The sequence below is a fragment of the Lygodium microphyllum genome, chromosome 2 (genome assembly GCF_053477565.2).
Source record: "Lygodium microphyllum isolate KBCC chromosome 2, Lygodium_microphyllum_v1.1.10, whole genome shotgun sequence".
NCBI lineage: Eukaryota > Viridiplantae > Streptophyta > Polypodiopsida > Schizaeales > Lygodiaceae > Lygodium > Lygodium microphyllum.
The window spans coordinates 88,356,947-88,501,125 of record NC_141136.1 but is presented as its reverse complement, the minus strand read 5'-3'; the positions used below and the strand labels follow the sequence as shown (position 1 = coordinate 88,501,125).

Sequence of the window (144,179 nt, the reverse complement as noted above, 5' to 3'; positions counted from 1 at the left end):
AGCTACCTTCCCAAATCCCACTTTCAAACATGGAGCAATATTTAGTCATGTGGTCAAATATTTATTACTTATTTGAAATTGAGACTTGGAAATTTTCCAAATTCTCTAATATAATGGTGTTTAATGAAATATATCAAGAAAGTGCAGCACACATCAACACAAGGCTAAGAACACTCCCTTAGTTCCTATAATTCTCACATGATGCCCTAGTCCTAGAGCAATCGATGGGCCAATTAGGTCACTCTGCTAAATACATCAAGTTGTTGAACAAACCCCCTTGCATAAATAGCAAGGGATGTCTGATGGATATGACATTGAACTATCTGATGCATCCAAAAAAGAGTAGGAAGGTCCTCCATAGCCACATGACTCATCACCCATTCTAACAGTCAATGACCAAAGAAGGACATTTCAGCAAAAGTAACCCCCAAAGTAGGCCCAAGTTGGTATCATCAAATAAGCTCAACACGGCCTCGGGACCCCATCTAAAGAGCACATCTTTAGCAGAAGCATAATACACTAAGGAATCGACAAAGTTGTTCTATTGGCAAGGAACTAGCTCATAGGTTGCCATGTCAAATATTTAAAATATCATACAAACAATGGAATCACAAACACTATGTCTCCTTCAACTAACTAACTATCAACTGCGAGTCTCCTTTCACTAATAATCGGCAAATACTTCTAGAACTAGCAAGATTTAGCCCCATCAATAAGGCCTTGTATTTTGACATGTTGCTAGTGAAATCAGCACTATAAATGAACACCCATATTCATAATGACTTGGTGATGGGGGTCTTTTATGAGAACCTTGACACTCACATGCTTGGCTAGCCCTCTCTAAATATAGTGTGTAAACTAGAGTCTCATCAATATATCATGCCATATAGATCAAGCTACTTGTAATTATAGTATATTAGCCATGGTTGGATGCATTTTGTTTATCATTAGCATGGTCGAATCTCAGTCTTAGTAGTTTCATCTGTGAAGCAATCTTTAGATACCTCATGAAGTTGTCTACCTCATGAAGTGTAGTTAGGTAGATAGTTTTCAGACATGACCTGAAGAGGTATCTATGGTATATGTAATATTCTAATCATTTCTTATGCTTATGGTTGGTTGCATGATGGGTATTCATGACTGTATATGATATATGACAATTGGTGCCATGATTCTCTCTATTTTTCTACTTTACTTCCAAAATATTCTCTATTATGTATCTGATTTGCTATTATTAGTGTTATAGGATGTATTCTCAAGTTCCTGTGTCATTATCTTTGAGTTTCCTATGAGTTGTCTAATACAGTATTAGATGTTTTCTGCACTACATACAACAATGAGATGTATTTTTGTATGAGACAATATAGTCCTAGTATGCATTCTGCATAGATTAGGGGATACAACATAGTAATCAAAAGCTAATGATGACAAGGGATGTGTCACTCAAAAATACCTCCCTCGTTACTAAACTCAATAGGGATACTAAGAAGGACCCACTAACAATGGTGATAGCACACCTTAATATCCCATGTGAAAGAACCATCTAAGCACTCGCTAATTCAATAACCCTTGCTCCACTAGATAACTCCTCCTTGTGATAGGATTTCTTTAAGTATGAATGCTCTAGATATAGAATTGGTTGACCCATTCTATAATCTTGGTACTCTCCGCAAGTTTGGGTTGCAACATTAAACACTTATAAAGGAACCAAGCTTCATGTCAACCCCTTATATGTAGTAGGACTAAAATCTATTGAAATTAACTTTGTTTTGAAACTCTACCCTTATAATTCTACAAGAAGGGCATAAATCTGTTGAGACTCAAGCTCATTTGTCTTCTGTCAGTTGTTTACCTTAGTGAATAAGGTTAAGTCACACTGACTTAACCATGATTAGATTTAGGTCAGTTTATCTTTGAGTGTGTGTTGTACATACAGTTGACTTGTAAGTGACTGTGTGTGGATAATGGAGAATGAACTGAAGGGAGTTGTCTGCTACCCTTGGGCCTGAGCCTTTATCTCCATCTCTTTTTTTCTCAAAACATTAATATGGTATCAGAGCAGGCTGTTGATGTTCAGAACCTGCTATGCTCCAAGAATTCAACGGCGTGCAATAGAGCTCAACAAATGAGCTGTGTGACCAGCATACTTTGAAGAGCAGCAAACTGGACGAGATCCACACTGTGTGACCAGCATACTCTGAAGAGCAGCCAGATACGTTTGGGTCCGCGAGACTGAAACTGGACGAGATCCACACCGCCATCCACAAGGCCTGCCTGGAGTGGGGGTTCTTCCAGGTCATCAACCATGTGTGTCTCCCTCTGTGATGGATGCCATGAAGCAGCGAGTGGAGGAGTTTCTCGCCCTTCCTGTCAGTGAGAGAGAGAGAGAGAGAGATCTATGTACGACTGTAAATGCAATTCCCCATCACTGATGTGGTAGTCGGCAGTGAGAAAGCAGTGAGTGAGAAGACGCTGCCAGCTCAAAGGCTATTTTCTACCACCGCATCCTACAGCAGCTCTTCACTGCCTTCCACAAAATGTTGGCACCCAGCCCAGCGCCATACAATACGACTCCTGATGGGAGCTTCGTCTCTCCTCCAGTTTTGAACCTTGTCAGCAAGGCTACATGCAGGTAGCGGGCTCAGGATAAATAACAAAGGACATGGCACGAGAGACGAGATTATGCTCTGCAGCAGATTGAGAACTGTCAATCATCTCTTCTTCCAGAGATCAATTCTAACAGAACCATCCCAAAGCTATAGACATCAAGCTTCACTGTCACATTGCCTTGATTCCTTCACATTGTCCATTCAACAACGGTGAGCTATCCAAATCTGGTAGTTTGTCTACTTGAAGAAAAGTAGAAGATGGCACTGATGTTGGAAGCAGTGTGTCTCCTACTGCTTCTACAAAGGTTCCACTACAGCCAGTCGTTCTGCATCAACCATGTTTGCTATACATTCAGACTGTGATGTTGGATTGGAGAGTGGAAAATAAGGGGCTTCTCATTGAGGACTGCTGGAACATTTGAATTACCAGCTGCATTTCAAGGTTAAGCTTGTCTAGTGTGCAATAGTCTGCTAATCAGCAAGAGTCGTATGCTTTACAGCTATTTAAGCATGTATGGGTGTGTACTTTGGAGAATAACCATCAGTATTCAATATGGACAGCAAGAAAGAAATGTTCCAGTTTTTTTTCTGTGGACTATGAAAACAATTCAGCAAGTTATGCTTACCTTCTGCAGTAAATTCAAGGGTACAATTGGTATCAATATTTGAAGCTTGTATTTGGCTCATGTTTGCAGCTGCAGTCAGTTGAAGGAATACTGAGTATTTACTTCCTACATGTATTGGATCTTATGCAGTCATATAGGCTGAAATCTGTGCAGTTTTTTTTGGAATTGAATGTATTTGTGGAGTTCAAGGGTGCTCATCACAGATGTCGGTAGTGTGGCACTAAATGGTCAGTGATAGACGTGTGCATACTCAAGAGCATTGTATGCTCAAGCTTGACTTCTATAAGGCTGATTTGACAGACTACTTATTGTAGTAAAAACTGGTTGTACTACAGATCATGGAAGTGTATTGTCTGCTGGCATTTTTGGAAAATTGACTAGTTTTGCAAAGCTTAAGGCTTTAAAATGGCAAACACAGGAGAGAAGGATACTATCACTCAGATAGTTGGTGAGAAGCTGGACTATAACAATTTCGTTCTATGGAAATTCAGGATGTCTAATTTTTTAATTGGAAGAGGCTATTGGGACCTAGTCACAGGTCTTGAAGATGAGCCCAAGCTACCGGAAGATAGACCTCCAACACAGGATCAGCTGAAGGCACACAGGACTTGGTTGGAAAAGGCCAGCAAGGTCTTGCATTGGTTGTCACTATGTGTGTCAGACACAAAGGCTATGCAAATTGCAAATTGTACTTTCCCAAAAGCTGCTTGGGACTTATTGATGAAGAATTATGGGCATGTCACTCATGCAAGAAAGACACAACTGAAGCAAAAGTTCAGCCACATATCCAAAAATGGAAGGTCTATTGAGGACTATGTCAGTGAGATCAGATCCATTGCAGAACAACTAGGATCAATTGGAGCTGAAGTTGAGGATGATGATTTGGTAGCTACTACCCTCCATGGACTTGGACAGGAATATAAGCAGCTTGATACTTCCATTTCAGTGCGTCAGGAGCAGCCTGACTTTGATGAACTTGTAGCACTTCTTTTGCATGAAGAAGTGAAACTTGGACTTAATACAAGTTCCAGTGGGTCTAAAAACAGTAGGGACAGTGTCTTCTACTCAAATCAAAGGGGTAGAGGTGGAAGAGGAAGATCAAATTTTCGAGGAAGAGGTGCTGGAAATGCATATGTAGCCCGTGGACAACAAGCTACTGGATGGCAAAATAGGCAGCCTCAAGCAAACAGAGGTGCCTCAAATGCTCGTGGAAGAGGAGGTTATTCACCTAGAGGAAGAGGCACTTGGCAGCAGCCTCAAATGAGTCATGGACAACAATCAAATGCAAATAAGGATTGTCATTATTGTGGCAAATACAGGCATGTAGCTAAGGAGTGCTACAAAAAGCAGAATGATCAGAGAGCAAGAGGGAAACAACATGGTAATTATGCTTCTTCTAGTGGTATGCAGGAGGATGACAGATTGTTTGCAATGCAACATGTGAAGAAAGGGTTGCCTATACACGGCAAAGCAGATGATGTATGGTATATAGACTCAGGGGCATCTAACCACATGACTCCTCATGGAGAGTGGTTTGACACATTGGTAGAAGGTGCTCATGGATATGTTTGCACAGGGGATGATACGCAACATGACATTATGCATACAGGTATTGTTCCCTTGATGATGCATGGTGACAGGAAAAAGAGTCTTTATGATGTATTGCATGTACCCTCCATAACCAAAAACTTGCTTTCTGTGGGACAAATGGCTGAACAAAATCTACAAGTTAGATTCAATAGAGATGGATGCTACATTGAAGAGTATGGTCAAGGATGCAAACTCATTGCTAAAGGCAAAAGAAATGGCAGGATGTTTACATTGGATACGAAAATTCCAGCATTGAATGCTGCTATGTACTCACATGAAAATGCTGCAATAAGGGACATTGAGATATGGCATAAAAGGATTGGACATGTAAATGTTCAAAAGTTGAAGAATATGCAGCATAAACAAGTTGTACTTGGACTTCCTAAGTTCAAGCATGCGGAATTGGGACATGTATGTCAGTCTTGTCAATTTGGAAAGCAATCAAGGCTTCCATTTATGAGGTATGTAAGCACTACTACTAGACCATTACAGCTTGTACATTCTGATGTATGGGGACCCTCACAGAATGCATCTCTTGGGGGATCACGTTACTATGTGTCATTCATAGATGACTATAGTAGGTACACATGGTTGTATGTGCTAAAGCACAAGAGTGATGTCATGGATGTTTTTCAGGATTTTAAGAGACATGTGGAGAAAGAATTGGCTTGCTACATCTCATGCTTGAGATCTGATAGTGGTGGAGAATATGTTTCTAAAGACTTTGATCACTTCTTGGCAGCTCATGGAATTAAAAGGCAATTGACATGCAGGTACACACCACAACAAAATGGTGTGGCAGAAAGGAAAAACAGGGTGATCATGGAATCGGCTAGAGCCATGTTGAATGAGAAAAGCCTACCAAATGCATATTGGGCAGAGGCTGTAATGACTGCAGTGTATGTCATGAATCGTACACCAACAGCAGGTATACATGAGGTGACTCCTTATGAGAGGCTTTATGGGATAAAGCCAGACATCAGCCATCTTAAGGTTTTTGGATGCTTGGCATATGTACATGTTCCAGATGAAAAGAGGAAAAAGCTCTATCCAAAGGCAGAAAAGGCCATTTTTATTGGGTATGCACAAGATAGGAAAGCGTACAAATGCTACAATCCTTCTACTCATGAGACGTTGATCTCAAGAGATGTGGTATTTGATGAGCTAAAATCATGGCATGAGAAGAAGATCACTGTGATGAATGATGAGGATGGCTATCACGAGCCTTATGTACATGCAGGTACAAATGAAAGTGCAGCAATTTCTGGGCCTTCTAAAGATGCTACTACGTCAGTTAGTCCTTGGACAAGTAGATTGAGGACTTCAGCATCTTTGTCCACTGACATGGGTATGTCAGTGAGGGGGAGAGATGTGGATAAAGGCAAAGGAAAACTTGATGATGTTACAGGGCCACTCACCTGTGGTTATGATTCACCTGGTAGTACTGACAGCTTGGATAGTGAGTTTGGTATTCCATCAGTTGTGACTCCTAGTGTGAGACATAGATATATACCACCTCATGAGAGAGGAGAGTCTCATACTGCACCTCAGTTGAGGAGATCAGAAAGAGTCAGGAAGCCTATGGATAGGCTTACATACAGTGGTTACACAGTGAGACACTATGCATATATGGCAAAAGTCACTAGCTTCAAGGAACCCACAAAGTTTTCTGAAGCTATTTTGGATGATCATTGGTGTAAGGCAATGGATGAGGAATATTCAGCATTGGCTGAAAATGACACTTGGGATTTGGTTGAATTGCCTGAAGGAAAAATGGCTATTGGTTGCAAATGGGTATACAAAGTGAAATGCAAATCAGATGGCACATTGGAAAGGTACAAGGCAAGACTTGTGGCAAAAGGGTATGCACAACAATATGGTCTTGATTATGAGGAAACATTCAGTCCTGTTGCGAAAATGGCAACCGTGAGGACAATGATTGCTTTGGCAGCATCTAAAGGATGGAGTATGTATCAGATGGATGTGAAGAATGCTTTTCTCAATGGTGATTTGGTTGAGGAAGTATACATGAATCAGCCCGAGGGCTATACACATCCAGATTTTCCTACATATGTGTGTAGATTGAAGAAAGCATTATATGGGCTGAAGCAAGCACCTAGAGCTTGGAATGCTAAGATAAGTGCATGCTTACAAAAACTTGGTTTTACTATGGGCAAGGCTGATCATAGCCTATTCACAAAGAAGACAAGAGCTGGTTATGTAGTATTAGTCATCTATGTGGATGACTTAATCATTACAGGTAATGATGTCACAGGAATTGGAGAGATCAAGGAAATGTTACATGCTGAATTTCAGGTCAAAGATTTGGGAGATCTGAAGTATTTCCTTGGGATTGAGGTTATCTCTACATCTCATGGTACTTGGTTGTTGCAGAAGCAGTATGCACAGGATATGTTAACCAAGTATGGTATGTTGGATTGCAAAGCATTGAGCACTCCATTGGAGCAAAATGTTAAGCTACTTGCAAATGTTGGGCATGAGATTGAGAATGTCACTATGTATAGACAAATGGTGGGTAGCCTGATTTAACTTACCATTACTAGACCGGATCTTAGCTATTCAGTTGGACTGATTAGTCAGTTCATGCAGAAGCCTATGAAGCCACACTTGGATGCAGTGAGAAGGATCTTGAGATATGTAAAGGCTACATCAGATTATGGTCTTTTCTATGAGCATGGTAAGCCTTTGGAGCTTACAGGATATACAGATGCTGACTGGGCAGGAAGTACCTATGACAGGAGATCTACTAGTGGGTATGCATTTTCCCTTGGTAGTAGTATGATCAGCTGGAGCAGTAAGAAGCAACCTACAGTTGCACTCTCTAGTACTGAGGCAGAGTATAGAGGTGCTGCACTAGCTGCGTGTGAGGCAACATGGCTCATGAAGCTTCTTGATGATTTAGGCATGCAGGAAGTCAGGCCTGTCACACTCTATTGTGACAACATGAGTAGTGTGCTCCTAGCCAATAATCCTGTCTATCATGCTAGGACTAAGCACATTGAGGTACACTATCACTTCATCAGGGAAAAAGTGATTGCAGGTGACATTGATTTGGTCCATGTGAGGACAGAAGACCAAGTTGCAGATATCTTTACCAAGTCATTGGGTAAAGATAAGTTTGTGTATTTCAGAGAGTTACTTGGAGTCAAGTATCCTACTTGAGCTTGAGGGGGAGTGTTGAGACTCAAGCTCATTTGTCTTCTGTCAGTTGTTTACCTTAGTGAATAAGGTTAAGTCACACTGACTTAACCATGATTAGATTTAGGTCAGTTTATCTTTGAGTGTGTGTTGTACATACAGTTGACTTGTGAGTGACTGTGTGTGGATAATGGAGAATGAACTGAAGGGAGCTATCTGCTACCCTTGGGCCTGAGCCTTTGTCTCCATCTCTTTTTTTCTCAAAACATTAATAAAATCCATTCTTCTCAATACATATGACCTTATAGGGCACATCCCACTTGGGCTCTAATTTCTCAAGAAATAGTTCTTGACATGTAGCATAATAAAGAACCAACTATCCTTTCTCAAACTTATATTTCTTAGCACACAAATCATAAAGCGCTTTCATTTCCTATTTTTGTACCTCCTAATATAGTAAAGCCTATAACTTAATGTCATCAAGCTATGCTAGAGAAGTCAACCACTCTTGTAGCACCTCCTCTTCAGCTAAAAAATGATTCATTGTGCCAATCTTATCTTAGCAAGCTCTCATTCCTCCCCATACACTAACTTGAATGGAGTGTGGCCTATCACTCTTTTAAAAGTTTTGTTATATACCTAGATAGCCACATATAATTTATTGTCTCCATCATGCTTACCTTCCAACATAGTCTTCGACAAAATCCATATAAGTTATTTATCAATGCTCTCTACTTATATGTTTCCTTGGGGATTATAAGGAGTAGTTTTACTATGCTTGATCTTTAACACTTTACTCAAAGTGGCTATGACCTTATTTGAGAAGTATGTACCATGGTAAAATACAAGCTTCTTTACTAGACCAAAATGGCATACAATGTGTTCTAAGATAAAACTAGTGCCTATGAAATAATTGAATTTGTCATAACAACTTAACTTGACAAGAAACTTCGGAAATTGACAACCAAAACACTAGCAACAAATGAAAAAACTATGCCTCTTGTTGCCTCAAATACTCCAAAATCACACGCTAAGTAGAGCATCAACAACCATCAAAGCATTAAGATTTGAGTCTGGAAAAAAAAAAACCGCTTCGTACCTCTTTGGAGTTGTGATAAAACATCGTGCCTTAAACATTAGGCTTTTGACAATTCAACAAGCTTCAATCCAATCTCTACATGCTTGTGTGTGACCCTCCTCTCTCCTCACATAAGAGACAAAAATTTCAATCAAGAGAAGGGCCCTTAATACCTTACTCTCCCCCATTTATATAGGTTTTGTTCTTCTCATATACATTGTCAAGGCTTAAGGCTTTTCCAATGTTAAAGCTTTCCATTAAGCTTTTTAAACTTTAATCTTTTTAAAACTCGTTAAAGCCCTAAAGGCTTTTTACTTTCTTCGAATGTAGTCTGCCACCTCTTTTCTCATTCATGCTGATATTTGTCTGATACCCTCCCGCCTTGTCTTGCACTCCACGTGCCACCTTATTCGTCTTCTCTCCTTCCGCTTTGTGTGCTTCCGGTTGCCTAGCTTGATACAGAGCTGGCTTCGTCTTCATAGCCGCCTTCCCTAATCAAACTAGGCCATTGTTGTTCTCGTCTGCCTTACATTATAATAGCAGCTGCAACTGCTCGCGATTGGGCTTGACATCGAGACAAAGATTCTCTGCAGCACCAGCAATCGAATAGCTGCTCCCTTTCTTTTCAATGCGCCTTAGCTCGACGGACGAGCCAGGCAGGGAAACCTCGAGCTTACAGCTACTCGAGTAGCCTAATCTTGTGCAGAAATGGCCATTCCCCCGTCGAAAACCTCGTCATAATAATCACCACCTTGGACTGCCACTAAATATGCTTTTCATGTTTATCCAGCGTGCGCTTATAATTCTAATTTGAAATCATCCTCCTCGACTGTACTATCGATTTTATTTCTACTAACCTCTTCATGCAATTCAGTTTCCTCGACTGCAGTTTCCCCCTCTGAGAACTACGTTGTTTGGTTTACCTTCATCATTGCGGTATCCACCCACGCCGACGTTAATCTTGGGTGAGCATTAGCGAGATCTTCCTTATCTTTTAATGCTTCAGCATCCTCCAGATCAGTGACGGCTTTGCTGGTCTTTCTCTGAACTGATTGACTCACGACCCTTCAAAATAAAACGCACTGATCACTATCACTGATTCCTTGTCGATGATATCTGAAGCTTGCATCATATCGTCATGAAAATTTTGAGCCATAGCCCACTGTCAAAGATAACAAAAAGGCGCAATTGTGAGCCACTGCATCCTGGTTTGACGTATTTGCCTGCGCAATTGTCAACTTCCATAAAAGAGACAAAAAGCTCCTTTATACATTGAACTATACTACTCTCCTTCTTCAAGCCATTCCTCTAAACACCTAAATTGGCTCTTATAAACTGCGGTATGACAGTTTACAACTGCATCAGTATATATGTTGTTGCATCCCACTCGAGCTATTGATGGTCTCTTTCATCCCTCCAAACCTCATATCAAGCCCATGCTTCCTTTTAAAGTTACTGGTTTCGCCAATTCCCTAGTTGATGCCATTACTATAGACAATGGAGCTTTCCCTTAACCCCTTGACATCTGACTCCTTTGTGATACCATCCAAAATTGGAATACCAAAGGCCAAGGTCTTCCCAAATTGTCTTCAAACCCTCCCTTGAGTCTTCAAAAAAAGTTTGTTTTCATAGTTACCCACTTTTGATTCTGTGCAATGTGTCCTATTCGAAAAAACATGCTTTGAAAATGTACGTCATGCTCAACCATTCATATGATATGAAAAAGTGTAAGACCAAGAATCCATGCCATGCAATCTCGCAAACAATGCCATACGCGAAAAGATGTATCCACTAGAAAATATGGTGCTTAGCCTATTTATATGTGCCCATGAATCATGCAAGATGCAAACACAATTCCTTAATATCACTTAACAAAGAAAAGAAATGACGTATTCCACTCCACCCTCCCACAATCTCACAATCTCTCCCAAAAAAAAAGGTCCTCAAGATGTTGACCAGGTAAAACAACCCATCTCACAATTGATAGTGTCCTACATGACCCTTAAACTCATCCAACCTCCTTTCCCACTCAACTAGAGGTTTCTAACTTGCTGATGAAAATCCCAATTCTCATGCATGCAAAAAACTGTGTGTGCTCAATGAAGGTGCTCTCTCAAGCACATGTGCATCTAAGATTTACTGCATACAGCTGTAGCGGGCATCATGCCATGCTAGTGCTCAACAATGGTGCAAAATGTGCATCAACCCAACCCTTGGCATAGAAATAATTGAATAAAATCAAGAGACAACCCTCCAATGCAATGCATTAGACAAGTGCATTGTGAAGTGCTCATAATCCCAAAATCCCCATGGTGTGCAAGAGTATCAGCAAGAAAATATACATGTTTCAAAATGTTCATTAGCTTCCAACAAACCCTAGCTCCAATCTATCTAGAAAACTCCAACCTCGACCAAAGCTATCAAGTTTTCACACTCGAAAAATCCAAATTAAAATAACAGAAGTAATTTCTAGCCTAGACAGATGCAAAAAAATTAACTACAAAACAACAAATCAAACAACCACACAACAATTAAGCTACAAAAAAACTATCTATCTAAAGTTTTTCTAGGGGATTTTTAGTTTATGCGAAAGCGCTTGACAACTAAAGGAAAGTTGTATCCCATTGAGTTCAATAGAATGCATATAGGACATGTTGAAATGGCAATTCCAAGCTAGTTTATTCACTATAATGACTTAACTATGGGTGCAATGACAAGTGTTGAACATGATTAGAAGAGGACAAAGTGACAAGTCAATTTGAAAAATGGATAAGCGGAGGTTTGCATGTGGCTTGAGTTAGGTGTAAAAGAGGGACTTTATTGACTATCTTTGGGAACCTTTCAAGGGACTAAAGGGAATCATATGCTAGCGGAGGTTGTTGATGTGGAAATTGTGGTGCAAGAAAATACATGGATAGGGGGCACATGATCAAGAGAAGGGGGAAGGGGGGCTTATGGCTCTTAAATACTCAAGCTTCTTGATGACATCTCAGGGTTGAATCTCCTTCGTACCTTCATGCATAGAATGTGGCTAAAGAGAGAAGTTTTAGGATTGTTGTGAAGGTTTTTCAAATATCCAAGAATAGGGTAAAGTGTTGTAGCTATTCTTCTTCAATCTTGATAAGGAATTCCTTGCTTTATCACTTAAGAATACGATTGAATAGTCCCTATCCTTTTGGGATGAGTTTTAGCTATCACAAGAGGGATATAAAACTTCTTCAAGCTATAAATAATAGAGTATTGTAGTGAAAAGAGCAAGGCATCTTACTCTCCATAAAGTTTTGAGCTCTAACAATGATTCAAGGGTCATCTCTCATATGCATATCACTCCCTATCATTGGGGAATGCTTTGTCCTTATGTAAGACCAAGCTTTAGGAGGATTTGAAGCAACATATGAGTCATTAGTTCCTACTATAATAAATAGTAAATTCAAAGCTAAAGTGGTATTTTGGTGCCCGTATAGGGACTTGATAGGGTTTAATGCTTGTATAGTGCCGCTCGGATGGTAGGAGTTACCTCGTGCTATATAGATGCATGCATAAAACATGAATTTTGAAGCTTATGTAGATGCTTAGAGCTTATGTGTAGAAAGGATTTGATCTACATCAGGGTATTTTCTAAGATATTGACTCAGTGGGTTTGGGCAATTGTCCCATCATAAGGGTTTGCAACATTACTTGTAGTCCATACATCGGTCTTGACATGTTGTACAATATTTCAATCAAAAGGCTCTAATTTGGCTTTAATTGGTATATTTGGGCTCTAGTAATCCATAAGTTCTCTATTTTTTATTCTTTCTCTCCCCACTGTGTGCATCTCTTCTATCCTAAACCCTTATGGTTAGGCCTTCAACCCTACACACTCTGACGGTGAACCTAATGTAAAAGCCATCAGAAGGATTATAGACATGGGAGATTCATTAGGTTATGGTTCTTATCCAAGAACTAGTGATGATATGAGACAAGTGCTATTGCTATTGCAATAGTAGTGGGAACAATAACAAAGATAGCAAGACTTTGATAAGCTTAATATTGTGGTTATAAATGCTTTACAAGTAGTTGAGCATGAATTAAAGCGGTTTAATGGCCATAATATATCAGCTCATTTGCATGTGTATGTGGAAAAAATGGATTTTTTGGGGTTCCATAATATGCATGGAGCTAATACTTTGCTCGTCTTGCCATATAGACACTAAAATATTGACTTGCAACTTTGTATAGGAAAGATTCAAATTGGACTCAATTTGCAAAAGCTTTGTAAGAGAGACACTGGTATGATCACATGCAAGACATTTATGGATTGGGTTGAAATAACAAAGGCCCCTTGTAGCTACTACTTTGCTACAAGAATATGAGCATTGGCATGCACAATTGGATGCTATTGAGTAGCAAGTGTTAGAGGGTAAGAAAATTGACTTGATTTTGAAAGCTACAAATCGAGCCTTACAAGAAAATTTGGGGGACCATTTGGAAGATGAGACAATGAAATCATGGCTAAAAATAGAGTAGTTGCATGTAATCGAAGCTATGAATATGATTGTTAAGAAGAAAAGAATGAAATTGAGATGGGGTACAAGGGCTATGCATGCCCCCTCTGGCAAAGCACCAAAAATTGCAAGCCATCTATTTCTATGGTTGTTCCTCCAATTATAGCTATTGTTTTAATTGTAAAAGTGGAGGTTTTGGATGAGATAGTAAAAGAAATGCATGATCTTTAGTTAAATTTTATGAAATTTGATGAAAAGGTGGAAAAAACAAGTTGGGCAGCAACAACCCCAATACCTACTCAAGATATGTTTATACATAGGTGTATATGGTGTGATAGCCCTCAACATGAGAGGTAGGACTATTTGTCTTATCATGATACCCAAGCTAGAAATTTAACCTTTTGGAAGGATGGTAAAATCCATTCAAGAGAGATAGATTTGCCTCTTGAGCCAAAAACTTTGGCAAAGGCATATGCAAAAGCATGTTGAGGAACTGACAACAAGAAATGTATTTGCAATCATAGATGATGTCATATATGGTTTAGAGATTGAGAAATCTCTTTGTTCTCTTGGTATATGCATGCCTAACATAAAGTTTGAACTCTGGACACATGCTTTGGATTATACAAAAAAGGTTGAATTGTCATGTGCCAATCAAAATATGCTGAGTATGATAGGTTGGGATGCTCCAGTTGACTCTTTTATCACCTATGTATACTTGGCAAAAGTGCAAAATATTGATGTAGTTGTGGAGAAAATGAGGAGAAGAGATGATGATGTCATAGGTATCTCAAAGAGGATGGCATCGGTGTGCAAATCGAATGTTGTATGCATACGTAGTGAGTGCCGGAAGGTCTCCAAGAACAAAGAACTCTACTTTAAACTTAAAAATCATGAGAATAGACTTGCACGATATGAGGCAAAAAGACCAATTGGGTACAATCTCCCCCCATGCCTTGTGTGAGCGCTCCACAAAGCATGTATTTATAATTTGTATTCATCTCAAAGCTCAAAAATAGCCCAATTTTACAATTAGCATGCTTTAGCTTTTGTGTTTTCTTTTTTCCAAATAAAGAATAAAGCGGTTGGGTGGTCCAAGAGTTGGGCAATGCCCAAATACAATGTCCAATAATGAATATTTAAACCCTGTGCCCATGCGCATACAAAATAATAGATATATGTCAAGTATTTCAATAAATAAATGCGCCTAAATAAATATTAGCACCAGGCCTTTAATGATAAGACGCGCGTCCATAAAAAATGATAATTTCTTCTAGGTAACTTGAATACATGCTATCGCCTAGTGCATCCCAATGCCAACGCCGCCTGCTCTACACATCAACTGAAGCATTCACAATTGTTAAAAGATAATAAAATTAAACCAACAAAAGTAAATACCTATTAGTCTTCAACTACAAAATAAAAAAATAGGTTGAAAATCTATCCTAACCTTAATTTAATACGAGTTCGCACTCTAAACTCATAAATGTCCATTAATTTAAATATGTATTTTGCAGAATCACCCGCTCTGGAATCACCCACTTGCACATTAAATTAACGTGGCGCCCGAAAAGGACAAGCGTCCCCATCAACTTTTCGCACAAGGAATCTACCTTGTGTACAAGCCGTGACAAATAAATATAGTTTTACAAAATCCACCGCAAAACCTCACGAAATCCATCGTGGAATATGCCTCTTGGCATCATACCCCCAGGGTGGGACAGAAATTGTCCTCAATTTCTATTAGCTCAATGTGGAGTGAGCAGTGAGAGGTAAGGACTTAGGTCATGAGCGTGCATCCATTGGGCCTCTTCAATAGGATGATTTTTAAACTTTACCAAATATCTAGAATATCTACGGCCACTTCTAATGGTCATATAATCAATGTCTAGAATAGTTTCGGATTCAAGGATTTCAGTTTCTTCTTCTAACAAAGGAGGGTTTTCATAGACAGGGTGGACAGATAATTGGCCTTTAAAAGGTCATAACAAACTGATATGAAAAGTATTGTGGATTTTTCAGTGTTGGGGTAATTCTAATTTAAATGCATTGTCATTGATTTTGTGAATGATTTTGAAATGTCCATAAAATCTAGGAGCTAACTTTACAACAGGGTGTTTCTCAACACTTTGTAATCTTCTCTTTTCAATGCGTAACCAAACAGAATCATCAACTATAAAACTCATGGCTTTTCTTTTCTTGTTAACTTGTTTTGTGTATGATTGATGGGCTTTCACAATCATGTCTTTGACTTCAGCAAAAATAGTAGCATGCATATTGGCAATATCATCAGTAGCTTTAACTTTGTTTGACAATGAGGTAACATGTATAGGCAATCTATATCCATAAATGATTTCAAATGGTGCTTTATGTGTAGCTGTATGTGGGGTGTTATTGTATGCAAACTGAAGTAAATGCAAGTGTGTATCCCATGATTGTGGTTTTGAAATTGTGTACGCACGTAAAAGATCCAAAATTGTACTGTTTGTAGCTTTTGTTTGCCCATTTGTTTCAAGATGAAATGCAGATGAAAAATCAATCTTTGTACCTAAATTAGCAAACAAAGTAATCCAAAAATTATTGCACAATCTAGAATCACGATCAGAAATAATAGCTTTTGGCAAACCATGGTTAGTGAAAACCGGTTTCAAAACAATTGAGCAGCTTGAGATGCAGTTAACGTTTTCTTACATGGAATGAAATATGCTTGTTTGCTAAATTGATCTACAATAGTCCAAATCATATCATGATTAGCTTGGGTATTAGGCAAACCAGTAATAAAATCCATTGAAATATGTTCCCATGGTCATCTTGGAATTGGTAAATACATTAACAAACCATATTGCTTACCATGGTGTTGCTTAACTCTTTGACAAATTATGCATTCAGATACAAAGTTAGAAACATCAGATTCCATATGTGGCCAGTAAAAATCTTCAACCAATGTATGTAAAGTAGAAATAATACATCTATGGCCTTGATATGGGGGACAATGAATTTCGTGCAACACAAATGATCTAAATGGAATAGATACACATAACTTTTCTCATAAAATAGAAATCCATCAGAATAAAACTTTAAAATCCAGTTATTTACAACTATTTTATTCCAATCAGCTTGAAAACTGGGGTCTTGACCATATGTATCTTTCATAGAGATAAGGGAACTAAAAGATATCCAGAGATATTATGAATAGTTGGGCTTCTACTCAAGGCATCTGCAACAACATTTTCTATTCCGAGTTGATATTGGATAAGTGGGTGGAAAATTTAAATAAAACCATCCCATTTAATATGACGGTCAGAGATTTGTGGCTGACTAAGGAGATGTTTGATACTTTATTGGTCAGTTTTGATCATGAATTCAGATCCCATTAAATAGTGTTTCCATTATCGTAAAGCTTATACTACAGCTAGCAATTCCTTATCATAGGTAGTATTCTTGAGCTCAAATGGTTTAAGTTTGCAGCTAGAATAGGCTATGGGATGTGAATCTTGCATAAGGACAGCTCCTATTCCAAATCCACTAATGTCAGTGACTACTAGAAAGAATAGTCTATTAAAGTCAGGTAGTTGCAATATAGGAGCATGTGTTAAGGCATGTTTCAGTAAATCAAAAGACTTTTGCTCATGTTCAGACCAATGATACACAATTCCTTTCTTTAATAATTTTTTCAAAGCTAATGCAAGCAATAAAAAAATTCTCACAAATTTTCCGTAAAAGCTAGCAAGACCTAAGAAAGAACATAATTCATGCACATTTTTAGGTATCGGCCAATTCAAAATTGCTTCTATCTTTTTAGGATCAACTTTAATACCGTCAGATGAAACAATATGTCCTAAGTATTCAATGTGGATTTGGAAAAATTCACTCTTTTCAGGATCAGCATATAATTGATTCTCTTTCAATAATTTGAAAACCAAGGATAAATGTTCATAATGCTCGTTCTTACTTTTACTGAAAGCCAATATGTCATCAAAGAAAACAATGACACAATGTTGATGCTTCAAAAATATGCAATTCATCATACGACTGAATGTGGCTGGTGCATTAGTTAAACCAAAAGGCATAACAAAGAATTCATAATGTCCAAATTGAGTCATAAATGCAGTTTTGAAAATGTCAGATGTGTCCAGTCGTACTTGATGGTATCTAGATTTAAGATCTATTTTGCTAGATATTGTAGCCCCTTGTAGTTTATCCATGAGGTCATCTACCCTAGGTATCGGATATCTATTCTTGATAGTGATCTTATTTAGGGCACGATAATCAGTGCACATCCTATAGGTGTTATTTTTCTTTTTAAGTAATAGCACAGGTCCACCAAAAGGAGACCTACTGGGCCTAATGAGTCCACGGGTTAATAATTCTTCAACTTGGGTTTGAACTTATTTCTATTCAATTTGGTTATGTCGATAAGGTGCTATACATGGTGGTTGAGAACCTGGTATTAAGTCTATTTTAAGATCTTCGGGATGTGCAAGTGGTAAGTCAGCAACACAACAATCTTTAAATTGTGAAAGAAATTGTGCGTGCCTAGGATACATCTGATTTTCCTTAGCTTTAATTTCATTCACCCATATTAAGTACGTTTGGTACCTTTTCTAAATGCATGTTTAGCCTGTGTATGACTAAGCAATGGAAAATTATCAAGGTTGTGCATACCATGCAATGTGATTTGTTTTCCAATAGAATGAATCTTCATTGAATGCGTGGAATAATTTGTATCGGGATTATATTGATGGTGCCAAGGCATTTCTAAGATAATGTCACAACTAAGAAATTTCTGCGCTCAACATAATCACCAATTTTAATTTGTAAGTCATGCACTTCTTGTGTTCCATTGTATCTAATGCCTAAGAATACAACCTTGATGCAATAATGAGTCGAAATAGTATGTAAATTCAATTCTTTGACCAATTTTGCAGAAATAAAATCGTGTGTGCTCCCGTCATCATGTAAAACAATCTTTTCACTACCATGCACAAGACATTTCATCGTTGATAAAGAATGGGGATTTGGCATACCTCGTAAAGTATCTAAAGTAGTACCGATATCGTCCTCGTCTCTTGTGAAATCTGGCATTTCTTCATGGTCTTCATCTTCAATCGCGCCCAAGTAGTTGATGTGAACAGTTGGCTTTTTGGATTGACAATTCATCACTAGATGTCCAAGTTGATGGCACTTATAGCAAACTATGGATTCGGCTTTGGAAACATTATTGGTAATAGCGGGAAGTTTAGAAATGTTGGGATCTGACTGGAAAGATGGCTTAGGATTTGGATTTGTGTTTGTTGGTAAAGCAAGGGGTCGTGTCCAAGATTTATGGAATGAAGATGCAACAAAGTAGTTTTGATTGAATCTTCGAAAGTTAGAATTGAATTGCTTTGTACCGAAGTTACCGTTAGTTGGGAATTGTTGTGGTCACTTCTCTCGTCCTCGAATTTTGTCTTCAACATCATGGGCCAAGGAAATCACATCCTCGAGAGTCATTGGCTTGAACATGTGGACTTCTGCATAGAAGTGACCAAGCAAACCAGGCATAAACTTGCGCTTATGGGTCACCTCAGGTACATCTTCGAGCATTCAAAGTTGCAATAAGGCATTTCAAAAACGCTCGGTATATTGTGAAATAGGCTCACGATCACGTCGCAGAAGATCCCATTGTTTGATTGCTTTTTCATGGAATTGAGGTGGAAGAAAATTTTGCAAAAATTTCTTTTCAAAAGTCTCCCAAGTAGTAGAACAATCAATGCTTTTGCGGACAACAGTCTACCATAGCGATGCTCTGTCCACTAAATGATTAGTGACACACTTGAGTTTGTCTTTTTTGGCATACTGTTCTTCGTGGAAATAATCATCAAACTGACTGATAAAAGCAAGAATAGTCTTTCCATCGTGTAACTCATTAAAAGTACGAAATTTGAAATTTCTTTTACTTATCTTGGCTTCTTTTCAGATAGATTGTGCTTGGAGTGTCGCATCAATCGTGCGTCGTATAACATCTTCGGGTTGCGGTCCATCTTGATCGGTAGTAGATCGTTGAAGAGTGGTCAGTTGAGCTTGCAAAGTTTGACGTGCTCTTCATTCCTCTTGAAGCTGCATCATAATTAGGTCCAATTTTTGCTTCATCATTGATTCCGATAAATCACCTTTGGCCATAAAATCTTCCATATTTTGATCAATCATCTTGCGAAATTTCAAACAATCTCACACACTCGAAATCTTGTTAGCGGGATGAGTATAGCTCAAAGTCAGGTTTACAAGGCTTGCTCTTTTTTTTTTAAATGGCTTTTTGCAATCTTTCTTCTTTGCGAATGCGGAAGTTGATGTTTGTGGATGCGGAAGTTGATGAAATCCTTCTTCAACGAATACTTTGCCTGTGAAGACTACGTATAGCAATCTGCTTGCTAAAAATTATCTATGTCACAACACAGGTGTGAACAAAGCCTTGTAGGGAGGTTGAAAACGGGTTTGGGTTTGATTTGTAGAAGAACTCTGTGTGAATACCCGCTAGAGAGAAATTTTAAAATTAAAGTCTTAAGCTTTATTAAAAATCTTGAAATTTTTAATGAATGGAATCAGGACGACATTGACAGATTTTACGCCATCAAGAAGATACTGACGCTGCCACCACTGAATTCTTTGAAAATTTAAGCTTTGTTATAATCTTGTTAAGCTTTTAAGCTTAAATTTACTTATCTTTCTTCTCTCCTTTGAGAATAAAAACGTGTTGATGAAGAAGCTTCCCGGGTGGTCCTCCGCCAGCAGAGACTGGTCCTTCGCGATCCAACAGTGCAGCAACTGGTTTTTCTCCACTAGGAACATGCTGGTATTGATGGATTGTCGTGAGACTAACTATAGAGCCCATTCATTCCAAGAGCTTCACCTTCGTGCAAGATGGTAAGCGATTGGAAGCCCTTGATCTCAGCTTCGCTCTGATACCACTAGTGCGCAAATTGGATGTTGTATGCGTACCTAGTGAATGTCGAAAGGTCCCCAAGAACAAAGAACTCTACTTGAAGCTCAAAAATCATGAGAATAGACTTGCATGACATGAAGCAAAAAGACCAATTGGGTACAATCTCCCCCCATGCCTTGTGTGAGCGCTCCACAAAGCATGTATTTATAAATTTTATTCATCTCAAAGCTCAAAAATAGTCCAATTTTACAATTAGCATGCTTTAGCTTTTGTGTTTGCTTTTGTCCAAATAATGAATAAAGAGGTTGGGTAGCCCAAGAGTCAAGCAGTGCCCAAATACAATATCCAATAATGAATATTTAAATCGTGCGCCCATGTGCATATAAAATAATAGATATATGTCAAGTGCTTCAATAAATAAATATGCCTAAATAAATATTAGTGCCACGCCTTTAATGACAAGATGTGCGCTCATCAAAAATGATAATTTCTTCTAGGTAACTTGAATATATGCTATCGCCTAGTGCATCCCAACGCCAACGCCATCGACTCTACACATCAACTGAAGCATTCACAATTGTTAGAAAATAATAAAAATAAATCGACAAAAGTGAATACCACGACGCAGCATAGTTGAACATAGGGACACCGCACTTTCGGCTAGTAACTATTGGACTTGCTCGATGAGTATGGTGTACTTTTTATGGCCATTCATGCGGTGCTTACCACGATTGATTGCAATGGTATTAAGGCGGACTGCAAAAAGGATTCGTGCAAATGGGTCAGGGTGACACGTCTAACCATAGGCGAGACAAGCTCCCTAGGTGTGTCCTACCCTTGATGTGCAAGTTGAACAATTATGGGGGATATGTAGAGGGCTAGGGGACTAGGGACGAAGCCAGCCGACCAAGGTCACTAGGCGTACCTAATTTTAGGACCCCTAGGTGCTGTGCTGTGATCGCGGGTGTTTCTTTTCTTTTCATCTGTTTTCTTTTCTTTTCTTTTCTTTTTTCCTTTTTCTTTTTCTTTTTCTTTTCTTTTCCATGTTCTTTTTTTTTTTTTGGACTTGCCTAAGTACAACCATTGCAATATGTTGAGGCTATCAGCCTTTCAATGGGTTGGGAAATGTCAAGCTTCGAAGGCTCAAGAAATGGATAATAAAGCGATGATTGTGCCCTAGCCTCATTGTTAGAGAAGTAGTTGTTGTGATGGGGAGATACACTTGAGATTTTGCAATCCTCTTTGGAATGTGCAATGTTGGTACAATTGAGGTAACAGTTGTCGCGAGTGCCCGGTGTAGAGTGTAACCCAAAAAGAGAAACTGGTTATGGTCATGCTTTGGGCCATGCAATGTGGAAAATTGGCAAGGGTGATTTTTGCTTTCGGCAGTGTGGCTTTGTCGCGGCTCTTTGTGAGGTTGGTAGTCTTGCGGTGACTTGGGCATTGAACACTTTCGCACAAAGACCTGCGTCGTCCTACATCCACTTGTCACTTCATGAGAGTATATGCAAGTCGCATGCATCAAGTACAATGAACAGATGCAATCATGACAAGATATTACTTTATCAAAATCCTATGACACTAACTGCGATGCATTTTTCGGTGCTTGTTAAAGACATGGCATATATTAGCAGTAGATAAGGAAAGTGTATACAAGTGGGGAGCCTGCCCCTTTAGCCATTTAAAGACAAAAAGTTATGGCAGAATGGCCTTTGTTAAGAAACTTATATATCATAGGGGCTACTCTATTTGTACGAGACGGGGTGAGTCCGGATGGTCAAGGGATTGGGGCTGTGTCGGTGAGGGGCTCTTGTGAGGCTGGGCGGGGAAGATATCGGCTGGGACCCAAATGGTATAGTCCCTGGCCACTTCTAGAATGCTTTTAAACAATGCATCAAATTCCTGCTTGTCTCGAGCTGCCCTCTCCTCTTTTGAGCACCTGGTACCCGAGCATTTGGTGGGAGCCTGCATGGCCACTGTTGCCACACCCCGTGTGATCCCTTGAGACCTCGTTCTCTTAGCTTGTGGATTTTTTGGCCTGTATCCTGGGCAGTGTCATTTGGGGTCTCTTTTCGGCGTGTACCTCTTTAGAGTATGCACATAGCGTTCTGGTGGGGGCACTAGTGCCTTATACTCTCTCTAACTGTGGAGAGTTTCCTTGCATGCCAGCTGCACTATGTCGTCCTTAACTGCTATCATAGGGGAACCTGCAAAATGTGAACCAAGGGTTAGGCCCTGAGGCATGATAAAACTATTCACATGGGAGGGGTTACACAGTGGGTTATTAAGCGCATATGATGAGGAGGGGAGAGGTGAGGCATGCAGTGTTTGTTATTGAGGGATGCCCCCCCTGATGATGTTCATCCTACCTGGACTACATGGCATATTCTAGCCATTAGTAGATCTTGGCTTATGCTAAGTTGCATGGACTGGTTGTCATGGAGTGGAGCAGGGCTCATCCCTGGAAGGATAGATTGAAAAGGGGAAAGGTGTATAGAAGGGGACGATGCCCCATTTACGCCATCAGAGATGTTGGTCAGGGCTTCCTATGGCGGTAATGAGGGTTGCATGCCCTCCACTTGGAGCCGGGAATGGTCACATGACTTCTAGATGTGTGGTGAGAGGAGGACCTAAGGAGCTCAGTCTGTCAAACCCAACTCTTCTCCATGTGCCTGACTATCATTGCTTGTGTGTATTGATATTATCTATATAAGGTCACAAAACTCATTGTTTATTTATGTACATATTTACAAATCCATGTCACTTCTGAGGATAAAAACCAATTGTAGAACTCAGGATTGTACTGGAGTGTGGCACACACATCCAGTACTCATGGCAGCTTACTCAATAACAATAGATATTCTACAACATCGAGCAGCATGGTACCTTGTCTGAGTTTACTGGCAACATGTAACTCCTCCTCAGTGAGAACCTTATCAGCAAGAGAGTTCTCTTGGCTAGTTCCGGCTAAGTCCATACCCCAAATGGCAGTTAGTACTCGAAAGGAAGTTAGTGCCACATAGGTTGGGTCTCTTTGAGAACGCCATTTAGCCAATCGCTCCTCTGAGACTGTCATAATCTGGGCTCCTAGTTCGGTCATTGCAATGCGGTTTTCAAACCAACGTTTTCCAAACTGACTCTGACCCTCTGATTGTCGCTTTAGTTGCTCTATCTCTAAGAGATTTGGTTGGCAGAGCATATTATTGAATGTTACAATTAAACGTACTTTGTCGGCTTCTTCGTCAGAGGTGAGTCGCATGCGTTCATGTAGGAGCCTATCATAATGCTCGTCAAGATGTTCTTGCGCTTCCTAGGACAGGGGAAATGGCATCCCTAAGCTACTTCTTGGGGAATGCACCCATGTCCACAAGGATGTAGACACATGCGAATACTTTGAGTTTAACATCCAACTCAGTTAAGCATTCTGTGATACTTCTATGTTCACTGAGGGGTTGCTCAGTTGCTATCTCGTGCAAGGTTCTAGGAGTTTCCCTAGGCTTTAGCATAGCTAGGGACTCAGGCTTAGATGAGCATGATTGGTCAATACTAGGATTGCTTATGCTCTCGGGGTTTCCATGTTTCTCCTAAGGCCTTGTTGATATTGTGTCACGGTTCTCCTTGGATGTGACTACTATAGTTTTGTCACCCTGTTGTGACAATGTTGTATCCACTTTTGATTGGTCAACGCAAGTTCTAGTTGTCAGTGGATTGAGTGTTGCAAGCAACCGCTGATGATGATGGTTGCTTTGAATTATCAGAACACACAAATGTGGCTGAGGTTTCACCACTGTTAGGGGAGATGGCATTGGGTTCCTTAGTGGGTGGACTCAATGCTTTATTCCCAAGTTCTTCCGTGCTCTTGGTCTCAATTGTCTTGGCGTCTACCACCACTTGCAACTGACATTGTTTTTGTTTTTTTATCCTCTTTTTCTTGGGAAATTGCGGTGTCTCCTTTAAGGACTTTGTACCCTAAACTAGGTCAATCGTTGATGTGCTTGCTTGGGCCTTAGCACTCTCTTTCTCTGGTGTGCTCTCATGGGACTTAGGTGCAACCTGTTGAACAGCCTTGCTAGGTTGATTGGTCAAATGCGTCCTCTCCTTGGCCACCTCTTTGAGAGATTTCTCCTCAAGCCTAGGCTTTAGGTGCTTTGGAAGTGCTAGAGGTGTCAAGGATGTTGGTTGTGGTGCCTCTTCCATAGGTGAATTGCTAAGGACGTATTCTGCAAGGGGTGTCATCACGGCCAAAGGCTGTGACTGCTATGATCCCTGATTGGAAGTAGTAGTAGCTAGTTCAATGGACCGACTACTATTAGTAGATTGCAATGCCAGGTCCTCAGGTAGATCGAAAGTGGTTGTGTCCTTTGTTGCCCTTTGAGCGTTCACTTGTTCAGATCGAACCTCAGTTGATCTAGTCACATTAGATTGCATAGGCATATCCTTGGGCTGAGAGCTACGGGTGGTGTCATGTCCCACCTCTTGGACATTTGGAAGCTTAGATGGAGATAGAGATTGGGATTGAGCAGCTGCACTTAATGACTCTTGTTGTGTTTCCTGTGTCCGTTTCGGGAAAGAGGATGTAGGAGACTTAGGACTCCTAAGTGGCTTTGACACTGGTTGGAAGATTTGCTCGTGGCTGTTAGATGATTTTTCCATTTGCTTTGTTGAGCATTTAACCTTGCCATGAGCAATGTTGTGGCTATGATGCATGTTATCCTCTTGGGAAATCAAAGGCTGCCTGAGCACTAGTGGTCTTTGCGCATGCTCAATGGTTATATCTGACATCTGATTATTAAGCATGCCATGCTGAGGCTCTACCCTTCGAATAGTCCCGTTTGGTTTCTTGATTCCGATCGTGAGGAGCTCGGTCACCCCAATATTTTTGACTTGAGACTTGGTTTTTCGTTTAGATTTCCTCCTACGCTTCTTTGCTCTTCATACGATCTGGCCTTCAGCTGATAGAGGAGGTTTAGCAGAGGGTTTTGGTATCCAAATCCACTAGTTACTTGTGTAATACCCTTGAGCATGTAGCAACACTTTGGATATCCATCTTGGCATTGTGTTGGCTCTCCATCGATGCCTTCGTCTACAAGGCTTGGGCTTCTTTTGGGGTCTTCTACGATATTTGTAAGTCCCAAGCCCGTCCTTGGCATTGTCTCCTAACCTTCTTGTTTTAAGCATGGCCTCACTCACAGGTTCTTGTTGTTCAACCTGTGCTTGTATCAACTCTTTCAATAGGTCCTTGCTCTCATTACTAGGCTCGCCTGTTATGTCAACACCTTCCTTGCCTTTCCCTCGAGGTTCGATGAGTGTGACTATCCTCACACCCGATAGTGTCAAGTGTATCCTCTGTGCTACGTAATCAGTCTCACACTTGGTCGCCCTTTTGAAGGGTCTTCCAAGGAGGGTTTCCTCTCTGCAATTAGCACTATTTGGAGGAACATGAAATAGGATTTTCAATTGTCATGAGGATTTTGCACTTCCCTATAAGTGTTTGTGGGTGTCCCCCATAAGGACTAAGAGTTGCATTAGTCGGTGTGAGCTCTGATTGGCCTACTAGGGTCCATGCTTCATAGGTCAAGTTATTAAAATATTCCCCTTCATCGATGAGAGCATCAACAGTATGCTCTCTTTTTGCAGTGAGTTTGGCCCTAAGATAAGCAGGCAGTACTATGTCTTCATCTTCTGGGTCTTGGCTTATAAATGTAAGCCTTCTGACAAATGCCCTTGAATCCCCTACTGCACGACCAGATGTGGATTCTCCACTAATGTCTTGGATCGTCTGTGCAGTGCTATTCAAGGTGCATCTATCGTCAGGACTGTCATATCTAGTCATCCTCGCAGTTGTAGCCTAATGTTCTTGCTTTCCGCTTTGACTAGATGCAATCAGAATGCAACACATGCATGTTTTTGCGGTGTGGCCTTTTTGCCCTTGTTGGCTAGATTGGCCCATTGAGTTTCTAGGGTCTCTATTTGTCTTTGTTCGGGTATGGGCTTTTGCTTGCTCTTTTGCAAGTGAGAATCCATGCTTGTGTAGAGCCATTACTACACTAGGGTCTAATTTGGAGGACCCGTCATGGTGCGCGTTTTCTCTCCAACCTCCTGATATTGTTGCTTTCCGCTTTGACTAGATGCAGTCCGAATGCAACACATACGTGTTTTTGCAGTGTGGCCTTTTTGCCCTTGTTGGCTAGATTGGCCCATTGAGGTTCTAGGATCTCTGTTTGTCTTTGTTCGGGTATGGGCTTTTGGTTACTCTTTTGCAAGTGAGAATCCATGCTTGTGTAGAGCCATTACTACACTAGGGTCTAATTTGGAGGACCCGTCACGGTGCACGTTTTCTCTCCAACCTACTTGGGAGAGGTGCGGAGGGGGCAAAGCCCCTCTGCAGGGGTCCGAGGGAGGGGGTGCAGTCCCCCCTCGGTCCGCAAGGCCATTACAGTAAACAGCATGCGCGATTTGAAGGACTGTTCGTAGCCAAGTTTTAAACTACTTGCTCTAGATTTCAGCCCACTGATAGATCTATGATGTGGTTTCAGCTTTATATAATCTCTTGGTCAGTTTCAGGGTCTACAGGTTAAAATTTGAAAAAATCCGAATTCAACCCAACAATTTCGAATTATAGGGGCCGAACACCCGATTCGGCCCGTCCGAGGACCGAGGACCGAATGAGAAAGGATCGAATGTAACTGGTCCGAATGTCAAATTCGGCCAATCCGAGTGTGGTTGTCCAAGGGCCGTGTGGCCGAGTGGGCCGAGGGCCGAGTCAGATGGGCCGAGTGGTGAATTCAACCGGGCCGAATTTTAAAGTTGGTCCGAATGCTTCACTCGAACAGGCCGAGTGAGAGGCGCCCGAGTGTTAGTGGGCCGAATGGCCGAATGGCCGAATGGTCTGAGGGCCGATTGGCCGAGTAATCTGAGGACAGATTCTGGGACTCGACCCAGAATCATCGTCACTCAAACGGACCGAGCGTGACATGATTTTTACCGAACTTCAAAGAATTCTTCGTGCCGAGCGATCGAGGGCTTCCTACTTACTGAGCACCTCCAGATCCAAGCTACTCATGTAGGGGAGAGTGTGGAATTACCTGGGCTAGGAAAATAACTCCTAGCCGATCAAATCGAAGCAGGTCCACGCGATGGAGCTCCCTCCCTCTCTCCTGCTCTCCTGAAACCCTGCAATGCAAAATGTGGCCTTTCTTGCCACTCCTGGCCCCTTATCCCCCTACCCAGGCCTGCACTCACCTTATTCTTGCTCCCTTCACCAATATTTAACCCACATTTTCATTTTTTGCTCTTCTTTTCCCTGTTTCAACCTGTTATACAGCAACAAAAAACCCTACAATTTGCTCCAATCTTTTGCTCCTAACCTTTCTAAATGCAAGAAAAAATCATAAGGGAAATACCTATACTACTCCATCATGCTTTTCCAAGTCCAAAAATCAAAAACTTGCTTACTAAGGAGATCAAATACCTCTTCAAACTCCCTCACTTCCTACCTATCTACCTCAAGCACCAGTTCGGGGAAAACTCTACTTCGATACTCGATTCGAAGCGCGCAAGAGCTCAAGGCTTGAATCCGTTGGTCCTGGCAACGGAACCAAAATGTGGGAGCTTTTGCTCAATCGCCAAGACCCACGGACTGCTTATTGCTTCAAGCGTTCCAAGCCGAGCACTAATGGCTACCTCTCACATAGATGACGTGCCATCTATATCTATGGGTGTAGTGAGCTTACCTCCATGCCGATCGAGTTACCTCCTCTCCCGTGCACTCCGGTAGCTCCACGATCCAAGTGCAAGCTTCAAGCAAGCTCCATCCCCAAGCTCCACGCTCCAAGCTCCATTGCCGAGAGCAAGACAAGACAAGACAAGAGAAGAGAAGAAGAGAGGAGAAGATGGAGAGCTTCTCCTCCCCAGTCCCTCACCCTCACACACTCACTCCCTCACACTCTCACACTCCCTCTCTCAAGCACAAGCTCAAGCTAGCAAGAAGAAGAAGAAGAAGAAGAAGAAGAAGAAGAAGAGGAGAGACACTTTTTGCCACACACAAGAATGAGCTTCTCATTCACTTTTCAACTTTATATACAAAACCCTAAATCTCTTTTGGGCGGTCATTCCCTTATCCCCTTTTTTACATGGTCGGTCATGGCCTATGCCCTTTTTCCCATTGTCCTTCTATCTTCCTAGCTTCCTTCCTACCGCCCATCTACCTTTACAAATTGCACGGGTGAGAGCCTAGCCCTCTTAAAATAAATCATGGTGCGCCTTGCGCTTCTTTACAAAAGTATAGACTCGCGCTTTTTCCCGTGCGCCTTTTTCCTTGATTTAGGACTTTTCTGCACTTCTTGTGTTTCCAAATTCTTCTTGGCACGCATTCATCTTTTGTTTCACTTTTGCCTTTGCCTTGCCTTCTGCTTTAGATTTTTCGGCTTTTTCACCTTATTCGTTTGAGGGTTAACATTGCTCAATCAGTAGTAAAATTTCATCTTCAATTTTCAGTGCAAACTTCTTAATGTATATTTAGACATTTCTCTCAATAGTAAGTCACTATGTCTTTGTCCTTAGTAAGTTGAACAAAAGTTTTGTAACTATGTCTTCTCCATATCTTTAGGGAGTATTTTATCTAGATGATATTAAGACCACTAGAGTAGCAATTCAAAATCCATTATCATCTCATAATTAAAAGATATAAATCACTTTCTTAAGCAGCCACTATTTATAGTGAAAGTTCTTATTTACTTTTTAATGCAAAATTCTTTATGCATGTTAGTAGCATGCTTCATCTATTTATATCAATTTTTAATTGTCATATATCTTGAGTCCACCTGGACATATGAATGACCACTTAGTTTCACATCATCCAATGTTACAATTTGAGAAGGGTCAAACATTATGAATTTCAAAAATGTATTGCTTTTTATAAGTATATAAATAGAATTTTTGCTTAGTGTTCCAAAGAGTCCAAATCTTAGACCCTAAACATCAACATGTCTTATGCTCCACTTAAAAAATGTTGCATCACTCAACATTTTCTTTTAGAATTGGAGATGTATTGAATATATCATGGATTCAATAATGTGCTAGAAGTAACATTGTATTGCTTAGAATTCCAAGCATGCCCTAGTATATTCAATGTCCCAAAGAGTCTAGGAACCTAAACGCTAAATGACGGGCAAAATTATGCTCCATAATTTAATCTTGACAAAATTCTACAACACTAAATAACAAATCAATTTGTTAAGTGTCTGAAATGCCTAAATCATAAACTTGAAATTCAAGTCAAGTATATGTGTATGATTTACTCTTGAGAATGTTTTGCATCTAACACCAACCAAAGAGGCCATAGTGTTTTGATTTTCTTCCTATGAAAAAGTGATTTAAAATTATGGCCTAGTAAAGTGATTCATCCGATCTAATATAACGGCTTTCTAGCTATCTATGAAGATGTGATTCAAAATTAAGGCCATGTAAATCTTTCTTTTCAAAAGAGGGATGGGTAAGAAAAAAACACTCCTTTTTTGTTATGTGGATACTATCTTAAGTTATAGTGTTCTAAATTAATAAGTACACACTTTCAAATTTTGTGTTTTCAACAATTTTGAGCCTTTGAAAAAACAAGGGAAAGTTTAACACAAAGCCTTCCATGAGGAAACACAAAAATATGATAAGCAAATACTAGAACTAAAAACTCAAGTCATTGATATCAAAATTTTCATATATACATTGTTACTACCTCATATAAGCCATCAAAATGTGAAGAAAGGTAGCTTTAATAGCGATTGTTGGTACCCCATATAAGCCCTCAAAATGTAAAGAAATGTAACTTTAACACCAATTGCAATGGTATATGCGAGGATATGAAGTGATGTGAGAAAAATGATTATGATCACCATCCACATGGATTTCCTCAAATCATTATGGTCTGTGAAACTCAAATTGCATGGTAAAGAAAATTTTCCCGAAACTATATATTCATTAGACCTTCAATTTCTTCTTAGTAAGTTCAAATTGGAAACTACTGTGCTTTTGATAGGAAATGGAATCATAATAGCCTAGGTTATACTTTATTTAGAACTTGTGAGGAACTCGTACTTAAGATATAAACCAATTGGAAAACTTATCTTCTTTTAACTCAAATTCCTAAATGGGTCTTAGAATTACTTTCATCCAAGTGTTGTACACTCATCACAATAAGTTTATGAATCAAATTTTCTAAAGAAAATCCACCTTATATTACTCCACTTTAACTTCCTCTTGAAGGGTATATAACCAATGAATCCTCTACATCACACATGCTCAAGAGTTATTTCAAAACCCTATATATTTATAAATTCTTGTGAGTCAAATGAATCATGTTTTGCACAGACTTATGCATTTTTCTACAATTGCTTAAATAGATTTCTCATTTACATCTACTTCTATTTGTTTTTCTCCAAAGTATGAAATTTAAAAATCCCCTGGACCTAATGAACTCATGTGTTGCCCCTCCAAGGGGCTACCTCAATTGCCAAAATGATTATACCCACACCCATGAATTTAATCGTTAATTACATATAGGCACTTCTCAAACGAAGTATGTACTTTTGAGAAAAGACTCCATGAACAAAACCCAATTAGTAACAATCATATAGAAACATGCATTTGAATTCAAGTACAATCTAATCGTGAAACTATTATGATAATTCTCATATGAATAGAGGTTTAAAAATGTGTCAATGATAATGATAAAGTTGAGACCTTAGGACAAGCAATTTACCACATTATAATTTGGTATTGTGCAATATAACTCAAATTACATATTATTGACTCGTTCAATTTGAAGATCACTTATTCTTGCAAAAGATTGGAAAGGGTATTATTTACCATTGGATAACTAAATATTATGTCCTAGAACTCAAATAAGCATCATATATGCTTGCTCAATTAAATTCACTTATTCTAGAAGAAAACTAGAAAATATGTTATTTACAATATAATAACTCCACCTTTGGTAATATATCTTAAATTTTCATAGTATTTTGTATTATATAGAGAAATCACTTAATATACCTCTTAAACAAGAATGATGGCCATTTTTCTCATTTAAAAATAATTGCTTACTTTATAGAACGTTAATGTGTAATATAACTCTCAATTGTTCACCTTATAATTGAAAATTAATCACTTATTCTAGTCGAAAATTAGGAAATATAACTCAAAATAAGCATTGTATCAGCTTGCTTAGCTAGGAAATAACTTATTCTAGTAGAATGTAAGACAAGGTGATCCAAAGCCCCCACATGATGTTATTTAGGAGAGGAAATTTTGATGAAAAATGCCAATGTGGGGGACTAACTTCGCTTGAATGATCCAATTAGCCTGGCAAATTAAAACAAAGAAAGGCTTGTTAGAGCTAACTGTTTGCAATACCATTAATAGCTCTAAAGGCATTGATATAAAGCTAATGGATCATATAAGTGGTAAGTATGTCGAAAGTTTTTTAATATGCTAGTTTCTATGTGCAATATATGAACCCATTTAATGTTAAGTGCTAGGGTAACACTATGCGATTCTACATCTAAGGTCATTTTAGGCATTATTGCTACATATAAGGGTGCTTACGTGCCTTCTCATAGAGGATAGAACAAGGGAAATATGCCAATGGACCTCTTTACATTAGGTGTTATGAGTGCTCTTTCTAGTATGATGTTCTACCTTACTTGCTTTTATAATCTAGTGCAAGGAGGAGGGGAAGATAGAATGCCCTTTCTCTCTTTGTACAATGTAAAAAGGTGGGGGCGGGGGCGGGGGCGGGGGCGGGGGGGGAAGAGAGAGAGAGAGAGAGAGAGAGAGAGAGAGAATGCAATGCATGATACCGGAGGAGTTGCACATGTCGGCGGAGAAGCCCGGGAGGTTGCAGGCCTGGGGGAGGCCGAGGGCGCGGTTCTTGTCGAGGTTGGGGACGGGGGGCCCGTTGACGATATTGCACATGCAGCTGGGGTCCACCCCCGACACCGAGCTGCAGCACGCTGACGTGGGCTGCGCCGACGGGTTGGACACCGCCACGTAGGCCGCGCACGCCCGCAGCTGGGCCATGACCCCCGTGCACGACGGCGGCGCCGGCGCTGCCACGGCACGGCCCGGGCCCACCGCCACCATCGCCACTATCATCGCCATTGCCAACCACGCTGCCATCCTGCTCCCAGAAGCTGACGAGGCACTAAAACTAAAAGGAAATTTAAGAAGAAGATGAGAATATAGTCGATGTTTCCTTCGTCGCCACCGTGTTGTTTCTCATCACCAGCCTTGTGAGACCTCCTGCTCTTGTAATGGCCCGTCGCCCCCTCCTCCCTCCTCCTCTCCTCTTAAATAACCACACGCCTCCTTCCTCTCAAGTCCCCGCCTCCCCCCAACCCTTCCCACGCATTAGATGATAGGCCAATTTGCAACCTACCCCACCTCTCACGCCCTTGTTATGCTCGAAGAAAACAAATTTTCCCAACAATATGAAATACCTTTCAATGAAATTAAGCACCTACATTGAAGGTTTTATACTAAAATCCTTCAAATTTTGAAGGTTATTTCACCTCTTCACTGTAGTTTCGTAGGCATATTTCAAAATTGGAAGGCCTTCTCACCTCTCCATTTTAGTTTCATCGGTATGTATCAAAATTTAGAGGTGGCACTAGGCAAAACCTAGGGTCTTTCTCTGCACTTGATGTAAGTCATTGTATTATACGGTTATTTATGTGTCTCATGTTTAGCCCTCGTGTAAATGCATTGACGTTCTCTTTCATATAACATTGACTTGTACTCTTATAAACACAATGGCATTGGCATCCCTATGATTCTCAATGATCCATTCAAGATGATAGCATTGGCATTCTCATCCCTACGATATTAAAATTGAATACATGCACCAAGCCTCATGATGATGATGAATGGGATATATGCTTGATACAACTTCAATATTTTGAGTTAAGATGAGTTAAGCTCTTGATTTGGTGCTTTTATGGTTGAAATTGAAGAGTGGTTCTTTGTATGCTTGCTTTACCTAGGCCTTAGAAGAAGAAATTTGAGAAGAGAAATCATAATGTCCTACCTTTGATGCAATGTGTTCAAGTCTCCATTTCCAAATTATTATATTGATTTCCACGTGATTAGATCATGAATATCCCATAATTCCATAATCCACCAATCATACATACACAAGGTCCCCCCAAAAACAACTAGAAATACTCCAAAATAGATCATGTTACGTGATTGTTGACCTTTACAAATATTCTAGAATATTATAGCTTAAGACCCTACAATATGCCCAGAGCTTTGACCTTAACCTGTGTAACCCTATTATGTCCAACCGAAGTCTGTTTACACAAGCTTGTGTGATAGTACAAACTGGTGCTCCTCCACTTATGCATGCATCTCTAGTGTTTCTTCCTTTATGCCAAGCTCCACCACAAATAAGCTCAAGAAGGTCTTTAGTGTTATAAACTTTTACAACTATGTCCTTTAGCTCAAGCTTAGCCAGATTCACAAGTATTTTCCAATCCTTCCTTAGCTTCTAACAAACCTTGATCAACTAATTGTAAGTTATATCCATTTTCTTCTACCAAAGAGCCTTCATTAAGTTTGTCTTTTCTACCTTCTCCCATGGGTAGATCTATAGCTTGAAACTTTGTTCTTGATATTAATTTTTCCTTAAGGTGGTCAATTCAGCTTGTTTCACTATTTATTCCTTTCTTCCAACTCTATCCTTCTCTTTTCCTCTAACTCTCTTCACAATGTGATCGTTACTTCCCCCAATTTGAGGAGATTGAATACGTTCTTCCATTTTTCCTCAAGAGTTACAAAGTAGTCATCAGCTTTACTCTTGAAACTATTAGGGAAACGATATATGTCTCCACTCCTCCTTGATGAATATAAATATGTTGGGCTAATATGGCCATACGCTTGAGAATGGAAACATTATCGGAAAAACTTTCTTTAGTGCATACCTCACCCACTTTGTCTCAACATATCTAGCTATCTCAAAGAGTCTACAAACCTCACATTAACAAGACCTTCTCCTCTTAACCTTTCTCTTTGCAAATCCATCATATGAGATAATTATAAAACTTATACTTTTCTTGAAAGATCCTTAATGTCATCCACCAAAGATCCTCCTTTCTTCATTGGCCTATAAAGTATAGGCTTATGAAAGGACTTGTTATCTAGTAGCATTTCCAAATCTTCCTTTGGTTTCTCTAAATTGAATTGCCTCGACAAAATAATCTTCCACTTCTTCTCCTTTTGCAATCTCCAAAGTCTAGGCTTCTTCAACTCTACTTTTAATAGTAAAGGTAGCCTTCGGTAAAAGTGCTTCTTCTTTAGCATGGCACCTTCTCCCCCATAAGAGATTAAACAAGAGCTTCATCCCAACAAGCCCATGAAGCATGAAAATCTTGTGCAAACATCTCCATTGATCAATTCTCCTTCCACATATAGTAGAGTACCTCATCATACAATACATTCAAATCCTCCACGTAAGCAAATTGTTCTAACATAGCATCAATGAAAAGCTTCATAATCCAAATTCTACATGGATTGCTAGGGTGCCACATCCTCAAAGAAGTAAAAAAAGTATATATTCATTCGTGATTAGCTCCTCAAACCTTGTTAGAACATATCTCAAACTAGCACTATTCTCCTCTGAACGGCTAATTGAAAGCCTTTGATAACTTTCTTTATGTTCACATTTTGTCTCCAAATGAGAACATTGGCCCAAACCATCGAGCCATATTCCTACAAATTGAACTTCTTCCTAGTACATTCTTGGAGAGAAGTTATCAAAACATTTTAGAAAACCAAAAAAGATGTGGCTCTAAGCTCTATCTACCCATCACCAAGAAAAAGCTAAAAACAACCACAAAACCTTCACGCGAGATGAAGCTCTTGAATCATTTCTAAAACAAAGTCATCTAGAAATCTAAAGCACAACAAGTCAAATCCTAAACCCAAAAAAAAGGCAAAGAAACTCTTGTTATAATGATACATGTACAAATAGTCGGGATCACTTACTTGCACAAAGAATGAATAACTATACCAATATGGTAGAGAAGCTTGACCAAGCTGTATAAGGGCTTATTCAAATATACACTAAAGCTTTGGGACTAGAGCTACTATCAAATAATAGGCACATGAAGATAGTACAAGAGAGTAAGCTAGCACCAAAGTATATGTCAAGACAAGGGTCCTAAACGGACATGGTCTATAGGATAGCTCAAATGTAGCACTAATAGCAAGTAATGGACTGCTATGCTAAGGCATTGATGGGGTTAAGGGGTCAAGATATAGTCTACATTAGGGCACAAGGGCATATGGACCAAATTCTATGCCTTGGTCACTAACTTGGTTGTAAATCATGCACTACAAGATGATTTGCAGTGCGATAGACATGCGGCTGCGTGATTGATGCAACCTATTGTCGAATGGTGTCATGCACTCCCTGACATTTTGTTGTAGCCTCGCTCTCATACCAATGTCATGCATGTGTAGGTTCCTTAAATTTAATGAACACAATGTCATATTGTGGTAATGAGGTTAATGTGGCATATTGTCAAATGGTGTCGTGCACTCCTTAAATCTTTTGTTGCACCCTCACTTTGATATCAGTGTCATGCATGCGTAGGCAACTTATCAATGTCAATGCGTACTATGGCAATGTGGCTGATGTGGCATGCTATCGAATGGTGTTGTGCACTCCTTAATCTTTACTTCTCGGAGATCACCCATCCCACTATTGTCTACACCCAAGCACGCTTAACTATAAGGAAACTAACCATCAAGTTAGGCCTTGGAGTTGCCTTAAATTAACAAAGAAAGTTTTCAAAGGCCTACTTGGGAAGAGATAAGGATTTTTTCAAGGACCTTTCAGCTACCTCCTCTTGGCATACAACACCTCTAGCGTTCTACCTCTTGGCATACGATGCCTCTACAGTTCTACCACATCGCTCTTGTAGTTTTGTGAATTATGTCACTATGATCAAGGGTAAATAGTAGTTTTTCTATCTTGGTTTCAAGCATCACACCATGTCCTCGCATTTGCATTCACAGCATGATGAGCTTGTAACATGCATGAGGATGAAACCATCAACAGTGGCACTGGAGAAAAATTTTGCTGCTCTCAATAAACATGTTACATAGATCTCAAAGCTTTTAAAGCAATTGGTACAAGAACAAGCTTTGGGCATCCTAGGTATACCTCTTGAAGATGGGATTACTCCTGGTGCTACTCCATCAACAAGGCTACCTTAAGGTATCAAGGTCTCTAGCTCTCTTGGTACACATGAGATTAATAATATGTTGAAGAACATGAAGCCACATGTGTTTCGAAGAGAGGAATGAAATCTAACAAGGATGCGATCAACAATTCCTTGAGGCAAGCCTCCCACTTGAGGGCAAGGCCTACAAGTAGTGAATTCAGTCTTTATGCCACTTCTCGTCCTACGACATGGACCAAGTTTCAAGAAATGTTCCAAAAAGAATTCCTTCCTAAGAATGAAAAGGATTGAAATTGGATTGCTTGGGATAAGTGCTGAATGGAGGGTCTAACATTAACCCAAAACATCTTCAAATATAGTTTGTTCGCAATAGTGCTTGTTAAGCATATGACTACAAGGTTTAGTCCATTCATATTTATATATGGATTTCAACCATCACCAGTTACGATGGGATTATCCAATGAGAAAATCCAACATGTCAAGGACTCTCTGTCAAGATCATTTTGATATGCTAAAAGTAGCAAACTTGAATGTTAAGCAAGCTCAATACCATTATAAGAAATATGCAAATGAACATAGACATATGGTCATCACTTTTGAAAAAGGTGATAAAGTCTACTTATGTGTTCCAAAAGATTCAAGAACTTTAAAGTTTGGACTAGTCCCTAAGTTATCTCCATGATATTCTGGCCCATTTATAATCCTTAAATGTGTTGGTAAAGTTGCATACAAATTAGATCTACTATCCTCTAGTAGAGTCTGTACAATCTTTCACGTTAGCCAATTGCAAAGGCAACTTAGTAACGATGATAGTTTGGTGGACCAAGGAACGTTAATAGAAATTATTAAACCATCAATTCAATGATAGGGACCAAAATGGATCGCGGATTTCCATGAGCATCATACACATCATCATGTTCGAAAACAAGTTTTGGTCAAGTGGAAAAATAGACTTGAAGAAAGTTCTACTTGGGAGAACAGAATTATACTCAAGAAGTGATTTTCCACTTTTATTTTCAAAGATGAAAACTCTTCCAATAGGGGGAAGTAATATCAAGATGACTGTCTTGAGCAGACATGGTCCATAAGATAGCTTGACCATAGTGCTAATAGCATGTAATGTGGACAACTATGCTAAGATTTTGACGAGATTAAGGGGTCAAGAGATGGTCCACATAAGGGCACAAGAGTATATGGACCACATGGTCAAAGGATAGGTGATCAATGTGAATGAACTTACTAAAAGTTAGTCTACAGATAGTCCATGGATATGCCTAAAGATACCAATGCATTACTAAAAGAGACTATCGTCTTGAGTGGCTAGGAGGTTGACCAAGATTTTCTTAATCTCTATGTTCACTAAAGATAAGGCACCTATGCATGCATGTTAGTATAAATATATGAAGATAAAAAAAAGAGATCAAGTTTAAAGTAAAGAGGAAGTATACAATCATTGATTTTTTAGCCTATGGAGCAAATGGAGCAAGCAAAAGAACAAAGGAAGCACTAATAAAAGCTGAATAATTTTTTTAAGTATAAAGACTGCAATTTCATGTGAAGAAAATAGTTCCAATTTTTCTTTCCAAAGAATTGTGTTCAATGTGAAATTGAGAGTCAAGCTCACTCCCATACAAATTGTAATTGTTTTAGTTTGGAGTCAAGTCTCACTTGAATCCCAAGGTACATGTAATGTAAAGGTTAGTAGTCAAAGGGCCATAAGAGTGGGTTGGATGTCCAAAAATGATAAATACCCTAGAGAGCATGTATAAAAGGATATGAAAAAGGATGAAACAACCTGTTCATGTGTGTACAAACACATGTTCTTATTCTTGCTTGTTCTCTCACGCTATTGTGAGAGTGAAGGAGAGAGACAAAGTTCAAGTCAAGTAAAATAGCCTTTTCTTACCTTTTTGGAGTGAGTTTTTAATCTTTGAAGAGTTTAAAAATTTAAGATAGGACGACATGAGAGATAAAGGAGTAGAGTTGCAATTGTTCATAGAGGGAGGTGAAGGAGTTATTGAATGGCAGTGAAGAAGACTTACTCCACCTTGATTTTTTCCATTGAGGCAAAGGCCAATAGCATATAGCTATTCAGGCACCCCTTATGTCATGTCTTATGTCTTATTTTGAGTTGCAACAAGCAACTACTCAAGCTAGTCTTGTAGATGACCACCTCTTTCTCGAGTTCAAACACACACACACACAAGAGGATGGACTAATCAAAAACTTTTAATTGTTCTTATTTTCAAGGATAAGAGAGATTGATCCTCCCCCCAAAAGAACCACACCACATAGATAGCTAATTTCATGTTATAATAAACCTTTTTGGCCTACGAAAATGAAAGACAATGCTTTTTTTTTCGTTTACTTATATCTCCCTATAGTTTCATGTTATCCAATATTTTGAGAAATATTATCTCACTAGAAGATTAAAACCTCTTCTACTTGTGCTATTGTCATTTCTCTTGGTGATCAACTTATGAAACAATTTTAACCAGGATCCCCCTCATAAAGGGCAATCTATTTTCTTAGTCAATCCCTTGCAAATTGTTCTTTTTTCTTCATATACATTCTCATCTTACTAGATTTACTTCTTCCCGAGTCTTAACTTTTACCTAGTGCACTTTTAAGCTAATCCATTGCAAACTCAACTATTTACAAGCATTGAAGCATAACCTTAATTGACTTAATTTTTAAATTTCAATCAAATACATGAGTTTTCTCACTTGCTTGCAATTACTCCATGGTCGGTCCACAACCAATATAATTAACCCACACATGGACACAAAAAAAAATAGGATTATGGCTTTCACAACATGCACCTCCAAATTTATCACATGAATTTACTTGTCATTATATGTCCATACAAGTGGGCTAGGAGGTATATACAAAATGGATCTCAAATAATGTGGCAAATATCTTCTCCCTCCATTGGTAAGTCCATGTGAGTCCAACAACCCTTTTCCTATCTAGGCTCTACTTATGATAAAAAGGGTTTCAAGTTATGGTGTTGTTAACTTGTGCTCTAGAGTTGCTATGATTAAAAGTTTCACCTCTTGTCACTCATGTACAATCCTAATAATGCAAACCTTAGGATATATGATTACAATTGACATGCAAGCATTCTTGGAAGGAAACTTCACACATCTTAAGTCACCCTTCTATGAAAACCGACTCATAGACATTTTAGTTATAAAACATTGCGGTGCCATATTTTCCCCCCAAAAAAGCAATCACATTTCACTCTTCCTTTGTCCGATTAGATGAGTAAAAAGTTTTTAATGAACATTGTCCTACACTTGTGCTACAAGTTGTAGAGATAATCAATATTTTAATGCAGATGTAAATTCATTCTATCTTGATGGTCAAGTCACACAATTGTGGAGTTATGTCTTGACTTCCCCCACTGTATACAAGTATTTGGCCTTTATCATTAGTGGCTCCTATACCCAGAGTCAAAGTCCTTTGGAAAAAGATAAAGTTACTACCAAACGGTGTGGTGTGGAACATGCCAAGCACCTCCGATCACTACGCTCTGATCACAAGAAGCATTCACTCCCATTCTGTGTACATCCTTATGACACCTAAAAGAAACTAGCACAGAAATGGTCCATTTTATATAACTACCATGCTAAAAAGGGGGTGGCTGTTTTAACAAGTACCATTTTGGGAGCCGAATTCCTCACATCAAATGAAATTGTAGGGAAATGGACAAGATTAACAGCCATTAATCCTGAAAGCTCATGTACAGATAAGCTCCTACCGACTCTCGGGCCATGAGTGGGGAACTCCGGGGGGAACCTGCTTCTTGGTACCCACATGATTATTCCAGATTGTCATTTTCAAGAGATACACATCTGGTTTCTGTTACACCTTGGTAGCAAAGATAGCTTACACTATCTTGGTACCGGGAATAATGATAAGCCATAGATTACAGCATCTTGATTCCAGGATTTTATCATAAGTTCATCATCCTGCAGTTGCGCGACTCCACACGTTCGTTATAAAGGGATACATAGAATACAGGTGAGACGATTGTCTGCTGTACTTTACAACTTGTGAGTAAAAGACACATTACAGTCTCTTGACATCACGGATCAAGACCCCTATACCAACATCTCAGGAGCTAGGTCACTTACACCCCCCATCATCTGTTTTGGACAGATGCCTCAGGGAATCTGCTGGTTATCCGACTAATATACCTTATTATTGTCGGATCTGAGGATTGCTTAAGCCTCAACAGAGCTTGAAAGAGTGCTGGAGTTTGCAAATACTGTCTACATGGAGCATGTAAGCACATACTTCCCAGTGAAAAAAGAGAAATTTTCAGAGGAGAATCACTAGCGCTCTCTTTTCGAGCAGTCCCAGAATTCAATGCTGCATTGGAGTACTCATTTATAACTTCAATAAGAGCCTGCAAATTAGCTGAGTTAGCTAACTAATTTTAAATTGATAGAAAACTCCTGCAGCTTACAAGCCACGACAACTCTCACCTGTATTGCACCTTTCGATATAATGTCATCACATAATGTGCTTGAGTTGCGCACAAGGTTACTGAGTGCACCTGCTGCATTGGCCTTCGTTTTCTCTTCCTCATCACCCAACAACAGGTTCGTAAGATGAGGGATGCATCGTCTGAGCTGATTGTAAAGGAAGTCACTGTGATAAGCAGCATTACCTACCTGCAAAAATTTATTGAAAGCTTGCATCAGCAGCAAAGCTGCATGAACCTAGAAAGGATGAACCAAATCAAAGAGCTTAACAGTGTAACACCCATGATAAAATACAGACTTAAATTCAGTCTCTTGACATTACAGGCCATGCAAACAGCTGGGGATCTGCAAAGCTTCAAGGGTAGAGAAGTAAGCCGTGGAAGCCAAGCTGGTTACACACAGATTGCCACAGGCCAGCGGCCTCAGCTGCTGATCAGGCTTAAATGTCAGCCCTAGGTTTATTACTTGTTTTGTTATTCCTTCGGCTCTGGTATCCTGCCTTATCATGAAAATAGCAGTTTCTACTGAGAATATTTGACATAGTCCATGGCAACTGCCATTTCACACATTGTAAAACATCCTTGGGGAAAGCTAAATTTGGTCTGATGCAATCTTCTATCGAGTATGTTCTGAACTGTCTGTGCAATAATTTAACTATATCGAGTGTGTTCTGAGCTCTCTGTACCGTAATTCAACTAATGATCTTACACATAAAGATAATGACAGCAACTGCCTTCCAATTCGGAGATATTCCAACCAAAGGTAGCTATCTAGGTACTGTACCATAGGGGTGAAGGGTAATGTACACAAGGTAAAGATCTTGATGTAATCATGAGTAACAGTGGCTCTGATTCCTCCAAAAAAATTTGTCATCTAGTATCAATAACCCTTACACTTACTTTCTAAACACAAAAAAAGTGGTGAAACAGGAGTAAAGCAGACACAGTTAGGAGGTTCACATTACGACATTTCAAGAGTTTTTTTATGCCACCATGCAGATCAGCAAGGCAACTCATCTGGAATAGCTTCAAAAGAACATCCCACAATACACAGAACGATTGGACACTGAGGAATGGCATTTCCAAGTTGGCAGACCACTGATGGAAAAACCTTAACATGCAAAGAAGGTTGGAACATTCCTCCAGCAACTGGATCCAAGAAATTGCTGGAAAGTAAGCTATATTACTCTTCCAGCACGTTCTCTCAGATGGGGTGTAATAAAAAAGAGCCTTACATGGGTCCTGAATAATAGTTGTATTTTCAGTATTTAGCCATTCTGTAAAGTTGTGTGTTTAGTATCATTTTTGTTATGGGAAAGTAACCTGCCTTTGAAGCAAAGACAATTTCTTTGGTAATGTATCACAGGGTATTGTCCCTTGGAGAGTTTCTAGCAAACAGAAAGATAGCAAATGCATATTGCCTTTGGTGTCCATGCTGCAAAGAAATATGGTAGTACCTATTGTGGCCATATCCAGACACTAGAAATTTCTTTAACTGGTCTTCCTTGTTCTTAGCAAGAATTCATGGGAGACTATTTAACAGGAATTTTTGGGTGTTTGACTGATACCATGGACACGAGGGTAGTCATGCTTTTATTTTTGAACAACATTGAAGGTCATCTCTGATTCAGAAATACTGGTTTCTAAGATTATCATCAAGTTCCACATATAGATCATAGCCAATACATTTGTTTTCCACTGCTTTCATTGTAAGATATGAGATGATCATTTATCCTGAGTGCTCTGTCTGTACGTTGAAGTAACAGAGACCATGATTTCACCATAAATAAAGCATGATATCTCATGTAAATAAAGCATGATAACTTACAGAGCCTAAACATTTTGAAAATTCTCAAGAATTGAGATTTTCTGTCACAACAATCAATAGAAAGCAACAGCAATAGAGACGATGATAGAGAATCAGTACAACAATAAAACAGGCTCATTTATCACACCCCTACAGTTAAGCTAGAATGTTATTTATTAGGACTTGTACCATACCGCAAAGCAAGCAAATTTCCTTGTTCGCCTATCAGGATCTGCACATCTATCAATAAGCATGTTTACAATATCATGTTTCACCTGCAAAACAAGTTTTACACAAGAAATACATAAGCACCAAGACAACAAGTCCTGATGGAAAGGGTTTTAGAAATACAGTTAGTTAAGAGCAGTAGAACCCCATATATTATAGAATTTCATAATCAAGTCCTGTCTTTTGTCAAAGACCAACACATACCATATCTTTGTAAAAATATGGAGTGTGACGGCACATGTTACCCAAAGCATTGCAAGCTTTAGACCTGACATTTGCATCAGGATGGTCGAGTAAGAGCTTTAAATGCTCTAATGCATTGGCCTCAGCTAATGGCTCATAAAATTCCTGCAAATGATGAGCATCCACTAACAAGCTGGTTTTTGAAGGAAGAGCAGATCAAAAGCACACTTGATTATGCAAGTAGGAAAAAGCAGTAAATATCAGGACAAGTCAACTACATATTCACTTACTTTTGACAACCTAGCAAGGTCAGAGATAATAACAAGTGTGTCCACAACAACTTCCTTAGGACTGTTTGCATTGAGCAATCTAGATAGCATGGCAGTAGATATAAGTCCTTCCCTTAACAAGGCATCAGCAAAAGATCTAGAAGTTTGAATCATTCTTACTATCAGCGAAATGGGCCTGCCAAAGTCCCTTATTTCCATAATTTTTAAGCACCTCACCAGTGGAGAGACAGCATATACCTGGAAAATAGCACTCCATCTATTGAGTATGTATTGGGTCACTACAATTTTATACCCAAATAAAAAGCATTTGTTGCAAGGACCATAAAGATCAATTAGTTCTTAAGGTAATACCTAGTTGAATAGTTATGCCATCTTACCTCCTGTAATAATTGCCAATATTGGGGTGTCTCCCTTGCTATAGCATTTGCTATGTAGGCATCTGGAGATAAGGTGCCTGACAAGGATGATGAACCTGACAATGATCCAGCATTTTGTGCTGCTGTGAAAGGGAATTCTATGATGTCAATAACTTCAGTGACAAGATCTCTTATGCCATAACTCCCCCCACCATACCCATCCCATGCATGGATAAGTTTCAAATGATGTTCATCAATCAAGCTTAGAAGAATATAAAGTGGCTCTTTAGCAAAGAGAACATCCTTGTATGCTGTACCAGTCAAACAAAGATAGATAACAGACAATGCCCATAGCACTCCCACCGGTGATAATCCAATGCTGGACTGTTCTTGTCCAGCCTTCGAAGAATGCTTCAAACCACCAGCCAGTAAAGAAACAAGAACCTGAGGGACACCTAGAGCACATGCTTGTTCCAGAGCAGAATCTCCACCCCATCTCAGCCATAACTTCAACGCACCAACATACCCATCTTTGTATCCATGCCAAGTATTCAACATCTCATCCGAAAGGTTCAAAAAAGGCATAGTCTCCTTGACATCAGATGGAGCTGTCCATAACTGATTACAAATTATGGCCATTTGAGGAGTTAAATTTATCGGTGCATCTGCAAGTGAACGGACTAAGGTGGAACTCGAAGGCCCTTGATCAAGAAGCAAGACAGATGAGAGAGCAAGTGTTGCTGCTGCACAGTGCTGAGGTGAAAAAGTGCCACCTAGGCATCTTTCAGTTGAAGCCAAATAAGACAAGGCTGTGAGCCTCTCCTGTTGTTTGGCTTGCAAGGTTGTTAAAACACATGAAGATCCATGCCTACCAAGAATCTTTAAACCTTGAGAAATAGTTGAAAGAAACAGGCACGCTTGAGTGGCAAGGCTTTCAAATGATGATCTCTTTGCACTGTTGTCATCTTCTTTGGTTGTGCATGTATCTTTGACAGCAGCTGCATTCTTATAAAGCAGAACTAACCGGAAAACTGCTGCAACAGCTGTGTTATCTCCACCTCCACTCTTTGATGAGGAAACTTCCTGATCAGCCAATCCTGAAAGAGTTGCACAGACAAAAGGTGATATCATACAGCACTGCAGCATTATCTGCACAGCAAAACAGAAGTCAGTTTAAGAAATTGTGTGCAGGTATTGATAAATTACTAGACATTAATAAGCAGCCCTTGAAAATATGAAGATCAAAAGTAAGAGGTCCAATCACGGTTTGCAACCTGGATAGCTGATGAAATTCCAGATTCAGAACCATGCAAAAGGGCATGGCAGATAGCAACATGGACATCTTTTGATTTGACAAGGGAAGCTGACATGCGTTCAAACAAGAATCTCACGGGATTCTCAACTCTGACCTCTGCTGAAGCTTTCCTTTCTGTTGCTTTTGATCCATTTCTGCCTTGTACTACAGTCAGAGGAAAAAGTGGCGCACGACCTCTGGTAGCAATGATATTCAGGCCATTGATCAGAGCCCAGATCGCTTTACAAGCTTCAGCAGCAACAGGAGCTGAACTGTACATGCCAGAAACAAGATTGGCACCAGTTGCAGAAAGACAAAGACAGAGTTGCTCCATAGTATCCAAAGCCTTAGCTTGTCCCGCAATCTGACAGAGAATGGAACCCTCTTGTGTGGCAAGTCCATCCACATCATCCCCTGAAGGAAGGACCTTCATCAAACCGGTTGCAACACGATTGAGCAGCAAAGTCACACAAGCAGTAGACTCGTAAAGCACCCGACCAGATGCATCATGTGAATATGCAATAACCTGTCCAAAGAAAGATTGATGTGTTGCTTTTCATGGAGGTCACACAAACCGCATCCATGCACCTCCTTTGATAAGGGGATTGTCACATGCACTTCTAGTTATAAGACCACAGCATGAAACACTACATTGTGGGAATACATGCCATAATGGAACCAATTGAGATGTTCAAGCAATAGACAAGTGCAAAGAGTTGACTGAAAACTATGTCCAAACGCAATGGTACATCACTAAAAAACACGATTTAATCATTGATGAAACCGATGCAGCACTAAATTGTTCTACAAAGACATGAACCCTTTAACTACAAAAACATAACCATATCATGTTCTTCAAAACTTCAACGACTCATTGAAGTCACAAGCAACCCAAAGGGCCCAATAATAAATCCATTTGGAAAATAGAGCATGAGGTTATAACTGATAGTGCATCTGATAAACATTCAAACTAAGAGTTGAAAGTAGTGCCCAAAAAAAATAAGTCTACCCAATTGTAAAGATTCCTCAGCACATGGAAAACCGCATGGTAAACCCCAAATGATCTCAGCCTTCTTCAGACAGAAACAGCATGCTGTCATTCCAAATTGCAGCCTTTCTCCTTGACTTCAAGATCTGTATGTCACCAGGACTATGACAGAGATGGTTACAGAATTAGTGGAGCAGGCACACAAGATCTGATGAGCTATGGGGTGAGCAAGAGCTCAAAAATTAGGGGGAGCATCAAGCAGGCCAATGTTCAGTGTTCTGTATTGCCAACTGTAGCAGTACTAAAGCATTGTATTTGTGACTATTTGGTCTAATGAACCATGCGCTGCTACTGGAGTTGATCTAATTAGGGTCACAATTGTTTGGCATCTTGCATTCTCAAGAGGGCAACATGATAGCATCTTGACTTTGTGAGGATTCAACACGAGAACATCCTCTGCCTAATAGGCATATGCGATTGATGCAGGCAAATCCGTTTGACTAGGCTGTCTTGCAAGACGTTTCAGACGTGACTTTCAAGATTACTGACAACGATTAATGCTACTAATGCTATGAGGTGTTATGACAATGTCTTTTTTCCTATGAATGAGGTGTAGTTCACCTGAGATTGTCAAAGAGAAAGAAGAGACTTTTATGGAGTTCTCTTGAAGGCTGACTAAGCTCTGTACATGCCTTGAGCATCATAGGGGTGGTGTCTAGAGACAAGGCAAACTTAGTAGCAGTTATTGCATCACATGACAGCTCTGCATTACGTTCTGACTCTGTAACAACTCTCGAGCAACAGGGATGTTTACTGTATGGTGGAGATGGGATACAAGCAGTTGGCTCTGGCAGAGATAAACACAGCATTGAGCAAGTTTAGTGGTAAAGCTAAGGGTCCCAAAAGGGATGGAACTGCATGGCACTTACCACGGCCAGTGGCATGTGGCTGGAAGCAAGGTCACTTGCAAGCAATGGTGGTGGAGGGTACAGTATGGCAAAGGAGAAGAGGCAGTTACAGGGCTGCCAGATATGGTGCTGGGACATTGCAGATACAGACAATGGAGGCAGGACAGCAGCAAGGTTGCTGTGAGCAAGCACACGAAATCTGATGAGCAATGGTGAGCATGAGAGCAAGGGGAGCACCAAGCAGAGCAGTGTTGAAAATTCTGCACTGTTGATTGGCAGACAATTGTGAAGGATTGTGCATGTGGTTCTCCTTTCTTCAGTTGTGCTTGCCTCCTTGCAACTTGTTTGCATGTGGTTCTCCTTCCTTCAGTTGTGCTACATATACATTGAAGAGGTCTGGATTCTTTGAAGCAGTTTTGAATATAGCATTAGTTCATGCTTGGTGATCACTACGTAGACATGCACATATATATCAGGAATGGTGTTCTGATGGAACAATAACAATTAACAAGACATGCTGACGGACCTGAGGATACAGCCGCAACAATGCAACACTGTGATGGAGATAACTGCTTTCAATCTTTGATGAGCTCAGTTCCAAGAGCTTCTTCAGCATGCCAAACCCCTGTATGCAAATCACAACTCATGTTGAGCCACTTCAGCACCAGAAATGAATTATCTAAGTAAAAGACGAAGCACATAGATTGTTCTACAGGAATTAGATGAGAATATCAGAGATTAAAGACATGTTTTTTCTATTGCATCAGACCTTAATGAGCAGGTTTACATGCTGTGTTGCACTTGCTCCTAGAGTTGCCCGAATAAGGCCTAACATAGAAGGAATGGCATCATTTACTGCTACTTTTGGATCAAGGGCCCCAGCTGCCACAAGGTTCGTTAATACACGCAAAGACTGACTCACCCTCACATCAGCCTGCTCACTGCATCAGTATTGTTAAACTCACTAAATTAAAGCTGACTCAGGAACTCAATGTTAGTGTGAAGCATTGGAATGCAAGGAAGTAATTATACGTATCAAAACAGCATGCTAAACTTAGACTCTATTTCACTTACGTTGAAAGAGCTGCAGTCCCCTTCACATTGAAATTGCGAAATGGATGTAAAATATGAGCCAATGCACCACGATCTTGCCCAATGGCTTGCGCTCCTTTTGGAGTTCGTGAAGTGCACTCTATTTTGTCCAGAACTGATGTCTCTGCTGGAATGGGCAAAACCAAATCAGATCTGTTATAAGACATCTCCCCACAGGCATTTGTGAAGTCACAAACACAATAAGCACCTTTACAGCATCATGGGTTTTTCTTTGGTTCACTGTGATTGTGATGAATAATGTATCAGATTGTGTGTACTGCACTTACAATGAGCTTTTAGATGATTTATGTCATTCCTGATTACCAAACTAAATGATTTGCCATGCCAAAGAAATAACAAACCACTTTTTGTCTGTCCCCAAAATGGTATCATGGGCCCTCGTGGTTAAACTAGTCAGAAATACATGTCAGCATTGTTCTATTCATGATGAGCATGTCCAAAAGCATCATATGTGCAAACACTTCAAGATTTCATGCACTTCTAGTTCTTTGTGGCATTATGTGAATACTCTGAGTTAACAAATTCTGCAGTATGTGAATGGACCCCAAAAGCAATTATCAAATTTTAAATTTTAGGTCCACCTATCAAATATAGATTTAGCCTTGCTTTTAATCAATCAATGATTTGAATGAAAGCTGGCCTGAGAGATGTTGTGGTGGATACACGACTGGAATGCTGTCAGAATGCTGGCATAAGAGATGCTGTTGATACTGGCATGACTGGATGCCGATCTGAATACTAGCATGATTATACTGTCATGGCTGGATGATTATGCTTTCCAGATAGTCTTGAATGCAGTCAGGTCAGCTGTGAATGCCGACTTGACATTCTGAGCAGGCTGCAATGCAGTGAATAGATGTCGTGCAGTGAACACGTCGTGAGAATGTTCTGGATATTGTCATGATGCTCTGGATGCTGTGTGCTTGCTGCTCTGAGACAGTTGTGACTTTCAGTCCTGTACTGGCTGCTTGCACTTGACTTGGCGTAAACAGTGGAACCAGCAAACACAGTGAATGCAAACAATTCAAAAGGCCATGACCTGCTTTATGCACTTCAGCAAATGCAATTTCGATTATAAATCTAATTTTGGTTGCATCAATAAAATGGAAAGCAAGGCATCTTAAGATACTGAAGAACTAGTTGAGAACACAATACAGAAGTTCCACTGATGCATATAGGACACTCCCTTTCCCCAAGTTCACCAATATTGGGGAAGAACCAAAAAGATGGTGCCATGTATGAGAACATGTAATTTATAATCAAAGCAAAAATAAACAGCATGAATGTGCAATAGAAAAGCACGTACTTGAGGCCTTGGACACTGAAAACTCTAATATGTACACAGTAATATGTTGACCGACTGGCGGGCTGAGTCATAAAATGCCTTCAAGGAGGAGCTGCAGGCCTAAATATGCACAGAGCTTTGTAGCAGAAACTTTGATGAACTTGACATAGAGACCATGTGTCTTTTTGGCCTACACGCACAATCCTTTCAACAGTGTGTCGTATGTGTCTTATTGCCTTACAGCATAGAACTTTGATAGCTCATGTAGAACGATCTTTGTCGGCTAGGTGGCACAAGGAGTGGTAGGAGGTAGGCGCATATACTCCAATGTGGTGGGAAGGAAAGGTTGATGATGACAATTTGTGGTGGAAAGATCATCTTTGCCGTAGTAGGAGCACCTAGTAGCTCGTCTTTTTGTCTTTGGATAAGCCATAACAGCAATGTCAAATTTGTAAAGGGAGGTTGGAAGGGAGAAGACGATAATGGTATCCCTTGATGATGCAACGAAAATAAATAACTCAGAATCTTAGAGAATTGTCCATCTCATAACCTTTATTCGCTTCAACAAAGAATGAGGCTCTTCAACTCTTGGAGCACCTTTGCTCTGATACCACGTTGAGAAACACTAGGGTTTGTGGTGAGACGCAACACAAAGTGTATGGCAAACACTATGACAAAGGAACTTGGAAACACTAAAGGAGTTCTGGTGCGAGCACCCCCTTATCCAGGGGCACTTTTTACCTTCTAGTTGGAGAATGATTTTTTTCCCATGTGAACACTTGTCGGTGGGTGTGGTACCTAGTACCTTAGGGATTCTATTTGTTAGTAGTCTTGATTGTCATGCTTTGTCATCTCCTACGTGTGAGTCTCCAGACGAGGACATTAGGAGCTTTGACATGTTTGTCATGTGTTTTGACAAAGGAGTTATCACACTCTAGAGTGGCCATCTAAGTGCATTTCTATGCATTTTCTCCTTTTGTCAGCTCTTTGTGTGCTTTTTTTGAGCAGTTTTTGCATTTCCCGGGTTGTCTTCATGTGCTAGACAGTATCAAGTGACCTAGGTGTTTTTTCTGTGTCCTTAGGCATTACCCCATCGTTTATTGTTGGTCAAACCAACGTTAAATGCTGATCGGCCAAGGGTGCAAGTTGGCCAGATTTGGGAGCAGCTGGTTGTTGGCTATATATAGCCGGCCGACCCCCACCACACAATCCCAATTCCCGAAGTCACTTGGCAAATCATCTTCCTTCTTCCTTGGTAGGTGCACACTCTAACTCTGTCAAATTCCTTTGTCTCCAATGCTACTGTCATGATCAGCCCAATCTCATGCCCTCATGGATACTGTGGGCTGCATGTAGGGATTGATCATTCTTCTTTCTCTATCCAGCATTTGTTCCTTGTTTAGTGCAGATTTCTTTCTTCTTTTCTTGCAATTCTTTGTGTTTCTTGTCTCTGTGTTCGTGTCTCCTTTCCGTTGCTCCCTCACATGGTATTAGAGCCTAAGTGAGACATAGAGCTGATCTAGAATAGATGAGACCACCCTAGATTGCTAGGTAGCCCTTCCACATCAGCGTTTTGCTTAAAACACAGCCTACCTCTTGGAGGCGATAGTATTCCTAGTGCTAGATGCTAGATGCCAGTTTCCATCATCGTTTTGCTGCAAACGCACTCTCTTGCTAGAGGCGACATGCTTCCTCAGTCAGGTGAAAGTCCTTTGCTGCAAATGCAAGTGCATCTTGGCTTGGCATAGACCTCTTTAAAAAACACAACAATATATCTCCCCCAAGTGGACCCTCTACATTGGCTCCATTGTGATCTTGTAGCAATTTCTCTATTTCGGGGCTGTCTACAGCCAAAACGCAAGTTTTTTGTGGTGTGAGAGTGGGGAGAGAGCGTCATGATGCTCTTTCATTGTTGGTGAATTTGATGTGTCATCAAGTTCACATTTTTTGACAATCCAAACCTTGGACTAGCTAGGATAGTTAGAAATCAAGCTTGTGGATGATACCTAGCTAGTTGGAATCAAGGACAAAATACTACTCTTCAAAGACTCCAACTCCCACCCATGGCTCTAATACTATGTGAGAGTGCACAACAAAAAGGAAAGGGAAAGCGGACATAGAGAGGAGGAGACTAAGTGAACACAAGAGAAAAGAAACAAACTAAACTACAATGGCTGAAAGATACAAGGCTGCAACAATCAAACCCCAACATGCAGCATTGAGTATCAATGTGAACACCCAAGAATAGCAAGGGAGTGAAAGAGAATGAGGGCTAGCCAAATGATCACAATGATGCAACGAATGAATGAGAGGGCAGGTTGCCTACAAATACGCAAATTGGGGCCACAATTGGTAATCAAATGACCAAGCCCGTAATGTGGGTGCCCAAGACAACCTACAATGCTTAAAAAGAAATGCACTAATGTATCCTCCATCTAAAGTGCCTAAAGCACATCAAATGATAGACAAAGACAATGTCAGAGCTCCTGATATCCTCGTTGGAGGCTCGCATGTAGGAGATAATGGTACAAGGCACACATCTACTAAAAACAACTCCTCTAAGTCATCAAAACCATTGAACCGGTGGTATTCAATAACTCTTGTAGACCTGCAAACACACCTAGAATATCAGCATTTTGGTATCAAGCAGCCCAAACAGAGGGTAAATCAACTACATCCTGGAAGGAGTTGTAGATGTCCCGCACACTTCATAAAAGGCCTAAACAAAGCAGCAAGGTCATGCCCTTTATGAAAATCCTGCTCCAAACACAGCCTAAGTGTGGTCTTCTCTTCGGAGACCCCCCAAGTCCTCAATTTGGTGATGATACCATGTGATAGGACACAACAGAAGAGAAACATGAGCAAGGAGGGAGAAGGAAAGAGAAAGATTGCAAAGAAAGAAGAGAATGAAGAGATAAATCTGCACTGAGTCTGAATGGAAGCTGAATACACACGGTGGACTCAAGCTGATGACAAACAGCAGCATTGGAGATGAAGGAGAGGCTGGAGGCTGAAGCCAAATTGTGCTGTCCAAAAGCTGCAGAAGAACGCCCATGAATGATAGCAACCACCAAATCACCCTGCTATAATTAGCAAAAGAGGCAGAAAACTGGCTGACCTGATCAAGAAAGCGGCAGAAATACTGGCGATCATCGGGAAAATAGTAAAATAATGGTGGCAGCCAGAGGAAATGCTGATCACAGCATACGCATGGCTGATTGCCACCTGAACAATGTGAACAGGTCTTCTAGCCACTAAGAAAGAAATGCAAAGGCTGGAAATTGACCTTAAACAATGTAAACACACCCGAAACTCACTGAAAAAGATATGCACACAAAAAGAATGGGCTGAAACAGCCAGAGCTCCTATGTCTCCATCAAATTCTGACGGAGCTCACGACTAGGAGATGACAGACTCACAAAATACAAGCTAACAAGAGGAAGTTGTAGTAGGGAAGGTGATATACCCTCCTAGGCTTGCAGGATATTTAGTACATTTTAGAATACCTTGGGATATAATTAAACCCATTGCAAAGAGTATTGCTTTTAAAAAAGATAGTAAGCAATTAGAGCATCGATCATTCATATTAAAATGGGGCAATTTCATTGAAGTTGTGGTTAAAGACTACTTCCTTGCAAAATTTACCCATTGCAAAGAATACTACATTAAATAAAGATAGCAAGCAATTAAGACATCAATCGTTTAGATTAATGGAATAGTTTCATTGAAGTAGCATCTTAAAGGCTAGTCATTGTCATGATTTGCTCACATGTAATTGAAATGTCCAACTCTTCTAAGTCATCATCATCCATCTCCTATAGCTCTAACACCCTGAAAATAGGCATGACCTCATGCAATAATCCAAAACTAAGGCTTAAGAGGTCAAGGTTTTAGTCCACATTTCTCCTAATAAAGGCAAAAATTAAGTCAAAAACCCCTAAATAAAATCAAAAAAAGCTTGCAAAAAAGCATGTCAACAAGGTGATGAATCATGATATTGTTTTTTGCAAGAGGATACTCTCAATTCCAAATGCTAAACTAGAATGAGATCATTACTTTTGAGGAAACTTTATTGAAGGTGCTTCTATTGAGAAAGTTGATAAATTAATTAGGGTCTACTAGAGAGCCATGAGATGCAATGAAAGAGGTTTGATCAATAACCCTCATAAACATATACATTAATCATGTGCCTTTAAATAGATTCCAGATTACAACTAATGTGACCTTAAATAGGGTAGGTTAGGTTGAGTCAATTACATTGAAACAGAATTGAAGTCACCCCTTGAATTCTGGGCTATTAATTCAAACTAGCATATGGCACATTGGCTTCTTTAGAGATTTATGGATAGTAGATTTATACATAGTTTTTCCTTTGATAAACACAAGGCTTGGAAGAGGACATCTGACTCTGCTGAGGTTGCAGGTTGGTAGTCTTATTGTTTGATTAAGTTGCTTGGTTGCTCCAAAACTCATTTCTATCATGCCAAATTTTTTGTGTAGGGATAGAACTTCCCATAATTTATTGTGCATAAACAAGAAGGTGATCCGAGTGGATCAGGTGTGAGATATTTAGCCATTAGACTTATCAATTGGCACATTCAGACTAGAAGTGATAAACAAAGAAGTCTTACTACTTGTATATGGAACTAGCAAGTGTCTATTTCTTTACAAGATAATAAGATAAGTGGTTGACAAAAGAAAAACAATTGCTTAGAAAAAGCAACAAAATTTATATTCATAAAGAAAAACCATATGCTCATAAATCAATTATTACAGATTGATTGTGGCTAGAAATCCTCAAATGGTTGACCATATAAATGTAAGACATTCATCTAGCTCATCGGCTTCTTCCTATTGATTGTCTTCTTTAGGACTTTCAAGTTAGCCTTTGATGTCACCTCTACTTTCTCATTGAGCTTGTGGTTGTTAGGCATGTCAATAATCTCCAAGTTGACTAAGGAGTTACAAGAAGATGACATGGAAATGACAATGAGATCTCTTTTGCAATAGTATATTCTTCAAGATCCTCAAGTGGTTCATTTGAATGTTGAAATCCAAAACTCAAACCCTGATGTAAACACAACAAACCCTACCGCTATCAAGAGGATGGCTACAAAGATTTGAAGCTTCAATGAACTGCTTCTAATAGCTTCTATGACAACTTTCGGAGCTTAATACTTCATGAAAAGATCACTTTGCTGACAATGATTAGGCAATTAAGATAGTGTTTTGAAATTTTGCTGCAGCCCATAAACTGCTGACACTACTTTTTCATTGTACGTCTGGCACCTTTAATAAAAAGGATGTCAATGTAGAGCAATGTCAAGACTTTTGAGAGGCCTTCCAGTGCCTTGAATCTCAGCTATAAATCTCAGTGAAGTATGAATTGTAGCTCAAGATATCAATCATTTATCAAACTTAATTCTTGCAGATCGTGGCTAACAAAGCTCTTCACTCTCAATTGAAAGTGTGATGTGGCTTAATTACTCTCCAAACTGCATTCCTAAACCATCTCCACCTCCCCTAAAGATGGGGATGAGCCCTTATATTCCCTCCAGCTCCTAAACCAATAGAATTCTGATCTCACTACAACACTTAACCATAAATATCACTGATTACATCAAGAAAGAGCAAGTGCTAGCATGCTATGAGTCCAAGGTTCTAGTGGACCCTACTCAATAGAAGATCCCTACTCTATCCTGTTTCTCAATATGAAAAATATTTATGGGGGTCATGTTCATAAGTAGACTGCACTAAAAAGACCTACTCCAAATCACAATACGGCAATTAAATCATACTAGTGTTCCCCCCAATCTGCATAAAAGAAATATCAAGGTGGATTGCGCATAAGATGCCTATGTGGGTTGAATTGGCAATGCCAATGACTGGCTATTGCATCATCTTTGGGGAAGATGGCATATTCTATAAGGCGGTACATCCTCCTAGGCACACTAGATACTTAAACCGATCCACAAGGACCCACAAAAAAACTGTCAAGCAAATGAGACCATTGTTTTGGCTGTTTACTAGACACTTTATGTTTGGTTTTCAGTATGGACTAAGTGTTTCAGCTCTGCAGGGTTTGCAAATTTTGCACAACCACACAGTTCTTTGAACTCAGAATTTTGATTTCTTTCAACCATCTCTACTGTAGTCCCTTTATGATTGCCTTTAGCAGGAGGGCCTCAATCAACAGTAATTTTGTGTTTTCTAACTGTTTCTGATACTCTTTGCCAAATTACATAAGGTCTTCACCTAGTGATTATAAGGTTGGGCAAGGTTACCGAGATATGACTAAGGTGATTGTGGTGGCACAATTATGCACACATTCAACTCAATAACAGAAATCCCTCATTGGGTTACATAGGGTAAACTGCAGTCAAAGAGTACAATCTAGCTCTTCATCATGATTGGCAAAAGGTAATCAGAGGAGTTTCAACCTAGAGATATGAAAAAAACTTGCATTCACTTCAATCCTTTTCCAAGAAAAGAGAATTCACTTCAGACCTGTCAAGTCTTGTGTCACCACTTAATCTAGAAAACAAATGATTGCAATTTGATGAAAGTACTAAACTTGCCAGTCTTCACTTCTGCTCTAGGTCCAGCCACAACCAGATCAACTCTTGAAGATTGTTGCTGCTGAAGATTGTCACTTGAAGGTCGAGGAGTTAATGCTGGTCGATCAGGACTTTCTGCCATCTTATTGGAAGAGTCATCCTTTTTATCTCGTCCTGGCAATACAACTGGAACTTGATATCTGCTCATCTTATAATAAACTCATATAATGACAGAAAATTTACTTCATACCAGCAGGACTACTACAGGTTTGAGAATCAGCTTTGCAGGTTGAAGCTGCAGCAGGGGATGATAGCACAATGTTGACCTTTCCTCTCCATGCTGCATCACAGCCTCTTTCTGCAGCTGAAGCTGCTCTTGCTTCCTATGTTGCAAAAGTAAAATTCAGAGATGATTATTATCTTTTCCTGAAAAATAAAAATGCAACCAACTCAGAAGACCTACGCCAACCCTCAGTTGAATTACCCTTGCATCTATTTCCTCTTGACTTTCTTTTACAAAAGGGTGCTCCAGCAAAAGAGGCCATGTCAACCTGTTTTGAGATGTCTGTATATAGATACATTTAATTATTGAAGGTATAACTTGGATATATGAACCTGAAGACCTGACTTCACAAACCTTGTTTAACAGGCCTTTCAGAAAGCTTTTAAAGTTAGAGCTCATACTGTCAGGGTACTTGACAGGATCCTGCATTGACATGGTATGATTGTATTAGGCTTGATGATAACAATCAAAACGGTCAGAGCATCACTAAACAACCAACAAACAGGCTGCAACAGTGACAAAAATGCATTTCTGGCATATACTGGGTCCTTCTTGACCAAATGCACACACAGCTGTGGAATCTAAAGCAACACAAATTAAATATCATTTTGCAAAGGGTTAGCACAGCAGCCAATCAAGTCACATTAGTGCAAGTGTGCACTCCCTTTGTTTGCATGGGTTGTCTGGAACCCATGGTGCCCATCATTAGCTGGCTCTAATAGATTGATTTTTAAGGAAAACAAACTGAATTGAGCAAGTTAATATGTATGTAACTTGTTCTCCCAAAAACTAAATATCTTTTACAATTGAGTTCTGACATATGAGGACCATCGTGATTGTGCAGCTAGCAAAGTCCAGTTGCTCCACAACTATTATTATCATTGCCAATCCTCGCAGACAGTAACAGGCCAGTGTGGAGATCATTGATCAACAGCACATCTAGAAGTCGAGATGTCGACTTGTGTGTGTATGCTTCTTATTTTGTCACCCCCTGTCCTATGTATATCCAAGATCTCTCTTTTTACACAGAACTCTAAGGCAAAAAGGAATAGTAATGGGCATGAATAAGTGATGAGAAGTTCCAGCCATAATCTACTCACATTCCTAATGTGACAATTTTCAAGATTTGCTCTTTTGACATTACCAGCTGCTTGCAACAAACCTAAGTTTCTGCTCTGATATTTCTATCATTTAACATATAGACTGAAACAATTTTTGTCACACAATCTCATCACCAAGATGGGCAAGCAGTGAAGCATCAAGGAAAGGCAAACTTTCATATATTTTGTGATGTTTTCTTAACTATCTCCAAACTGCTGAGCTGTAAGCATTCAGCAGGCATTGAATAGGGAAGCTCTACTTAGATATGCTTTCATTCGATGGACAGATGATTAGATAACCATCCATTGACAAACGGGCCATTTGTTTCTTATGGAAAGACGGCTGGTAAAAGTCTGTTAACCAACGTTGACTTGAAAAGCGATCATTTTTTGGAGCATTTAAGAGTGTTCACTCGATGGTTCTATGAGACACAATGCAGTCTTGTCTACGGCATTATATCAAACCATAGCTAATGAAACATGGTCTATGAGGTAGACCTCACAGGCCATGACCTTGCATGGGTAGTTCTTTGGATGATTCCAAAGCAAGCCCTGGGATCTCTCTTTTGTACAAAGCATAGAGAATATGTAGGTAAAAGACTGACTAGAAAGAGCAATCACCAAAAAATGCAAGGCTTTAAACAATGATTCGATGAGAAACATTGCACTCCTGTCTAACTAAATTCTCTGAAACTGGTCTTCACACTTGCAGAGGGCAATAGTTAACTTAACTTGCAAAAGCACTTAACTAAACCTCAATTTCAAAAACAAAACACTTCACACATGGGAAGCTAGGATGCTCCTGCTTAAAGACAAAAGACACAAATTGCCACCAAAGCTCGGCACTCCTGATGATATTTCTTTAAGATTACAAGAGCCATTCAAACTACACACTCCATAGATGCACCAAGAATGTGGAAGGTAAAAATAAATGCAAATACAAGCTGTCAAATCACCTTCACGATGTGTCTTATGAGCGTGTAGACAGAATTGGTGTAGAAGGGCGGCTGACCAACATAGAGTTCATACCTGTAACTCAAAGAAATGTATAAGTGCGTGCAATTTAAGGCATCCATGTATTATTTTCATTATTCAAACATAGCCTAAACAAACCCACAATATTACTCCCAATGACCATAAATCAGCTGTATGATTATATGGTTGCTCTCTAACAAGCTCAGGTGCCATATAAAGAGGTGTCCCTATCCAAAAAGAAAAAAAGAGAAAAATCAACAAAGCAAGTGTAAACACAAAGTGTCATGTGACAAGAACATGCCTATTTCTCATTTTGGACTAACGTGTCTAACGAGGGAAATTATGATCAATCAAGCAGTAAAGTAGATAACAAAGTCATGCCTTTAATAGACTGGAGGACCATGGTGTTACAAGACATTGCTCTTGCAAATCCAAAATCACATAGCTGACAAAAACATATGTAAGAACATTAGATAATTAAAATGGACACCAAAATTTTGGTATCAAAAATTAAGGCAAAAGTAAGGCATACATAAGGTCTCACCTAGCATCTCACCTTTACAATGCCTCCTGCTCCTATCAAGATGTTTTGTGGTTTCATATCACGATGGATGATCCGGTGTGAATGAAGGTAATGTAAAGCCCTTACCTTTCAACATAAAAATAGTAAGTTGAGCAAAATGTAAATGCCACTAACATTGTGTCTTTAAAAGTCATTGATATTCACTTGACTGATTACATTGAACCTTAAGACAAAGACAAAAAAAAATAGGCCCTTCTAGTTTAAGCAAAGAAAAGCCTAGATGGCAGTACAAATATAAGGTGCAGTATGAAGAAGTGCATGAAAAGTCCCATCCATCATGTTGACCACTCAATTGAGTGGTTGGGCATATTCACTTGACTGATTACATTGAACCTTAAGACAAAGACAAAAAAAAATAGGCCCTTCTAGTTTAAGCAAAGAAAAGCCTAGATGGCAGTACAAATATAAGGTGCAGTATGAAGAAGTGCATGAAAAGTCCCATCCATCATGTTGACCACTCAATTGAGTGGTTGGGCATTTTTTGAATCCTTCATGAGAATGTCCTATTAGTTAAGGCAAAAACTAGGTAAAAACAAATAGCATACACAAGAATTAAAAAATGTATAGATGAGAACAGAACTACATACATGGCTAACAACTCTAGAAGGTAAGTCTCAGAACTCTCATGCATGCAAAGGAAGGGGGAAAAGTCAAGATGGCAGCAATCTGACTCTGGTTTTCTATGAGAGACACTAGGCGAACAAGTATCCATGAGAGCTTGTGGACTCAATATTTCATCATAAAACCCTTTTGATCTCCCATAAAGTCATGTACCTGCATTAATAAGTTTAGGCCATATACCTCACACAAAATCCACCACTGGTAGATGGGCTGATGACAATTGACATGTTGACATCAAGCAATCCATGTATGCATTAGGAATGTGAGGTGACAGAATCTACAAAGGTCTTGATGGCATGAGAAAACGGAATATCATCATGACCTAAGACATTGTTTGAGCCAATTGCCAACAATTCTTTTGTGCTGCATGGCAATCCCACAAGCAAAAGTGTGCTATCTTAGCTAACGCTCAAACAAGGGGGCCCCACCTTGGCCAGAAAAGTGCCCACAACAAAAGTAAATGGGCTGCCAAACAAAACAAGCTGCCAGACACTCAAACGAAAGAGAAGTTTCCTCCATATGTAAGGAACGTATAAAGATCCAAAAGAAAGGACTTTCTTATTAAGCTAAAATAAGCATAACATGCTAAATTAGCCACTTGGACAGCCCCAAAAAAGGCCAATTAATGAAAACCCTAAAATGGTGCATGGTTTGAGAGAGTTTTAAAACGGTGCATAGCACAAGGTCCCAAAACTTTCTATAAATAGGCATGCTGCCATCCATTCAATCCAATCTTATTTTGCACGTTTCAAGCCCTCTAGCTTCGCTGCCCACACCCCATTTGTGGAGGACATCTCATCCAAAGCTGCCCATTGCTATCTCAACCTCCACCTTGGTGTTCTCTCACCTTCCAGCCATTGCCTTGCTGATCCAGCCATAGTTGTTGCGTTTGCTACCTAACAACCCCTTTCCACAGTTGGCGACTACTTCTAGACCACTTCCTACTACTAGCAACCATCCAAACATTGTTGCCTTGCTGTTTTTGCTGTTGCTTGGCTGGGAGGACCACATCATTCATGCATTTGCATTTTCAATTTTCTACTGTCACCCAATTTTTCTCTCTCCTCACATACATGTGTTTTCAATGTTTCTCTCTCCTCACTGTCTGTTTGTATCAGGTCCAGCTTCCATAGCTGCATTTGCTAGTGTTCGACTCTCAAGAGGCTACCTTTGCTGTGTTTCGACATCCATCGGGAGTATGACATGCTCACCCGCTTAGCACCTTTACCTTAGTCCTAACTCCTCGGGTCGCAAGAGTTTGGGGTACAATTTTCATTCCTGCACGGTTTGTTTGCTACATGAGCACTGTATATTCATTATTCAATCATTCATTCAAATTCCACTATTTTCATTGTCTATGAGTTACCCTAACCCTAATTGTGTTCTTTTGAGTTTATGCTTTGTCGTACACTTTTCATTTATGTTTTTGCATTAGGATATTTCTTCTCATGGTATCAAAGCAACGTTCTCATGGTATCATCATGATGCTCTCAAGCCTAGCACGTCAAGACACACAACAAAGTGGGTTTCTCAACTTGCTCCTCCATCCAACATGACCAGAGAGACTTCGGACTACCATGGAGTCCATAGACCATACCAAATCTCGCGAGCCAAACATGATCTCATCCTCATGTATCTAGCTCAATAACAGATTGAAGGTAAATTTGAGTTTTCCCCTTTAGATTCCGTGCACTGATCTAGTGGTTTTGCAAGGACGGAAGCTCCACAATGGACTAATCACCCTGACATGGAAATTAGCATGGAGTATAAACCATTTTTCTCTCTACCACAATCATTTCCATCTCTACCTCTTTCATCTTTTCCACCTTCATTCACTCCTATGTCAAGTAAGCATGATACTACTCAACCTTTTGAGTTTACTTCCTCTTTTCCATAAGATATTGGTGATGCTCGAGATGAAGGAACTCTTCATACCAAGTATTGGTTCATAAGCTCTAAAGATGACATATTTTTCTTTTTGAACTCAAGAAAAGGTAAGCAAAAGTTGCAAGAATCTATACTGAGTGCTGCTCCTTCATCTTTTCCTTTTACTTCTCATGGTCAATATGATTTTGGTGATTCATCTATTTCTTCATTTGCATTTAATGGATGAAAGGAACCTAACACATTTCCCAAAACAACTCAAATGACAAATCTATTTAATCTCCCACCCATTCCACCCACTAGTTCTGCTACACCTTCCTTTCAGTCTCCATTAAGTGCACCATACATGTCTTCTCACATCCCACCATGGGGGTCCTTCACCCTTAGGCAAGCGTTTTAGGACCTTGTCTTTTCTCTAGCCGAGTGGTGTCTCCATGATGGAGGTTCATCCTCCCACCCCCACACTTTTGGGTTTTTCACGGCTTGGGAATGTTACCCAGCAACCACCAAGTGTGGATCAATTGGTGCCACAATTTGCCTCTATGGCATTACCTAGTGGACCGCCTAGTCATTTTGTTGCGTCTCAACCAACCATTGGACAAGGCTTACATGTCCCAATGCCTCCACCTTCACTGGCACTTTATGGAAACATTCATGTTCCAGTGCCTCCGCATTCATTGGACATTGCCAGCCTATTTCTATCTACCCACCTCTCCCTCCTAATTATCCCCTTCCACCACCTCCTTTCTATTCCACTTATCCAACGCCTCATGGTTTTTCCTCATCAACCGAACATGCCTTTGATTATAAGAGTCGGTTTAATGGGTTGAACTTCACTACTTGGTCAAACCTAATGAGACATCCTTGACACCCAAAACCTATGGGATCTTGTGCAGGGATTGAAACCCCAATTTGATCCCACACTTGCTTCATATCAAGTTGTTCGCTCATGAAAGGCTAGAAATACCTCTGCTATTGTCAAGTTGATACAAGGTCTATTACTTGAATTTCATTCACAACTGCAACATTTTGACTTAGCATCCGAGCATTGGGTACGCTTGATTGACCGCTATGCAGGTCGGTGTTAAAGGTGGCGGCAATTAGGAGCCTTTAAAGCTAGGTCTGCCTATGCCGCATTAATAAGCCAACCAGTGCAAAAACAATGAAGACCATCTGGCTAGCACACGGGCAAAGAGAATGTCACAACAAGCAGTAGGCTATATAAGGAAGAGACCTGCACAAGTAGAAGAGAGAGAGGGAATCAAGGGTTCGCAAGGGATCAAGTATACAAGGGAAATTAGGATTCGAAGGTTCAAGGGCTCAAATGCTCGACTGTTAGATCCTCTGTGTGTCCCTTCCACCTAGCATCCTAAGTACTACCTAGTAATAGAGCTACCTTTTGTATTGTCCTCAGTCACAACATCTAACAGTAGTACTGCCATCATCTTTGTATTCATCCGTTATCTTGAGTTTATGAAGATTCTGTGATCCCTCCACTAATTATCCCCGAGTAGTATCGCTAGCACTTCTACCTCTATTGAGATAGTTGTATTGACTTCATATGGCAATATACATTCAAGACTTTTCTGTTGTTAAGTACACTTGATATTTTATTTCATTGTTGTGACTTGTCGAGCTCTACACACTAAACATTGACTATAGAGTAGGATGTCGGTGTCCACCTATGTCGACCACAATCATCATTCCTCCACATGCTAAACTGAATGCATATGCATTGGAAAGGTCCTGCCGATGTAGTTCTGGCTCTAGACCAAGCACAAGGGTCCAGATCTAAGCAGCACTAAACAATACCATCTCTTGAGGTTTCTTCTATCCTCAGCAATGATGTGTCTCGAGAGCAACAACCTTCTCCACACTTGTGAGAATCCCATTCGCATTCCACTCCAAGTGATTGGTAGCAAATCTGCCTCCGTTAATTGCTCCCATTACTCCACTAAACCTAACGAGTCATTTCTTGGCTTTTGTTAAACTAGTTGTTGTCCCACCAATACTCCTAACTATATCCTCACTTCTAATTCCAATGGCCCACCCCCCCAATATTTCATTTCCGAAGTTCTCTAGATCTTCCAATGAGGATCCAAATGCCTTTATCCATCAGTTTGATGTTGCGTACGCAGTCAACTTTCCTAATCAAGTCAATAAGCCTCAAAGGTTGCCATAATCGAATCTTCAATGCAAAAAAAGGTTGCAACGTGGCTAACGGCAGAGCATGGCTGGCAAACATGAAATGATGCACTCACTGCATTCCGTATTAGATTCCAACTGACAAAACAAATGCATAAAAGCTAGAAAGACTCAACAACCTTGAGCAAGGAGATCGATCAATCCAAGTGTATACCGCCAAGTTCACTATTCTCAACAATAGAATTGAATCAAATGCCCAACCAAAAGATGAAATGTTGAATACATTGTATGTTCAAGGCTTCAATAAGCCTATCCGGAAAGTAGTTGCTTCTGATGACTTGTTGGATAATAGCATAGACCCATTCTACAAGAAAGCCCTTAGACTAGAACAATTTCTATACAAAGAAAAGTCAAGAAAAGAAGATAAATCCAATAAGTCCACCCAAAAGAACCAAAATGATGACAATAGTGATTCTGATTCTAATTCTGATCTGAAGACAAAATCCAACAATGAGAAAATTGACTCTGAAGAGGAGGAGAAAAAGCCCACCAAGAGTAAAAAGAAGGACAAGGGCAAGAAAACGTTGGAAAACACTAAGAAAAATTAGGTCAAAAATCTCTAGTGCACACAATGCAATAACCCTCAACACGTTCAGGCTGCATGTGGCCTAAACTAGAGATGTAGTATTTGTAACATGACCACTCATAACATCGAGTACTGCCGATACAATGGCAAGTACTCGTCCAAGAGGATCGCAAGGTACCGAACCATCCCCCTTTGACCAATGGACCACCAATCCAACCAATCAAGCCCCTACACCTACTCTCACTTTAAAAAAGCAAAAGTACCAACAACCCAACGGTGGTTGTGGTATTGTGATAGAGGAGGAAGAGACTGAGGTAATTGCTGGCCATTCTCTAAACATTGTTTCATCTATGTATGTAGGAAGGACACTAGAGATCTCAATATCCAGAAGTTCAAGCATATAATGCTAAGAAAAGGCAAGGACAAGGCCCAACACAAATGCTCGGAGTCAACACAGTTGAAATCAAGGAACTGACAAAACCGAATGTTCATGTGATAACCCGGTCAAGCAAAACATACAAGGAAGCTGCATTGTGGCCCACAAAAACTTCGAGGGCAGAGCAAGAGAAAGTCTACCATCAGGTGGCAGGATGGTCAATAGAAGAGCCGACGGTGATGAAATATCCACCCTTGAGCTCTAATCCAAAAGCTAAACCCGAAAATTGGTCTAGTATATCACGTGAGGGAAAAATTTCTCTGTAGCAAAAGAACAATTGAAAATATAAAACCCTAACAGAAATGAAAGAAAGCCGCAATGTGATGAATTATAAATTATACCCAACCTAATGCCATACCCTGCCAGCTAAAGGAATCCAGCAAGATATGAAGATAAACCCACACCCAAGATGGAGTCACTCAAACCCCAAATTGCCCATAGACCCAAAGTCTGCGAAGTTAAAACTGCAATAGGAATATGCACAAGAACCAATAACCCCAAAACATGAGAAAAACAAGCAAGTTGCGAGAGAGGATCCGCAACCCAATGGAGTTCAGAATCCAAATAGTCACCCTAGAATTCACAGAGAGAAGCAACCAAAAGTTTATCCCAACAAGCAGACGAGTCAATTACCAAATGATATCCCTGGTAAAGATCACAAAAAGAATCTAAAAGATCATCCCAGACAGAGACAAGGTAAAACCCCAAACGCTAATCTCAGAGGAAGTAAAAGCCAATAAACTAATGCTATGCTCGTAGCAACGAAAATGAACACGCCTCCAAAATCATCCAAAGTATCAACCGAATGGGGACTAGTGAATATTATTGTTTCACTAGATGATCTCTTGAATCTTGTACTAGCTTTCAAGGAACACCGCCAAATTAGTCGCTAAATGTTTATTCTGAGATAGAACTCCTATTGAATTGATCAACAACAGAGATACACACTTTGTAAATAGGGTCATTAAAAAGCTCACATCATTTTTTCTCATTGTACATAAAAAGCCTTCTCATTATTATCCACAAGCTCATGGCTTAACAAAATAAACCAACAAGGTCCTATATAAAATTTTAACCAAGTTGGCAGATCAAATTAAAAAAGACTAGGATACCAAGCTCTCTGCAACACTTCTTCAAGGCCACTACCGGCATGACTCCGTACAAGTTAGTTTTTGGTCTGGAAGCCACTACACCCTTGGAGTATGCACTACCAAGTTTACAGCTCGCAATACAAGATCAGCTCATCCCAGAGAAATCTCTTCCATTCTGGATGGAAGCCATTGCACAATTGGAAGAAGACTTAATCCGCAACACCTACATTTTATCTAAAGTCCAAGCTTGACAAAAGCACCAAGTGGACAGACTATCCAAGAAACCAATTTTCCAAAAGGACCAACTCGTCCTGGTCTTAAAAACTCAAATGGGCAAGCTTCTGAGCAAGCTCAAATTTCGATAGAGCGGTCCTCTCTAGTCTTCCATGATTTCAAAACTAACTCTTTCTATCTAACCTAGAAAGATTTACAAGATAAGCTACTGCAACTCTTTCTATCTAACCCCACTCATTAGCTCATATTCCCAACAGCAACATGGTATCTCGGAAAACCCATTTTTGGCATGCCCTCTTATGGCCTGTTTTGCTTACATGGTGCACATCCATCTTACTACCATGACAACCTTCCAACTCACCATTGAGGAGGTTTACCCTCCAAGCCCTGAGACCCTCGCAGACGCCCAACCATGCCCTACAACTCAACAACTTCATCAACCTCCCATAGAGTACTACCCCAATCCACCTCGACACCTAGTCCATCCTGGAGCAACTCCTCACATGCTCCACAGTCCACATTCAAGGCCACAAATATACATTGTCTACGAAGAGAGTGCAAGAGAAGTTGTGCCTATCCAGCCATGGTGACCCCAACCCCCACAAACGCTCTCCACCACAGCCATTGAAGAAGCCTTCAGTACCATACTCAATAAGGAGTATTGGCTGAGCAACCTCATTGAACCCCACAAACCTAACTTCAACACCCTGACATTCCTAGTCAAGGCCTCTACTTGCAAGCCAAGGTGCTCAATGTCTCAAAAAAGGTAGCCTCTCTTTTCTTCTCTCCTAATCTCCTATTGCTTAGCCCATTGTTCTTCATGAGCACCTCTTTGTTGAAGCAAAATGCCTATCCCATAGGCCGTTCCCCATCAAAACCATTAAGGTAATGTATAGAAAACATTTTACCTTACTCTTCCCCCCACCCGCTCTTCTTAACCCACCCTGTCAACTCCCATCACCTGCAAATGATTGCCGCCTAATCTCACCCTGAGACTGGAACCATGCAACCCTAACTCTTGCCAAGCAGCCCACCGAGCAAGACAAGCCACCCCAAGGGCGCCAATCCCCCAAGTCCCCCAAAAAGTCCACCTCTACCACCAACCTCTCTGCCAAACTCACCCTTCTAAAGTCTAAGGCCCAAAAGTGTTTAGCAAAAGAAGGAGACTCCAAAAGACAAGCAACCCTCAGGCCCCACTCCACCAACCCTCACAAGCCAGGTGGCACCTCCTCGGCTGCCATACCCTCCCCACCAATGTGTCCCAACAACTTGTGCTAACCCCCCAAGAGTTCAGCTAGAAGACGGCGCACCGTTCATTGAACTTAATCAATGTGTTCTTGGTCCCGCAAGAGCACCAACAGCAAGACCTCACTACCCAAGTGGCCCCCACCTCAAGCAAGCCAACACCCCCCTCTCCAAGTAGCTCCAATAGAAGGACACCGCTCTCCAAAAACACCAATAAAGACTGGAGGCATACCAACAAGGGCTACTAGCCTTTGCAAATGATGGAGAAAAGCCCAACGATTGGAAAGGGAGAATGTTTTCCTCCAAGTTTGTGCAACTACAGTAGAGAACCCAAATGGCACGACCCTATTGTACCTGGAGATTATAAGAAGACCTCCAACGCGACTACAAAAAGGAGTGGCTCGACTGATAGGAAAAGCTCAAACGAGAACTCTTGGCCACCATGATTGACTCCTGCTCCAAGCTCCCACCTCTACCCAATAAACCGAATGAGCCGAACTCTGATGTCAAGTCTGCTCGCCCTATCCCTCAATCCACCAAAACTCCATCCCATTCCCCACAACAAGGCAAAAGCGCCCTTGCCGACTCCGCTCCCTCTCACTCCCACTCTACATCGGGCTCCGCAATCAAGTTCAAACTTGCCGCCCTACCCTAGACTGAACTATCCACACTCTAGATCCTCACAAACTGACTACCAAGGGAGCAAGCAACAACAGTCAAGCACAACCTACCCACAGGTAAAGGCAAGTAAATTGCCACCAAGGAGCTCGTTAGTACCCTAAGCAAGGAGGATGCATCTCCGCAACCCCCGACTCAGAACTTCTTCGTTGGCACCAATTCCGTTGATCCGAGGTGGCAAATGATGATGGAGCATTGGCAAGTGCTGGAGGAGCGAAACACCGAGAGAGAGAAGAGGATCTAGATATTGCAGCAAGTGATGCTAGACCTAAACCAAGACTAGATGGAAAAATCCGACCTTCTTTGAAAACACATTCCAGAGAAAGAGCGGGCTAGAGTAGCCTGAGACATGAAGAAGGCCGATATTCCACACCTTACACCAAAGCGCCGCCGAAGTGCCCACCTCCAATCCAAGGTTAGAGTCAAGAAGAAATCGTGCTTGAATCAAGGAGAAGGATCCCCAAATCTTGATGACCCAAGGAAAGGTCAAGGAGGTAAAGATCCTAATCTTGATGATCCACTCTCTGAATACCCCTCTGCTCCAATCACAAACATCATGAAGTTAGCCAATGTTAACCAACTTCAAGCCTGCCTAACCAAGTTTGAAGTCCTCTTCCTCAAGCAATGGCATCACATCAATGCCCTCTTAAGCGCAATGTCCAAGCATAAACTCGAACTTAAAGAGTCCAAGCCTGCTTCGTTTGGATTACATTTAAGCACAACTAGTTGCAACAACAAATCTAGCTCAAAGCCATCTACTTGGAGAAGCTTGCAGCCGACAAGCTCATCTTCCACAACATCCCATAGCCTCCCCTTTGGACTTGCATGGATCTTTGGCTGCAAAAGCACCACCTCTAGTACAACCCACTCTCCCCACTCTGGCCCCAACCTCCCAACCTGACAACACCCCACCTCTTGCCTCCACCAAACCTACCTCACCCTTTACTGCCTCCCATCCTTCCTTCAACCCTCATCGCCCCACCTTCACCCCAAACCAAATCCAACAAGACGATGCACCTAACACAAAGGATGAAGGCAACATCAACAAGTAATTTTGTGGATCCAAGTCCACCATGTGTGCCAACGTTAAAGGCGGAAATAGTTAGCAGCCTTTAAAGCTAGGGCCACCAATAGTGCATTAATGAGCCGACATGTGCAAAAGCATCCCCAAGTATTGTGTTGCTAGATCTTCCGTCTTTGCTAAGAAAATTGTATTGTCTTCATATAGCAATATACATCTAGGATTTTTCTATTGTTGAGTACACTCAGTATCTGTTTTCGTTATTGTGACTATGTCAAGCTCTGCACACCAGACGTTGACTGTAGAGTAGGATGTCACTATCCAGATATGTTGGCTCTAAGTATGGTTGCACTCCACTCTGTGGTGGTAGTGCTCAAATCCGATTACACTCGGGATAAGACTCGTCACATCTATTTGGATCATGAGCTCCAAAACTTTTAAAATCACTAATTGGATGACTTGAAAGTCAAGGTGGCTGAGTATCAATATCTTCTTGCCAAGTTTTCTACCACGAGGGACTCCTAAGTCCTCAAACGATCAAGTCACATTGTTTCTAAGCAAGCTACTAAGAAAATACTTTCATTTTGTGCAACTGGTAATCTCAAAGCCCACCATGCACACATTCTATGAATCTGAGTGACAGTTACTGCATTACGCTCGGTTATTTTATCAATCACATAGTTTGACCTCTACAAAGGGGACTCTCATTGCTTTTTCTTAGAAGAGGCAACAAGAAAAGGGTAAACAAAATCAAAATTCCAAACAAAATCAAAAACAAAGTCAAAATTAAAATCAAAATCGAACTAGTAAGATCCAAGGAGAGTCCTAGTCACCTCTTAAGCCAAAGTGACAAAATATACAAAAGAAAAATCGATATTGTCGACATTGTCTAAAGACTAGCCATTTTGACGACGAGTGTCAATCAAAGGCAAGAGACACAGCACAGCTAAAACTCTGAGCCTCGCCCCTCAAGCAAGTAACCCCCAACAGGGGAGGTAAGTTGGTAGCCACCCTCAACAAGGGCAATAGTAAGGCCAAACCCACACCACCACACCAGTCAACCATCACAGCCAACAACATTTTCAACGCCAAAGGGCTTGATTGACTAGTCTACAAAGGCTCACATCGTCTCCATAGAGACATTTCAAGATACGAGTCTCGTTCATATCTGTGAGTTGTCTCCTAGCAAAGTGACTACAAAGGCCCACTCATCACAGTCATGTACTTCACCTACTCGTTGGATTCTGGACAATGGAGCTAACCATCATATGACCCCTATCGCCGACATTTTTGTTTCTCGAGCCCCTTCAACCGAGCACGTCCAAGTTGGAAACAACTCTTTAGTCCTGATTCTTAAGCTCGCAATCGCGTCAATTTTGACACTAACTAGGGTCCGAATTGTGCTATGTTAAATGATATATACTATGTCCCTCATTAAGAGGTGAACTTGTTATCTATTCAACAACTTTCTCGATTGGAGCAAGCAATCTTTTTCACTGTGATTGTAGTCAAGGTTCTTGACCCTCGGACTGGTTTAGTGATTCCTCACAATGAGGCACAACCTAGTAGTCTATACCACATGATAGTTTCTTCTTAAGCTGACAGCCAAGGGCTCTGAGTTCCACCGCTCCAAGCTTTAGCCACTACACGAAAGCCTACAAGCACTGAGCTTCTTTGGCAATTTTGCTTAGGACATCTCGGATACAACTCTATATAAGTTATCGTGTCAACAAATGGTTAATGGGCTTCTCCACTCTTTGGGGATAGGATGTTATTTACAGGTTTTTTTTCAAACATTTATTGTATATTGTACTTTGTATCTTTATCCGCATCATACATTCTTTTATTCTTTGTGTGTACCACACTAGTATACACCTATCCGTCGACTCTCACTCTCACTCACTATTCACTCAACTGTTGTTGCACCTCGATCGACGCGTATGTTCTGATTGCTTCCTCTCGCACTCTTCAAACTAGTACCAAAGCACGAGAATCGGTGCAAGAAATTGAGACCAATACCAAGCAAGCAACAACGGTCAACACCAAGTGTAAGTCTAACGGGTAGTCGACGAGTTTGACAGACTGTCGACATCAGGTTTGCAACAGGCAGGTAGTAGACAACCAACTCAGGCAAGTCAAGTAGCAATGGGAGCCATGCTTCTAGCAGACAATAGGCGGCGGTCGCGAGACAAGCAGGACACTTTCTGTAAGCGGCAGCTGCAACAGCATACGCAACAATTGTGGCTAGCTAGCAACATCAAGTGGACACGTACACAAGATTGGTGACGTTTTTTGCAAGCGATGGGGCAACGTGACACACAACACATCAACAGTAGCTGGAGCCATTTCGTCAATTTTTTTTATTTTTTTTGACATTTTTTAATTTATTTCAAAAGCAGGTCCCTTATCTATTAACAGGGTTCATGCGTGCAAGCACAAAATGCAAATCTGTGCGAATTTACACTTGAAAATTTGGGGCTTTTCCCAGATTTGGTGTTGGATACGCATAACAATGACTGTTGATACAAAAATTGCAAACGTTGGGTGCACATGCCTTGGAAAGTTTGGGGCTTTTCATATATAAGTAAAATTTTGCTAAGTTGAGCCGATTTCATTGAAATTTGTGCACAATTGGACCCCGAAATTTGGGGTTTTGCAGAATTTGTGAAATTTCTAAAACATTTGCTCGCATTTGATGCTTGGGAGGATGTATTGATGCAATCGGGGTAGATTCACTGTAAAAATTTTGGAGCCTTTTGCATCAATGATGCATTTTGAGCGATTTGAGCTTTGACAGTAAAATTTACAGCACATTCACTGCTGAGTGGAAGAATTTTGAACTTGGGATGTTTCAAATGTTGTAAAAGGGCATTGCTGAATACTCATTATGCAATGAAACAATGGTATATACAACACTTGGGTTATTGCATTTGGGCATTATGGTGATGTATTACTGAAGTGGGAGTTCCTCTTACATTGTAGGTTGATCAATTGTTCCCATATGCAATTTTAAAGGAAACTCCCACTTGGGTTATTGCATTTGGGCATTATGGTGATGTATTACTGAAGTGGGAGTTCCTCTTACATTGTAGGCATTATGGTGATGTAAAGGAAAAAGCGCAAAAAGAACGGAAAAAGAGCAAGGCATAGAGGCGGCCTCTAAAACTAAACTGAGGCAAAAATAGCAATTTTAAAGGAAATGCGCCTCAAAAACTCTAAAAACTCCTATAAAAGAGCGCCAGGCTCCCTCCTGTGCCACTTGACACAAAAATTGCAACAAAAGCAAGGAAAAACAGCAAGATGTCACTTGTTATCAGTGTGGACACAAAGGGCATAAAAAGCACGACTACAGGTACTATAAAAAGAAACAAGAACGCAAGAAGCAAGCTAATGCAAAAGACAAAAAGAATAAAAAGGATGACAACTCTACCCCTAAAGAAACAGAAAAAGTAAATGTGATACCTAATGTTATTATTGAGGAGATAGAAAAAGATAAAGATGTTGATTTGCTAGTTGCATCTTTAGATTCACTCGTTATGACAGTGGAGGACATGTATATCACTAAAAGGGATGTGATAGATCCTTTGTTGTCAGCTCATGATGGTTTGTCACAATCATGGATTGTTGACAGTGGTGCTTCATTTTATGTAACTCCATCTTTGGAGTGCTTCTCTTCTTATGCAGAAGATAATCTTGGAAAAGTCTATCTAGGCAACAACCATGCATGTGATATTGAAGGAATGGGCACCATACACCTAGCTCTTGAAAATGGTCAAGAATTGATCCTTCATGATGTTAGATATGTACCTAGCATCAAAAAGAGTTTGCTTTCTCTTGGGCAACTAGACAACACGGGTTACTTCACTACTTTTGGTGGTGGAATATGGAAGATACAGAAAGGGTCTACGCTAGTTACTAGAGGTGGTAAAAAGAAAACTCCATAATAGCTCTACTGCAAGGCACTTCCTGAAAAGTTTGTTGCAGTTGCTGAAGTGCAATCACACATGGAGTTATGGCACAAGCGTCTTGGACACATGAGCCAAAAAGGATTTCCAAGCACTTTTTTCACTTGGAAGAGTTGATGTGAAAAACTCAAATCTTGACTTTTGTGATGATTGTGTTTTGGGAAAACATGTAAAGAGTTTATATTCTCATGGAGCCTCTAGGAAGGTATGTATCTTGAATTTAGTTCATTCTACTGTATGCACCATGCCGATAAAAACTCATAGTGGTTTTCATTATTTTGTGTCTTTTATTGATAATTGTTCTAGAAAGCTATGGGTTCACTTACTTGAGCAAAAAAACAAGATATTTTATGCTTTTAAAAAGTTTTATGCATTTGTTAGTACTCGAAAGGTTTTAAAATTTAAAATGCATAAGAACAGACAACGAGAAAGAGTATGTATCCAAAGAATTCAATAAGTTTTGCGATGCCAATGGGATTAAACCGGAGCTCACAACACCTTATAATCCGTCATCTAATGGTGTGGTTGAGCAAATGAATCGCGCATTATATGAGAAGATTCAATGCATATTGTGCACCACAGCTAATCTTCTGCAATCGTTTTGGAAAAAGGAACTCGAAACCATGGTGCATATTTGCAACCGATCTCCACATCGCACACTTGAAAGGGGCATCCCTGAAGAGGTTTGGTCTGGCAAACCTGCTTCGTATGACCACTTATGGGTCTTTGGCTGCGAATGCTATGTACATGTACTTGTTGATAGCAGAACCAAACTTGACATGAAATCTAAGAGGCATCTTCATGGATTATTATGGAGATGAAGGTGAAATGGACTATAGAGTTTGGATTCTAAGCATGAAAAAGGTACTGCGCAGTCGGGATGTGGTATTTAATGAGTCAAAGCTACTGAAAAATGTCACATCTAATGACTTGGACAAAAATAAAGTGAAATTTCAGCATGATCAGCCACTTGAACAACCATCAACCACTAAAAATTCAGCTTCATTTGATGTTGGTTATGATAATAAACGTATCATCATTAAGCCTGATGAAAATAAACAACAAAGGAATGCTGAAAACCAGCTTGGGCAACAAAATCAACATGCTGAAAATGAATTACAGCAGCCTAAACATGCCATTCAACAGCCAAATAATAAGGTCATTGGCATTCCTTTGGTTGTGGATCCATTACCTGATAACACTGATCATTGGGTAAGGTCTACTCATATCAAGAGACCTATACAAAGGTTTGATCTCTCTTTGGATTGCATTTTGCTTACAAATGAAGCTAAGCCTCTTACACATAAAGAGGCATTACCATGTGAGTTAAAGAAAAAGCAAGAGCTAACTATGCAGGAAGAAATGAAATCATTGTATCAAAATGATACTTGGGATTTGGTACCATTACCCAAAGATAAGAAAGCTATTCCTAACAAATGGGTCTATAAAATCAAGTGTGTGGATGGCAAACTCAAATACAAAGCCAAGCTTGTGGCTAAGGGCTATACCCAAAAGGAGGGGATTGACTTTCAAGAAGTCTTTTCACCTGTTGTCAAAATAATCACTCTTCGGGTATTGTTTGCCATCATAACATCTATGGATCTTAACTTGATCGAATGAATGTTAGAATTGCATTTCTGCATGGTGATTTAGAAGAAGAGTTATATCTGAAACAGCCAAAAGGCTTTGTTATGCCAAGAAATAAGCATTTGGTGTGTAAGCTTAAGAGAAGCTTGTACGGTTTGAAACAAGCTTCTAGATAGTGGTACAAAAAGTTTGATGCCTTCATGCTCTCACATGGGTTTAAAAGAAGTAATGCAGATCACTGCTTATATATCAAGAAGGCTAATGATGGAAGCCTTATTATACTTGAGCTTTATGTGGATGATATGCTTATTGCTGGTAAGCATAAAAGCCAAGTTAATGCACTGAAAAAACAACTAAATTCAGCCTTTTCCATGGACTTGGATGCAACTGAACACATTTTGTGCATGTGTGTGATGAGAGATAGAGAGCAGCAACTCTTGTTTCTCTCACAAGAAAAGTACATCAGCAAAGTACTTGATTGTTTTTCTATGGCTGATGCTAAGCCACTTGGTGTTCCTTTACCACCATATCTTAAGCTTAGCAAAGCAAATTGCCCAAAAGATGATAAGGTAGCCAGCTCTATGAAGGGTGTTCCCTATGTTTCAGCTTGTGGTTCACTCATGTATGCTATGGTTGCCACTAGACCTAACATTGCTAATGCAATGCGAGTTATAAGCAGGTGTATGTCAAATCCTGGCAAAGCACATTGGGAAGCAATGAAATGCATCTTATGGTACCTTAAGGGCGCAAAAAGAAAATGTATTTCCTATGGAAAGGGTACGTTAGATCTACAAGGGTATTGTGATGCAAACATGGCAAGTGACTTGGATACTCACAAGTCTACTAGCGGGTACATATTTACCTTGACTGGTGGGGCAATTTGTTGGTGCTTTAGATTGCAAAAGATAGTAGCACTTTCTACCACTGAGGCTGAATATATTTCAATCACTGAAGCTTCGAAAGAAGCTGTTTGACTTGGTAGTTTGGTCAAGGATTTTGGGCTACCCACCAAAACACCTGTACTTGGATGTAATAGCCAGAGTGCTATATGTCTGCCTAAGAATGCCATGTTTCATGCACGTACAAAACATATTGATGTGCAGTATCATTTAATCAAATAGGTTCTGGATGATTATCTTGTTACATTGACTAAGATCAAATCACAGGATAACCTTGCAGATGTTCTCACTAAAAGTCTTGCAAATGCTCAACATGAGCATTGTATTCGACTAGTGGGAGTTGGTTAAAGGTTCACTTAGAACCTTTAAGTGGGAGATTGTTGGGTATAAAGACCCTTAGGCTACTCTCGTGCGTATATTACTTTACGCACGTGAACCCACCCTTGCATGTTAAGTGTATTGTACCCTAAGTATAAATACATTATTTTATTCTTTGTATGTACCACATTGGTACACACCTATCCATTGACTCTCACTCACTCATTGTTCACTCCACTACTGATGCACCTCGACCAACGCATATATTCTAATTGCTTCCTCTCACACACTCTTCACGAATGACATGATTGTAAAAGGACACTTTGGCAAATAAATAATTCCCCTGCGACAAAAACATTGTCCAAGTGGCAACGTTGCATAGCATTTGCATGAACATGATCAAACCTACATTGCCTCTTGTATAACTCCAATGCATTGGCGTTCTATTCTTGTAAATATGCATATGTGCGCATTTATCCCTTTTTGATCTTTCTGAGTGGTCGACTTTGGATCCACCATATTCGCAACACTACACATGGCAATCTCCAAGGCAATCTCCCTTGCTTGCTTAGCTTCGCAAGCTTGCTTTCTGCACATCTTTTTTGCCTCTCCATAGATCCACTATATCTACTTTACACACCCTTAGCCTCTTCCTTCATCATCGACATCCAGAAGTGATAGGGATAGCTTGTTTATTATGTGAAAGCCTTTGTGCTTGCCTACTCGTCTTCGGTCCATTACTTAATCCACCACCACCTCCCGTTTTTACAAAAATCATTATCAACCAAACCAAAACACACATACATACACAAAGTTCATTGTGGTTCCATCTGCCTTTATACAACTTAGTAGGCCACTAGGCAACCAAACATGCACTCTGTCCCAGATACCCTAGTATCTCTAGGGTGACCAATTGAACTCCCTTGGTAAGATAACCATTGCCTTTGTAGTCTTAGTAGGCCACTAGGCAGCCACCATGCACCCTTTGTCCAATGCCCTGGTTGCTTTGAGATAGGACGCCTTGGGATAAAATATATTAAAACCAAAACATTCAAAAATTTTGGGGTGCCCTTTCTAGCTCAATTTTTGGGCCTAAGAGGGGATATTGAGTTAAAATAACCATTACATGCAGAATTAGCCACTTAAAAAACCTGAAAAATGCTCAGTTAATGAAAACCCTAAAATTGTACTCATTTTGAGAGAGTTTTAAAATGGTGCATGGTACGAGGTTTCAAAACCTTCTATAAATAGGCATGCTGCCCTCCATTCAGCCAAATCTCGTTTTTGCAAGTTTCAAGCCCTCCAGCTTTGCTACCCACACACTCTGTTCATGGAGGATATCTCATCCGAAGCTGCCCATTACTATCTACATCAATCTAACGCCTGTTTCCAACCTCCACCTAGCTGTTTTCTCACCTTCTAGCCATCATCTTCCTGATCCAACCACACAATTGCTGTGTTTGCTGCCTAGCAACCCCTCTCCACTATTGGCAACTGCTTTTGGACCACTTCTTGCTGTTGACAACCATCCAAACATTGTTGCCTTGCTATTTTTGCTATCGCTTGGCTAGGAGGACCACATCAACATTTGCATTTTCAATTTTCTGTTCTCACCCAGTTTTTCTCTCTCCTCAAGTACCTGCATTTTCAATCTCTCTCTTCTACTGCCTATGTACATCAAATCTAGCTTTTATAGCTACATTTACTAGTGTTCAACTCTCCGAGGTTACCTTTGCTACGTTTCAAGATCCGTCAAGAGTACGACACACTCTCTCACTCAGCATCTCTACTTCAATCCTCGAGACACGATAGTTCAAGGTACAGTTTTCATTCCTACACAGTTTGTTTGCTGCATGAGCATTGTATAGTCATTATTCAATCATTCATTCAGATCCCACTATGTTCATTGTCTTTGAGTTACCCTAACCCTAATTGTGTTCTTTTTAGTTTCTACTTTGTTCTATGCTTTCATTTATGTTTATGCATTAGGGTATTTCTTTACACTTCCTATATGGGAGTGCATGTTGAGAAACCACTTCTTCAGTTTACAAACTTCATTAGAGTTTCACATTGACAACACCAAAAAGGGCTAGTATCCACATTTTGGCTACTTTTCCACTGGGCGCCCACACAGTGGTACGCCATCCTAGACAGCTTATGCCTTTAAATAGGCAATCACTTCATTCATTCATTCACCACCTTCTTTAATCAACACCGCTCTTCAGTCATTCTTCACCCCTCTTCCCTCGTCATCAAAGACCCTTCCCTTCTCTCACCAACCCCTTCCACTACCCTCACACCCCTTCAAGAGGACATTGCGGTTCGTGGCATGTGGCTACCTTCATCTTTCCTCTTCTCTACTTCAAACACCCTGTTTCATCATCAGGTTTTGCGTTTTGGAGCTCCCCTCTATCTAACATCAATATTCATACATGGGCATCAACTTTTTCTCTCTCCAAGTAGTGTCACCACTTGCATTAGGCTATCTAGAAACCTTCCCTTTGCCTGGCATTAGTTCCTAGAGGCTAGCAACAACATCCCTCCACTTGGCATCAACGTCTACCAGCTGGTGACTTCTCCTCCACCAAGCGACTACAATCTGCTTGTATTTAGGCTTTCCTCTACCTAGCGTTAATCTCTATTTGCTAGCGATTACATTTACCTTGCATTTTACACGGAGAAGGTCCCTATTGTTTGTGTTTGTCATCATCAAGTAGCGTCTACCATATAGCGACCTTTCCTATACATGCATCAGCTTTCTACAATTTTTGTTTTTAGCATTTTGAGCATAGGCATTTGTGTTTTACATCCTACCTCACTCCTCGATGTTTGAAGACTACATTTCGCTCCCACAATAGTTGGTGATTATCCTCTTCATCTCCAACGACATCAAAGGACTACGGTTTGCTCCCTCAACTATTGTCTTTCACCTTCCAGTGATTACTTTGATAGCCCACTGCCCAAAGGACTATATTTCACTCCCTTCACTGTGTAGATTCCCACAAGTACTGCGACCTAATTCAAACAAGATAGTGCAATTATCTTTTGAGCTTCAACTCCGTTGTATCAGCTTTTCTTCTCATAGCATGATTTAGTATATCATCACTTTTTTCTTATATTTCTGAGTTTCTCTTCTCTCAATGTTTGCCATACACACTCTCTGTTTCTTCCCACAAACCCTATTGTCTCTTTGTGTAGGGACCGGTTGGACATGGAGATCGAGGCAGACAAACCTTACGCTCAGAGAGAGACAGAGAGAGTGCAAGAGAGCAGAGTAGAGAGTGAGCACGTTTTTTTAGGTACAATAATGAGTGTACCTCTTTAGGTTATATATATATATATATATATATATATATATATATATATATATATATATATATGAAAGTACAATGTGCTAAGGATGTCTTCACATCCGTGCACATATAAAAGGCACGATGCCCCTTTATTCCCAACAACCTCCCACCTAAAGGCAATGTGCCTTAAGAGAAAAAAAGAATCAGCTAAGTTTAGGTATGTACAAAGCTGAAATAAATATATCTATCCAACTCCCATCATCTGTCGGCAATGAGCAAACCGCTCTGCTGAAAGACCCTTCGTGAGAAGGTCTGTAGGGTTATCATCTGTATGCATGTTGACAAGTTCAATGCTCTTGCTGTCAAGTACATCTCTACTAAAGTGGTACTTCACCTATATGTGCTTTGTCTTTGCATGAAAGACAGGATTCCGTGCTAGCATGATAGCACTCTGACTATCACAATAGAGAACAAGTAGCTCTGTGATGCCAAGCTCTCCCACCAGACGTGAAAGCCATAAAGCCTCCTTGCATGCCTCAGTGGCAACCACATTCTCTGCCTCTGTAGTAGACAATGCAACACACTTTCGTAGCTTGGAGATCTAAGAGACTGCTCCTCCTGTGAAAGTAAACACATACCCAGAAGTGGACTTCCTGCAGTCCGCATGACCAGCATAGTCTGCATCCGTAAAGCCAACAACAGATGCCTTCTGCTTTCCAAAGCAGATGCACAACTCCTTTGTGCCTTTGAGGTATCTCATAATACCTTTTACTGCATCCCAATGCTTTTTGCCAAGGGTTGCCATGTATATGCTAACCACTCCCACTGCAAAGGCAATGTCAGGACGTGTAGCAACCATAGCATACATCAAACTGTCAACAGCTGAAGCATATGGTATCTTGGCCATTTCAGCCTTCTCATCATCAGATGTAGGGCTGTCCTCTGCACTAAGTTTCACATATGAAGGCAATGGAACCCAAATTGTTTCCCCTCCCTCCATATTGAAACTCTGCAAAACTTTAGAGATATACTCTTGTGAGATACATAGAGTAAGCCTTTTGATCTATCTCTAAGTATTCGCATGTCAAGAATGTGATTTGCATCACCAAGATCCTTCATGTCAAAGCTGCCATGAAGACTTTGCTTCAGTGAATCCAAAGCATGAGTATCCCTGCCAGCAATCAACATGTCATCTACATACAAAACCAAGATAATCAGGCTGCCATCTGTTGCCTTCTTGGTGTACAAGCAGTGATCCACTTGACTTCTATGAAAGCCTTGGGACTGCATGAATGTATTAAACTTATGATACCATTCTCTTGGTACTTGTTTCAGCCCATACAAACTCCTTTTGAGTTTACATACCATTTTTTCCTTCCCTGGTTCAACAAACCCTTCAGGCTGCTGCATATATATGTCTTCATGCAGATCACCATGTAAAAACGCAATCTTTACATCCATCTGTATGAGCTCCATATCCTCAACTGCAACCAAGCCCAAAATGGTTTCAATGTAGTCATCTTGACTACAAGAGAGAAAATCTCATTAAAGTCAATTCCATGCTCCTGCTTGTACCCTTTTGCAACCAATCTTGCTTTTACTTTGGTGAGGAACCAGAAGTGACCATTTTGTAAACCCATTTGCATGGAAGGATTTTCTGCCCTTTAGGCAACTGCACCAAGTCCCAAGTGCCATTTTTTTCAAGAGATTCCATCTCTGATAGCATGGCTTTATACTATTTCTGCTGTCTTGTCTCTCCATTGCTTCCTTGAAGCAAGACGGTTCACCACATTCTGTCAGCATGACATAATCAGCCACATTAATTGCACCATGAACAAACATGTCAGGTTGTCTAGTAGCCCAAAACGATCTCCTAACCCAATGGTCATTGTTTGCTAGCTGTTCCTGCAAATTTCCATTTTCAGCATGCTGTCCTGGCATTTCAGCATGCAAATCAGCATTAACAACTTGTTGTCCTGGATATTCCTGCACATGTAATGGCTCATTTTCATGGGCAATAGCTGGCTGATCATTTCCAGCATTATTTCCTGCATTTACAGGTTCATTACAGCAGGTATTTGCTGCTGTACAATGGGCACATTTTGCTGTCCAAAAGGTATTTCTTCTCGGAATACAACCCTGCGGACCTCCTCAGTCTTTTCGAGCTGTTTGTGCATGTGATCTTCCCAGAAGATAATGTCATTGCTACGTACTACTTTCCTTTTCTCAGAATCCCACAATTTATATCCCATTTCACCCTTGTCACCATATCCTAGAAAAATGCATTTACAGGACTTTGGCTCAAGTTTGCTGCGTTTTTCTTTACGAATGTGCACAAAAGCCTCGCAGCCAAACACTTTCAGATGAGCATATGAAGGTGGCTTGCCCAACCACGCTTCTTGGGGAACTCCCCCCCCCAAAGACCTGTTTGGTGACCGATTAATCAAGTGAACGGCTGTCATAACAACCTCTGCCCAAAAACCATGAGGTAATGCAGCATGAGACAGCATCGTACGGACCTTATCCTGTATGGTCCGATTCATATGCTCTTTGCAACTTCATTTTGGGGCAGATTATGAGGGGTAGTTAGCTCCCTCTTTATCCCTTTGCTGTCACAAAATGCCTGAAAGGCCTTGGACACATATTCCCCTCCATTGTCAAAGCGAAAACACTTAAGTGTCTTATCCATCTAATTTTCAACCAATGCCAAGAATTTTTTTAACTTATCAAGCACTTCATCCTTGCTACGAATGGGGTAAAGCCATACCTTCCGTGTAGCATCATCGACAAAGGTGACAAAATATTTATTTTCCCCTAAAGATAATCATGGCATTTGATATACATCCGAATGTACTAACTCTAGAGGAGAAGATTTCAAAGAAAGAGACTTTTTGTGAGACGTCTGTGCATGTTTGCCATAAATACAATGATCACGATGCTCAAAATCAGCATAACGAAAACAAGGCAAGTAACCCAAACGAGAAAGCACTTTCATTCCTGTTTGACTCATGTGTCCCAACTGGCCATGCCACAAAGAAACGCTTGGCTGCTCGATCACGGCAACAACATGGTCACGCACACTAAATACATGAAGTGGATACAAAGTATCACTCTTGCAACCTCTGGCAATAACCCTAGATCCCTTACAGATCTTCCATTTTCCATCAACAAAGGTGGTATGAAAACCATCATCATCTAGCTGCCCTGTGCTAATCAAGCTCTTCTTGAGCTGAGGTACATGTCGTACATGCTAAAGTGTAAAGACAGAGCCATGCTGAAACTGTAACTGTACACTGCCAATACCTACAATCTCACATGCATAGTTGTCCCCAAGATGGACAACACCGTGTCGACCCCCTGTATAGGCGAAAAACCACTCACAATGAGGGGTGACATGAAAGGAAGCATCTGAATCAAGAATCCAGGTATGCATGTCTTCATCTGTATATCTGCAAGTAAAGCATGTGCACCAAAATGTGAAGAGACAAAGAGTACATCACTCCCATTGTCACTGTCATGAGTGACTACATTCACCTCTTCAATTTTTACACTGCTCTTCTTAGGCTGATTGTCCTTCTTCTCTTCCTTGCAATCATCTGTCTTCTTGCCTTTTCCTTTCACTTTCTTCCATTTGTAGCAGTCACGTTTAAAGTGACCCTTCTTGCCACAATGATGGCATTCAACATCTTTGCCACGTGATTTACTGCGTCCCTTGCCATCATATTTTCCCTTTTGCTGTGATCTGCCCCTAGTATGCAAAGCACTGGAAGACTTACTGAATGCATTGTTCTTCCGATTCATCTCTTCCATAAGTAAAGCACTCTCTACATCAGCATACAAAAGGATCACATTAGAATTGCTCATAGCAGTCCTAAATGTATCCCAACTCTCTGGTAGAGTGCAAAGCAAGAAAGTAGCCTTAAATTTCTCATCAATCATGAACTTCAAGGCAACCAGCTGGCTGAAAATGGAGTTAAACTCACTCAAGTGGGTAGACATTGCTGTCCCTTCTTTCATACGCAAATCCATAAGCTTTTTCAGCCAATACACTTTGTTTGCAGCAGTCTTCTATGCATACAGTTCTTCCAGTCTAGTCCATATAGCATATGCAGAATCCAAACCTTCAATGTTAAAGAGCAAGGCATCAAAAATCGATCGCTCTATGGTTGAGCGTGCAAGCTCATTCAACTCATCCCAATCGTCCTAATCCATGTCCGCAAGCTTTGCTCCTTTAGTTTTGATCGGCTTTGCCTACTTCTTTTGTAACAGGATATTGTAGCATTGTTTTTGCCACACTGCAAATTTATGTGCGCCTTCAAGCTTCTTTATATGCATCAAATTATTGTGTCATTGCTGCCAGCCATGGTTTTCAGCCCAAATGTGACCAAAAAACCAGCAAATGCAGGCCAAAACTGTCACCCAAGTGACCAAGGTACAAATAAGTACCAATCAGCAATAAATGACCATGCAGAAGTACAGATTTCAGATCTGTAATTAAGTTTTCAGAAGCACCAAACCAAGTGCTACAGCATTATCGAACTGATTACAGCTGTTCCAAAGGGCATGTGCATCACCTTACATGAGAAATCCCAAAAATTTCAGCTGCAATTTCTGTTGTACATGTACCCACGGGCATAAAATTTGACACGAACTGTCAAAAGCCCCAGATTTTTGTGCTCAAAGTGTCAAACACACATCTGCATTTCCTCTGTCATGCAGAGGACTGTCCAATTTTGCCAAAATAAAGCAATTTCAGCAAAACCCCCAAATTTTACCAAGTGTTGATGTCCAAATTGCGCGGAATTCAACCTACATGTACATAAAATGACCAAATGCTGCACAAATTTTGCCCAAATTGGGGTCCAATGTGCCTCAATGTCAAGAAATTGGGTAAATTTCAGCCAATTTTGTGCATGTACATTAAAAGCCCCAAATGTCGAAGGCAAGATTTCACAAATTCCTGCAATTTCTGAGACAAATTTGCTTGTCCTGCATCACATTCTCCAAATCTAGGAAAAGCCCCAAATTTTATGGGTCCAATGTTGAGAAATTTCACTCAGATGAGCAAAATTTCAATAATTTTGGCGAAATCCCCAATTCAAATGTGCACAATGTCTGCAATTTTTGACGCAGAATCCTCAATTTTGCATGAACAATACTCAGTTTGAAGAAGACCCAAATTTCTGGGCCAAAATTGCACAAGTCTGGCCTTTTGTGCCTGGCGCACGAAACCCCGTCAAGAAAGGGGTAGAATCTGTTTTTTTCTTTTTAAAAAAGAAAAAATAGGAAAGTGACGGGGGGTTCTGTTGACCCATGGAATGGGTCGTTGACTGAATGTCGCCCCGTCCAAGACGCACCGTTCAATCGCGCCATCAGCGCCTACTGAAGCCCTTCATTAGTTGTTGCAGTTGCCGTCAGCTGCTGTTGATCGCATGTCAGCTGGTGCACCAGTCAATTGCCTCAGGCCTATTGTCTGCTGGTCGTTGCACAAACTACTGACCCAGTTAGGTCACGAACTCCAGCCGATTTGTAGAACCCAACTCTAATTTGGTCACGAACTCCAGCCGACCCCTTGCTCGACACAAGCTCTAGTTGTCTGCACGCCCAACAATCATCTACAACACCTTACGCTCTAATACCAATTTGTAGGGACCGATTAGGCATGGAGATTGAGGCAGATAGACCTTACACTCAGAGAGAGAGACAGAGAAAGTACAAGAGAGCAAAGTAGAGAGTGAGCACGTTTTTTTAGGTACAATAATGAGTGTACCTCTTTAGGTTTTATATATATATATATATATATATATATATATATATATATATATATATATATATATATATATATATGAAAGTACAATGTGCTAAGGGTGTGTTCACACTCGTGCACATATAAAAGGCATGATGGCCCTTCATTCCCAACACTTTGCTCTCTTTGTCTTCTTTTTTTAAATGGTATCAAAGCCAGAGGTGCTTAGTGAGCCACGAAGATCCTCTACATCAAAGAAGGCAAAGACAAATTGCAGATTCAGAACCATCTACTAATTTCCCCCTTCATTTCCATTGTATCACTAGGAGACAAAGATACCCTTCTCTTCCCCTTCCACCCACCCTCCCTTTTACAAGCTGACACTCCCGTGCTATGACTTCTCCACAGGCAGATGGACAAACCATTGGGTGCTCCTCTTCCGACATCACTAGAATCCCCACCGATGCTCACCGACATGGACCTTTGCTCCCTATCCCATTGGAGTATATGCGTCTACCCCTTGGCACTCATTGTGCCATCTCTCCCTTCTAAGCCACAGAAATTATTTTGCACCGGCTTTCAAATTTTTATGCTCAAGGTAATAAGACACATCCGATGCGCGCTAAGCCCTTTCGAGCCACAAGAGGATTGATTGGTACCACACCCTCCTCGTGACCACCGCAATGCACTACAAAGGTTGTTTCTTGTTGAGAAACACGAATCTAGAGCATGGCTATGGTGGTTCAAAGACGGAAAGAAGACTCGTGTAGACATAGACTCAAACACTGACTGTCACACAAGTGAATTAGGTTTCAAGATTGAGACTTGAACTCATAAACACAATCTTGTGTGTGGACAATGGCACTGACACTTTACTGGAAAGAAAAGAGTACTATCATTAAATTAAGAAAAGGAAGCAAGTACAATGCTTTATGGGAAAGTAGGAAACTGCAGTAGGCACCACTGTGCATGTGGGATAGGTAAGTCTGCATGTCCTTGGCCCTGAAGCTCCATACAAAGAGGCTGTCAGTGAGCGTGATTGCTGAATCTCAACACCCCTCCTCAATCACAACTAGAAAGGCACAATGTGTGTAGAGGCTGTAATGAGAACCACTTGCAAAGTGTGGGCACACCACAAACATGGTAGACACCAGAGGCTGTCGCAGAAAAGGCTAAGTGTGGGCACTAAAACATGATGGACATCCAGAGGCTGTAACAGGGGCCTCACAAAGTGTACAGGGACTGTAGTGCCGAGTTACATAAGGAGTTTACAAAGCTTATGGCAAGAAGCATTAGGGCTAGGAAATACAAGGCTTTTAAAACAGTATATCAAAGTAATGAGAGTAGAAGGACTGATGAGGCTTGTCCTTCAGATCCTAGTGGTCTTCATCTTCATCTTCATCTTCAACTTTTGGTCCATGGTCTTCTTCTTCTTTCACAGCTGCAAGATAGGCCTTTTGGGACCTCTTCCTAGCATGACAGAACTTCTCAGTGTGTCCGGTCCTTTTGCAGAAGTCACAGAAGAGCGGTTCCTTTTTACCTTTGTATCTATTGTTTACATATAACATTTGTTCATCCTTTGAAGTGCTAGACTCTTCTTTGCTTTTAAGTTTCTTTTCTTCCTCTAGCAGAGAGGCTTTAATATCAACAAGTTGAGGATCAGGCATATTGGTTAGAGTGGTTGATACATTATCATAGGCAGGAGGCAGACTTTTTAACAAAACACCAATACAAACATCTTCATCCATTTTTAGCTTTATCCCTGCAAGCTGGGTTAGGAGACTTTCCATGTAATTTAGATGGGATGCCAGGGATGTATGAGGCTTCATATCAAGTCGGAAAAATTCAATCAATAGACCATACTTAGACGACTTTGACTGTGTACCAAACAAGGTATCCAATTTGTCCCAAGTGTCATGGGACGTGTCACAGGCATCCACATGATGGATGTAGCTGTCATCCAATTCCAGCTTAATGATGGCTTGTGCCTTGTCATCATTCTTCTGCCAAGTAACTGCAAGGTCCGCATCTCGAGGTTTCTTTTCTTTGCCATTTGTGATGGCCCAAAGACCCTTCTTCATCAGGATGAGCTTGATGCGGGTTTGCCAGGTGTGAAACCCGACTCCCTTGAACCGAGCATTTGGAGAGTCTTTTCCCATGTTGAATGGCTGGAGCAGCAGCAAATCAGCTCCAAGATTCTTAGATTTTACAAGTGAAAGAGCAGATTACAATGTGTCAAGAGACATAAGTAATGGTAGTGTGAAAACACACTGTGTAGAGACTTGATATTGAGCTTGAATCTTCCTTGCTCGGGGTCGTCGATCCTTCTTCAATCTTCTCAGGTCCTTCCCCTCCTTGATTTGGTGCTGGGACAGTAGATCAGAGTGGCAGTGGGTTGCTCCAGATGACAGGAGAGAGAAAATGATGAGATTTTTGAGCTTTGATGAAACTGGCTATGGCTGACAATTTAGGGTTTCAGACAGGGGCCTGGTTTTTTGCAGATTGCAGGAGCTGTAGTTGATCATTTTGAAAACTTTTTTTATAGAAATGAAGCTTACTTAAAGCTCTTCCAAAGCCCTATCCTCCTCGTCAAGATCGCAGCATCTACAACGCGCACAGAGCGGACGAACAAACCAGGCGCAGATTTTGTCAGCAAACATGAATTTCGACAATGCCGTACTGGTTGATCAACAATGTGGACGATTTTTGTCCCAGGAGGGAGCACCCTAAGTAGAGAAAGATATGTCTAGAAGAGAGTTTATGAAGATATGCTCTACAAAGAGAGATATGAAGGCTCCATGGAGGGTATGTCATGCAGGTCACAGTTGAAGACTATGGCAGTGACTGAGAATTTTCACAATGCTGAGCTTCAGATAGCCAAATGTCATGGATTGATGTGATACAAGGAAGCTTTATGAGTTGGGGGAACACTTTTCCAAAAGGAAGCTCCAAGAGATTTGACATGTGGAGTGCGATATAAGCGACTCAATCTGACAAGGTGCTGCTGGCTATGGCTGCCATGGAAGCTCAAGTGAACGTAGAGTTGGGAGATGAAGTCATGGGATGAAACTGAGCTGACCAAAGGTTAATATGAGCTGAGAGAGAGCAGAGGAGAGCTAAGTCGAGCTGAGCCATGCTCGACTGGGCTCTGATACCATGTTGAGAAACACGGATCTAGAGCATGGCTATGGTGGTTCAAAGACGGGAAGAAGACTCATGTAGACATAGACTCAGACACTGACTGTCACACAAGTGAATTAGGTTTCAAGATTGAGACTTGAACTCATAAACACAATCTTGTGTGTGGACAATGACACTGACACTTTACTGGAAAGAAAAGAGTACTATCATTGCATTAAGAAAAGGAAGCAAGTACAATGCTTTATAGGAAAGTAGTAAACTGCAGTAGGCACCACTGTGCATATGGGATAGGTAAGCCTGCATGTCCTTGGCCCTTAAGCTCCATACAAAGAGGCTGTCAGTGAATGTGATTGCTGAATCTCAACACTTCTACTTTCTAGGGTTTCAAGAATGCCACCTCAACAAACCTCAAAGGAAACTTCTACTTCTTTAGCTTCAGAGAATATATAGGACAAAAATTTGTCCTCAATATGATCAAGTCAACCAATGATAAATGCTAAATATGACCAAAATGAAGACTATAAAAAATGCCTAAAATATCCTAAATAATGTGTCCAACCTCTATATGCACAAACTCACACATGAGCTAACATATCTATTAACACCCTCCACTTGGCGTTAGCATCTACCAACTATTGACTTCTCTTCTCCACCAAGCAGCTACAGTCTACTTGCGTTTAGGGTTTCCTCCACCTTGCGTCAGCCTCTATCAGCTAGCAACTGCATCTACCTTGCATTTTGCACAAAGGAGGTTTCTATTGTTTGTGCTTGCCATCATCATGCAACGTCTACCATTTGGTGACCTTTTCTATACAAACGTTAGCTTTCTACAGATTGTGTTTTCACCATTCTAGGCACAGGCATTTCATCTTGCATCCTAGCTCACTTCCTGATGTTTAAGGACTCCAATTTACTCCCTTGACAGCTGATGGTCATCCTCTTTATCTTCGACGGAATCAAAGGACTCCAATCGCTCCCTCGACTGTTGTCTTCCACCTTCCAATGATTACTTCAATAGCACACTACTCGCAGGACTGTGTTTCGCTCCCTTCACTATCAAATTCCCACAAACGCTGCCACCTAATTCAAACAAGACAGTGTAGTTATCTTCTGCGTTCAGCTCTGCTATATCAGCTTTTCTTCTCATAACACGATTCAATATATCATCGCCATGTTCTTGTGTTTCTGAGTTTTTCCTCTCTCAATGTTTGCCATGTTGAGAAACCCTTTACCCACAGTTTGCGTTTTTGTGTTTTGCATTTAGGGTTTGCAGCCCCAAAAAGGGGCGCCACCCTAGACTGACTATGCCTATTTATAGGCCACTCTCTCATTCATTCCTCACAGCTGATCCTTCAAACCATCACTCCCACTCTCTCTTCGTCAATCTTCTGACACTCTTCCATCATCTCTCTCTCTCCTCTCCTACCATCTCCACACTCTCGTAGCCTCATCTCTAATTGGTTGCATTTATGGTGGCAGTGTGCTCCTCTTCAACTAGTGTCCATCCTCCATTGTTGGCGACAACATCTTCTGTGCTCCTACACCTTGCGTTTGGAGTCCACTCTCTTGGCATCAACATCCACACCCTATCTAGCGTCATCCTCCACCCTTCTAGCGGCTCTATCTTCTTGCGTTTGGTTGCCAGGGAGGTTCCTCACCATCTGGCATCTCTCTCAAGCAGGTGTCACCTTCATCAGAGGCAATTGCACCTTGCGTTTGGTTCCTGGCTGCTTCCCACCCTTCTCACGTCACTCCACAGCTCGCGTCTCACTCCCAAAGGCTATCTTCGTCTGTGTTTTCAGCATCTACCTCATCCTCACCACTTGCTGTCACTCCCAACAACTGGTATCACCTCATCAAGCTTGCGTTTGCAGATGAAGGCTTCATCGGCTATCTCCTTGCTCGTAGATACCACTCTTCATCCCTGCATTTGCAGATTCAAAGGCTCCTCACCCTTCGACGACAATCTCCGTGCTCCAAGCAACACCTTCTCATCCTGGGTCTACAAACTCAAAGGCTTCTTGGACAATCTTGCTATACTCTAGGGCTTCATTTGTGCTACAGCACCCTTGTATCGGATTCACTTCATCAGCATGATTCATCTTTCATCATCTTCTGTGTTTCTTTTCTTTCTCTATGTTTGCCGTACACACTGTGCTTTCCCTCGCAAACCATACTGTCTCTTTGGTCACTTGGTCATTTTGACATGGTATCAAAGCCAGAGGTGCTCAGAGAGCCACAAAGATCCTCCTCATCAAAGAAGACAAAGACCGGTGCAGGTTCGGCATCAACATTTGATTTCTCTATCATTTCCATTGTGCATTGGGAGATATCCTTTTTCTCCCTCCCACCCTCCCTTCTCCAGTTTGCTACCCCAATACCATGGCGTCTCCACCGACAGATTGCCCTTCTACTAGGTGCTACTACTGCAACAACATGAATGGTCATCCCACCAAAGGATGTCGACTTCGACCTTTGCTCCCCACCCCCTAGAGTATATGTGTTTTCCACCAGGCACTCCTTGTGCCACCTCTCCTTTCTAGGCCACAAAGATCGTTTTGCATCGACTATCGGAGCATTATGCTCAAGGCAATAAGCCACAACTGACGCGCACTAAGTCCTTTTCGAGCACACTGTGGCTCTAAGACCTTACGAGGCAATAAGCCCTCCTTAAGTCCACCCCACTATGGAGAGGTTTTCCCGCAACCCACTTCCAAGTACAATGGCTTCCTCAGCCCATATCTCCTCCACACTCCACTCTCCTGAGAGCTCGCAACTATTCCCTACCCTTGGCTCATCTTGAGTCTCATTCTTCCCCACCCTCTTCCACTCAAGTTAGAGAGGCCACTTCTAAGTGCTTTCCGGCTTCTTCCGAGGCCCAAATACCTTCTTCAGCACAATTGGCGGCACTTCATTTTCAGATGCTTCGCAGTTCGTGAGCCATGAGTGGTTGGATTCCCTCTCTCTCAAACTAGGATTCAAAGGGGGGTTTTCTTACTTTGCCCTCAAAGGAGGCTTCCAGTTCTTCTTCGACTTCACAGAGGGCTTCTACTTCTACTCCTCCTGATTTAGAGAGATACCCTATGTGCCATGAAGTTCTTCACACACCACCACCTTTCACTTTCGAGGAGTGGCTCTCCTTTGAGCAATCATTTCTTCTACTCATTCCCAGGATCTAGAGGATCTACCTAGATCGGGGCCCTTGGGTCTTCAGCAGCGACTTGGTGGCTAGGCCTTCGTATTCCTTCTAGCATGGAGTCACGAAGCTAGTGGCTTCTCTCCCGAGGTTACGTTTTGGGTTCTACATCTCATCGAGTCTCCTAACTATCTTCAAAGGTCTCCTTTCAAGTGGTATTCTTAGATTACAGGGTGGATCTTCTTCGTCCCTTGGTCAGCATGGAGCCAACTCCCGAGATCGAGTATGGGTATATCCTTATGGTTCTCAGCATCACACAAAGTCCGACATTCCTCCTATGCATTGCATATTTTCATCATCTTTGTACTAGGACACTTGGGCAAGTGAACAATTTCCCCACTAGGAATACTGTCAAAGTGGCACCTACTGCATGAGCATTTTTTAGCATGTAGCATTGCATCTCCACCTCACTCTTCTCTTGTTCCCCATTTTGGACCTGAGAAGGGGTGTTGAGAAACCCTTCTCCCACAGTTTGTGTTTTTGTGTTTCTGTGTTTTGCATTTAGGGTTTACAATCCCAAAAAGGAGCGCCACCCTAGACTAGCTGTGCCTATTTATAGGCCACTCTCTGATTCATTCCTCACGGCTGATCCTTCAATCCGTCTCCCACTCTTTCTTCATCAATCTTTTGACACTCTCTCTTCCATCATCTCTCTCTCTCCTCTCCTACCACCATCTCCATACTCTCGTAGCGCCAGCCTTCATCTCCAATTGGCTACGTTTATGATGGCAGGTGCTTCTCTTCAGCTGGTGTCCATCCTCCATTGTTGGCGATAGCATCTTCTGTGCTCCTACACCTTGCATTTAGAGTCCACACTCTCTTGGCATCAATATTCACACCCTATCTGGCGTCATCCTCCACCCTTCTGGCGGCTCCACCTTCTTACGTTTGGCTGCCAAGGAGGTTCCTCACCATCTGGCATCTCTCTCCAACAGGCATCACCTTCATCTAAGGCAATTGCATCTTGCCTTTGGTTCCTAGCTGCTTCCCACTCTTCTGATGTCACTCCATAGCTAACGTATCACTCCCAAAGGCTGTCTTCGTTTGCGTTTTCAGCATCTGGCTCATTCTCACCGCCTGGCGTCACTCCTAGCAGCTGGCATCACCTCATCACGCTTGCGTTTGCAAACGGAGGCTTCATCGGCTGTCTCCCTGCTCGTAGGTACTTGGAACCAGCCTTCCTTCTCCGATAGGGTGGTTTAATCTCATTAAGCACTTAATTACAACAATCAGCAAATGAACATAAACTGAAATGCTCACTTTACCTTCATAAACTTGGACAGTGGACACCTTGTTGGCCCCAAAACTGGCACCCCTTTCGGTATTTGTTTAATTTCAATTGCTAATGGATAAATTACAAGCCAAGATTTCACAATCTCCTTGGCTGATTCAAAAGCCCCTTGCTATTCCAATAATCAGCAAAGCATTCGGGCAAATTGCCCCTTGATTTTCACCCAAGACTTGCTCTAATGGAAACCCAACTGGTCAAATGCTGCCCCAAATTCACAATAGATGGGCTGGCATCTAAAATTCTCACAATTCCACAAATTTCCGATGCTGATTTCAGTGTACAATGCCTTTGACTCATGGCATGGGTCCCAAGGTGGCTGCTAAACCCTAATTACTGCTGTAATTTAGAGTTTACAGCAATAAACTCTCTGTTGTCCACCAAATTTGGCTGTACTCTGCTACCGATGGCTGAGAATTACTGAGAATGCTTGAGCATAGACTAGAGGAGATGAGAGAATGCTGTAGAGAGAGAGAAAATCAGCTGAAATGTATCTTTTGATTTGTAGCTCTGATGACAAATCTGATGGCACCAACAGCTTCAAAATTTCAGTAAAACACCAGCTCAGTTGGCGAGCCCTCCTCCTCTACTACGGCCTCTCTTGAGCGGAAGAGAAAACCTACTACCCCTTGTCCTGTCGCGGCGCGTGATCAGTCGTCGTCACCTCTCAGAGCCAAATCTGATCATCTCCTCTTCCCCTAAGCTCAGAATGGCTACAATTCAGCTTCCACCACCCTCCAACAGCCTTCTCCCTAGTTGCATGGGAAAGTTTTGCCAAGTGGCAACCTACCTAATGCATTTTCAGCCATTAAATTAATTTTTCAGAATTAATTAATTCTAAAAATTAATTTCAGCCCTTTTGACCCTACCCAAAATTAAACATGCCCATCTGTAATGAAATTAGCTAGGCCATTTGCAACTTGGAGTGGTTCCCAACCTCTGTTGACCCTTAGACTAGCATTAATTAATAATTAATGCTAGTCCCTAGTGTCACCACTAACACTTAATGGCCAAACAATTGTCCTAGGGTCCAACCTGGCACCAACTGACCACCAAAACCTAGTTGACATAACACAACTTTTGTCTTTAACACCACTGCATCCTCGGGGTCCTTGGCCCGTTCCCATGAAATAACTGCCATGTGCATCACATGTGCTAAACAACCTTGCACATTTGATTAATAACTTAATCAAATGTTACTAGCAAGATTAAAGCATCTCAAAATTTCACGTCCCCGTGACAGTACCACTCTTCATCCCTGTGTTTGCAAATTCAAAGGCTCCTCACCCTTCGACAACAGTCTCCCTACTCCAAGTGACACCTCCTCATCCTATGTTTGCAGACTCAGAGCCTTCTTGGGCAGTCTTCCTGCACTCCAAGGCTTCCTTTGTGCTACGGCACCCTTGTACCAAATTAACTTCATCAACATGATTCATCTTTTATCATCTTCTATGTTTTTTTTCTCTCTCTGTGTTTTCCATACACACTGTGTTTTCCCTCGCAAACCCTACTGTCTCTCTAACCACTTAGTTATTTTGACATGTCGTACGTACTCTGTGTTTCTCCCCACAAACCCTACTATCTCTCTAGTCTCTTTGTCTCTCTTTTTTTTTGACACTACACATATGCCAAGCATGATCAAGAGAACACTGTGTGAAGAGAGGTTTTATACCACTATCCATAAAATGCACTTTTCTACATCCATGCAACTCATTTCAACAACTACCTTGACACATTAATAACCAACTTGCATGAGCATCAAGCTGCTAGAAGTCAACAGCATTGCTCCTAAAAACAGGTACACCCCACAATAGTAGTGGGTTTACAAACCAAAGGATACATTGAGGGAAGCAAAACAAAAGAGTTCTACAACAAAGGGCTGTTGTTGTCATCTTCTCCAAACCTAAAGGTGAATCATAAAAAAAGGCAAGTTTGAGACTTAAAACATGCTTAGAACATATCTTCAAGGAACCAATTTGAGAACCAAGATGGAAGTCCTCTCAAGGAAACACAAGAAAATGTTCAACAAATCAAAGACTCCAAGGCAAAAACACACATGAAGTAACATATATGATCTAACCAATATGAGTGGTTGAAGTGTTAGCAAAAGCACCTCTTGGACACGCAATAAGCAAGGCGGCCAACCTTCAAGCAAGTGGATAGGTACGCATCAACCTTGAGCTGCATATCAACCTACAACTTGAGCAAGTTGAGGTGCACAAGAAAAAAGGAAGATTTGTTGTGTTTGCTGATCGGGAAGGCTGTTTGGACCTGCATGGAGTAAGAAGAAAGCATGTGAACCTAATTTTTGCAAAGGAGACTGCCAGAGAACTGTTGCAAAGACTGTGCTCTCAAACTTGGATAAGATTTTGCCTTTTTATCACCTCCAAGCTCTAGTTGTAAACTAACCTCAAAGTTCACGTAAAGGAAGTCCTAACCACCTATATTTTCTAAGTGAGAGAGAGACTATAAGATCAATTCAAGGCAACCATATTTGGATGCACAATGATAGGGAGATTAGAGGTAGAGTCATCCTCCTAGACAGGTTGTGTTAGGGTTTTTGCACAGTTATGGTTTGGTACAACAGTGTACAGCATACGTCAGAGGACACGTCAGCAGCAGGCAGTACAATGCCACATCAACAGCCACATTAGCAGTCTGCGCAGGTGCCACATGGCAGCTTGCAATCGGACAGTGCAATTGGACAGTTATTTGGCATTATTTTATTGCAATCGCATTTAATGCAACCGACCTGGTCATTTTTATGCATTTTATTTCTGCCTTATATAGCAGCCCTCCAGCACATTGGTATTTCATTCACTTCAGATTCTTGTCTTGAGATCTATTGGCTGAGACAGACTGTGCTCGAGCTGACGGAGATCGAGGTCATCAAGTCGGAGACACATGCAGATTTTTCCTCTGCCCCCGTGTATTTTTCTGCACTCTTATACAGCATACTACGCTGCATTTTCTGCGTTTACACTGTCTCCCTCCCTCCCTCCCTCCCTCCCTCCCTCCCTCCCTCTCCCTCTCTCTCTCTCTCTCTCTCTCTCTCTCTCTCTCTCTCTCTCTCTCTCTCTCTCTCTTTATGTCCTACGCTTCCGCACCATTGCACTCTGACATGGTATCAGAGCGGTGAAGAAGGTTTGAGTGAGTGCTGAACTATCTGAAGAGGAGATTTCAGCAAGACACAAGGCTGCGTTTCCAGGATTCAAGGGCGAGCGGAAGGGCTGCGCATCGGATCAAGGCTGAAGCGAGCGTGGGCGTGCAAGAAAGGAGTCCAACCAGTGAATTTGCTGCAGGTTATTGCTGTTCGAAGAGGAGGAAGGCTATGTTTTAGGCCTTCTACTCTGCAGATTTTACCTTTTCATCGCCTCTGGCGGGTAAAGAAGGTTCGAGCAGCGAAGGAACCAACCCTAACAGGCTGCGTTTACACAATCAGAGGGGGCTGATTTTGCGTTTGTGCAGGTATTGCAGGTGAATATATCTACAAAGACTGATTTGAAGTTCCACGCGATCATGGACAGGAAGGTGCATGTCCTACCAGCTCTTCCATCAGATCAAAAGCTTGATGGTGACAATTACCACATCTAGCGGGTGATGATGTTGGCCATTTTGGAGTCTTATGATTTGGCGGAATTGGTGATGGAGGAGATTAACAGGCCCTCAGTGAGAGATGAGTCCGAACTCTCTTCCAATGCTCGTGCGAAGTTGACCAAGGCACAGTCTCATTGGGACACACTGAATGCCAGGATTCGATCTTTTCTGTTTCTATCTTGCACTACAGCCGTGATAGCTCACATCGAGCACTTGACGGTGGCTCGAGAGATATGGCTGGAGCTCGATCAGATGTACAACCGGATGACCTTGATGAAGAGGGTTTCTTTGGAGATGCAGATACGGACCTTGTCCATGAATAAGTCTTCTTCGCTTCGAGAACGCATCAACAAGCTTCGGCAGCTTCAAATGTAGGTTCAAAATGCGGAGAAGCCTATTTCCTCCGAAGACATGGCAATCACTTTATTATCCCAGTTGCCACCACGATTCGGTACTTTTTATTCTATTCTTATTGCTTCAAGGTGGGAGTCGACTCTTCGGTAGGAAGAGTTGGTTCCTATGGTCTTGGACCAAGAGGAACAGTTGAAGGGACAGAATGCTTCCAAATCGGAGGCGTTGGTTGGTCAAGCCTCTCAAAAGAAGGGAAAGGACCAAAAGAAGAAGGAGGAGGACAACAAATCTAAGAAGACAAGGAGAAGGAATCTACTTGCCATTATTGTGGTAAGACCGGTCATTAGAAAAAGAATTGCCCCGATAAAGACAAGAAGGACACCAAGAAGAAGGACCCAAAGGATCCTGGAGCGGTGGTTGCACCCTCATCAACTACTTTTCTACATTTAGCAATCATTGAAGACTCTACACCGAAGACTCTTGATGCTACGATAGTAGCTCCCCAAGCTCGTGAGTGGATCGTGGACAGTGGTGCTTCTCAGCACATGACTCCTTCTCCTATTGGTATTGCCCATTTGTGACCTTCGTGTGGGCAGATTCTCATTGGAGACAGCTCTTCTGTATCTATTGTTGCGCGGGGTGAGATTCATCTTATTCCAGTTGGACGTGGTGGTACCCACACTTCCAAGGTGTTGCATGTGCCAGGCTTAGGGTATCATTTACTTTTGGTCCATAAGATTTGTTTTCTTGGTCTCTTGGTGGAGTTTAACAGTGATATTGTTCAAGTCCTTGATCGTGGATCGAGGAAGATTCTCTCGACAGGATATGAGGAGAATGGCATCTACAAATTGAAGTCTTCTACAGCTCTTACCTCACTTCTTCTTACCTCTTAGACACAATCCGAGCTATGGCATGCTCGGTTTGGCCACCTGAACTATGGGTACCTTCGAAAGGCATCGCGAGGGTCCTTTGTCCGAGGATTGCCGAACATAGTGGTAAGCCATCAACCATGTGTCTCCTGTCTTCGTGGAAAACTACATCGAGATGCGATTCCCAACAAAGCTTCTAGGCAGTCTACTTCACCCATGGAGCTTGTATCTACAGATCTTTGTGGCCCGATGAGGATCGCGAGTCCCTGAAGGGGAGGGAGCTTGTACTTCATGTTGATCATAGATGACTACAGCAGGATGACATGGGCCTATTTCTTGACTTTGAAGTCGCAGGCTTTCTCTCACTTCAAGCATTGGCTTCTCTTTGAGAAGAACCGATCAAGCCGGCGACTAAAGACCTTGCGTTCAGACAAGGGTGGTGAATTTGTGTCTAATGAGTTTGCTCATTTTTGTGCAAATAGGGGCATTCACCAGGAGTTTGCTAATACCAACACTTCTCAAGAGATTGGCATTTTAGAGCGGAAAAACCGAAGTGTGATCGAGATGGCGCACACCATGATGGAGCACCGACAAACACCTCAATTTCAATGGGTCAAGGCAATGGCTACCGCAGTTCACATCCTCAATTAGTCTCCCACTTCGGCTATTGACAGGATGACCCCTTTTGAGACTTACTTTGAGACGAAGCCTGATGTCTCTTATTTCACGATCTTTGGGTGTGACGCCTATGTGCACATCTCGAAGACACAACGTAACAAGCTCAAGGCAGCTTCCCGACGATAGGTTTTTGTTGGCTACAACTCCCAATCCCAAGGTTATCATCTATTTGATCCCATCAAGCGAGATGTCTCCACAAGCCGAGATATGCGGTTCGTGGAAGTTCCGGCCACAGAGGGGGGTGAGAAGCACCCCATCCTTGGAGATCCAAGGGAGAGTTAGGCTCCCGAGACAGTTCCTTTGGAGCCCGAGCCTCTTGATGAAGATTCTTCTTCTGATTCCGAGTATTCCCTTCCACTGGCCACCCTCGAGGAGCTTTCGCCGGTGGAAGTACCGGGGTCTTTGGCAAATGGAGAGCGACGAGGAGAGATTCGTCCTCCTTGTTGGACCCGTGACACTCTCCGAGATTCAAGGATCGAGAGGATCCCTGAGGAGTGGAAACCGCAGGATGGACCGCAGAGGTCACAAAGGCACTAAGCACATTTTACGGAGCTTGTTTGCTCTAACTATTGTTTGATGACCCGTGTCATACAGGATCAAGAGCCCACTTTAGTGAAGGAGGCTTTGCAATCTGATCATTGGCAGAAGGCTAAAAAAGCCGAGTTGGAGGCTATTGAGAGGAATGGCACTTGGTCTCTTGTGCCTCGTCCCTCTCATGAGAAGGTGATTGGCGTCAAGTGGATCTTCAAGACCAAGTACCTTAGTAATGGTTCTTTGGACACGCACAAGGCTCGCCTTGTTGCTAAAGGTTTTGCTCAACGCCCAAGCATTGACTTCCATGATACATTTTCCCCCACTGCTCGTATGGCGACTATTCGAGCTGTTCTTGCCTTGGTTAGCCATAGGCAATGGCCTGTCTATCAGTTGGATGTGAAGTCGGCCTTTCTGAATGGTGACTTGCAAGAGGAGATCTATGTTGAGCAGCCTTCTGGCTTTGGATCCTCGGATGGAAAAGTTTACAAGTGTAAACACCCTGAACAACGAAGTATGCTTAACAATTATGATATTCGCTTGTTTTCGAGATTTAATATAAAACAGAATGAACACTTAAAGCTGAAAATGAAAATTACTCACAAAATTACAGCCATGAAAATGTAAAAGTAATGGAGACAAGATTGAGGGTTGAGGGCTTGCTTCTTGTTGCTAAAATGGAAGAAAGAGCTCGAGAAGGAGGCGTTGTAATGAATTTACAGGCTTGTTGTCCTGTAAAACAGCAGTGATAGAAGAGGGAATATGGAGGAATTTGATAATGGAGAAGTGGGGGATGATGATGGGGATGGATGGGACCAGTTTCTGGCTATCTGTGGGTGCTGTACATGAGTTTACAGTAAAGAAAAATGATGCTGAATGAATAAAAACAAGCTCTTATTTATAGGAGAGGGAAGAGCTACTACAAAAGGGGAAAGTGAAGTAGCACAAGACAAGTGTCCAACCACATGTCATGAGATGTGACAAGTGGTGGGACACTTGGAAACTTGTGTGACAAGTGTCTTGACACTTGTCTCTTCTCTATGGCCTTCCTTTTTGGGCTGAATACTGTCAAGAATAGAAACAACCAAATTTAGTAAGCACAGTCAGAGTACAAAATTTACTATTTTTAGAATGGCATCCCTATTTTTTAGAACTAGCATTTTTAGGCTAATTCGAGGCTCCTAAAATTTAGGGACCTCCTCAAATTTAGGGACCCCCCCAATATGGGTATCATATGAAAGCTTTTTCCGTGTACATCGCAAAAACGGTATCAGAATCTTCATATGACTTTCCAATACAAAGAAATGTGCATTTCAAGCTTTCAGCCCACACATGCACATTGTACAAGCATTTCATGATCATGCCATCTTGTTGATTGTAACTGTCTGTTCTGGCAGATCTAGCCCACACTTCAAGGCATCAATCCTTTTTGTGTGCAAGTCTAACCCTGATATGCGTGAGTTCTGGTCACAGGCGCCAAATCGGACCATATAGGTGAAAGTGTAAACTATCTTTTCTCTAACCCACCACGTGGGTCCACCATAACCTATGACTACTTATCAATGGCCAACTCCAATGCACTTTTCTTTATATCTAATTAGTGCAAAGGAAACAAATTTAATAAATCATTATATAGACAAATTAATGAAAAAGGATACAAATTCTGTTTCTATAGAGTTGTGACAGCCCTCTGGCTTTTATTCAGCTGTCCTCAGCTGAAAAGCTTCTTGATATGGCTGAAGAATGTCTAGGTAATCCTTCATGAATTTTTCATCTACCCACTGTGCATCTGTTGTGGGTAGATTCTTGAATTTTAGTAAGAATTTTCGTGTCACAAGGCCACTTCTCGTGGTTCGATCCTTGTGAAACAAAATCTGTTCAGGTTCCAAGAGTTGCTAATGGGTTCCTTTGGTTCTGGTCCTATGTAAGGTTTTAGCAAACTTACATGAAAAGCATTGTGTATTTTCCAATGAGCAGGAAGCTCAAGGCGATAAGAAACTTCATTTATTTTTTCAATCACTTTGAAGAGTCCAAAGTATCTACTGGAGAGCTTTGGAAAAGATGAATTTTGACCGGAACCTTTTTTGAGCCTGCTTTTATCAAACTTTAGCAAGACATATTGACCTTTTTCAAAAGCCAAAGGTCTTCTTCGTTTATCTGCTTGCTTCTTTTGTTGCTCTTGGGCAACTTTGATAGTGGCTCGAACTTGATCCATTGTTGTTTTTAAATCTGAAGCAAACTCATCAACAGCAAAAATCTTATCTTTAGTGCGAATAATTGAAGGAGGGCTATTTCATTTGGAGCTTCCTTGTGGATGCGTGCACTGTATTGTTATAAGCAAACTCCAATAATGGAAGATATTTCTCCCATTGTGACTTATGTTAACTAACATAAGCTTTCAACATATCCAAAAGAGTGAGATTCATCACCTCTGTTTGGCCGTCAGTTTGAGGATGAAAAGCTGAGGAGAACTTTAAAGTGGTTCCCAAATTCTCAAATAAAGCACGCCAAAAGTTACTTATGAATTTAGAGTCTCTATCTGAAATGATCTCAGAAGGCATACCATGTAATCTGAAGATATGTTGAATGAAAAGTCTTGCAGCTTGTGCGGATTTCAATGTTTTATGGCATGGAATAAAATGTGATTGCTTGCTGAATCAATCAATTATGACCCAAATCATATCATGACCTTGAGGTGTTCTTGGAATACCTCAGATGAAATCCATTGTGATAGATTCCCATGGATCTTTGGACACTGGAAGAGGTTGCAACAATCCTGGAGTCTTCTGCCTATCATACTTGGATTTTTGGCATACTAGACAAGCCTCAATGAAGTTATGTGTATCTCTTCGTAATGTTGGCCAATAAAAGTAGCGCTCAATTGCACTTAGAGTGGCTGCCCTCCCTCTATGCCCTGCATAAGAGGGTTCATGACTTTCTTTAAGCACCTTTGTCGAACAGGAAGAGTGACACAAAGGCGATTGTTCATGAGAAGGTAACCGTCTTTGATGGAATAATCTGAATGAGAACCTCCTTACTGTAAATTTAACCAAATTGCTGTAAAATCAGTATCTTCATCATAAGTATTCTTCATCGTTTGAAAATCTTCATGATGAACCACTGTAATAGTTGCAATGCGAGGCACTCTAGAAAGTGCATCAGCAACTACATTTTATTTCCCTGGAGTGTACATAATTTGAAAATGAAACAAAGACAAGAAATTTTCCCATCTTGCATGCTTCTCCTGCAAATGCTTTTGAGTCTTGAAATACTTCAAGCTCTGATGATCAGTTTTAATAAGGAATTCATTGCCTAAAAGATAATGTTTCCATATCTTCAAAGCATGAACTACTGCTAAGAGCTCATTTTCATAAATGTCATACATTTTCTCCACATCATTTAGACGGCAGCTTTCAAAGGCTACGGCATGGCCTTCTTGATTTAGCACTGCACCAATACAATCACCGCAAGCATCTGCTTCCACCACAAATGGTTTTACCAAATTTGGAATGATAAGAACAGGTCCAGAAGTAAGAGCAGTTTTCAGCCTTGTGAAGGCTGCCTTCTCTTTTTCCTTCCATTGGAAAGAGGTCTTCTTCTTTGTAAGGTCATGAAGTGGAGAAGCCATATGTGCAAAATGCTTGATAAAGCGGCGGTAATAAGAGCATAAGCCAAGAAACGATCGCACCTCATGTACATCATGAAGATGAGGCCATTCTTGGATTATCTTGATCTTTTCAGGATCCATCTAAATCCCTTCAAAAGAGATGACATACCCAAGGTAATTTATTTTATGCATGAAAATTTCATTCTTTTTACCATTTACCAAGAGTTGATTTTATTGAAGTAATTGTAGAACAATCTCCAAGTGCTGATGATGCTCCTCTTCATTCTTGATAAAGACAAGAATATCATCAAAGAAAGTACCGACATATTATCGATGCTCTCTAAAGATGCGCTCCATCATTCGATTAAAGGTGGCTGGTGCATTGGTTAATCCGAAAGGAACCACCAAGAATTCATAAAGACCGTATGAAGTGCGGAAAGCAATTTTGTATACATCTTGTGGTATTACCCTAATTTGATGATAACCACTCTTTAGATCAATGCGGCTAAAAACCTTTGAGCCTCCTAGATGATCTAAAATGTTGTCAATTCTGGGAATAGGAAACCGATTCTTCACAGTGATTTTGTTGAGGGCTCGATAATCAATGCACATCTTGAATGTGCTATCTTTCTTTTGAACAAGAAGAACCGGTGAACCAAATGGTGAGCTACTTGGCCTAATTAGCCCACGATTGAGTAGGTCTTCGACTTGCTTTCTGATTTCTTATTGTTGAGGGCGGCTCACACGGTATGGTGCTATATTAGGAGGTGAACTGCCCGGAATAATATCAATATGATGGTCTTCTGGCCTTTCTGGGGGAAGCTGATAAGGAAGATCTTCTAAAAAACAATCTTTATACTTTTCCAAGAGCTGAAGTCGCTCTTGGTTTTCAGCATTCATATTATCTTTTACATCAGTGACATAAAGCAAACAACATTGAACACAATCCTTAATTGCTCTAGAGACTTGCATATGGCTTACCATAGGTATGGTGTCTCTAGAAACTCCAACTTGAATCTCGTACTTCTTGCCTTTGTTGGTGAGTTCTACCTTCTTTTTCTGAGAGAAGATGGTTGAATCTACTCTATGAGTCCAGGGCATGCCAAGAATCACATCACAACCATCAAGGTCTCCGATACAGAAGGTATCTTCGTCACTGTAGCCTTGAATTTGAAACTTAAGCTTGCCAATGTAGGGTGTCACAGTCTTCACTGTGTCACCTTCATCGGCATTTAAAGCTTGGCGAACTTCTGCCGGAGTATCCATCTCTTCATTCTTTAATCAAGCTTTTCCGAACTGCTGATCTTCTTGAAATGTTGGACCTTCAAAAATAGCTCCCAAAATCTCTTAGTATAGTCACCAAGTGACTCATTTTTCCTTTGCCAAAGCCGATCCCATTCTATTTTTACATCTCTTTTGAAATGAACAGGAAGAAATTGGCTTTGTATCATGCGAACAAAGGACCGCCATGATTTTGGGACAACATGATCATATTCTAACCCCGTCCACCAAGTATGGGCTAAGTCGGTCAAATGTAAAGCTGCAAACTTAATCTTTTCTTTTTCTTTATACTTGTCACGACCATACAAAATTTGAAATTGACGAATAAACTTCAGAAGAAGATCAAGATTTCGGGAACCATCATACATATTGAACTTGATCTTCTTTTCAAGTTGAGATAGTGACTTAGTCTTCTTCTTCTTCTTATGCCTTCGTCCATTCCCGGATCTTGAAGTTGAAGATGATGAAGTGCTTGATGGGGATGAAGATGGAGACGAGGGTGAAGAATGTCGACGCCTTTGACGATGATGAGGTCTTCCATGAGAAGGATGTGACTCTTCGTCACTAGAAGAGTGTCCATCAAAGTAGGCGTCAGATGACTTTGAAGAAGAGGATGAGCTTCGACGCAATCACTTTCTTTGTCTTGAAGTAGAATGGGACTGCCTCTTAGAAGTAGTTGGACTTCTTGATCGGCTCCTTTCATTGGTATGGCTTTGTCTCCTTGAAGCAGATGGGCTTCTTTCCTTGAATTCTTTGGGATTCTCAACTTTTTCTAGTTTGAGAAGTTGCTCACGAATTTGTTGATTCTCCTCTCTAAGACTTTGAATGGCTTAAAGGATAGCACTCGATTGATCCATTGAGACTCTAAGAAAAATATGCTCAAGCACTCAATGCAAGGGCTGAAAACAAACAAACTTATAATTGTAAGCACTACCAATGTTGGGGTGAGGACTGTGCCAAAGCTCTGATACCACTGTAAACGCCCCGAACAACGAAGTATGCTTAACAATTATGATATTCGCTTGCTTTCGAGATTTAATATAAAAGAGAATGAACACTTAAAACTGAAAATGAAAATTACTCACAAAATTACACTCAAGAAAATGTAAAAGTAATGGAGACAAGATTGAGGGTTGAAGATGGCCGCTACTGTCGTGCCGCTGATCGTCATTATCGACTCAATCTCCCCCTCGTCATCAATCTTTCCCCTACCAATCATTGGTCCTTTCTCCCACGTGATTCTGGGAGATAGAAGCTTCTAAAGGCAAGGCCCTTAGGCCTTATGCACGCGGTCTTTACCCGGGTCTTAAAACCCACACCTTGTAAAGGGTACTCTTGCATAAGGGAGAAGCGAATAGTTTTTTAGGTTGTTTACTAAGCTTGGAGGGAATTTGCAGACCACATAAGGGTGAAGGCAAACCCGGAGTCCAAACACACTACGTCTACGATGGCTCCCAAGAAGATGCAAGGCACACCCGTACGAGGTTCTTCCCCGAACATACACGTGGGCATGTAGCACATTCCTAGTGAAAAGACCTCTGATCAGGAGCCTCCGTATAAAACTTTCGCCTGATAAGGAAGCTTGGACCCCTACAATTGAAGAAATCGGTGTTCCAAGCATGCCACACTTTATTGGTTTTGTGAGTGACCCACCCATCTCTTATCCTCTACCATCTTACAGTAGATTTGATTAGTTGACCTTTTCTGAAAATCATCAAGTTTCACAAACATCCAATCCTGCTAAGAAAAAGAAGGTTGAAATGTGGCCGGGTCTTAAAACCCACACCTTGTAAAGGGTACTCTTGCATAAGGGAGAAGCGAATAGTTTTTTAGGTTGTTTACTAAGCTTGGAGGGAATTTGCAGACCACATAAGGGTGAAGGCAAACCCGGAGTCCAAACACACTACGTCTACGATGGCTCCCAAGAAGATGCAAGGCACACCCGTACGAGGTTCTTCCCCGAACATACACGTGGGCATGTAGCACATTCCTAGTGAAAAGACCTCTGATCAGGAGCCTCCGTATAAAACTTTCGCCTGATAAGGAAGCTTGGACCCCTACAATTGAAGAAATCGGTGTTCCAAGCATGCCACACTTTATTGGTTTTGTGAGTGACCCACCCATCTCTTATCCTCTACCATCTTACAGTAGATTTGATTAGTTGACCTTTTCTGAAAATCATCAAGTTTCACAAACATCCAATCCTGCTAAGAAAAAGAAGGTTGAAATGTGGGCAATGGAGTATACCACTAAAGCTACTCCTACAAGGTTGACCAAATTTGGTTATGGCATCTACGCACCCAAAAGTTCTAGTGTGTGCAATAGAAAGCATAAAGACACAACTATCCAAATGATAGAATCACGTATCATCTACAACCCCAATCTAGCCATTCGATTAAATTTATCTCATTGTAATTCTATATCTGGCTAGTCCAGCAACCTAGAAGCAGTCAACACTTCTACCTATAATGAATTAGCCTTCTTTCATAGAGACTCTCTCTCTCTCTCTCTCTCTCTCTCTCTCTCTCTCTCTCTCTCTCTCTCTCTCTCTCTCTCTCTCTCTCTCTCTCTCTCTCTCTCTCTTTTTTTTCGTAAAAGGTAATTGTATTAATTACGAAAAAAAGTACATGATTACTTGATTACAAGATACATGACGACAATCTAAGTCATCATGTGAAGAGATTCTAAGTACTACAAGTTACAACGTCATGGCAAGGATGCAGAGGATTTCCTGATTACAGGATACACGAGGGCCCTAGGCCAACATGTGGGGAAACCCCGTAGTAATGCACTGAAAAGGTTACACCAATCATGGCAACGACCCCGAGGCAATTGCCATATGCCACGGATGCAAATCCTCCCGAGGGAGCAGGTCGGAGTGTCGGATGATATCTAGCTGCCAATGCAAGAGCCCTTTAAGCCTGGCAATATGTCGGGGTACATTAGAGGCCGAATCAAAGAGAAAAGCATTGCGCGTGGTCCAAATGTGCCAGCATCCCCAATATCTGAAAAAGTGAAATAAGATCTTCTCATGCAACTGTGGCGGGGCAGGATACTTCGGGCGCACAAAAACCCAGTCGAAAGGAGTTAGCGAGGACCCGACCACCGCGCGCCAAATGTGCGACAAGAGCGACCAGATATTCTTGGCGAGCGGGTAAGAGAGAAAACGATGTCGGGCCGATTCCGCCGGTGTAGTACAGAAGAAACAATTGCCATTTGAGATGCGACGCTTGGCAAGGGCCGAGGCCAGAGGAAGACCACCAATCATCACCCGCCAAAGAAAAACCTTGCATTTGAAAGGCGTCTTATTTAGCCAGCCCTCCATCAGCGTTTTCTGCCACCATGACAACGATTTCCGCAGTCCCCAAACAGTATTAGCTTTCTCTCCCAGCCATTGGTGATCTTGAACAAGAAGATGATACACCTGATTAGTAGAGGCCTTTTCCAGACTCAGGCGGCCTGCAAGGTCCCAGTCCTGCCAAGGGCGGTCCACAGTCAAGGCAGGAAAGGGTTGCCGACCCTGAAGTTCCGACGAAAGCTGCTCCCATAAATTACGGTATCCACGCGGGATCTTGAAGAGTCGCCGAGCAGTCCGAAAAGATACGAGGACATTGCGAGTGGCAAGGGTAGCATCCGCCACCGACGTCACACCTAAACGGGCCATGCGATTAAATCTCGGTCTGAGTTGATGTTTATCTTCCCATGAAAGGAGTCTCGATACTGCCAACAATTCCAACTGAAAGGAGTTAGTCTGCAAGCGGTCCCCTGCTGGGTGCCAACGGGCCTTTTGGAGCACCACTTTCCACGAGCTGACCAAGTGCAGTAACAAAGAGGAAGAGGGACTGGAAACACGAGAGTCCGCATTAAGGACATGCCACCAAGAGGCCCGAAGCCGTGTGTTACCATGGCGGAGCCCGCTGTCCTCAAGAAAATAGCGGGCTATGATGGTCCATGGGTGATGGTCCACACACATGGCACGAAAAAGGGACCAGCGGAGAGCTAACATATGAGTGTGTGCATCCAAAATAGCTCCTCCACCCATGCGCTTAGGGGTACATGCGTGTGACCATGAAATCCAGGAAATGCCGGCCTGCAGTGAATCCTTCTTCCACAACATGAAACGGATGGGATGAGTGAGGGCCTTCAAAGTAGTAGGCGTCCATGGCAACAAAGGCAGGAAATATGTAAGTATCGGAAGCATGATTGTCTGGGCCACTTTGAGGCGGACATGGAATGGCCACGCTTGTGACTTCCAATACATAAACTTCGCCGCCAGTTTTTGTGAAATCCAGTCCAGCAGGTCTTTTGGCCGTACATCCACCCCCAATGGGTATCCAAGATGCCTGACAATGGAGCCACGGGAAACCACCTAGCCTTGCCAGCCTAAGGACTGCAGATCAGGCTCCGTACAACTGAGAATGGCTGACTTAAGGGCATTGATGCGAAGCCCAGAGGCCTGACCAAAGAGTGTCCAAACATCTAATGCCCTGCGAATGTTGTCCCTGTCCGCCTGCAAGATCATAAAGGTATCGTCAGCCAAAGATTGGCTAACGAAGTGCTGACCCAACGGAAGAGACAACCCGGCCAGCTGAGCAGATGCTGCCATGGAGGATAACATTGAAAGGACCGGGTGAGTCGCCAGGGCAAAAAAGAGCGGGCTCAAAGGACAACCCTGTCTGACCGAGCGCGCAAGGACAAATGGCTCTGTAACTCCACCATTAAGCATAACTCTGGAGGAAGCCTCAGCACTAATGGTGTAGATCAGTCGGGACATGCGGGTACCAAAGCCCATAGCCGACATGAGGTCTGCAATGAACGACCAGTCCACATAATCAAACGCCTTTTCCAAGTCCAATTGGATCAATACCACTTGCTGACCGGAGTGCCGCGCATAGTCAATCGCCATTTGCACATTTAAGATATTATGCAGAATGTTGCGGCCCTTAATGAAGCCATATTGGAGAGGATGCACAATAGCTGGAAGATGCTTGTGAAGCCGATTCGCCAGCACTTTGGAGTAGATTTTATACATGGAGCCCATCAAAGAGATTGGTCTCCAGTGTTGCAACTTTGACGGCGAAGGGACCTTTGGAATTAGTTTGATAAGGCCTTCTTTCCATGAGGAGGGCATGACCCCCGTTTCCCACACTTGCTGAAACATGGCCACCAATGGCTTCACCAACTGCGTGGCCGAGGTCTGAAAGAATTCATTAGTGAGACCATCCCAGCCAGGACTTTTATCATTCGACAAGTGCAACAAAACGTCCATAACCTCTTCCTCGCAAATATTCGTCTCCAAAGCGGCTTGCATATCAAGTGGAACCTGCTGGCGGACCAGTTGATAGAAGACCGAACGGGCATGCGTAACCTGGCTAGAAGGCGAGGAAGAGGAACCAAGGAGTTCCATAAAATAGTTTCTGCACATAGTGACAATGGTTTGCGGATCCGTGACCATGCGACCTTCCGAATCCTGGAGTCTGGTCATATTTTCGCGAGCTGGAGACGCATGCAAGGCGCGAAAGAACTTATGAGACTGGCAGGCGCTGTCTTGCATTGTGTCCATCAAGTTGTGCAGCTTGGCCAACGCCAGTAGGTCTTCTGCTGCATGTCGACGCCGGCGACAAAGCGAGGCATGATGGATCCCATACTGGCGAGCAACTCGCTGCACATTGGAGAGCAATCGTGCAAATGAAGGCAAGCCCTCCGAGGCGAAGTCCAATAAGAACCTCTCAATCAGCTGCTGCATATAGCCCTGGAAAATTGAATGCTTCAAATAAGAGGAGTTGAAACGTAAAGGGAGCCTATCCAGGAATTGCACAAAAGGTGCAATAGAGTGTACTCGCATCTCAAGCTGGAGGGGGAAATGGTCCGACAACGCATATTGCCGCAAGACCTTCATCTCCAGCATCTCGGGAAGAAAATCATCGCCCTGCATGATATATATTCTGTCCAGTCGCGACCAGGTAGTTGCATATTGTGCGGAATGAAAAGTAAACCCTAAAAAAGAAGGGTGAAGCCACGACCAAAGATCTTGCTTGAGCACGTGCAAAGCAAAGGAATTCCACACCCGGCTTTCCGGCATATCCATTACCGAATGCCCTGAAGTGGACTGTGAAGAGTCAACACACATATTGAAATCGCCCATCAAGAACCCCCTTCGGCCGAGTGACATGGAGCCTTGCAAAGTGGACCAAAGATCCCGTCGGGATGCGGGATCATTCGGAGCATAGAGGCCCAACAGCCATAAAATCTCTCCTTCAAATAAGACTTCGATCACCAGAAACCGGCCCTGCACATCATTTTTAACAAGGACAGGCTGATATTTCTCATGGACAATCATCAGCACGCCCGAATAGTGCGAAGCATGAGTCCCTGCATAAAACAGACGAAATCCATGACAATCTATCACTTTCCCTGCTTCACCGTGACTTTTGTGCTCAACTGCACACAATACATCCCACTGGTTCTCGTGCAAGACGGTCCACATGGCATGTTGCTTATGGCGAGAGCAAATGCCTCGCACATTCCACGTGGCTATCTTCATGTATTCTCAAAGAAGGAAGTCAGGAACGAGGCGCCTGCTGCCTCGATTTCACCTTTTCCGCGAGAGCATCCAGGACACCCTCATCCAGAAAATCAGCCAATACTGCGAAAGAATTCTGGCGACCTGCTTTGGAGGTAGAAGGGAAATCCACTACCTTGGGAGAGGGGCGGGGATAACGCCGATCCCAGGGTGTAATAACATTTCCTTTGGCATCGAACGCCAGCTTGGCAGGTGGGCCTCTGGGGCCGTCGCTATAGGCTCTCCTTGGAGACTGATTGCGGGGGCCCGACGGGGCCGTAGGACGCACAGCCTGCTGTGAAGTGGGCATGTCTTTCCGGCGCGTATACGTGCGCACGGAATCCTGGGAAGCGGGAGGCCCAAGATCTGCCAGGCCTGCATCCAACTTTTTACCTTTTTTAGGACGTGCCTCAATCCAGTCAGTGCGACCGGAATCCACACTCAGGACCTGTTGTTTGCCTTTATCCATGACATGAGGAGACTGAAGGGCTTCCTGGGGCGTGGCATCAAGCACCATGTCATCCTTGGGCAGCGCAACCTGCGCATCCTCCGAAGACGTCTGCTTTTCAGGGCATTCAGCCATGAAATGCCCCAGTTTTCCACATGAAAAGCAGTGGCCCGCAAAGTTGCCCCATTTTAAGCGAAAATACAAAGGATGCATGCCCGAACAATTGAGGCAAAGCCACGCGGGCCTTTTCCTGGCCGTGTCCCAGAGCATGCATAAACGGTTGCGGTTCATCGCCCTGAGGCTTGGGGGAACCAGCACTGTTCCCACAACTGCGATCGCATCCTTCAACATGGGCCAATAGACCGCCGGACAGTTTTCCACCTCCACCCACACCGGGCATTCGCGTTGAAGCAGACGCTGGAAGTCAGCCATGGGGCGCCATGGCACAACATGAACCAAGCGGCGATCAAAGAATAGCGGCAACTTGGACAGGAGCTCAGCGCGATGCGTTTCTAATTTCAGCAGGACCTCATAAAACCCGCGAGGTCCAAGGAAAATCTCCTCAACCGACTCCCCTTGCAATAAATGGTGCAACCACTGGCGAATGTGCGAAAGCACTGGGATCCTGCCAGTGAAGAAAAGTATAACGGCACGGTCATAGAACACCGAGAAGGATCGCAAGACTGATTTGGGGTCGACCGTAGCTTCCAGCACATCATCCGTTCCCGCAACAGAAAAAGATTCGGTATTATGCTGGACATAATCACCAAGCAGAGTATTGGCGAAGTCCAGCAAATGCTCCTAGTCAATTTCCTGCGAATCCACAGGGTCAGAGGCCACTTGCGCATAGGAGCGTTCCGGAGGGCTCATTGGCTCATCAAGCATATGCTTGGAGCGTTTGCCGGCAGGCGGCTGTTCAGAAGTCGGTGGTAACTCCTCCGTGCATGGCACCATGTCTTCCGGCTCCTCTGCATCGGAATCAGGGCCAAGGGCTGCCACCGTCCGGTCAAGAAAGTCCAAATCCAGGCCAGCCATACTGCTGTCTTCACACGCGTCCTGTCAGCCTGAGTCGTGGCTTGTCCCACGAGCGCGTGTGGCAGGGCGCAACCCTAACGGTGCACGGGCCTGAGGGTGGGGCACAGGTCTGGCAATCGACGGCAGCACGGGATAGTCGAGGGCGCAGGGCAGGGGCCTCGCCAGCAGTCTCTCTCTCTCTCTCTCTCTCTCTCTCTCTCTCTCTCTCTCTCTCTCTCTCTCTCTCTCTCTCTCTCTCTCTCTCTCTCTCTCTCTCTCTCTCTCTCTCTCTCTCTCTCTCTCTCTCTCTCTCTCTCTCTCTCTCTCTCTCTCTCTCTCTCTCTCTCTCTCTCGCGTATTGGATGTTATATTTATAAAGTACTAAACAACAAAAAGAGTTACAAAAGTCATGGCAAAGACACAGAGGAAATTGCCATATGCCAGGGAAGTAAGTCCTCCCAAGGGAGTAAGTCAGAGTGCCGAATGAGATCTATCTGCCAATGCAAGAGACCTTTAAGCCTAGCAAGATGTCTCTGAACATTCGAGGCGGAATCAAAAAGAAAAGCATTCCAAATGGTCCAATTGTGACAACAACCCCAGTATCTAAGAAAGTGAAACAAGATCTTCATGTGTGGTTGTGTCGGTGTGGGGTATTTGGGCCGCACAAAAACCCAATCAAAAGGGCTTAGCGAGAAACCAACCACCGCTCACCAAACTGCTGACAAGAGTGACCAGATTTTCTTAGCGAGAGGGCAAGAAATAAATCGATGACGGGCTGATTCCATACTGGTGGTGTAAAAGAAACAATTGCCGTTGGAGATTCAACGCTTGGAAAGGGTTGAGGCAAGAGGAAGACCACCAATCATCACCCTCCAAAGAAAGACCTTGCATTTGAAAGGTGTCTTGTTCAACCAGCCCTCCATCACAGTTACCTTCCACCATGACTGAGATTTACGCAATCCCCATACAGTATTAGCTTTAGTAACCAACCATTGATGATTTTTAATCAAGAGATGATACACCTAATTAGCTGAAGCCTTTTCTAAATTCAGCCGCCGTGCAAGGTCCCAGTCCTGCCAGGGACGATCTGAAGCAAGGGCAAGAAAGGGTTGTCTGCTCTGGAGCACCATCAAAAGCTGTCCCCATAAATCCCTGTATCCACGAGGGATCCCGAAAAGCCTCCTAGCTGTACGAAACGATATCAACACATTGCGACTGCCATCTGCAACTAAAGTCAAGCCCAAACGTGCCATGCGGTTAAATTTTGGTCTGAGCTCATGTTTGCCTTCCCAAGAAAGTAACCGTGAGGCTGCCAACAATTCCAGTTGAAAAGAGTTAGTAGCTAAGCGGTCCTCCGTTGAATGCCACTGAGCCTTCTGGAGGACCGGTTTCCAGGAACATACCAAATGAGCAAGCAAAGATGATGAAGGACTAGAAAACCGAGAATCTGCATTAAGAACATGCCACCAAGAACTCCGAATTTGGGTATTATCATGCACAAGCCCGTGATCCTCAAGAAAATAACGGGCTATAACGACCCGCGGGTGATAATCCAAGCACATGGCGCGAAAAAGAGACCAACGGAGAGCCAGCATATGAGTTTTGGCATCCAAAATAGCCCCACCACCCATGTGTTTGGGGGTACATGCATGCGACCAAGAAATCCATGAAATGCCTGCATGCAAGGAATCCTTCTTCCATAGCATGAAACGAATGGGCTGAGTAAGAGCATTCAATGTAGTAGTAGTCCAAGGCAGCAATGGCAAGAAATATGTGAGCATTGGCAACATAATTGTCTGAGCCACTTTGAGGCGAACATGGAAGGGCCAAGCCTGTGACTTCCAATACAGAAACTTAGCTGCCAGTTTCTGTGAAATCCACTCTAGTAGCTGCTTTGGCCGAACATCAACACCCAAAGGGTACCCAAGATGCCTGACAATGGAACCACGGGGAACAACCATTCCTTGCCAGTCCAATGACTGCAAATCCAACTTCGTGCAGCTAAGAAGGGCTGATTTCAAAGCATTGATACGAAGACCAAAAGCCTAACCAAAGAGAGTTCAAACATCTAATGCTTTGCGAAGATTATCCTTGTCCACACGCAGAATCATAAAGCTGTCATCAACCAAGGATTGACTAATGAAGTGCCGTCCAAAAGGAAGAGACAATCCAGCCAACTGAGTAGAAGCTGCCATATGAGATAACATCAAAAGAACTGGATGAGTCGTAAGGGCGAAAAAGAGAGGACTCAAAGGGCAACCCTGTCTCACAGAGCGGGCAAGGACAAATGGCTCGATAACACCTCCATTCAGCATAACTCGCGAAGAAGCCGCAGAACCAATGGTGTATATCAGACGAGACATCAGAGTACCAAACCCCATAGTAGATATAAGTTCTGCAATGAAAGACCAGTCCAAATAATCAAAAGCCTTTTCCAGGTCGAATTGAATCAGCACCACCTCCTGATTAGAGTGCCTTGCATAGTCAATAGCCAGTTGCACATTTAAGACATTATGCAGAATGTTTCGGCCCTTAACGAAACCATATTGGAAAGGATACACAATGGTAGAAAGATGCTTATGGAGCCGATTGGCCATTACTTTGGAAAAGATTTTATACATAGAACCCATCAATGAAATTGGTCGCCAATGTTTCAACATAGACGGCGAAGGAACTTTTGGAAGCAGTTTAATAAGTTCTTCTTTCCATGAAGAAGGCATGAACCCCGTTTCCCAAACCTGCTGAAACATAGCCGTCAATGGTTTCGCTAGTTGGGTAGCAAAAACCTCAAAGAATTCATTGGTAAGACCATCCCAACCAGGACTTTTATACTTTGGCAAGTGTAACAAAATATCCATGAACTCCGCCTCACGAATATCTCTCCAAAGTGGTTTGCATGTCATGTGGAACCTGATTGCGGACCAAATCATAGAAAACTGAGCGGGCATAAGTAATTTGGTCTGAAGGTGGAGGAGTAGAACCAAGAAGGTCTAGAAAATAATTCCTACACATATTCACAATAGTCTGCGGATCAATGACCATTTGACCTTCTGCATCCGAGAGTCTAGTCATATTCTCTCAAGCAGGAGAGGCATGGAGAGCTCGAAAGAACTTATGAGTCTGATAAGCACTATCTTACAAATTTTCCGTCAAATTTTGCAATTTGGCCTGTTGATAAGATTTCAACTGAAACTCTTTAATAAGATCAGCCAAACGCATAGCCAATGACAGCAAAAATACATCATCTGGAGTCTCCACCAATAGAGAACGAACCAAAGCCAGTAATTCCTCCGCTGCTTGTCAACGGCGTTCAACAGAAATCTATCAATCAATTGTTACATATAACCCTGAAAGATTGAATGCTGCAAATAAGACGAGTTGAAGCGCAAAGGAAGTCTATCCAGAAATTGCTTAAAAAGTGCAATGGGTTGTACAAGCATCTCAAGCTTACATAATGTACATGCGGTCCAACCGCGACCATGTAGCTGTATACTGCGCAGAATGAAAAGTAAACCCTGTAGAAGAAGGGTATAGCCATGACCAAAGATCTTGCTTAAGTACGGTACAAGCAAACACATTCCACACACGGCTTTCTCGAGCATCCATCACTGAATGCTCTGATGTGGACTGTGAAGAATCAACACACACATTAAAATCCCCCATCAAAAAACCCCGTCTGCCAAGTAACAAGGAGGTCTGCAAAGTATTCCAAAGATCCCGGCAGGATAAAGGATCATTTGGAGCATAGAGCCCAAGCAACCATAAGATCTCTCCTTCAAATAAAACTTCAATCACCACAAAACGACCATGTACATCATTTTTAATAAGAACAGACTGATATTTCTCATGTACAATAAGCACACCAGAATAATGCGTGGCATGTATCCCTGCATAAAACAAGTGAAACCCATGACAATCCACAACTTTTCCTGCTTCACTGTGACTCTTGTGCTCAACACCACACAAGACATCCCACTGATTCTCATGCAATAAACTCCACATGGCATGTTACTTATGGTGAGAACAAATGCCTTGCAAATTCCACGTGGCTATCTTCATGTGTATTCAAAAAGAAAATCAAGAACGAGGCAAAGCTTGCCTTGATTTAACCTTTTCTGCTAAAATGTCAAGGATTCCCTCATCCAAAAAATCAGCTAACACAGCAAAAGGGTTCGGACGGCCAAATATAAAAGTAGACGGTGTATCCACTGTCTTGGGGATGGAACGGGGATAATGACGATCCCATGGAGTAATCACGTTGCCTTTAGCATCAAAAGCCAACTTAGCAAGTGGGCCCTTCGGACCATCCGTATAGACTTTCCGAGTGGGCTGATTGCGAGGAGCAAAAGAAACCATAGCATGAGTAGTGTGTTCTGAAGACATGTCTTTCCTGCGCATATAAGTACGCACGGAATCTTGTGAAGCATTAGGCACAGTATCCGCCATACAAGCATCAAGCCTTTTGCCATTTTTGGCTTGAACATCTACCTAGTCATTGTCACGGGAATCCAAACCCGAAACATGTTGCTTGCCTTTATCCAAAACTTTAGGTGGCTGGGTCGCATCCTGCGACGGAGCATCAAGCACCATATCTTCCATGGGAGACAAAACATGCTGAGCATCTAAAGTCAATTGCTTCGCTGGACACTCGGCCATAAAATGCCCCAATTTACCACACGAAAAACAATGCCCTGCAAAGTTATCCCATTTCAAACGAAAGTATAAAGGATGCATGCCAGAGCAATTAAGATGTAACCAAGCAGGCCTTTTCCGATCCATGTCCCAAAGTATACACAAATGGTTACGATTCGTGGCCCTCAAGCTCGGCAGAACCAAAACAGTACCCACAACGGCCATGGCATCCTTTAACAGTGGCCAGTAAACTACCGGACAGTTTTCCACTTCAACCCACACCAGACATTCGCGTTGAAGCAAGCGCTGAAAATCCGCCATTGGGCGCCACGGCACAACATGGACCAAACGGCGATCAAAGAACACTGGCAATTTAGTCAGCAGATCAGCACAATGCTTCTCAGATTTCAACAGCACCTCATAAAAGCCTCGGGGCCCAACAAAAATCTCTTCAACACACTCCCCTTGTAGGAGACTTTGCAGCCACTGGCGAATATAGGACAGCATTGGGATTCTACCAGCGAAGAAGAATATAACAGCACGATCATAAAACACTGAGAATGAGCGCAAAACATTTTTCGAATCCACTGTGGCTTCCAGAATGTCTTCAGCTCCCGAGTCAGAGAACGCTTCATGATTATGTTGAACATAATCACCGAGTAGAGTGTTGGCAAACTCCAACAAATGCTCCCAGTCAACATCCTGAGAATCCACAGAATCAGAAGCAACTTGAGCATAAGAACGTTCCTGATGATCCATTGTATCTTCCGAAGTATGCTTGGTGCGTTTGCCCACAGGCTGGAAGTCAGGACCAGATGGCATCTCTTCTGTGCAAGGAACCATATCCTCTGGTTCCTCTGTTTCAGAATCCGAACCAAGGGCTGCCACCGTTTGGTCAATAAAGGCCATGTCCAAACCAGCCATGTTATATCACCCCTTTAACCAGAGATCTGAAACTATTTGGAGGGCGCTCTCTCTCTCTCTGCTGCCACAAACTGCCTCTTGTCCTGTGCAGGGGCATAGTCACGCGCTCCCAGATCCTGGCAGTTCTCTAATATGGCGGCTCCGCTCCCTCCCTCCCTCCCTCCCTCCCTCCCTCCCTCCCTCCCTCCCTCCCTCCCTCCCTCCCTCTCTCTCTCTCTCTCTCTCTCTCTCTCTCTCTCTCTCTCTCTCTCTCTCTCTCTCTCTCTCTCTCTCTCTCTCTCTCTCTGTGTGCACGCACACATTCATCTCTTTCACTCAACCCATGCACCCGCAATGCTAAAGCATGCATTCTAACATGAAGGGCCCAAATCATCAACTTGGCCAAAAGAGCCTTACTCCACCTAATTGGATCAAGAATGTCTAAGTCTCCCTCTAAGAAAAACCATATGATAACATCGAAGCCCATTGGTCCAAACATCTCTATGATGACACCCTAGTCATAAGAAATTCTATATGAGGCAATGAGCCTAGTCAATACACGAGTGTGAAAAAAAACCAACCCCATATATAGCAAAACAAGTCCTAGTGGTAAGTACTCAATCTACAGCACATTTCTCAACTAGAAAATTTTGGGTCATTGCCATGAATGCTACATATGGAGCAATTTGCTGCTCAAGTCTAATATGTTATGCCAATATGACAGCCCAGATAATTGATAAATGCTCCACACCATCTCTTGAAAAACATGCACTATCCCTTTGATCCTTTCAAATCAATCAAGAATACTACTTCCGGCTCTTCAATTTTCTAATTGTGTGCATAGTTAACAAAGATGTGAAGTTAATAGTAGAAGTGGTTATGCCAACTGGGGAGGAAAATCTACCAATTGCTTTGCAATAGCCTGCACTTGAGGTTCTGGAAGAGATTTGTCATCCACAAGAATCTCAAACAGCTCACCCTGCAAAAAGTGCATGCAAAATCAAGCCATTACATGTGATTTGTCATCCACAAGAATCCCAAACATCTCATCCTGCAAAAAGTGCATGCAGAATCAAGCCATTACACATAATCCTCAAAGGCAGAACGAGTAAACAATCGGCTTAACCCAAAGTCAAAAAGGGTGAAATTCAGTACCTGTGCAAATTCAGTAACTACGCAAAATTCTTGAGGGCTCTCGAATGCATCTAGCATCTCTATTATGTTCTCGTGCTTCAAATTGCGGAGGATCTGAATCATGTAATGAGATAACTTATCAGACATGGCTGCCTCTGCTATGAATCAGAGGTGCTGAAAAAGACATAACAAACTGCACTGTAACATTCTCTCCATATGAGAATGCATTGTCACATTGTCCCAACAAACTGCACTGTAACGTTGTCAGAAATAGCATTCCAACTCCAGTAGTCACAGTTCATGCTTTCGTTGCATGACTCCATAGATCCTATGGACACAATCCAAGCATCTGATCCTAATTGTAACCATGCGTAGGCAGGCAAAAAAATTTATGAGCGAGCTGCAAAAGTGGACCACCTCTATTTCTTGCCGGAGGTTGTCGATGTCTTTATCGCTCTTGCCATGCTTAAGGATGAACTTCATTGCCACGGTCTGCAAGACAAAGCATAGACAAATGCATGCGTCCGATCAATGTCTATGGATTCATTTCACTTACTCAAGAATGTGAGAGAGTACTGGAGCTCAGCTGTTCCATACCTGGCCGGTATACTTGCGCCTGCCTTTGTAGACCTTGCCGAAGGAGCCTTCCCCGACGAGCTCTATGACGTGGTAATTTTCGACCCCCATGGCTGCTACGAGGAGAACAACGGGGCAAGGATCGTCGGGTCGTCTAATGCAGCGAGTGGAATGCTGTGTTGCTATGAGACCTCCCAAGCAAGTTCGGCTTCATGTGCTCTAACGCTTTCAAATGGGGCGCGGGAAGACCGTAGGCTAGAGTAGAGAGAAAGAGAACTTACAAGTTACCACCGTGATTAACAGTACATCGTAGACCTTAGAAAAAGAGAAAAGAAAGAAAATGATATTAACGCTATGGGCAGGCCCCAGACTCTATATATTTTCAAACTTTCTCAAGGATAAAATATATATTAACATCCTTTAAGACGTTTTAAAGGCGCATAGAATAGAACGATATCTCAAGATTCATATGCAATCCACATTGGAGTGCCATTGGTAAAAATAAACCCTAACTATTGAGGCTTAGAGAGAGAAAAAGAAGAGCAGTTTCTACATGATAGGAACAATCCCATGTTCTATGAGAGAGAGAGTATTTACCCCCATTCACACAAGGCTTTCAAATGGGATCTAGGAAGACCTTAGAGAGCCCCTGATTACAATAATCAAATAATAAGACCTTGGAGAAACATGCACAAAGAGAGAGAGAGAGAGAGAGAGAGAGAGAGAGAGAGAGGATTTGCACCATTCACTCCAATTTTTAGGTTGGGCATCCACAAATACCTACAAGGTGTTTGTCCAAGGGAAGTTATATGACAACTGACCCCAATGTCCTTTATATAGTTTTTAAGGGATTACACTACGGCTTACAAAAGCTCATGGCATTGCAAGAGGGAGGAAAAGCAAGGCATGGTCTCCCATTTTAAAAACCCTAAAAAAGTAAAAATCTCATAAATCAATTGTTATGCACACAAAAGTCCTTTCACTCAAGATATAATTCTAAATTAATATAACTTTTGATCCAAAACTTCAAATTAAAAATAAATCAAAGCATTGGAATCATAGTGACAAACTCTACAATTACATCTCTTCATATTACATGCTTGAGTGAATTTGAAAAAGCCAATCTCCATGTACTTTTTCATTGGAAAGTCCTATTGATATTAGTAAAACAATAAGCTTTAAGATTGTGAAAATCCCTAAACATTCTTGCTTTTGAACCTTGCTCATTGTGCAACAAATATTGTAGCATCCCTAATAACATTTCTTAAGGTAATCATTGAACATTATATGGCACCTAAAAGTAGAAAGATGGTACATTGCAAGAACATAGAACAAGGCATGTGCAATCCCCATCCCCCCACAATAACATGCTAGGTACGGGAGATACTCGCTATTTGGCAATACTTCATGCAAAGTGTAAAGTTTCTCAAAATGGAATATGACTATAATTTAGCCTTGTCCCATTGGGCAATTTGAAGGGGACAAGAATTCTTTATGGCATGTTACCCAAGTAGTGTATCCAATGTTGCTAGCAAAGGCTAGTATGTTACCCCTAAAAATATAGATTCTATCAGTACTAAGGTTAAACAAAGCATAGTAAATTCATCAAGCCATGTTGTTGCCTTGAATGAGCTCAATGCATGAGAGGATTATACAAGATGCTTATTCCTTCAAGAGATCTACAGACTACTATCAAAGCTTAGAGCAACCCTCTGTTGGCTTGCATTCTATGCTCTGATTAATAAGTGCACTCTTTACTCTCAACCACACACAAGCAAGCTCAAAGGACAATGTATTAGACTCACCCTTCTTTCCTCTTTATTTGTAGTCATGGCTATCGACAAGGAGTAAAGAATGGTCCTATGATCCTTATATACACTCCTTGAACACTATAGCCTCCTCCACTTCAATCTAATATCCACCGTCATCACAAGCAAACAAAAGAAGAAGGAGAAGACAAAGAGAATGGAAGCATCTCCTAAGCTCTCTATCACACACACACACACACACATCCCCAAATCAATGCTGCCCTAGTCAACCTAAGAGGAGACAAATATGTTATCAATGGGTTGGCTAAGGGTTTGTTGATCAAGGATGGTAGATGGAGAGCTCGAACAAGTGTGATCGGTGGAAAAATCCTAGAGCCAACTCAATAAATGAAATCTGTAAAGCTTGGTCCCATGGATTTGATATCAATTTCCCTAATATAGGTGAAAAAGGATGAGACGTATTGGTACAAGGTGGATGTGATGTGCCAACTGATGGGGGAAGCGAATGGCCACATGGTGGCACTCTAGCCTATGAGATCAAGGGGCGGAGGGCGGGAGTGCTAGGCTAAGCATCAAGGAGATGACAAGGCAACATGGTTGCCTCCACCAAGGCTACAACCATGATGGTTGTGAGAAGCTAAGGAGCAGTGATGGATGAGTTCCTCAACTATGATGGCACCAGGCACCAACTACTCTCGCTCTATGTACAAAGTAGACTGCGACAATGACTCATGCGCCATTGCATTTAGTTTCTTGTGGAGTCAGGGTCAATATGAGATATAAAGCATTGTATCTCCTAGCCTGTGTAATGTCATGCCATAGTAACCAGTGTAGTACCTACACGTGACAAAAAACAAATTAGTATGTATTATTATTTCTCACTTCCTCCCTCCCCCTCTTTATCTCTTCCTCTCTTTTTCTCCCTTTCTCACAATCTCGCTCCTCCCTCTCTTCTCATCACTAACGATTAAGACATATTATTGCAATATTTTGAGATTCATAAAATTGATTCTCATAATTTGTTTCACTATATATAAGCATGCAACTTGTCTTCAAGCATATAGTTTGCTAGGAACTCTATCAGGTACAATGGTTTAGGGATGGCTCTAAAGATTATCCTCTACTTCATCTTTATGTATATTGTTAAAAATGTCTAGATCTATGTGCAACTCTTCTCCTAGATAAAGCTCCAATTCATCTCATCAAGGTGCATCTCCTTTTCCATATAAGAAAGTAGTGCTTGCTCATCCCTATCATAATGAATATTTAGGTCATCAAAGTAGATTCTTGCTCAAGTTTATTAGGAGTTTCCACCTCTTCATCAGCATGTAAGAGGTTGATCTAGCCGTCTGAGTAGAATCATTGCTAGCTTTTTAGTAGGTTCTACTATGAGAGCATGAAGCAACTTGCACCACATAGTGCCATCACTTATCCAATGAATTTGGATTTAAAAGTAACCCATGTACAAAAGGTTTACATGATAAAGCTGTGTAGAGTGAGTCTCATTAAAGTAAATGGATGGCATTGTCATATCTACTCACAATTTTTAGGAATCACAAAGATGTTAGGGAGGCTCATTGTAGGGTAACATGCACTCAATGTTAGGACTTTGGACACTCTCTTATTGATTCAAGAGGTTCAACCACTACATCAACAACTACCTCGAACATGGTCTCTCTCACACAAATTGACATTCGTTTGTGATGACTGCACAAAGTATACCTCCATACACAAAGAGCCCTCTTGTACACCCCACAATCCAAGGTGTACTCCTTAGGCTCTCAAACCCTCTACAACCTTCATCATGTGAGAAGAGGGCATGGTTAAGGCATAAGGGAGTACACGAGAAGAAATGGGGACCTCACTCTTAGTCCCTCACCACACATTCTCACTATCTTTCTTTCAATCTCAACCTCTCTCTTACTCTCTCTTCGTCTCTCAAAACAAAAGCAAGAAACCAAGAGCCAAAAGATAACACAAATAAGAATAGCTTATTCCATTCATTCTCATCCTCTTTATACAAGTTGTTAGGGTTAGGGTTTTCCCATCCCCTTTGGGCATTCTAATGCTCTTTTTGGCCAAGTGATTGGTCATTTCTCCTTGTATGTACCTGTATCTATTGATATACATGTCTCTAACTCAAGTCCTACTCATTTGTCAATATAATTTGTGTGGGAGGGAGCCTAGCTCTTGTTGTATCTTTTAATACAATGGTAAAACATAGTGATTTGCAAAAAATATGGACCTCTCATGCTCTTCTCTTTCCTCGTGTCTTTATATCATTAATATATTGCCCCACCTCCTAGATGCATGCTAGTCCCATGGTACTCACGCCAAAAGGAACACAATATGGAGGGTGAGAAATGATGGGCCAATTGATGGGGGAGATCCTAGAGGGAAATTGTTCTTTGATGGTGTAAAGGAAAGGTGGGATCGATGATGTTTTATAGATTGTGATGAAGAGGAGAATGATGGTTGTCGAAGATGTAGGAGGTTTTAGGAAGCAAAAGGTGTAGGCCATCGATGTCGATAGTTTTGCATGCCCTTAATATACTTGTCATGTCTATGTGCTCACCCATAGGGGTTTGTTTATCTATTGCGTGCAATGTGGGGTGTGCATGTTATGCGATTGGGAGATGGGTCGAGTTTCAAGTATACTCGAAACGTTATCCTATACTTGAGGACCCAATTGGTGAAAGATTGGGTGTAGTGCGACGCCTAGGGTGACGGGTCTATCAAGCATGCTTGACTTGCCTTGCCCTTGATGTGCCCTAAGGTTGTGGTGTCGGGACATTGGCTAGGGGGTGGACCCTAGGTACAATGAGCATGCCATTGTGCTTCTTTTCCTTTTTGAAACTTAAATAAATAATAAATTTGATAAGCACCTACACTAATTAGGGATTGGCCTAAGTGCATGCTAGAGACATCCCCTACTAAACATTTACCCTTTAATGGGCTGCATAGTATAGATGTGATTCTAGAAAAAAGGGATTGATGGAAGCTGTGAACTTGCTATCCACCATATCATGTAATAGCTCTACACAGTTAGAAGGAAGAACAGTTGTCTTGAGGTATAGTTGTATCATTGCCACTCAATCAATACCAACATTTTCATCAAAGAATAGTGGTGGTAGCCTCTCCTCATATGGTGTGGTAGACTACCAGAGCAATATGATGAGGAGGCAAAGGTAGTTGCATGTTGTTATGAAGGAAGGATTTGAGCAATTGTTGAATTTCTTCAAAAAATGATTAAAAGATGGGATGAGGTCGAAATGCTAGAATAGGTAAAGTCTTATCTTCTCAGTTGCTTAGACATTTGGAATCTTCAAAAAGTTGTATCTACCATGTTCTCCTTCCTTGTATTCCTTGCCATGCCAATGGGGATAGGGGAAATGGAGTGGATCTATATTTGCACTATCGCTGGAGTAAACAAAGGCTTGCCATGCTACCTTGACATTTTCTAGGATGGGGTGTCTCCATTTCGGTTGTCATAGCCAAGCTTCCCATGGTTTCATGGTAAGGTATTTGCTTCTAGCACTTATGGATTGACAAGATCTCTTGAAGGCCATGACATTAAGTAGCCATGCCTTCGAGTGAGTATCCACGCTATTTGTGGGGCAAGGGTTCCTTGAACTTGTCTTCTTCATCTAGCTTAAAATAAAAAATCACTACACTGCTAGATTCTTCCTACACATAAAATTTTTGTACCATCTCCTCAGGTTTCCTTACTCTTCTTCTAATAGGAGCTTTAGTGGAAGAGGGAAATCGGTTATCTTTTGTGATCGTGCCTTCAACTCCTTGACCATGGCATTATAGGCTCCTTATGGGTTAAGAAGGAATGTTGGGTTGGTTGGTTGAATCTTCCATTTTCTCATTTCTTTTTCCAAAGCTACCCTCTCCTTTTTTAATTAGAATCTCACCCACCAATCACTTATATAAGGACTCTTCAAAGGAAAGTCCTATAACTTGATGATACTCTTCCCATTCCCTTCTAATTTCCTATTGTTTTTCTCGTTCCCTCTCGTGGTATTCATCTTTGGACTGATTAAGGGTTTTTTCCAACAAAATTCTTCCTTCTTCCTCCTCATCTTCCTACCCTCCTGACTCTTTTTCCTATTGTTCCTTTTCTAGCTCTTGTATGCTTAGTGATGGGAGAGGGACAATGTGTTGGGTCCTATGAAGATGCCCATATGAGTGGTTATGAGGTGGGATAGTGCACTACTACAATTAATGATAGTATTCATAGCTTCCATGTGATTTGGTTTGCTAGTTGTCTCCTTGGAGTAGACCTTGTAGGCCTTGGCTAGGGATTCTGTGATGCATTTGATCCATAATGCATTCATTTTTTGCTTTGTCATGTCTCCTATCAAGATGTCCTCCATGAGCCACTTGGGTATTTTGGTTCATTGTTACAATAAATTGTTACTTGCTTGTCTTGTCATCATTACAATGAATCATTATTTGGTTGGGAATCTTGGATATTGGTCTTGGCAAGTTGCTTTCTTGGTCAGAAACTTGATCTTTGAAAGCTGCAAAGATCTTGAGTACTTTGTATCTTTGGTCTCCCTCCTTCCCTTGCAAAATAAAAGAAAACTTCCCAACTTGGATGAGAAGGTCATAATGTGTGCAAAATCTTTTTAGTTTTTAAGATTTATACTTTTATTGGTGTGTACAATTAAAGGAGTGGTTTATTTATGTACAATGGGAAAAGGGTCCAAAATCCACTAGTCATAAAACTTGGGGTTGCACCCTACTTCGGTAAGAGTATCCAGATTAGTTAGTTTGACAAGAAACTCATAAAGATATGGCATGAGGTTGTCCAAGAGTGAAGGTCTAATGAATCAGCTTGCAACACAAAGTTCTTTGGTTAGTAGCTTGTCGATGATCAGGTAATATAGTAGCTCTTTTAGAGGTATGAAGGTACAAGACTTGATGATTGCTCATAAGAAAGAGGTCTCACAATGCATCGGATAATATTTCAAGAGGTTGACAATATTTTTGTGGTTCCATAGTGGTGACCACTTTGCTTGTTAACATGGCAACCTCATGGTGAAGTGTGTACCATTTGTTTAGGAAGCAAGTGGTCGAGTTGGAAAGTTATTGTAAACTATCAGCGACGCATGAATCTTTGAAGATTGTAGTTGACACATAAGAAGAAAGGAGTTAGCATACTTCTAACTACTTATGTGGTATTTCTTGAGCCAATTGGTTCAAGATTGTAAGACCTTTGTCAAAAGATGTACTTGTGTTCCTCCCATGTAGAATGATGTATTGAGAAGTGAGCAATAGCATGTTGGTGTCGGCCAACCCTAAATCTATCATTGTGAAGAGTTTAGCAAAGGTGTCAAACATGGAGTCCAATTGTAGAAAGCAATCAGTGGTGGTGGGTTTTTTAGCGAGTGCAGATAAGTGCTTAGCCATTTTATAAATAGTATGGTATTATCATGGCACTCTTTGGGTAGTTGGGAGAGGAGATCTATACTTGCTCGTCATATAGAAGGGAAGTTTTTAGACATTGGCAAGGGTCTCATCTTTCGACAATAGATGGTCATTGTTGGTGCATGTGGTCAAAGTCAAGGATATGGCATGTGGATTTATCTCGGATGGGGTGAGAAGGTGGGAAGGGGAGGTAGGGAGAGAAGAGATTGAGGAAGATCCTTGATCCTAGTTAGGATTTTAGCACACAGACTTGTCATGAAATGGATGATTGGTAGTCATGGTGACTTTAGCTATTATGGATGTAGTCAAGTCTGCCAATGCTGTTGTGGTGAGCAGTTTGGGCAGCCAAAGTTTATGATGACCTTTATAGTACCCTTGCGCTTTTAAGAGGGTCTTGGGATCCATTGTTGTGTGAAGTGTGGGATACATTGTCGGCATGGTTGTGCGATGTGTAGTAATGAGCAAGGAGGCTTTAGGGCTTTGTTGCCTTTATGATAGAGTGTTGCAAGGGGCCTCTTGTGGACTTGATCTATCAAAAATTGGGTCAATAATGGTGGGGTTGTTGGCTAAAGAGTTGAGAGTCCTATTTAATATGGAATAGATGAACATTGGGGAGTTGGTCTCATCAACCCCTATGGCCTTTTCACCCTTGGTCACTCTAGATAGGTGATCGACAATGAACTGTTTTTTTCCCTTACCCATTATAACTAAGAAGTCAAATTCTAGCAATTGTAGAAGCCATTGAGCGATGTGTCTTGTAGCACAAGGCTTATTTACACAATATAAGAGTGCCTAGTGGTCTATAAAAAATGTGAAGGGAGTGGTAAGGAGATAGTATCTAAAGTATTTAATAAACCATTACTAATCCTTCTCTTTTTGTAGTCGAGTGATCCATCTCAACCTTAATGAGTTGTAGACTAGCAAAAATCATTAGAAAATCCATATTATGCTTACCATGCTAGCACAATATAGCTCCAATTGCAATCTTAGAAGTGTCGATGTGTACATGGAATGTGTTTGTCCGATCTGGGGCTCTTAAGATGGATGTAATCACATTAGAGCCTTTTTCATTCCTTGATCCATGCCCAGGTGATGAGGAGCATGTAAAGTGGTTGAGTGATAGCTGGATAAATAAGCACGAAGCCATGATAGTACTTGTATGGCCAAGGAAGCATTGCATCCACTTTGGGTTGATGGGTGGAGAGAGATTCATTATGACTTTGATCTTAGCCATATCAATTGCAATTTCATTTTGGGATTCAACATGGCCCAAGATTATGCCATGCTTTACCTAAAATTGACATTTTATATGATTTAGGGACAAGTTATGCTACTGACATCTCTCAAAGACAAGTTGGGGTTTCTCAAGGTGCTCTTCCCAACTCAAAGGAACACAAAGGTCATCTATGAACACTTCCAACCACTTTCGTAGTATGTCCTTAAAGATAGTGCACATCAGTCTTTGGAAGGTTGCAAGAGCATTAGTCAACCCAAATGGCATAATCATGCATGAAAAGACTCCCCACTCAATGGCAAGATGCAGTTTTCGGTCTATCATTCAGATGGACTTGTAACTAATTGTAACTTGAGAATTCATCTAAGAAGCTATAAGCTTCCTTTTTTGTTACTCATTCCATCATATGACAAATGTAAGGTAGAGGATAATGATTTCTCTTAGTAGTGGCATTTAGTTTTTTCTAATTGATATAAACCTAGATTTTGCCGTTCTTCTTGAGCACCACAACAATTGGTGATACCTAGTCAATATGCTCAGTTTTGTATATGAATCCTACTTTTTGTAACTTTTTGATATCTTCCTTGACATGATGAGCATAGCAAGTATTCATGGGATAAGGTCTCTACTTCACAAGCTTAGCATCAAATTTGAGTGGAATTGTGTATGTAAGGACTTGTGGGGTATATTCTTAAGGTCTAAGTAGTTCCGTATTCTTAGTATGCATATCATGCACGATCGCTCCAAGAGGCTTCTTTACTTGTCACATGAGGCATACATATAGAAGGTGTTTGAGAGATTCCATATGTAGGATGTTAAGCCTATTGGTTGTCCTTTACATTTCCATGTGAAGGTTAGTCAGATCGATTGTCCCCAATCAGATGAAGAAAAGATTGAGATGGCTAAGATCCCTAATGCATTTGTAGTAGACATTTTGATGTATGCCATAATAGCCACTCACCTTGACATAGCATTTGTCATAGGAGTTGTGACACACTGTATAGCCACATCTAGTCAACAACATTGAGACACTATGAAGGTATCACGAGATACCTAAAAGGCACTACAAATATATACATTTTCTATGGTAGCCAATATATTATAGTTATGGGTTACACTAACTTTGACTATGCAAAACATGCATATAGTAAGAAGTCCACCTTTGAGTATGTCTTTACTTTTACTAGAGGTGCTATTTCTTGGATGTCTAGGGCGCAAAAATGCATGGCCTTGTCTACTACACCAAGGAAAAGTACATTGGAACCATTGAAGCTTGCAAGGAGGCCATACAGTTAGGCTTTCTAGTGGCAAACCTTGGTATTACTATTAGTCCTACACTGCATTTGGATTCTATGAGTACTATTTAGTTGGCCAAGAATCCAGTCTTCCATATGAAGACAAAGCACATTGAGTTGCAACATTACTTCATTGGGGAGGTGGTAGAGGACAAGTCTCTTGATCTTGTCAAGATCTTAATTGCCAATCATCCTCATGATCTACTCACTAAAAGTCTCTCAATGGAACATTTTGCCTTACTTAGAAAGATAATCGGCATAGGATGAGATGACATCTATTCATCATCCTATTGTAGTTTATGTACATTTGTACTTTCTCACTTTTTTCTTGTTCTCTCCTCACTCGAGGAACATTCACCTTTAAGTATGAGGTTGCTGGGGGTAAAGGTACCTATGCTTATATTGCTCTATATTTACTACATGTACCCTGACCACACACCTATACATTACAAGTGGCAGGCACCCATCACTATCACTTTATTCTTTATTTGTTCAATAACAATTGAATGAGGGAAGGCTGGTCACACATTGTGATTGTTGGAATTCCTACATACGATGTCTTTCTCTCTCACTCTCTTGCTCCATCGGCCATAGCTCTTGCTTCCACTTGGGCTCTACCTTTTTAGCTTGCCCACCTACACAACATAGCTAACCTATTCTTCCTGAGCTGATCTTCACCTAGCGCTCTCTCTCTCTCTCTCTCTCCCCCCTCTACACACACACGCACACACACACACACACACACTCTCTCTCTCTCCCCGCATTGTCTAGGCCCTTTGCCACCTAACTGCCTAACAAATCATAGCTATCATTGTCTACTTCCAAGCTACTGCCTCTTGTCCCATCACTCTTCCCCACTTGTCACCTCCACTCTTCCCTACCTGCCTGCCTCCAAACCATAGCTATCATTGTCTACTTCCAAGCTACTGCCTCTTGTCCCATAACTCTTCCCCACTTGTCACCTCCACTCTTCCCTACCTTACTACCTGCTCTTGAGACTCTCTATTACCTAACTACCTTGGAGCTCCTCTTTTGTTAGTTTTCCATCGTCTTCTATTTTTTGGGTCTAGCATTGTCATGAGAGAGAGAGAGAGAGAGAGAGAGAGAGAGAGAGAGAGAGAGAGAGAGAGAGAGAGAGAGAGAGAGAGAGAGAGAGAGAGAGAGAGAGAGAGAGAGAGAGCTTCCTACATGAGCCACAGTGCCATCCATTGAGAGAGCGCGTGTGAGTGTGTATGAGTGAAAGTGAGAGTGAGAGAGGTTGATCCACTTGCACGAGCCTTTGTCTATTTGTCATGCTTGGAGAGGGGAGGGAGGAGGGTCGCTCTCATGCCTACTATCATTGCCTCCCCATTGTTGCCATTGCTACCTGTCCATCATCCCATTTCCTACTTATATTTTGCAATGTTGGCTTGCTCCCCCACCACACTGTGGTGGGGGAGTTGCATGCATGTCACACACACACACACACACACACACACACACACACACACACACACACACACACACACACACACACACACACACACACACACACACACACACACACACACACACACACACACACACACACACAAACAAAGGGATCGTGGAAAAAAGGACCCAAGGCGCTCATTGTATCGTTATGAATATAAAGACCAAAACTGTGAAAACCCAGGAATATGCATACCCAATTGAGGTGTGAGAATGATGTGTATTTAATTTGTTTCGGAGCCTGTATCGATTATGTTTTTTATTTCCTGTCTAGTAGAAATCAATCGAGGACGGGCGGTGTGTACAAGGCCCGGGAACGAGATGGCTGTTTTCCATAAACCATAAAGACGATAACAGCACGGGAAGGGAAGCTTTGGCCGGGGTTGTGGGAGAGCGAGGAAAGACCTTTGTGGCTAGGCGAAGCGCTTGAGTACTGCACCCCAGATGGTGAGAGTCCAATAGCCGGAAGTACCATTGGCTTACGCTCCAACCCGAGTAAACTCTTAAGATATGAAGAGAGGCAGGGATTTTGAAATTCAAATCAAGTTTGTACTATGGTGCAAGTTTGGGAGGCCCTATAGAGGTTCGGGATCTCTCGAGCCTCAACCAAACTAATTTAATAGTATAAATGAAATTAAAAAAATTCAATACCTTCTATTTCTTTACATGTTTAATGAGCCTTGTGGTTGATGGAGAGGAGAATGTTCCTTTTATCTTGGGAAGAGAAAAGAAATTGAATCCCAACTCTAGGAAAGAGAATCTTGAAATTTGAGACCAATGGGTAATAAGATTGTCCATCAAAGGGTGAATTCTTAACGATGGTGATGATGGGGTTCCTGATACATGTGAGGATACCTTTGCTGACGTTGACCACTCCACCAATCATACCTATGGCCTAATGCTAATATTGAAGAAATTGAATAACATCTTGAGAAAACTCAACACCAATTGATTTGGCACAAAAGAAATAGAAAAACACAAAATGAGGTAACATGATGCAAATTGGAGACAACCTCCCCCATGCATTGAAAGAGAGCTCTTCTCAATGCATGTATTTATTGATTTCATTAATCTTGTGCCCAAAAAGAGGATGATACATCCATATGTTTTTCTCATTTCAATGATCCGCTATATTTTCTCTAATATTTAAATAATATATAAAATTTTGGAAAATATATTTTGGGCTTAAATAAACATGCCCAACCTTAGGACTACAAAATAGAAGCATATAAGATATAAAATTTATTACACAATAAGAGCACAAATAATAGATATCAAAATATCAAAAATATTATTTGTGTTTCATATAGAGCTCCCTTGGTGAATATCAGAACACTACAATGAAATCGGTGCTACATGTTCACCCATGCAACAAGTCACAATTATGTGACGAATGAGTCAAAATGAAAATCCACATAACATATAACAATCAAGTCGCTTATTTGAATCAACTAAATCAACGATCATAACATTCTAAACTCATCATATCCCAAGAAGGATATCTTTATTATAAAGGTAGGCTTTGTATTTCAAATAATTAAGAGAGGATGAAGATCCTTAAAGAAGCTTGTGACATTCTAGTAATAGGTCATCTTGGATTTTGTAGAGCTCTTGCTACTCTAAGAAAAAGTTTCTTCTAGCTAGGACAAAAGTGAGATGTGCTCAATTATATCTCTAAACGTATAACTTCATAGCAAACCAAAGTTATGTGTGTTAAATATCCATGGAACTTGAATCCTTTAGATATTCTTATTATGATATGGGAGTTTATCAATGTGGATTCTATCACATTGTAATGCTTCACAATATCTTTATATTTTATAATATTTTATGTTATCCTTGTTATTTGCCATTGTAGTTGCTTATGATTTTCCATTGAAATCCTTGTTTTTTATTCTTTTTTATATCCTCATTCTTAACCATTATATTGGCTTCAAGGGAGAGAAATGGTTATGATTTCCTCATACTTAGCCATTATACTGGCTTCAAGGGAGAGAAATGGTTATAATTTCCTCATTGTTAGCCATTATATTGGCTTCAAGGGAAAGAAATGGTTATGATTTCCTCATGGTGGAAGAGAAATAGTTATGGTTTCCTCATGGTGGTAGTGGATTACTAGATAAGATCTACAACACTTTTACTAGCGATCAAAACAAATTATATTTCCATGGCAATTGGAAATACCTTTGTCAAATGTATTTTTCAAATTCATGGGATGCCACAAAAAATAGTGAGTAATAGAGATGTTACATTCATTTATGCAAGCCTGCTTCGAACCAATTAGCACCCAATTGAATACAAGTACTATATATCGTCCTCAAACAAATTGCTCGATGATAGAAAGAGAGAATCAAGTGACTAAAGATATCTTAGAAGCCTATTGTACCAAAGAGTCACATAAGTGGAGTCTTTTCTTGACCTTTGTTTTCTTAAAAGGCTTTAGATAAAAGGTAGATTGGATTGAACCCATCCAATGCACTCTATTGCTAAGAATACTTGATACCTCTTACTTGGACAAATCCAACTATCCAAGTTGAAGCCACCAAAAAGATCTTAAATAAAATTGAATCACAAGCAAAATACATCTATTAAGGAATCAAACTTAGAATAGCCAAAAAGCTTATATGGAACTCATAGGTTAGAGATAATATTTAACAAGGAAGATATGGTTTCCTAAGGGTTATACCAACGAAAAGTACTCTAAGCATGGCAATTAATAAAAAGCTATGACTTAGGTATTGTGCACCCTCTACCATTGCTTTTACCACCATAAGTTATAATTCACAATGTATTCCATGTGAGTTTGCTAAAGCAACATGTGTTAGATCCATCTCACGTTCTAGATTACCTTCTTAAATGATTGAATTCTAGAAGCATCATATGCCAACCTGTAAATAAGCTTGAAAATATGTTTCTCTCTTCAAAAACCCACTTTTGAAAAATTTCTTCTAAAACTAACTCTTTGAAAACTTTTTTTGTGGTATGCTTGAAAACCTATTTATCTCTTCAAAAACCATCTTAATGGTTGCATATCTTGTAGTTAAGCATGCTCAAGTGATGAAATACTAGGATGCCTAGCCTCCAAGAAAGTTTTTCTTTACAAAAATGATTGTGCCTCATGTGCAACCAACATTGCTGATGAAGTATTTGTAGCCTCATTGACAAGTATGCCAAGGTTCATGCCTAGATTGTTAGCCACAAGTCACCCAGGCAATATGTTGTGGGTGGTGATTGGTCATATGATATGGCCATTGCATGTGGTATGGTGTGGGTGGTGGTTGGCTACATGCCTAATACCAATGCCATGCATACATCACCTTCAACCTTCATGCATGATCACCATGGTCTCAATCAATCATAGGAAGTTAAGAAAGCTTTTCTAACCTCCCATCCACTTAAGAGAATAGCCCATTTTAGCACCACATTTGTATATTTAGGCAAACCTATTGTGTTCATTCACACTAGTTGCCAATCCTTTTACCTTTTGGTCTATGTACCCTTGTGCCAAACACTTGGCATCTTATGTTCAAGCTATGCTATTGGAACATGTTTGCTCAAGACTCTTGTCTTAACAAGCATCATCACTTTTGTAAGCACTAATGTCAACGATGCTTATGTCATTGTTGATATCATCAATAATTTGTAAGTGCTTATATCTTAATGGTTGTGTGATTGCTTATGTTAAGGCTATCCTAGAAGCTTCCCTTGTAACCCCTAGGCTCTCATATGAATAGGATTGCTGGGCTGCAAGCCTCTTAATCTTGCCAACACCAAGCCTCTGGCAAGGTATGTCCTCGTTAGTTCAAATCTTATATCCAATCTAGTTATCTCCTGTCTTGTCTTAGATCCAAGTTGAGTCTTATATCTAGTCTTGTAATCAATCTTACTATAATAAAGATTCAAGTCCTTATTGTTTATAAAGAACTTACTGCATGGTGATATCAATGCAATAATTTAGCTCCCAACAAGCCTATTGGGCAGACTAATTATCTTTAGACATGACTTGTAAAGCATAATTGTGCCCATGGTTGATTGATGGATTGATGGTGGCTAAGTTATCACTACTCTAATCATTTTAAAATAATCTTAGCTAGGATTTCACATAGAATAGTTCTTTTTGGGGGGGGGGGGGTTTTATGAGTGATCAAATAACATGTTTGACAGTCCTAGCAGTGATAGGTTCATGTTACTATTGAATTCTTTTATCATTTGTATATAGAGCCTTGTGGCCATAGGTGTGGAATCTAGTCAAAGAGTTAGTGCATGAGTGTGACACTTGTAACAAAGCAAAAGTTCCTCATCATCATCTTGATGGATTCCTTCACACCTTGCCCATTCTAAAAAGGTTATGGTCATATATATCCATTAGCTTCATTTGATGCCATTCTAGTGGTGGTTGATAGGTTCATGAAGATGGCACACTTCAATCCAACTAGTAAAACAATTGTGAGAGAATGTACTCTTCTTAAAACATATGTGTCAACACCATGTATTACCTAATGATATTATGTGCAATCAAGGCTCATACTTTGTGCCCATATGTTGGAAGCGTTTTCAAGCTCTTAGGAGTATAAGTCAATCTCTCTTCTACCCATCACCCATAGAGTGGTGGGTATCTCTAATGCACAATCAACCATCAATTGTGACAATTATGGACTAATACCTCTTTTTGAGTTTGCGTACAATAATTCTTTCCATACCTCAACTAGACACACCCTCTTCTTTGCCAACTATGCTCAACACTCAATGATGGATTGAAGACCTAGTCACTATGGATGTAGCTTAATATTTGTCTATAACCCACAAGGAATTCTAGGTCTAGATTAAAGAACCTCAAGAAAAATCCAAGGCAAATGCAGATCAACATCAAATGCAACATCTAGCATACAAGATAGAAGATCAAGTTTGGCTTTTGCATGGTGACCTACGTTCCTCTTATCAATGCTAGAAGTTGGATTATGAGAGACTTGGTCCATTCAAGATTATTGGCTAAGTATATCTAGTTGTTTATAGTCTATGGCTACCCCAACCTATGAAATCTATCTGGTTTTTCATGTGTCAGTCTTGGAGCCATGCCATACACTGAATATTCCAAGGAGAACCTTGAAACCATTGCCACCAATTGATAATAGACGATCATAAAAAATACGATGTGGAGATAATTTTGGATTCAAGGATCTCACAAGGCATACTACAATATCTTGTATACTAGTTTCATATGCAACATTTATTGTGCCAAAGCTCATGCAGAACAACAAGTTGCCCTTCATGGAGCTCGATGCTAGAAGGGGGAGTGAATTGTGATGTTAAGGATGCTCAAGCCAAGGTCTTGGTGGTAGTGTCTTGAAGTTTTTACTAGTTGCTTAAAAAGAAGGGTTTAGAAGATTCTAAGAAAATTGTTTAACATTACTTGTGTACATTAGATCATCGCCTATGTAAGTGCTAATGTAAGCAATTCTTATATTGTTGCTAATATCATCTAAGCTTACATCGGTACTCATATCATCAATGCTTATGTCATTCCTTATACCAATGCTACCCTAGAAACGTGCCTTGTAACTTCCTAGGGTTGTGGTATAAATAAGGGTCTTGAACTACAAGCCCCTCCATCTTGCTAACACTAGTTGTGACGCGCTTGCAAGGTAAGTCCTCTAGAGTTGGTTTGGCGTCCAATTTATTATTGGCTTGTCTTGTATCCAAGTCGAGCCTTGTCATGAAAAAGATTCAGGTTCATTCGGTTGTCATTATTCACGATGTCTAAAGAAACTTCTTGATCGAGTCAGTCTTGATTTCCTAGCTTAACATATGGCCGAATGCAACCGGTTTGTCTGTGGCAGCAGTGTAATGTTCCGCTTCTCTGAGTCGGCATGATGGGAACACTGCCATGGAGCGTTCACGGAAGGATCTGCACCTCAGAAGTGCTCTCTTTCCAAAGGAAGCACAGCTGACACATTTCGAGACAGTCAGCATGAATGGAGGAGAGACAGCATGCTCTGACGGCTTTCATCATTGGAATAGTTCGTGCAGAACCAACACAGCTGTATGCACAGAACAAGGGAGAAGTGGTGGCGGCGGGTGCTTGTTCTGTAACACGGGTCCACTGGATCACCGTAAGTGGAGCAGAGATGCCCTACCTCCATGAATGGCAGAGCTGAAGGACAATGGCATATGTTTATAACCATTCCTTAATTAAAGCGAGGGACCAGAAAGGGTTATATCTTCACAGATGTTAAGGGGAAGATCAAACCTCAAGAGGGAGTTGGGAAATGCACAGTGAGCTGCCCAGCTTCACCATCGGCAACATCATTGACATCTTGCGAAAATGCAAACAGCAAAAACTTCTTTCCTATGCCGAGCTGTTGCATGCCCACATGTGTGAACATAGTCTGGAATCACATCCCCAATTTGGCAATGAACTGGTGCCAACCCTCGTTCAATGCCGTAGCCTGCTGGATGCCCGTTCTGTCTTTGAGCGGCTACTTCATCGCAATGGCCACTCATGGACTTCCCTTATATCTGGTTACATTGAGTCTGGTAATCTGCAGCAAGCCTTTCACTTGTACAGCAAGATGCAAGAGCAATATACTGCAAGACCTAATGCTTATACCTACCTGGCCTTGCTGCAAGCTTGTGCTGCAGCAAATGATATAGTGAGGGGCCATGCTCTGCATGCTGAAATTGTAAAAGTAGGTTTTGATGGAGATCTTTACATGGGAAGTGCAGCATTGGGCAATACCCTTGTGGATATGTATAGCAAGTGTGGATATCTCGAAGAGGCACACCAGACCTTTCATGCTTTGCCCTTGAAGGATCTTGTTTCATGGAATGCATTGATAGCCGGATATGCTGGACATGGCTTTGCTCAGGAAGCAGGGAAGTGTTACCAGAAAATGCAGCTGAATTGTATATCTCCAGATTCTTTCACATTTGTTTGCACCTTGAAAGCTTGCAGAACAATCAAAACACTGGAAATGGGTAGAAAGCTACATTCTGAGATAATCAGGAGGGGTTTAGAACAAGAGCTTTATGTGGCAAATGCACTACTGGACATGTATATTAACTGTGATTCTCTTGTGGAAGGACATCTAATATTTTGGAAGCTTCCTGTCCGAGATTCAGTGTCATGGAGTGCAATATTTGCGGGATGTGCAGATCATGGTTCTCATGAGAACTTGGAGACCTATTTTCATCAAATTCAGCTGGACGGAGTATTACCTGATTCTATCATGTTTATTTGCAGTCTGAAAGCTTGCAGTACCATGAAAGCATTAGGAATGGGCCGAGAATTACATGCTGAGATAATTAAAAGGGGACTAAACAGTAATGTTTCTGTTGGGAACTCATTGGTAGACATGTATATGAAGTTTGGATTGCCTGCAGAGGCACATAATGTGTTTGATCAGTGTCCAGTTCGTGATGCAGTATCATGGAATATATTGATTACAGGATATGCAGAACGTGGTCTTGTTGACAAATCAAAATATTGCTTCTTACAAATGCAGCTTGATGGCATATCTCCCAACTCTATCACTTTTCTTGGCAGCTTGAAAGCTTGTGGTGACACTAGAGTTGTAGTAACCGGCCAATTTATTCATGCTGAGTTAACTAAAAGGGCACTGGAGAAAGATCTTTGTGTGGGCAATACACTTGTGGCTATGTATAGCAAATGTGGATTTGTTGCCGAAGCACGCAGAGTGTTTGATAAGCTTTCAGTCCGAGATGTGGTTTCATGGGCTGCACTGATTGCAGGATATGCAGAGTGTGGTCTTGATGAGGAAATGCTCAAGTGTTTCAAAGAGATACAGCTGGAGGACTTGTCCATGGATGCTGCTACATTTGTTCACTGCTTGAAAGCTTGTGGTAGTACAGGAGCTTTAGAAACAGGCCGGGAAATACATGCTGAAATTAGAGAATCTGGGTTAGAAACAGATATTTTTGTGAGCAGCATGCTGATAGACATGTATGGAAAATGTGGCTCAGTCAAGGATGGGCGTGAAGTATTTGACAAGCTGCCTGTGCGAGATGTTGTGTCATGGACTACAATGATAAAGGTTTATGGTGAGAATCATGAGGGCAACATGGCTGCCCAATGTTTTGAGGAAATGCAAAAGAAAGGTGTGAAACCAAATACTATAACATTTACATGTCTTCTTGCTGCATGTAGCCATTCTAGCCTAGTTCTAAAGGGTCAGGAGTATTTCAGAATGATGAGGGAAGATTATGGAATTGAACCTACCTTGGATCACTATGCTTGCATGGTTGATTTACTTGCAAGATCAGGGCTTGTTTATGAAGCAGAGAGGTTCATTACAGCCATTCAGTGTTCTCCATCTAGTGTAATGTTAATGGCTCTGCTTAGTGCATGTAAAATCTATGAGAAATTAGAATTAGGACAGAGATGCTTTCAGCAGCTTGTGGAGTTGAAGGAAGATGATGCATCTGCGTGTTTGCTGATGGCAGACATTTATACAAATGCTGGCAGGTGGAGGGATGCAGAGATGCTATTTGATTTAAGGAAGTTTACAGGTACAAAGAAAAAGCCTGGTAGTGCATCAATGGAAACGACTAAGAAGCTGCATGAATTTGTCGTAGATGGGAAGCAAAGTGAGATTATTTTCAACTGGTTTGAACTTCTTTGTTTGTACGTAAAGAATGAAGGTTATGTGCCAAATCTAGATTCAGTCCCAAGATATAATTTTTAAGGATGGGAATGGATCTATACCTTATGGTACTTTGTGCAATTATTATTCTGTTTAAGTATGGTGATCTGTAAATGTGTGTATGTGTGTTTTTGGCAAAGAAGAAAAAGGGGGCAGGCAAAGTGAACAAAAAGGACACTTGAGAAGAAGCAGACAGGATCAACTGCCCCATTTTAAAATATCTAAGTGAATGAGATATACAAATGAATAACTACTAACACAAGATTGGTGGCAATTCATCAAAAAGTAAAATAACATGAAAAAATATTTGCTAAATCACCTCGATCAAATATTTACACATCACTTCTTGGTTGAAAGAGGGCTTCAAAGCTCAAGCTTGACAAAGTATGTTAGTGAAGAGCTCCACTATGTTTTTTGTGAGCCGGAGAACAAAGTCTAAAATACTTAAATATCAAACTACAAGACTAATGGCACATTTTGAGGTGCTAGTGGCACACAATAATCATGGTGACATGGGTCACCCGCCATGTGGCACTTTCGGAGGGCTAAACATGTTTAAGCAAATTATACACATGGTCCTTCTTTCTAGGTGCACAAAAACTTGGAGGTTGATCTACATATATCTCTTCTTGTAAGGTGCCTTTTAAGAAGGCAAAATTTTTGCTCATTTGGTGAGTAGGCTAATGATGGACTGCAAGATCGGAGATAACTTTAATAGTTGACATACAAGATAGCAGTGCAAATGTCTTTGAATAAGCCAATCTTGCCCTCCATGTGAAATCCTTGGCAATAACAAGCCTAGCTTTGTGGTTGTTCAAGGTGCCTTCAATTAGGTATTTGATTCTATAGATCCACTTCACACCTATCACCTTCTACCTTCTTGGGCGCGAAACCAACTTCCAAGTTTGATTTTGCCTCAATAGGCTTGAGCTCCTTTTGCATAGCACATTGCCGACCCTCCTCGATGGTAGTAGGTTCTCAATCCTCTAGAATTTGTGGCACAAGGGCATAGTTTGCACAAAGTGAATGACCCTGATTGGCCTATAGCCTATCTAAAGCACAGGACATGGATGCATCTTCAACAATAGTTGCATCTTGGATGAAGACACATGAGTCCCTAATTGTGTCAAACCATAAATGGATGAGATTAAATCACAAATCAAGAATGTAAAGGACTTCGATAGAAGAGTCCTTACAATTTGATAGAAGGGGAATGGTCTCCACTCGAATTGGCAGGGAAGAATTGTCACCAATGGTGATTATACCCCCTTTGGAACGGAGGTCAAGAAGCAAATCCTAATGATAAGTTATTTGGGATGAAGTATTATTGTCAATGAACAATGGCTTCTCCCATTTGGAAAAAGTAAGAGTATCCTTTATCATGGACACCAAGAAATCTAGTATCTTCTAGAGACTGGTCACTTTTAGAAGATTGAAGAAAGTTCTAAGAAGATCCCTTGGAAGATTGCTGGTTATATCAATAATGCTTATGTCATCAATGATGTCATCATGTTGGAACATCGCTTACATCAATGTTGTTTATGTCATCACTTGTGTTAGCAATGCTTATGTCACTCATAATGTCATCATCTAAAGGCTTCCCCTTAACCTCCTCTCTTAACTTCCTCAATCCTAGTAGAAATAGGGGCCTTGGGCTACAAGCCCTTGAGTCTTGCCAATACAATTATGAGGCTCCTGTGAGGTAAGTCCTCTGTAGTTCCAATTCAAGCCAAGTATCTCTAGTTTTTATCTTGTCTTGTATTCGATCTAGTTTTGTATCAAGAAGTATATTGTTGCAAATCTTCTTCTTCTTCTTCTTCTTAATTTCTTGTAAGTTGTGAGGCAACAATCCTTATCCTTGCCAAGTTGTTGTCGCTCTCATGACAGTTTGGTAAGACTATACTTTGATCTAGCCAATTTGTGATGGATACGATGATGGAAAGTGTCATCCTAACCTTGTAAAGGAACAAATTCAAGAAATCTGTGAGATTAATATGCAATTACAAACGTAGAAAATCCAAGCTTTGGGATTGTTATCTAGGACCTTCAAAATTAACTCTAAGAATCTTGAGAGGTGAGCCTACATTAAGAAGGCCCTTCAACATCTTGTAGCCACCCTCCTAGCTACAGGAAGGAGCCAAACGTTAACCCACCTAAAAAGTTTGATGGAACCAAACAAAAGTTTAAAGGCTTTTTGGAGTAGGTGCAGTTATTCTCAAGTACTCCATACCCAGGATAAAGGAACTTTTAGATCACCTACATGGAGCCAAGGTTTTTTCCAAGATTGATCTAAGGTCCGGATACTATCAAATTCGAATCAAGGAACAAGATATCCCAAAGACTGCCTTTAGCACTAGGTATGTTCATTATGAATTTTTAGTCATGCCATTCGGATTGACTAATGCCCCAGCTACATTCAATTGTCTAATGCTCATCTTTCGACCATATCTAGATGATTTTGTACTAGTATTCTTTGATGAGATACTAGTATACTCCAAATCAATAGAGGAACATGAAGGTCACTTAAAGATTGCCCTAGTAACACTCCGTGAAAATCAGGTCTATGCCAAGATGAGTAAATGCATATTTCTCACTGATAAGATTGAATATCTTAGATACATTGTTTCCGCTAATGGAATCTCTGTAGATCCTACCAAAGTGAAAGATATCCTAGAATGGCCAATACCTAAGACAATAAATGAATTTCGAGGATTTTTGGGACTAACAGGATGATACTGAATCTTCATCAAGGATTATTCTCTCATTGTTGTACCCTTGACAAATTATTTGAAGAAAAATATAGTAATCATTTGGACCAATGAGCATCAAGAAAGCTTTGATAAGCTTAAAGAAGTTGTAACCATTGCACCTGTATTAAAACTCCATGACTTCAGTCAACCATTTGAGGTGATCACTGATGTACGTGGACTTGCGATTAGTGGGGTGCTAGTACAAGAAGGAAGACCAATGACCTATACTTTCAGAAAATTGAAATGCCACTATCTATTGGGAAAGGAATTCACTTTAGTGACAGATCATAAAATCCTTAAGTGGATCTTCACCCAAGCTGACCTAAACATGAGGCAAAGAAGATGGATATATATACTACAAGAATTTGATTTTAAAATCAAATATCGTCCAGGGAAGGACAATGTTGTTGTAGATGCCTTAAGCCGAAAAGCCTTTCTTAACAGCGTTGTAGAAGTTTGAAGCTTAAGAACCGTATGCATACCTGTTAACCCTGTACTTGAGCTTGAATGCCAAGCTATTTCTCAGGATAAGGAATATGAAGGACTCATGGTTAAGGTACTTCAAGGAGGAAGCTCTGACAAAGAAAAGTCTAAGATTAAGGATTATCATGCTAGCAATGGTTGTCTATATTACCATGATCGCTTGTGTCCCAAAAAGACCAGAAGCGAAGACCAAGATCTTATGGGAAGCACACGATAGCCCCATTGCAGGACATTCGGGGTATGCCAAGACACTCAACGTAGTTCGTAAGAGCTATCACTGGCCATGATTGAAAAGAGATATATTAAAGTACGTAACTCAGTGCTTGACTTGTCAAAGACTCAAGGCAGAAATGATCAAGATGCATGGAGAGTTACAACCCTTGGACTGTTGAAAAATAGACAAATGATGTATGCTCTAGGAAGAGCTGTCTTGAATCCCATATGCACAGTGAGGAGAGTGGAACAACCCAAATTCTATAAAGCATTGTACTTGACTATCACTTTCACATGGAATGAATACAATGTCATGATGCTTTGTACTTTCAGTTAGGTGTCTTGTCATTATCGATCTTACACAAGATTATGTTTATGAGTCCAAGCTTCCATCTTGGAACCTAATTCACTTGTGTAATAGTTTGTCTCTTCTTGTCCATGTCATTATGAGTTTGGTCTTCATCTTTCATCCACCATAGCTTGTGTCATGCTCTAGATCTGCATTGTTTAACATGGTATCAGAGCAAAGCTGAGCATGGCACAACTCCATTTTTCTCTCATCTAGCTTAGCTTGAGTTCAGTTCAGCTCAGAACAAGTTTAGGACCTCATCTCCCACTCCTTCTCCACTTAACCTTGTGGCAGCCATAGCCAACAATACCCTGCCTGTTTGAAGCTCTCATATCCTCTCTACCGCCCAAATTTTATCGAGCTTCCTTTTGGAGAAGTGATTCCCCGCTACTTAAGCTTCTTTGTATCACTTGAAACATCATCATTGCCCTTCCACAAGCTCAATATTATCAATTTTCTTAGGCTCTGCCATAGGCAGAGATCTATACCTACCTCTGATTGAGCTTATTGATCTCCAGCTAACAGAGCATAACTTCACTTGCTCTCTTCTAGAGAGTTGTTCCTTGATTGAAGGTGCTTCCTCCCATCACATTAGAAGCCAAGATTAAGCTCTACAGGACCAGGCATTGTCAAAAAACGTGAACCAGGCGTAGAAATCACAGGCAGGGAATCGACGTCATTCAGCGAGACCAGCATGCCATGCAATCATCCTCAAGATCATAGGGCTTTTGTAGAGCTTGAAGAAAACTCAAAAATATTCTAGAAATGCAACCAAAAAATATTCTAGATACAAGGGAGAAAACTCTCAGAAGCCAAATCCTACAAGAACACCTAGTATAATGGAAAGATTATCCTGAAGAGGATGCCACTTGGGTCGATGAGGTAACCCTTATAAAAGAATACCCCCAGTTTCTCTCGAGATGAGGACATCTCGATTTCTCTAATGAGGAAAGAATTTTATTTCCCCATTATTTAATTTATTTTAATGTGCGTATACATTCCAAAGAAAATTGATTTATGTTGCACATATTTAAAAAGTAACTCTAATCGACTCTCATTATAAAGATAATTATTATTTTTAATGAGGTATTATATGCTAGTTCATGGAAGAAAGACTTGGGAGACCCTCCCAAGATTACCTTATTAATACTATATTTTTAGTATAAAACAACAAAAAGAACTAGCCTAGTGGATAGTCACTTGATAGTTAAGTGCACTTGGGTGATGACACTACCGGGATGGGTGATCTCTTGGGAAGATTTTCCTACAAGCTAGTGGGAGCTTTGCATGCGCAGCCAACAGTGTGAATGAAGCGTTTGTAGCCCGTTGCCAAGTATGCCAAGGTCTATGCCTTAGTCGCCACCTTGGTCGTGTGCCTTGGAGTGATGCCCCCCCACCACCCACGTGACGTGCAGTGCGTCCTCACCCATATATTTGTCAATTTTTATCTTCATGCTACAAAAATGGAGCCCCTCCTGACAACACCTAGAAACAATGCTACCATTGCAAACTTTTTTAGCAAAATTGTACACAACCGGGACATTGTTACAAACTTTTCACATCAATTTAATGCAGATGCGGTCGAGATTTCGTCTTTGGAGGATTGTGTCTCTGCAGTCCGGCAAGTGGAAAATCGTAGTTCGAAGGAGTTTTGTGCTAGAGGGTGGCCTTAGGAAAATACTAGGTAGAATTTGATAGTCTTATCTAATCAAAAGGGATTAGAATTTTGGCTTGGAGGATCATTTGACCTTTCTTCCCATAAAGAATATATTGACAAATCTAGACGAGTTGTTTTTGAAAGGTTAGAGA

The 144,179-nt window shown here is 41.3% G+C and overlaps 3 protein-coding genes and 1 long non-coding RNA gene across 5 annotated transcripts; 2 read left to right on the top strand and 2 right to left on the bottom strand.

Annotated features, from left to right (window-relative positions):
- Window positions 1-31,585: 31,585 nt before the first annotated feature.
- On the bottom strand, window positions 31,586-32,801 carry LOC148039991 (non-specific lipid transfer protein GPI-anchored 5-like). The gene is made up of 2 exons (XM_087665919.1): window positions 32,324-32,801; window positions 31,586-31,826 (listed from the first exon to the last, which is right to left on the bottom strand). Exons 1-2 carry the CDS (start codon window positions 32,640-32,642, stop codon window positions 31,822-31,824), a joined length of 324 nt encoding a protein of 107 aa, XP_087522045.1. The 5' UTR covers window positions 32,643-32,801; the 3' UTR covers window positions 31,586-31,821.
- Window positions 32,802-40,596: 7,795 nt separating this feature from the next.
- Window positions 40,597-42,589, top strand: LOC148039990 (uncharacterized). The gene is made up of 4 exons (XR_015693521.1): window positions 40,597-40,735; window positions 40,874-40,999; window positions 41,527-41,647; window positions 42,201-42,589. It is a non-coding gene; the product is annotated as an uncharacterized LOC148039990 (long non-coding RNA).
- On the bottom strand, window positions 40,735-118,956 carry FU (kinase family with ARM repeat domain-containing protein). Of its 2 annotated transcripts, XM_087695598.1 has the most exons (22): window positions 118,730-118,956; window positions 118,550-118,624; window positions 118,154-118,246; window positions 117,903-117,977; window positions 59,125-59,217; window positions 58,950-59,013; window positions 58,711-58,795; window positions 58,550-58,622; window positions 56,848-56,916; window positions 56,695-56,775; window positions 56,461-56,593; window positions 56,232-56,384; window positions 48,330-48,474; window positions 48,025-48,196; window positions 47,782-47,880; window positions 45,340-45,885; window positions 44,087-45,214; window positions 43,710-43,946; window positions 43,441-43,584; window positions 43,203-43,283; window positions 41,203-41,391; window positions 40,735-41,123 (listed from the first exon to the last, which is right to left on the bottom strand). In XM_087695598.1, exons 1-22 carry the CDS (start codon window positions 118,817-118,819, stop codon window positions 40,857-40,859), a joined length of 4,092 nt encoding a protein of 1,363 aa, XP_087551724.1. In that variant the 5' UTR covers window positions 118,820-118,956; the 3' UTR covers window positions 40,735-40,856. The 2 variants fall into 2 exon arrangements, with proteins under 2 accessions (XP_087551724.1, XP_087551732.1); XM_087695606.1 differs by lacking the exon at window positions 118,730-118,956 and having other exon boundaries at window positions 59,125-59,212; window positions 118,550-118,593.
- Window positions 118,957-135,542: 16,586 nt separating this feature from the next.
- Window positions 135,543-138,675, top strand: LOC148039988 (pentatricopeptide repeat-containing protein At2g33680-like). The gene has a single exon (XM_087695585.1). It carries the CDS (start codon window positions 136,182-136,184, stop codon window positions 138,615-138,617), a length of 2,436 nt encoding a protein of 811 aa, XP_087551711.1. The 5' UTR covers window positions 135,543-136,181; the 3' UTR covers window positions 138,618-138,675.
- The last annotated feature ends 5,504 nt before the right edge of the window (window positions 138,676-144,179 follow it).

Excerpts from the sequence above, each read along its gene's own strand:
- FU (XM_087695598.1), bottom strand. The coding sequence starts at position 118,819 with ATGGGGGTCGAAAATTACCACGTCATAGAGCTCGTCGGGGAAGGCTCC. Across the intron at positions 58,796-58,949 it reads GGTCCTCCAGTCTATTAAAG|GGACACCTCTTTATATGGCA; the intron begins GCATGACTTTGT and ends CTTTTTGGATAG. Across the intron at positions 43,585-43,709 it reads ACCTTGCTAGGTTGTCAAAA|GAATTTTATGAGCCATTAGC; the intron begins GTAAGTGAATAT and ends CATCATTTGCAG.
- LOC148039991 (XM_087665919.1), bottom strand. The coding sequence starts at position 32,642 with ATGGCAGCGTGGTTGGCAATGGCGATGATAGTGGCGATGGTGGCGGTG.
- LOC148039988 (XM_087695585.1), top strand. The coding sequence starts at position 136,182 with ATGCACAGTGAGCTGCCCAGCTTCACCATCGGCAACATCATTGACATC.